The sequence below is a fragment of the Oculina patagonica genome, chromosome 3 (genome assembly GCF_052425735.1).
Source record: "Oculina patagonica isolate OP01 chromosome 3, crgOcupat, whole genome shotgun sequence".
In the NCBI taxonomy this organism is placed as follows: Eukaryota; Metazoa; Cnidaria; class Anthozoa; order Scleractinia; family Oculinidae; genus Oculina; species Oculina patagonica.
In genome coordinates this window covers 1,546,097-1,686,262 of record NC_135760.1, presented here as the reverse complement: position 1 = coordinate 1,686,262, position 140,166 = coordinate 1,546,097, and the positions used below count along the sequence as shown (strand labels likewise).

At 38.1% G+C, this 140,166-nt stretch overlaps 12 protein-coding genes and 1 long non-coding RNA gene across 19 annotated transcripts in view; 8 read left to right on the top strand and 5 right to left on the bottom strand.

The window, feature by feature from the left end:
• Nucleotides 1-3,823: 3,823 nt before the first annotated feature.
• Nucleotides 3,824-5,318, bottom strand: LOC144646058 (uncharacterized). Its single transcript, XM_078505581.1, has one exon. The coding sequence runs from the start codon at nt 4,825-4,827 to the stop codon at nt 4,300-4,302; it is 528 nt and encodes a 175-aa protein (XP_078361707.1). The 5' UTR covers nt 4,828-5,318; the 3' UTR covers nt 3,824-4,299.
• A 3,398-nt stretch (nt 5,319-8,716) lies between these two features.
• On the top strand, nt 8,717-9,720 carry LOC144646057 (uncharacterized). The gene has a single exon (XM_078505580.1). The coding sequence runs from the start codon at nt 8,817-8,819 to the stop codon at nt 9,147-9,149; it is 333 nt and encodes a 110-aa protein (XP_078361706.1). The 5' UTR covers nt 8,717-8,816; the 3' UTR covers nt 9,150-9,720.
• A 3,874-nt stretch (nt 9,721-13,594) lies between these two features.
• On the bottom strand, nt 13,595-17,352 carry LOC144646105 (protein-L-isoaspartate O-methyltransferase domain-containing protein 2-like). Its single transcript, XM_078505630.1, has 3 exons — nt 16,518-17,352; nt 15,177-15,300; nt 13,595-14,365 (listed from the first exon to the last, which is right to left on the bottom strand). Exons 1-3 carry the CDS (start codon nt 17,097-17,099, stop codon nt 14,217-14,219), a joined length of 855 nt encoding a protein of 284 aa, XP_078361756.1. The 5' UTR covers nt 17,100-17,352; the 3' UTR covers nt 13,595-14,216.
• Nucleotides 17,353-19,309: 1,957 nt separating this feature from the next.
• Nucleotides 19,310-26,516, top strand: LOC144646115 (peptidyl-prolyl cis-trans isomerase FKBP1B-like). 2 transcript variants are annotated; one of them, XM_078505642.1, is made up of 6 exons: nt 19,310-19,460; nt 19,529-19,570; nt 19,667-19,756; nt 24,102-24,124; nt 25,394-25,458; nt 26,196-26,516. In XM_078505642.1, exons 1-6 carry the CDS (start codon nt 19,325-19,327, stop codon nt 26,257-26,259), a joined length of 420 nt encoding a protein of 139 aa, XP_078361768.1. In that variant the 5' UTR covers nt 19,310-19,324; the 3' UTR covers nt 26,260-26,516. The 2 variants fall into 2 exon arrangements, with proteins under 2 accessions (XP_078361768.1, XP_078361767.1); XM_078505641.1 differs by having other exon boundaries at nt 19,310-19,469; nt 19,535-19,570.
• A 4,502-nt stretch (nt 26,517-31,018) lies between these two features.
• LOC144646099 (CDK5 and ABL1 enzyme substrate 1-like) lies at nt 31,019-45,314 on the top strand. The gene is made up of 12 exons (XM_078505621.1): nt 31,019-31,532; nt 36,113-36,208; nt 38,789-38,867; nt 40,304-40,412; nt 40,557-40,669; nt 41,466-41,572; nt 41,880-41,916; nt 42,117-42,182; nt 42,874-42,910; nt 43,528-43,598; nt 43,892-44,220; nt 44,400-45,314. Exons 1-11 carry the CDS (start codon nt 31,069-31,071, stop codon nt 44,027-44,029), a joined length of 1,317 nt encoding a protein of 438 aa, XP_078361747.1. The 5' UTR covers nt 31,019-31,068; the 3' UTR covers nt 44,030-44,220; nt 44,400-45,314.
• A 5,531-nt stretch (nt 45,315-50,845) lies between these two features.
• On the top strand, nt 50,846-52,348 carry LOC144645540 (uncharacterized). The gene is made up of 2 exons (XM_078505119.1): nt 50,846-51,012; nt 51,424-52,348. The coding sequence occupies exons 1-2, from the start codon at nt 50,943-50,945 to the stop codon at nt 51,909-51,911; spliced, it is 558 nt and encodes a 185-aa protein (XP_078361245.1). The 5' UTR covers nt 50,846-50,942; the 3' UTR covers nt 51,912-52,348.
• A 1,906-nt stretch (nt 52,349-54,254) lies between these two features.
• Nucleotides 54,255-57,572, top strand: LOC144645539 (uncharacterized). The gene is made up of 3 exons (XR_013569304.1): nt 54,255-54,422; nt 55,149-55,213; nt 56,602-57,572. It is a non-coding gene; the product is annotated as an uncharacterized LOC144645539 (long non-coding RNA).
• A 7,221-nt stretch (nt 57,573-64,793) lies between these two features.
• On the bottom strand, nt 64,794-65,814 carry LOC144645538 (melanocortin receptor 4-like). Its single transcript, XM_078505118.1, has one exon. It carries the CDS (start codon nt 65,721-65,723, stop codon nt 64,818-64,820), a length of 906 nt encoding a protein of 301 aa, XP_078361244.1. The 5' UTR covers nt 65,724-65,814; the 3' UTR covers nt 64,794-64,817.
• A 3,530-nt stretch (nt 65,815-69,344) lies between these two features.
• On the bottom strand, nt 69,345-70,331 carry LOC144645932 (adenosine receptor A3-like). The gene has a single exon (XM_078505448.1). It carries the CDS (start codon nt 70,329-70,331, stop codon nt 69,411-69,413), a length of 921 nt encoding a protein of 306 aa, XP_078361574.1. The 3' UTR covers nt 69,345-69,410.
• Nucleotides 70,332-71,889: 1,558 nt separating this feature from the next.
• Nucleotides 71,890-74,869, top strand: LOC144645536 (uncharacterized). Of its 4 annotated transcripts, none has more exons than XM_078505117.1 (3): nt 71,890-72,005; nt 73,038-73,483; nt 74,026-74,869. In XM_078505117.1, the coding sequence occupies exons 2-3, from the start codon at nt 73,046-73,048 to the stop codon at nt 74,551-74,553; spliced, it is 966 nt and encodes a 321-aa protein (XP_078361243.1). In that variant the 5' UTR covers nt 71,890-72,005; nt 73,038-73,045; the 3' UTR covers nt 74,554-74,869. The 4 variants fall into 4 exon arrangements, with proteins under 4 accessions (XP_078361243.1, XP_078361242.1, XP_078361241.1 ...); XM_078505116.1 differs by having other exon boundaries at nt 71,893-72,005; nt 73,035-73,483; XM_078505115.1 differs by lacking the exon at nt 71,890-72,005 and adding an exon at nt 72,173-72,455 and having other exon boundaries at nt 74,026-74,867.
• A 907-nt stretch (nt 74,870-75,776) lies between these two features.
• Nucleotides 75,777-127,697, bottom strand: LOC144646063 (nucleoprotein TPR-like). Its single transcript, XM_078505588.1, is given in 58 exon segments — nt 75,777-75,987; nt 76,340-76,390; nt 76,958-77,053; nt 77,746-77,838; nt 78,638-78,702; nt 79,144-79,450; nt 80,011-80,277; nt 81,043-81,140; nt 81,462-81,573; nt 82,546-82,776; nt 83,851-84,111; nt 84,114-84,420; nt 85,256-85,328; nt 85,886-86,002; nt 86,491-86,836; nt 89,429-89,583; nt 90,293-90,548; nt 90,780-90,855; nt 91,515-92,018; nt 92,343-92,495; nt 92,932-93,138; nt 93,737-93,841; nt 94,984-95,269; nt 95,693-95,820; nt 96,367-96,555; nt 97,021-97,095; nt 97,723-98,010; nt 98,716-98,810; nt 101,982-102,080; nt 102,730-102,814; nt 102,962-103,072; nt 104,082-104,222; nt 104,341-104,475; nt 104,735-104,773; nt 105,207-105,350; nt 105,760-105,838; nt 106,431-106,588; nt 107,025-107,090; nt 107,202-107,286; nt 108,694-108,786; nt 109,372-109,505; nt 110,495-110,602; nt 111,489-111,593; nt 112,544-112,636; nt 115,394-115,488; nt 117,437-117,508; nt 117,620-117,688; nt 119,226-119,313; nt 119,471-119,551; nt 121,757-121,849; nt 122,858-122,908; nt 123,095-123,208; nt 123,394-123,435; nt 123,982-124,043; nt 124,311-124,407; nt 125,302-125,375; nt 127,109-127,213; nt 127,453-127,697. Coding segments are annotated over 58 exon segments (7,953 nt in total). The 5' UTR covers nt 127,667-127,697; the 3' UTR covers nt 75,777-75,907.
• Nucleotides 127,698-128,458: 761 nt separating this feature from the next.
• LOC144646056 (uncharacterized) lies at nt 128,459-132,602 on the top strand. The gene is made up of 2 exons (XM_078505579.1): nt 128,459-128,609; nt 131,173-132,602. The coding sequence occupies exon 2, from the start codon at nt 131,214-131,216 to the stop codon at nt 131,796-131,798; it is 585 nt and encodes a 194-aa protein (XP_078361705.1). The 5' UTR covers nt 128,459-128,609; nt 131,173-131,213; the 3' UTR covers nt 131,799-132,602.
• A 2,175-nt stretch (nt 132,603-134,777) lies between these two features.
• Nucleotides 134,778-140,166, top strand: part of LOC144646064 (metabotropic glutamate receptor 3-like) — an 11,940-nt gene continuing 6,551 nt past the window's right edge. For 2 of the 3 annotated variants that reach the window (XM_078505589.1, XM_078505591.1), the window contains exon 1: nt 138,448-138,529. In XM_078505589.1, coding sequence (XP_078361715.1) covers nt 138,491-138,529 — 39 coding nt within the window. In that variant the 5' untranslated portion in view covers nt 138,448-138,490. Of the gene's footprint in view, nt 135,719-138,447; nt 138,530-140,166 lie in introns of those variants that run through there. The other variant, XM_078505590.1, reaches the window with a different exon arrangement.

Here is a 140,166-nt window from a genome sequence, read left to right as displayed (position 1 = left end):
CCAGGGGGCGCTTTTTCAAACCACTATAATGGCCGGTATAATGAAATGACATAAATTCACATAAACTGTTACAGAAAGCAGGGTTAACATTTCACGTCATCACAAGCATTGCGAAAATGCTTTTATATTTTGGCTCGTCGATCTATTTCCGCCTTGTCATGTCGTCACGAGCATTAACCATTGGATTCCACTCATTTTAAATGCTTTTGAGGATGGATAAAACACATAAAAGGTCTACGCGCTGAGTGTTTTTGCCAAATTATCAGCCGGCAAAACTTATCAACCGAACTTATCATTAACACGTTTTGTTTATTTGTGTTTATTTCCTGTAATAAGTTTCATCAATTTCGAAGTTCTGCTTTCCATGGGTGAGTGTTTGTTTACTCCGAGGTCATAGTGTTGGGAGTTGGTTTTGGCCGTATGTCATATCGCCATACTTTTCTAAAGTGTAAAAAAAAAAGCCTTTCAAAGCTAATCTCTTAAAGCTAATCGCATTTAAGTCTTGAATAAGGTTCTTCAAATTAAGACGGTTTTCCACTGCAATATTTTCGTATTATCTGATAATACAGCTGGTACACACGTGTTAAAAATGTTGACCGCCTAACGGATTGTGAATGGACGGCTGGCTTTTCTTTGGGTGATCCTTTTTAAAGTTAAGGGGCTATGTCGCGCTACTTTAGACAATTTCGGCACTGACCAACTGGTCACAGAATTAACTGAAATATCTCAATCAGATAACGGCTTAAACTCAAAAGAATCACAGAAAGGCCAAAAAGGGGTATGGATGGGCAACATTCGAGAAGATTAAAACGGGTAAACTTGAAAAACGTCAGCCCGATTTTTTTAAAGTTTATCTCATTTTGTATGAAAGTGTCAGAAACAATGCTCCAAAATCACCCTTGTTTGATACGTGGCCGCGATTTTACCAATAAATGACTTTTGCTCTGCCAATTTGAAGTTTACAGCTCTTAATTATCGAAAATGAATAAATACAATTCCCTGAATACCATGACCTAGCCCCTTTAAACCAGAATGTTCAGCCATAGCATGTCTCTTCACTTATACACGTAGCCTCCTGACATGTAGCCTATTACTAAAACTGCCAGTAAGGGGTCCAGGAATCGAATTCCTGGACCCCTTACTTGGGGAACAAACCCTAATAGCCAGAAAACTCTTATGGATAATCATGATAATACAAGCAAATAACCACTATCCAATAGACAACAAACAAGATAAAACCCAAGGTCGACAAAAACAATCAATCGCGGTTACCACCTTGAAAACTAAGCCACTTACACGGGTGACAGAATTAAGAGAGGTATGCATGGGCTAACCCTGAGTACTGGACGACATTCGATCACAAAATCGACAAGAGGCAAACTGCATTTAATCTGCTTAACAAAAGGACAAAATACCGCACCATTTAATACGGCAAATTATTAGCACGACCATTATTATATAGCCAGCATCACAGTATGGACCAGAATATAACATCCCCTTCCGTCGTCACCCCCCCCCCCCCCCCTCCGACTGGAGCTGAAGCGTTAATTAGTCCCATCCGTTCCATCCTGGGATGTGCTCTTTCTTGCCCCAAAAATGTAAAAATGAAGTAATAACAAGAGCAGCCTTAACTTCCTTTCGTCTCGTTAGCATAAACTGCGAATGTTTTCGTACAGGTTCTCGAATTAAACGCAAAAAACCCCGATAGCTTCGACGAAACTAAAAGCCTGCAGTTCCAAATACAGTAATTGATATTCAAATTGATTGGGGCAATGTCTGGGGTCAGCTCGCTGATAAATGCCGTTAGCTTACGACAAGGGTGTGAAGTGATTTCGTTCTCGAGATGTTTTTCTGCAAAGCTAGTGGATACTTTCTTTACAAACCTGGAGCCTTACCTTTTCTAAGACGTGACGAACAGATCGGGAATTGCTTAGATTTGTAAAGAATAGTGTTGTATTTCGTTTTAGGTAGGACAGTTTTGGAAACATTTGGTGATATATCAAAATAACTCCTTAAGCCTTTTAAATTGATTAAACTTAAATGATTTGCCATATGGAGTAAGGTACAAATGCTTGATTGACATTATTATTCTCCCTGCTGGAATACAAAATGAATGGAGTAGCAGAATAAAGAATTCTGACGTAGATCAGTTCTAAGAACAGGTTTCTAAGATAAACATGAGAGCAAGAAGTTTGGTGTCATTTTGTTATCGTTGCATCGTTCTTGGATTGTGAAAAAAAAAATTAAACAATAAACCAGAAACGTCTACTTTATTTACTTTCAAGGCGTTTGCTAGTTAAATTATTTCGTCCGTTTTTACCACACTTAATCTAAATGCTTCATTAGTGGGACATATTCTTGAGTTTTGTCCTTGTTAATTTGTGTCATTATAATGTTACCTTTAATTCATTTAGATAGCTATTTAGATAGTTTTTGTTTCTGCTCTCTTGATAACTTAAAACAGAACTGCACAAAGGTGAAGTATTCAAAATATGCGAACTTCCATCTGAGTTCAAGAAGCCCTGAGTGCATTGACTATCCGTGCATATTTCTGATCGAAAACAGAAAACAACTTCATTTATCGTGCGTTCATGAGCATACACTATGTCAAGGGTTCTATTTTGTTTTTGTTTTAACAACAAAAAGCAAGCCAGCAGCCATTGTAATACCAACAATTTTCTTTTAATCTTACCACCTTAAAGTTGTAGAAATGCGCAGTATAGTAAAGTTTACTTTGTGCGCCCAGCTTTGTTGTTGTGTTGTTTTGGCAGGAGATTTTTATGTCATAACTTGCAAAATGGCCTTCAATGTGAAAGATTTAGCAAAAACAAATTACATTTTTCTTCGGACTCGAACGAAACGTTTGAACAAGTATCCTCTACAGGGCCGTGACTAGCAAGAGGGAAGACGAGGTCGTCTAGATTTTAACCCAAAAGTAAAAACAAAATATGTTATGCTGGGAAAATAATCACAAGTTAAACAAGATCAGTTTATTTTTCTCAAAAAATACCTTATGAAAAATGTTGAAGAAAGAGTTTCAGAGCCTTTGGATTTCAAAATTTTCTGAAGGGCACGTGCCCAGAATCCCCTAGCAAGATCTTGCCTCGCGCGTCTATGGAAAATATCTGGTTACGGCGCTGCTCTAAGTTAAAATGTTTTCACAGACAGAAATGTTCAACAACTGTAATAAAAGAATAAACTAAACAACTGACCATGTAGCCTGAATTTCAGACGTCCCTCTCTGGTCGCCTGCTTCCAGAGAGGGACGTCTGAAATTCAGGCTGTTGACCATGTTGAACACTGCTAAACTGAAATGACGCGAGCAACGAGGTAAAAGAAAGGAAAAAGCCACTACAGATGTATGAACACCTTAAAAAATAATCAGTCGAGGTACAATAAGAAGAGAATGTAAAAATCAGGATTTCCTGTAAATCACTAAAGTTGCTACGTGCTGAAGGTATTGCCTTGTGTTGAAGAGTGCTCGGTTTTAATGGCATTACCTTTGAACCGTTATCATTTAATCTTAGAAAGTATTTCGATAAATACAAAACGGATGCGGATTATTCGTGAGAGAACACGCATCTTGCTTTATAATTTGCAGGATCGCGAAACATTCGTGAAACCCGCTTATTTGGAAAGAAATCTCAGTTGGCATCAATAGTACGAGATTTTTTAATCTTCTTGCCAATAAGTAGAAAGTCGTAAAAGGCGATTACTTATCGGTGTTTTTGCCGAATTGGAAAAGCAGATAGCTTTGATTAAAAATTGCGGAGCATGTTTCTGCCACATGTACGACAGAGCATTTGATATTTTAACGTAATAGTGACATTGTATTTTAAAAGTTTATTTTAAAATCTTCTGGGTATATACAACTTGCCTGTGTGTAATACTTAACAAGAATCTATCCTATAACTGGGACATATAAGGATGATTTAGAAAATTTACAGCTATAAGTATCACTAAAAAGATTCGTTATCGTGTTGAGATGCTAAATCAATGTCACGGTGTAGTACTTCTAACGACATGGTGGTTTTTTGGAATCTAGATTGATTATGACCGTTTATTTTATATATTGTAAGCTATGAGCGATAAGTCTCGATAAGCGAAGGCATTCTGAACTGAAGAATATGTTCGTGGTTTGAAGCGTCAGACATAGGCAGCGATAAAATAACTTGTCGGATAAACGCTGAAATGTCTGTGATCTTCAGTTTATCGACAGCGGCCAGATGCAATCATTCATTTTGCTACAAAACAACGAATAAAACCACCTGGCATGGTACAATCTGACATGGCGCGTGCCTATGTAGAACTGGATACCTTACGTAAAGTTCTTGACCTTAATTTGAAACCATGTCTGATGTCTTCTGTAGAGGCCCCGTTTCTAACCAACAACTCTGCGCACTCAAAATTCCCCGTGTTCACTGCTACATCTAACGGCGAAAATCCTTCGGCGTTACGTACGTTGATAGTCGTTGCCTTCTCGATGAGTACTTTAGCGCAGTCTGTAAGCCCCTTCGCCACTGCTTCGTGGAGTGGAAAGATCCCTTTCGTGGCTAGCGACTGTAAGTCCGCCTCACCGATCTTTATCAGCTTGAAAAGCTCGGGAAGTTCCTTGCCAGTGAGTCCTGTATCATGAAGCAGTATCTCCGGACAAGATGACTTTCTATTGCGTATCCTGTTGACATCGACGCGCTTGTTGAGTGTGTCCGATACAGAAGCACTGTTAGTCTTTTTGAGCGGGAGTTTGGTCTTGTTTTTCAACCGCTTTTCGGGATTGTCGTGTTTCGCAGGCTTGTTTTTCTTCTGGATTTTTTTCAGAGGAATCATACTTCGTCGTGGTTTTCTCTTGGACACTCTTGTACCTCACTCTGAAATGTGAAATGTAACTAAGGTCCGCCTTTCAAATGGGCGCGCGCACCAATTTGGTTAAAATTGCCCCCTTACTTCAGTTGGTATAAACAAGAGTTCGTTGATTCTGGGACGTGACAAACAAAGTAGCTAGCCCTCGATCTCAAGCAAGATAATTTCTAACGGTGCACGCTGCACTCAGTCTAAATGACTTCATGCAGGAATGTCAACTCATTATAAAACCCAATACACAAGGCTAAGTACACACGATATCAGAGAATGTGACATCGTAATCCTTTCAGTGCATTCCCACACACAATCGTTTATTTGTCAGCGATACCACATCATTTGTTTTAGTGCAATTTTCTAAACTCAAAATCATGTCTGTCCTGCAGTTGTTCTTTGAACTCTTAGGGCAATCTGCAAGGTATTTTGTAAGGTAAAACGAAGGTTTAAGCAGAAAAAAAACTGCGGCAAATTAATGATTCGGAACATCCCAGGAAGTTATTAATAGCTTGTACTTTCTAATTGCCCTTGCGGGGCCATCCTGTCTTGACAAACTTGGAATTTTGATAACCCTTATCAGTTCATCAACAACTTCTCTGTGCGTCACATGTCTGGATATGACAAGCAACACGGTTTGTCGACTTTTTCGGCAAAACAAAATCGCTTTAGTGAACACCGAACCGGCCTAATGGAATCTGGTCTCACCCGACATAGCTTAGCCTGTGTAGCAACCGTTTCCTTTCCGAGAGGGTGTGAAGGTTTTGGGGTGCAAGATGGAATGAAAAATATATGAAGGGAGTGGAGGGACAATTTTGGCTTAATGAGAGGCGGAGGGGAGGGGAAGTTTTCATTCTTGTCCTCCTACTCTCGTCCTTTTCGTTTCTCTTAGCCGGCGGGGCCTTGGCACGAGAAACAAAGGGCTCAGGCACTCTGGAGACGTAGCATTTTTGAATTAATTCGAATTTTTTTTGATTGCATCTTTGAAAACAAAGAAATCTTGATCTTGAGCGCATGACTCTCCCCCCACACAGCATATAGCACAACTGCATACACGAAGTCCCAGAATCTGAGACTGGAAATCATTTATCTCCAGCGCCCTTTGTTTCTCGTGCCAAGGCCCCGCCGGCTAAGAGAAATAAAAATCATTTTGTTAGATTCCCCTAACAGTTTGTCAGTACCAATTATACTCCTGGGTGAAGAGAGGCACTGTAATTGGAGTAAAGTGTCTTGCTTGCGCCCAGTAAGAACAGAGCACAATGTCTGACCCCGACCAAGGCGCAAACCACCCACCACCGGCTTTGTTTTGTCATACAGCATATGTTATAACCTGGGTGTAGGCCGCATCATTACTATCATTTGTGCAGCCAGTGGAGAGGACTGAAGGAAATTTGCAGCAATATAACAATGATCGAAAAGTAGGATGTCGTCAGGCTCAGTCTCTAGGCGTTCCCTTCCTCTCCGATGAGCGAGTGCAAAAAACACACAAGGGCCTGGGAATGTGTAGCCATTTGGTGACGTCATGATATTTCTTTGCGCCCAGTCGAGTGAGAAGAGAACGCCTGGGAACTAGTTTGACTGTCTCCTGCCTCCTGCCAGGAGCCTGGACTAGAAATGGCTTGGCGTCGAATTGCTGAGGATGACGTGACCTTTACTTGATGTTTGAGAGAAACCTGTGTGCATGTGCCGAATTATAGGCCAGCTCACACTCTGCCTTCAGGGTAACGCCCTTGTTAAAAACCAACTTGTCCTCATCGCAGTGTTTCCACAGCTGTGTCGAGTTGTCCCAAACGTTCACGGTTGTTTCTATAACTCGATAGAAACACGGCGTTTTTTTCAATTTTTGTAAGAACATTACAGTGGAACCTCGATATAACGAAGGCCCAAGGGACTGGCAAAATGTGTTCGCTATATAATAATAATAATAATAATAATAATAATAATAATATCTTTTATTTAGACACGATAAATTTACAGCATAGCTGATGTGGTCGTGTTTAAGTTACCTAAGAAATAATCATAACAAAACTAACACTAAGATAAATACGAATACTAACTAAACTTATTTACAATATACAAGATATTTACAATATTTACATGCACTAGCCTATTTACAATTTACTATTTACAATATCGAGATTTTTGATGGCCTTTAGTTCCCTATTGAAGGAAGCTAAGCTTTCTTTAGCCCTCCAGGCATTGGGCAAATTATTCCACCTTTTTGCGCCAATATCGAGGTTTCGTTATAGCGAGGTTCTTTTCCATATATTTTGCTATTACTGGGACGAAAAATATCGTTCGTTATATCGAGGAATTCGTTATATAGAGGTTCGTTAAATCGAGGTTCCACTGTAGTAAGTTTTAAAAATATGGTTATATGGAAAAGTTGAATTGAAAGGGCTTAAATCCGGGAAGCTTATATAAACAGGAATATTTTTATTATTGTAAGCAAAGATGAAGATGGAAGAAGATGAGCATATTAACGGGGGGAGGGGGGGGGCATTTTATGGAGTATGCTGCGTGTCAGCCCTGACGCCTGGGGGAAAAATGCTGTAGGCGATCGCTCGATCGACAGTCGATTTTTGGGATGTCACGCAACGCTCCCCCCCCCCCCCCAAAAAAAAAAATTGCGTGACATCCCTAAATACGGCTGCGAAGGAGACCATCCCTCCCCGTGATTTGTACCAATTGGTGCCCTTTGATCTTGACTTTTAGCTATCACCCACAACAATGATGGGTTTGCGGGATCATCTGCAAGACTGCAATAATAGTAATAAATTTTTAATTTAACGAGGTGGCGAAATCGCCATCCAAAAAGTTAAAAAAATTTCTTCAAGTTACGTAATAAATTTTTAGAACTTTGGAATAAGTTATTCAAAACATTTTTTCCCGCGAAGGCAACCACCACAATATATTCTGGATTTTTTCCTCTTTTTTCGTTAAAACTTGACAAAGAATCTGAAAAACAGCATAGACAATCCATATTTCAAAAGAGTGATCGCTTTAATTTAAAGAGCTTCCATGCAGGTCGCCTTGATTGCGCGCCCGTCTGAATTTAATTTGTGGCCGTTGTGGCTTTGACAGCCTTGTTTTGGGATTTTAGAAACAGTTACCACAAAACACGGTCATTTTATTAGGTTCTTCCGTTACTGAGCGTTGTATTGTCTACAACGTTTCTAGGTATTTCTGTAGTTTGTATGTAATTTTTTGTCTAGAACAACGGGTGTGCGGATGTTTCTGTTTTGGTTGCACAAAAGGAACCCGCTACAAAAAGCTACAAAAGGTCACAAAAGCAAACAATCCCCTTTCGGTTTCAGCCGGCCGCAATTTACATGACAGAACCGCAAATCACAATAAAAATTTTATAATACTGAAGACTTGTAAAAATATATTCAAACCATTTTCGTCAATTCTTCAAATGTAACCATTTGAACACAACATTTATTAGTGAGAGTTTCTCTTTATTAATTTTTATTTTTTGCAAAGATGACGATAAATTCGCCCACGGTTTTAAAGGATTAAAGCCTAAATACTAGAAACGTTTTCATGGTTTGATTTTAATCAGAATTTTGTTACAAAAAAAAATCCAAGCCCATGAAAAGAAGGGTGTGAAAAACTGTATTGATAAAAATTGCAAATAAAAAATTTGTTTTTGATTTTCACGTCACTTAGGTGATAGACTGTTTTCCGAAAACAAAAACAAAAAACTTTTTTCAATAGTCTTCAGCTTTGTTTGTTTGCTGGGGAAAGATGTACAAAGGGTCACACAGGAAGCCACATGGGAGCACAAGCGTGTTTTTAAACTGACCAATCACCAACTGAGAAATTATATCACGTGACTTCAAGGGAGAAAGGGGTGTGTTCAATGGTCCGCCTAATTGATTCTTTCTGCTCAGTGCGTTGGCTGACAAGGTAGTCTTTAGGTCGCTTGCATTTTAGTATCGCTCTTACCTCCAGTTTTCAAGATGTCCAAGGAATGGAGTAATGGACTGTGCAGCTGCCTCAGTGATATTCCGCTCTGCCTCACGACTTACTGCGCTCCGTGCTACACGTTCGGAAAGAACGCCGAGGCTGTTGGAGATGATTGTCTGATGTGTGGCCTGGTGACCTTCGTTCCACTGGCGAATCTATGGTTTGCTACCCAGATCCGAGGCAAGATCCGTGAACAAAAAGGAATCGATGGCACGTTTGTGAGCGATCTTCTTATGAGCTGTTGCTGCCCTCTGTGTGCTCTGGTCCAAGAAGCTCAAGAAGTCGGAGTGAAAGCTCCGTTTGGAAGTTCAATGGCGAGGTCCTAAGTTGGGTCGGATTGCGTGCGGGATCCAGCGTCCATTGAAGAACAGGACAAAGCTGTACACGCATGCAAGCAAGTTTGCTTATTCTTCATTTTTTCTCTATATTTTGTGTGTCTTAGCAATAGACTTAATTTCAACATTCAGGAACTTGTTGTTTACACGTAGTTTGATGTACGCGGAGCGTTTTAACTACATGTATCTTTCGTGTTTCAATTTCTGTATACCTGTGATCTAGATGGTCGAATGAACTCTAACAAGACGAGGAAATAATTATTTGTCTTTATAGACTGTCGGTAAAAACTGTATTCGTGATTGAGCTGATATGCAGTGGAATTTCGACGACCTTCAACGGAGGGCACGATGTATCGACACTGCAGGTTTCTAACAGTTACAACTGTTGCTGCTATCGTAAAATTATAACATTGAACCGTAAAAGTTGACTTACTGATCTGTAAACAATCTTATATTTAGTACATTTTCACTTTGCAATTTGTTAATGGTCAAACCATGAAGTCCAAGAATTCACTGAACTGTAGTCGAAATGTTATGAATAAAAATTATCTTTGAAATCTTCTATACACATTGTTGTAAAATTTAACACAATGCGCCTCGCGCCCTTGTTTCTACTGCTTCGAAAGCGAAACAGCTTGATGTGTCGTAAAATTTATAAGGAGTGCCCGCGACTATCGACTGGAACTGGCTTATGAGGTCTTTGCGTTTTTAATCGACCTTTTCTTTTAAATTTGCCACATTATGTTGACGTGGCAAGCAGAGAACTCATTCGCGCGGATGGGGAAGCCAAATGGGTGGGGAAACCATGGCTAATTATTAAAAGTGAAAGTATTTTAAAATTCACAGTCAAAACAAATTTGCATTTTACAACCCTAATCAATGCTTCCTTGTACATTTCCGCTCTAAAAGCTAATGGGCGGAGGTATAAACAAGGCTCCAATATAAGGACTACAGAATTTATTATTTTTGCTCATGATATAATACATGTATCTACCCCATACTACCACTACTCGAGCGAGAAGCATTGTTGTGGCTGCTTGTCTATTGCAAGAGCCAACGGCATTGTCTCGATTGGAGATTTATTTGGCAACCCAATATAATTTAATCCATGTAAATGGTACCCGACACCATCAACTTTAATAATTTGCTGATGGAAAGAACATGCAACCTTATCTGAAATGTGCAGCATTTTCCAGACAAAACAGGAAATGTGATTAATTTCCTCTTTCTTCATGGCAGCCATTGTTTTACTTGATTACTATTATTATATATGTTGTCATGCAACCTATATTCCACTTTTCTTCAATAGACATTCAATATTTGATCAAGGTTGCATAAATAAAAGGGAAGCCTTGAGCTAAGTGGCACATACTGCCTGAGGTTATCCCGATTTCAATTGCATTAAGCTGCTAGGAATATTTCTACTCCTCCCTGGATGGGATGCTAGTCCATCGCAAGGTACCCCCCCCCCCTCCCCCAGCATTATTTAGCCGGTACCCATTTATACACTTGGGTAGAGAAAGGCACTGTGAGATTAGAGTGTCTTGCCTAAAAACACAAGGGCTCAAACCCGGACTGCTCAAACTGGAGTCTGGGGTGCGAACCATTGGGCCACCACACCTGAGTCCCATATGAAGGTTGCACAAATGCATATAATCAAATTTTTTAACTATGTAGGATTAATTTTTTTTTTTGTAGAATGACTGTTTGGATTCTTCAATGTGATTGGTACATAGTTACCAGAAATTTTGTTCTGAAGTCAAATGAAAAGGTCCGTTTTGGTTTGGTCCGACCAGAATTTTTGGTACCATGTGAGGAGGTCCACTTTGATCTGTTGGACCAAAAATTGCCATTCCATTTTAACAAACCAGTACTGATTGTCTTCTATTTCAGTTCAGTAGATTCTCATGGTTGTGGGGCACTGGGGAAAGGAATGCGAAATGGAAAGACTGTGCTGCTTGGTTGGCCCAATTTAATCAGAAAATATTGTTCTATTTTACACAGTTTGTCAGACTTGATGGTCTTTTTGAAAATGGAAAGCATCCTTGTTTTTCTGTCAGCTCATTTTCAAACATTTTTATGCTGCTTGTAAGCCCCTCTGGATATGTTCAGTTATAAGCCACCCATGCAACCTACCTTGAAGTAGGGTAAGTCCATGGCTTATCATGCATTTTACAGTATAAAAAGGAAAGTATGAAACTAAACTGGAATTGAGGTTGGTAAGGAGGGAGGCCGTCCAAACTAAAACCCAATGGGAGGGTATCAATTCATGAAATAACACAATGGCATCACAACTTTGTATAAATTTGTTGGATTTGGTAGGGTTCTAGTTCCATAGCACAAGGCCAGTAGAAGGGGTATTGATACTCCCTGAGAGAAGTTTACATTTAGGCTTTGACTACCAAGTACCCATGTTACTACCAATGTAAAGTGAAATGGCAACTTGGATAAAGTGAGAGTAAATGAAGAAGCGTTCTCAAGTTGAATACTCGGAAAAATGATTTTCCGAGCTCCCCCAACAGGAGTCGAACCCATGACCTTCCAGAATACCGGTTGGACGCTCTAACCACTGAGCTATGGGAGACTCGTGGTGAGCAAGGTCATATACTAGGTTCTATGACCTGGAAGGTCATGGGTTCGACCTTTGTTGGGGGAACTCGGAAAATCTTTTTTCCGAGTACGCTTCTTCATTTACTATGACTACCAAGTACCCATGTTACTGCCGATGTCTTTAAAAAAAGGACGTGTACAACATAAGCTCCTGGTAAAACCTTTTATTGCTGCACTTATAAATTAGTATAACCCAAAGAAAAAAATATCTACAAAACAAATAACCATGCTTTAGTTGAGCAGCCAATAATAAATTATTACTTATAATTTTGCTGTATGTGCATTCAGATATTTACATAAGCATGATGTATTTTTACTAACAATCATATACAGCAAGCCAATTCTTAATTAAAACTTTCTCAAGGCTAGACCAAAGAATGAAACAAAAGAAATCACATAGTTGCAGACTTTGAGTAAATATTAAGTTGTGATTTCCTTTGTTTTAATTTCCCCAGAACCTTGTACAGTCAAAGTTAAAATAGCTTATTGTCCAGGGACCACGGAACATTTTTCCCATTCGGGGTGCTGACCAGTGACTTGAAGTGGGGGGCTTTAGAGACTTTCCTCTTAGAAAGTCTTTATTTTTTTGGAAATATTATTATTATTTTATTTTTTTTTTTTTTGGGGGGGGGGGGTAAGCCCCACTTCCTGCCCAAGTCACCCTGGCTCTGTGGTCCCTGTTGTGACACTTCTTTTAATGACAGAAAAAGGTTAATTTTACCATCCCTAAATAAATATCCGATAGTATGTTAAACAAAAAAATGCCAGGACTTGACAGGGCTACTTACTGATGGTTAAATAATAAGCCTGCACCAGGGCAAATAAAGAGATGAGCTTGGGTGTTTTCTTTTGTCTGAGCGTGATCAAACAAAGAAATAATGCATGCTTCATCAAGTTATAAAGTCAAGGTGTGGTGAATATGAAATTAAAATAACTTTTGCCCATAAAAGTTCTGGCAAAATCATTTTACACTCATTTTTGCATAAACCATTCAGCTATATATTAAATAAACATTGTCTCCTGCTATCAATGTTGTTTACTTAATTACCCTACTTGCAAATAATTATATTTACATGGTAGTCTGTAACTGTATTTCATAAATGTTAATAGGTTACTGTTGTTACAGTGAGGCTTTGAATGAGCTATACCACACTAATTAAGTACAAAAGTACTCTCAAACTAAAGGAAACCTCAAAATTACAACTTTCTATATAAGGTTGAAATCACCAAGTAATTAAGTGAGTGTGCAAGTGTTGGACAATTTTGTTCAGGTATTTGGCTGAGATGCAAAAATGTAAAGGGCAGAGACAAAAGGACGAGGCCAGGGGAGGAGGAGTGGGGGAGGGGGAATTGGGAGGAAAAGGATTTTTCCTTCCCCTCCCCCCAATCTTCATTCAATCTCACTCTAATATAACTCCCTAGGACAGTTTCGCTCCCCAAGCCTCTCCTGCTTTTGATGTAAAATAGTGTTCACCCAATCCCGATCCGCTGGGTGACACGATGTGCTGGGTTTCTAAACATAATATGCCTGCATTGCGGGCTAGAGTTGCAATAAACTGAAGATATACAAGTATGGTTACACACAAGGAAGTTTAAGATTGTCAAAAACCAACTTAGTTTACAATTGGTGGATTTTTAACCATACATTGCATTGTTCCAAAAATATCCATACCCCTCCCATGGAAGGTTTTTTGATTTGCATCCCCCCACCCCTCTGGAAATTCCAGTTAAGCCCCATACTTTCCTTTGAAAATTTTGACTCTTAAGACCCCCAAACCCTAGGAATTTCCAATGACCTTTTTAAAAAAAAAAAAAAAAAAAAAAAATTCTTGGGGTGGGTATGGATATTTTCTGGAACTGCAAATTGTCTGTGACAGAGCCCCTTTAAATGTATTGGGTAAATGAAATACTGTTTGTCACCATGAGGGTACTTTCTGTTTAGCCTAAGTTTAGCCCAATTTGTATCAAAAAGTAGTCCTAATTATGTTCAGAAATTCTCTTACTTTGTTAATAACATTAATTATGTACATGCATGTATATAAGATTTGTGATCATGATCGTAAAAATCATAAATTGTTGTAATCTTTAATTCCTTATCGAGAGCTTGGTTCGAATTTTACTGTAATGATTTGATTTAAACACCCTCTTTCCATCAAGCACCCATATGAAAAAAACAATCCCTAATTATCAGAGACTTTTTTATAACAAATGCCACTAATTCTAATACATTCCCCTAATCAGTATATTCCAACATCTCAAGTTCCCCTGAATTCCAATACTGCCACCCAGATATACCGCTTCTAAGAATCTCTCAACATCCAATTACTAAATCAAATTACGGTACCTGTACCGTACTATGGTAAAGGTAGGGTAATGTATGGTAAAGGTACGGTATTAGACATGCACAAGAAATTTCAAAAATTACAGCATGAAGATGTTAATTCTATTTCAGTCTTGCCTGAATTCATGGAAGTAGTTCAGGTACATTACAAGTGCTGGAGGGAGGGGTAGGTCATTTAATCGTTTGACGCCTTCAGGGCCAAGAGTTTTTCTAATCACAAGTCTGCAGAGGTCTTGCAGGTGTCTTGGATGTGTAGCTGAAAAATAAATTGCATGATTACTATAAGTTACAATAAATTAAAGAAGTGACGTACTGGACAAAATAATTATACAGATTGTGTACTTCCATAAATTATCTATACCTCCCCCACAGAAAGGATTTTTCCTAAGGACCCCTACCCCATTGGAAATGTTTTTGGCCTTTGAGCCCCCTCCCACCACCAGGAATTTTCAATCCCTTCTGTGGGGGAGTATGGACATTTTCTGGAACCACACATTTAGCCAAGCCTAAAACCAGAGCTTCACAGTAGCAGGAACTCTACAACTGCCATTAATGTATACCTGCCAACTTTTTCTGGGTCAAAGGCGTGAGAAATTTTATCCCGAGAGTGCCAGGATTTCCAAAGACGATCCGACCATGTCCCAAGTTTTCCAAAGACGTCCGAAGTATCCGAGCCGAACATATCCCGATCCTAGTGCGTGGACGTGTTTTGCTAAACACGACCTCGTTCCCAATGCTTTTCTTGTCAAATTTCAGAGATTTTGAGGAAAGCATCCTCATTTACTCATTTTACATGGAGTTTTCGTTTCTCTCATAGGTTTGAGTTTAAATATTTTTGTAAAGTATGTCAGTTATGATTGGAATACCTCACATTTTTCAACTAGGCGTGAGAAATTGGTTCGCAAGCGTGAGTTGGCGTGAGATCGAAGTTTTCAACTCGCAGACGTGAGACTCACGCATAAGGCATGAGAGTTGGAAGGTATATTAATGGTATAAAATAAGAAAGCGTTTGATGTAATAAAATTATCTGATTTCTCATGCATTCAGCATGAACCATAAGAACTTACGTATTTCAATGAACTGCAGCAATTCTTTTTTCTCTTCTTTACAGCTTATCAGAGGGGCAAATGATACTGGCAGTACCCCCTCTGTGTCCCACTCAGTCTCTCCAATGCGGCGCATTCTGCACAGCTGTGTTTAGGGGCAAAATAATAACATCATCAAGCACATCAGGAACAGCTTGGTGTAAATAAGAAGAATTTTAAAATAATTATACAGCTACTTCACTGTAACTAAAAAGATCCCCAAATCTTGCACACAGGTCAGGTGTATGTGTTGGCAAAAATCTCAAGTAGGTTAAATATAAATTAGCCCATCCTGTAATAGACCTTTTTCGCTTGGGCGGTTTGTTTTACCATGTTTTCCCATGTTTTCTGATTTTCCTTTTATCCACATAAAATTATCATTCATTCACGTGAGCATCACATCTCTGTTGGGGAAACAAAACACCCAAGCGAAAAAGGTCCATTAATATTATAAATTGTAGACTTTTTTTTTGTTGGGAGTAAGGAGAATTAAATGTCACATTTGAAGCACGCCTGATTGTATGGCCTGGTGAGGGTCCCCAGAGGTTTTTGGGAACAAGGAACAAAGTCATTTAACTCCTACCCAGCAGGGTATCCTCGTGGGCAGGAGTTATAAAAATTTAATGGGATTGATATTTGGTGAAGTTTGTAGTCGCCAACACAAAATCTGCAAAATATTATTCCCCATTAAGTGATGAAGTCCCTTGTGCTTTAACCGTACTATCTGCTTGGCCTCAAAAAGGAAAAGTTGCCATAATTACCGTAAAATTCCGGTCATAAGCCCCCCCCCCCCCCCCTTACAAGCCCCCCGGATATAGGCCCATCTACCTGGAAACAAAAAAAAACATCCAATTATAAGCCCCTCCGGATTTTGCTTTATTACGTGTTTTTATCTTAAAATCATATTTCAATCAACACTCCCGTGGCTTGTTTCGGAACAGTTTTTTTTTTCGCTTATAAGCCCTCCCGGATATAAGCCCCTCCGCTTATAAGCCCACTTAAAACCCCTTACGAAGTTGTATAAGCCCAGGGCTTATAACCCGTATTTTTTAAGGGTATACTAATCGATTTGAAGCCAAATTTTTTGTGCCACAGTGTGGATTACAAACTTCCGAGATCTTGTCATTATATAGTGAGGTTTGAGACTTCAGAGTTTGCATGTGATATGTGAAAGGCACAGTACAAGTTTAAGTTTGTAACTGACTGATCAGTGATTGATACATCTTTCTCATAGCTCTACCAAGCTTAATTAACATAGAACATAAGCTTAGCAGTGGTATGAAATATTTTACAATGACTGTGATTATATTTAGTAATACATACCTTGTCATTGAAAGGCATTACTAAAATACCACCCACTCTCACTAATGACTTCATGTACTCTTCAAATTCATTAGGGCATGCCGCCCCACAGTACACACGATCATACTGTCTATAATGTGTATTTAGACACAAGCAGTTCCCAACAATAAACACTGGCTCACTGAAATTGGTTCCTTGGTAAACTGGGTTAGTCCTTAAAAACATTTTGAGTTTCTTCTCTGCAAATTCGACAACATCTTCAAACAATTCAACCCCGTGATTAATTCCATTAGAACCAATAATTAAACCAACCATGGTCGACAAGTAACCAGTGCCACTGCCGAGATTCAAAAAAGATAATCCTTCTTTTAGTTCAAGAGATTCCAGAACTTGAGAGTAAATACAAGGGGCCGACAAATGTATATTTCCACTTTTCCAAGCTAAGTCTTTATAAGCATGCTGTTTTGTTCCTTCAGGAAAATATTCAGCTCTGTCGATGACACGCAGAACATGTTCCACCTCTGGTGATTTGATGTAGTTTGCATCTTTTAAATTGTCAACCAGTTCATCATTGTCTTCTCCAGCACTTACAGCTCCACCCATTATAATAATTTATGCTGAGCACGTGGTTTATGAAATCAATGTGTTCCAAAATTGGTCCTGTATTGCAACTGTTCAATTCCTCAACCAATATTGTGAACAGTTTTTGTCTACGATCACTCACGAAACTGGAGGAAAACTTTCTGCAAAAAAGGCATTAATTCATCCATTAATATGCCAGCCTTTATTATATTATTAACTGGAACTGGCTATACATGGACCTGCTATAAAATTTGCAGTTTCAGGATTCAGGCACACTCATCCCAGGTAAGGTTGTTGGAAATTTTGATGGAGGGAGGGGGAAGGGTGAAGTGGTTCAAAATCCAAAGATTTTTAAAGAAAGTAAATGGAAAAAACTGGACTTGCCCGAGGTTGTGGAGGGGGACAGGGGGCGGGAGCCCGGAAGAAAAGGGGTGGGAAGTGGGAGGAGAGAGGGCGGGAAGCGGGATTCTCAAGGTGACGGGAACTGGGAGAAAATGACATGGAACAATGACAGGGAGCAATGACATGGAACAAACAGGAGATAATAGCTACGAAAGGGGCAGGAGGCGGGAGTTAAAGGTATGGGAAGTGGGAGTAAAAGGTACGCGAGGCGGGAAGTTCTGACCCCCCTGTCCCCCCCACAGGTGTGGGTGGGGTAGGAGGCGGGAAGGGGGTGGGGGGAGTTGGCGGTCAGAGCAAAACATACTGGTCAGCATTTCCTACAAATTACATGATCAATAATTGTATTTTCGAGTCAAAAATCAAACTGGGGCTCCTTAATGCATGCTACTGATGGCAGGGTATTAAATCAGGCAGATAAATGTATACTGAGAAATGTGAGAACAAGCACGAAAATTATTAAATTGTGACATCGACCGTCTTCTCAAATAGGTGGTTTTCACTGTCACGCCACTGTCACGCCGCATCCACTTGAGTCACGCGGGGCCCGCCATCTCGTCCGCCCGCTCGCCGCGGCCGGGCCGGGCAGGGGCCCGGCCCGATCTGCACGCGCCCCGTCTTCGCCCCCCCTCCGTCGCGCGGCAGGCGTGCGCCTTCGCCCATCTTGTCTGTGCGCTCCATTCAGCTCTTCTGGGCGTCCGGCCCCGACGCGCAGTGGGATCTCAGGGGTCTCGATTCTGGGTGATGGCGTCACGGAAACGAATTGATGAGGCAGAATTTAAAATACTTATAGTTTGTCAACTTGAGGTTTTGTATGAATCACAGGACAGCTGTCCAGGGACCTCAATGACATCAACAAGGCCAAAAAATAAGAAGATTTTATCTTCAAATTAATTACTAATTTGACTGGAACAGACCATCATGATCATAACATGTGGTCTTGTTGCATGTGTCGACATTGTGGGATTATTTGTTTGACGTATTGGCTTAAATATATATTTTGGGCAAAAAGCCAAAAACCAAAATTACAAGGCTAGAAAATAAAGTTATAAGCAAGGGAAAAGGCAATTATCGACACATGTGTGCGATCGAGCAAGTTTTTAAGACAATATACATTGACCCATCACTATATTTACATGTACGTCGACGAAGGAAATGTACATTCTGGTAGATTTCTCTTTGAACTTTTTTTGGCAAATCTGATATATACGCAAAATTGTAATGTAACAAATAGAGTTGACAAAAAGTACAATTCTGAGAAATGCCCCATGCAATAAGTAAGCCAACATACCTTTGTTATCCCGCAAATTATTTGAGTCTATGTTCCATGATGAAAATGAAAATCATCATTGTTCATGGCGACTGCAAGAAGCTGTTTTGATGGCTTGCAAGGATTTAACCATTCGTTATATTATACAGCGTCTATACTTTCGTGAATCGTAGCCTTCTTATACTTGAGAATTGCTCTGGTTACTAAATAAGTATCCCCTGAAAGAGTACAACGCAGCTGACACAGTCTGAGAACAATTTTTGCTTGCTTTCGTTCAAGTGTGTACATGAAAGAAAACTTCGGCTGGCAGGGACCTTGGACCCAAACAAAACAAATCAGCAAAATATTATACTGTCTAGTGTAGGGTAAGTAAAAATGCTACTCTACTTTTCATCGGTTTTTCTCGGTTCTACGTAATTTTTAATGACTTATATCACAAGATTAACATAAAGAGAATAAAAAAAAAAATTATTTCAACAATTTTACCCAGATTGGTTTTTGTACTGAAAGTACGAAAATCCACCGGGGAGGCAGGCATACATACAAAAGTTCTACTCTTATAGCCCTTGTCAGTACTATGGTGTCGAACAAGAGTCACGTGGTGTCTCAGCGGTGCTCCTTCGATCAGGCGGGGAAGAATTCAGTGAGTCGGCTGTTGAGAACTTTGAACATCATGGGAGTGGAGATAGAAACGATAAACCCGGGAGACGGAGGTATTCTACCTTCCTTTAATGTACACTTACAACATTTTAGGAATTAACTTTGTTTTTCTTTCTTGAAGCTAAACCCCAGAAGGGTCAGACCGTGGTAGTGCATTACACGGGTGAGTTTATTAAAATTTAGTACACTATGCACATGCATATTTGAACTAAAGATTAAAATGTCACTTCGTTTGTATTATAACTTTTTTCTTTGACAGGAACGCTAGAAAATGGCAAAAAATTCGATTCTTCAAGGGATAAAGGCAGGCCTTTCAAATTCAAGATTGGAACCGGCCAGGTTATAAAAGGTAAAGTTAGAACCCTTTGGTAATGTGTAAAATTTTGCAGCATGATAAGCTTACTAAAAAAAAAAAATAAAAAAAAACTAAATTTTACTTTTTTTCAAACAAAAAAAAAAAAAATTTTTTTCTGTGAGTTCTATTATTATCATTACCATTTCAACATACAACACCAAACAAATATATTACATATTTCCATACATTTCTACATACCACCCTGGGCTTACTTAAAATTCTTAAATTGGCTGGCCTCTGATACGATCGACACAAGCTGTCAACCACAGAACTCAGGGCCACTTTGGTCCACTTCATTTACATGTGTCGGAAAGCTTTATAGAACGAGGCATAACACAGGTAGATGCTATTCTTATTCAATGATATTGCACATAAGTGGCCTTGTATTCTGTAGTTCAGGATCGGAGGCTTTGATCGCTTTTTTACCCGAAACTTTGCTGTTATGCAAATATGTCAAATATGGAAATAAATCCGAATTTTCATAATGGGGTCAATCAATCACTCACTCAGTCAATGATAAATTTATTTATCTGTCAATCAATCTTTGTTATTCAGCGCCATCTTGGCCAGTGGGGGTAGGGGGTATACACAGCTAAAATTGCAGTAACTGTATAGGGTTTTGACCAACTTTGAACCTCTCTTAGATTTCTCTTCGCTTCACTTAGCCAAATACAGGGCTGTCACTAATTTTTGAGTTATTTTTTCAAAAATAGCTCTTAGTCGGCGCGATGGACCTGTAATCAGTCAGTGGGTCAGTGAAGTATGTGTGTTTGTCACACCAATCAGATTTCAGGTACTATCAGAACCAATCAAATTGTAGTTTATAAGGGGGAAGCAATCTGACACAGTTGTAGTGAGCGATTTTGTTCGAAGATTTTAGATTTGTAGGAGGCGGAATTGGTGAGTTGTGAATTAACCCTGGATTAAAAACGTTTTTCGTAACGCTCACCTACTTACAACGCACACGCCGTGAGCAAAAGGCCCAACACTAACTTGTTATTCTTCTTATTCGAGCGTACGTTTGGAGAGGCTAGCTTTCCTGACCGTATTAAAAATTACATATAACATTTGCACAATGTAGATTTGAAGAATAATGTTGTCATTACTTTTGCCGTCCGCTTTGCGAAGTTCGTTGGGAAATTAAGTTTGTTACGAAGTTGCCAAATAGGTTGCGAGTTTGCGAATCAAATTGTGAGCTTCAATGCAAAGTTCCCAACTTTGGCCCGAATTTGTTAAAACCTTATGTAATTATGTTATCAAAAAGGGCTTTGCTACGCAAAACTGTTGGAAACAAATGTCATAAAAATGAAAAACTTTTATGTTGGGCGAGCCGTTAACATGTTGTCTCAAACAAATTAGTCTTCCCTGTCGCGTCGCATCGGCTTCGATTAAAATCAATTTTACATATGGGTAAACCATCCAGTTTCATCCGGTTTACAAACGCAGAAGACTTGAAATTAAAGACAGTGAAGATTATGCCTCACAGAAATCGTTAAATATGTGTTTTCATACAAAAAAGTTAAAATTTCTACTACATGCATAAAATTTATTTATCGGCAAATGACTTGCGTGATCGCTGATGCGAAACGTTGTCTTGCACTTCAAGCTACTTCAACCTTCCTTGACCAGTTCTAAAATCATCTAGTTCAGTAATCGCCATGACTTTCGAGCAACATGTCTTGTTTCTCCTCAACTACCAAACTTGAAAAGTTCAGTCGGGCCAAAGTTAGGAACTTTGTATCGAAGTTCGCAATTTGATTTGCAAACTCGCAACGTAATTGACAACTTCATAACAAAGTTTCCAATTTCCAAACAAACTTCGCAAAAGTAACTATAAAAATCAACTGTAAAACATCTCGTTCAAACATTTAATGAACCGGTACAAGTATTAACTTTGCTGTTAAAAGCAACTACGATCGATAGCAAAAACAGAATAAGAGCGTGCCATTCCGTGACAATTTGATAACTCAATTAGTTCTTGTTTGTTGAATAGAATTTACGTTGTGAATGAACGAAAATCTTTGTTGAACAGTTCTGACAGGAAACAATTACTCCAGGTGTAGTGCGCTTTAAAGAACTTTCCCGAAGAAAGTGGTTTTTGATTTGATTCGTTTATTACTTCGTTTATTATAGTACTTTTCGTTCAATGTCTATATGGAGACGTGGCTTTTTCGAGAAAAACAAGGGTATCGTGTTACGTTCGTTTTAAAAAAACAAAGGTGTCATGTTACAAAAGTGAGAAAAACAACAATATCGTGTTACAGTGTTTGGCAAAAAGCCAAAAGTATTCCGTAACAAACAAAAGTAACACGTTATGGTTACTAGAAAGCTAGCAACAAAATAACCGCTTTAAACAGAATAAGAACGTGCCATTTTGTGACATTTTGATAATTGAATTAGTTTTTGTTTTTTCAATTAAATGATGAAAATTTACGTATTGAATAAAACAGTTCTGATGTATCAAAATGCACGTGAAAATTATTTTGTTTGCAAGCAAATTTTGTGCAAAAAGTGACTCCGTGGGCCGCCATACACAAATAGTTCAACCCATGGCATAAACCATCCCAACAGAACAATCACCCAGTTTCACCCCAAGCCACCCCATAAATTAAAAAAAATAACTCCTGCACGCTTAGCGTGCCTATGTCTCAAGTAGGTGGGGTAATGGGGTAATTTAAGTGTTGGCTGTTGATGGGGGGCAGGGGCGGGATAGAGTTTAGAAAAGAACAAAATTGTTCCCAATATGAATTGGTTTTTATGCAATTTTTACACCACTGTAACCTGCTACTTTCTCTTTCTCTACGGCATTCGACAAGACTCTGACAAGTTTTTGAAAGTAATCGTTTAGTTTGGGATTTGAAACGGCCTGACTTGTGACTAACGGCGTGACAGAAGAGAGAAGTTGAGGAAGACTAGGAATGAGTAAAAGTAACTTGTGACCAAGAGCAAAAAAACATGGCGTCAGGAACGTGTTGGGAACATCAAAATGGTTTGTAGAATACGTGGACAAGCCAGAATCAAATCGATTCTGGAACGCATATACAAGCCCTGTACGACTGATCTGTGTTTATTGATGTGTAGGCATAGCTAATTAAAACAGCATTAAAACGGGCAAGAGGAGGAAACACATGCATAATGTTGCAAGTTTGCAGTTAACTGATCGCCGACTTTTTTTGTGTGGAAACTGTTCATAGTTCAACTATGGCAAGTCCACGTCATGTGCATATTCGTTCACACATCAACCCCATGGTCAATTTGAAAGAGAAATGCTGAAGCCCAAACAGTTTTTTCTTCAGTTAAACATAATCTTACCTTGAAGCAGAGCCAGAAGATAAGAAGGAATCCAGTTTTCTTCGTTTATTTAAATCACTTTTGCATTCCGTTTTTTTGATGACATTTTTACGTGGAACCAGAAACTCCGACAACAAGAGAATCCGATGAAACTAACACCTCGTAAAATCATGCGCTTTCAAAGGAAGATTGCATTGTTTAACATTTACGCATTTTCAATCACAGTCTCGCATGAATGGTAAATTGCTCTCTTTAAAAGGTGAATAATAATTTGTGCTAATAAACTATTGGTTTGTTTTTTAATTCACAATTTTGTCATTTGATGTATTTTTCACTTTCCAATGTTTTGGTTTTGTATCAAAGTAGCCTGGGCTCAAAGTCGTTGTAGCCAGGGAAAATCCCCGGCCCCCGGCCCTTAGTGACAGCCCTGCAAGTAGAAACATTTTGGCTAAGCTGTCTGAATACTGGGCCACTTTATATTTGCATCTCATTGAATTTGGATGGTTCCTATATGCTTTGTTCTAAAAAGCGTTCAGAGATATGTAATTAAGTGGCTCGGTATTCTCAAATCACTCCAACATCTCTATTGTAAGTATAGAATGATGCAAATAACACAACAGTTTATGGTGGAAGCCACCAGCAATCAAGCTAATTATTACAATAGTTTCAGTGGTATTTATATGCAAAATAAAAGTTACAATATAAGCACTGAGATAAGCCAAATATGATAAGCTACATTGCAAACACTGGTGATAAAATGCTGAATAAAAGTTACAACCAAAGTGGAGGCAGTGAAAGCGAAGTAGTTGTGGTAAGTAATAATATTATTGCTGTCAGATTCCACTATATTTGCACAGAGTTAGAGGTTTGACCCTTAAACCTCTAATTAAAGCGAATGGTATTTTTTCGTAAATTAAAAAATGCAAACTACCTTTAGATATTGATGTATGTACAACATGTACATACGGAATAAAACAGTTGTCTCTTGAACTCAACTGTACCAGCAGTTGTTTCTTGTTAATGAGCATTTTTTAAAATTTTGTTTCAGGTTGGGATGAAGGAGTAGCCCAGGTATTAACATTCATATTTTTTAAGTTATAGATATATGTTGCAGTTAATTTTCGATCTCAGTTAATTTTTTTATTTTAACTAGTTAGTTTTTTTTTCTAACTAGTTTTTTTTTTATTCTAGGTTACCGGTAATAAGTAGAAAAAGTAGAACACCTCCCCTCCCTTGATATCTCATACCCCCCCCCCCCATCCTTACTAACCCTCCCCTACTATCTGCTGTTATCCCGCTCCCCTAAGTACTATCATTTATTTATTTTTCCTTTTTACTAACCTGCACTGGATTTGAACTCTCAACCTCTGGATTTGCTGTCCAACCCCTTATCCACTTTGCCACGAAGGAAACTTTGGATGAACTACTATTTTTTTTTTTAAATATATAATACCCTTACCCTAACCCCATTATTTAACTAGTTAAAAAAATCAACTAGTTAGAAAAAAACTAACTAGTTAAAATAAAAAATTAACTGAGATCAAAAATTAACTGCAACATATATACATATTTTAGGCTACAGCTAAAAATATCAATTTTTTGAGGACATGTGGAAACAACTTGAAAAGTTGCAATCCATTTCCATCTGAGCCATCTGCAGTGAAAGATGCTTGTTAATAGTTTCAATGCTCTAATATAGCAATTTTTAATAAAAATGGACCATTATTTTTAGGTTCTGTACGACATATGTAAATTTCAAAAATCTGGGAAAATCCTTGAGAAAGCCCCTTTTAAACGCCAGTTTGTAAACATATAGGGATCCGGGGCCCGGCGGGGCTCGTCTCTTTCCTGCGCTCTCCGCGGCCCTGCCTTTGGCTCGGGGGCTCCTGCGCCTCTGCTGGCCCGGGGGCGGGGCTGTGTGGGGCGGGTCTCCTGGCATACGGTGACCTGTCCGGGGGTCGGCGGAAGGTGCGCCTCTGGATACCCAGCATAAGGAGCCTATAGGGGCGGTAAAATTTGATCATTTTATTTTTTTTTTTTTTTAGGTATTACTAGTTTTTTTTTATTTATGTTTTCTTTGTTTGTTGTTAGAGTTTTTCTTTTGTTTTTATTGGGGCACTGGTTTGTCAGTTTTTTACTGTTTGTGTTTACCCTCTATAAAAAAGTGATTATTATTATTATTATTATTATTATTATTATTAAAAACATGTGCTGTCATGGGTGGTCAGATGTAGTTATAACTCTGGTTTTGGTTTTACAGTGTTAGTTAATTGAAAACCCTCTTATATGTTAACCCTGGTTACCAAAATTAATGATGTGTGTTCTTTTCTTTTGTTTCAGATGACAGTAGGTCAACGAGCAAAGCTGACTTGTTCTCCTGACTATGGGTATGGAGCGAGGGGTGTCTCTGGTGTATATCCTTTTACATTCATTTATTTTTCTGGCATTGTGTTAAGGCTACATTAATGTAGCTGGGCTCAAGCCCTGGTTAGGTTATTGTACTTTCTCCTTCCCTATCCAGCTAGGCATATAATAATATGTTGTAGGTAAAATTGGGTTTCAGGTTAAACTTGTTTTCAACCTACTAGCCACGTTTTCAACCTGAAGATGGCAGTCACTTTTAAAATACTAAATAAATCAACCATTCATCTAGTCTCCCTCGTAGCCGTTTTTAGTGTCGCCACGCAATGCTCCTCCCCACAAGGAGTCTTGCGTGACGACACTAAAAACGGCTGCAAAATAGACTACCGTTCTTTGGGTCTGTTTCAGATATTTTGAAATACCGGTACCTTTTTAAAATAACTAAATAACAGTTTGCCTAGTTTTTTGTATACTTCAGCTCGTGAAATCCCAATCCTTTGACTTTTTATTTTCCTACACCTGAGTGATAATGATAGCCCTTTCAAACAGAGCCCCCTTGTATAGGCCACTACTGGGAGTACCCCCCCCCCCCGCCCCCTCCCTGGAAGAGAGATTTAAATACCACAATTTTTAATTTAATGTTTGAACCTAAACTGGAATTTCCAGAGGGGAAGTGGGGTCCCTCTGCAGTATAATGTGGGGTGGGGGGGGGAGAGTATTGCCAGGTATTTTCTGGAGCAACACAGTTGCTATTATTAGTAGTTTGATTCTTTTCCTTAACCTTGCTCACTATTCCTCCTAATGCCATCTTGATATTTGATGTGGAACTGCTGGGTCTGGAATGATGATGAGCAGTTTTCAAAAAGACACATTTTTTGCCGCAGCTTTCTCTTAGAATTCAATTTATACATTTGGATTAGTTAGGTTAGGTTAATCAAAGAAATGATACACATGTAATTTCCATTCTAAACTTGTTAACTGTCAATGAATAATCTTGTGAGTTGCTGTATTTATACTCTTCTTTTTTTGTTTGGTTGAGTGCATTAAATGTCTCTCTGACGTATTTGAATAAAGGCAAGCTCTGGTAATCAAAACTGTGAAACACTGTGTTTTGTTCTTGGTCAAGACACTTAACTCTCATTGTGCCTCTTTCCACCCCGGTGTATGAATGGATACCAGTGAAATAATGGTATGGGAGGCATAGTGGCCTAATGGTTAGCATGCTGGACCCTAGTCTGCAAAGCAGGTGCCGTAGTTTCGAGCACATGTATGGGAAACGTGAAAGGCGCGGGACCCCGGATCAAGTGGTCCGGATTCAAGCCCTGGCTGAGGGTCATTGTGTCATATGTTCTTGAGCTAGACACTTAACCCCCATAGTGTCTCTCCACCCAGGTGTATGAATGGGTCCCAGCGAATAATGCTAGGGGGTAACCCTATGATGAAATAGCATCCCATCTACTTTAGGGGGGAATGATGCAGACTTTACCTACAGTGAAATAATGCTGGGAGGGTGAGGTAGCCCTGTGATAAAATACATCCCATCCACTGGGGAGCAGAATACTCCTAGTCACTTTAATACTATGGAAACCAGGATAAGTTCTGGCATTATGGGCCAGTTGGCTTGAAGCAGACTTTTTAATGTACGTTGGGCATCATTTAATGTCAGCAGCATGTACTTGGTTCTCTTTAGTGGAGAGGGGATTAACTCTGAGTCTGTCAATGGGATTTGCAAAAGATATTTGAGCTTCTCTATGGGTACCCACGGTCTTTGTTTTCTTTGCAATTTTTTTGAAAATCTTTGGTTTTTTAAGCAGATCCTCATTTTATCTTCGTTTTTTGTTTTCGTGAAATGCGAGGCCCCATTAGGGGTTTTAGGGATACGGGACATTTGGGGAGAAAATTATAGGGATACGGGATATTTCAGGGAAAAATTATAGGGATACGGGGTATTAAGAAAAGAGATTACATGGGATATCGAACTAATGGGAATTAATGAGAATTAATGGGATACAGGATATTTAGGCCAAAAATTAATGGGATACGGGATACTCATACCCCCCTAATGGGGCCTTAAATGTGGTCAAATGTCAAAATACAGAAATTCCAGATATTTTCAGTAGTGTTTGAGTTTTGACAGTTTTATCTCCGAGTGTTCAATTTGATCACGCGAGTTTTGGTCAATTTTAGATCTTCCCTTCAATCTTGAAATCTTTGTTTTTTCTGCGGTGAATTTCGCGTCTTTGATTTCTTCGGAAATACCCATAGAGAGGCTCATGTTTTGCTGTATGAGTTTGTCAAATTTTGGTATATTTTAGGTTAAGTAAGTGTAGGGTCACCTAATGTCTGAGACCTGATGTGGGTCACAGACTTCGGCCAATCATTGAACTTAATTTGGACAAAAGTGGCAAAGAAAGCATTATATTTCATCTTGTAATGCAGTTGTATTTCATCAGATCAGCTACCCAACATTCATTTCCTTGAAATCTCTAGTCTAGGACTGCACCCAAGCCATCTCAAAAATCCATTATGTTGAGAGAGGGTGAATTGAAGGAAGGAATACCTGTCACACACTACTGTAGATGTACTGTAAACAAATTTGCCCTTCTGGGAAAAGGGGATAAGAGGAACTCCAATTAAACCCCTAAATGGGCTTTCACCTGTGAAGAAATTAATTTAAAGATTTTATGTTTGATCAGGGTAAACCATCTTCAAAGTTTTGACAGCATTTTTCTTTTTTCTTCTTTTTCTTTTTGTTTTGCATTGAATCCCAAAAGATACCTTGATGGCTAAAAACACCCTGACATATTTATGAGGGAGTATTCTTTTCCCCCTCTTCCCTCTGCCCCTGGAAAGTGAACCATCTGGCAAGGGGCTGTGGAGTGTGGATTCCCCCGGGGGGGGGGGGGTACTTGGGTAAATTTTTGTTGGGTATGTGCCGCTGGCCTCTCAGAACCCCTACCCCATTATAGTCTTATTCTATGGCCAATTATAGACCCCATCTTAGTCACTTTTGGGTAAATTTAATTTTACGACCCCAACTTAGTCACTTTCTGGGAGCTGTTTGTCAATTATTGAACAACAGCAATAAATACGGTAACATTTTTTTCGGCGAATATTCCGTTCATAAATCACAACTTGCCAGATTTTCGTACTCTCAAAATCCCGGAAAAGTGTGACCCCATTCTAGTCACCCTATAAAAAATGCTTGAAATGGCGACCCCATTATAGTCAGTCCAGTTGTGAAAATGCGACCCCATCCAGAGGCACATCCCCATTAGCCCATTTATAGGAAGTGCCCCCCCCCCCCCCCCGGGTGGATTCCATGAATTTTCTTTTTTTTTTTTTTTCAATCAATCCTGAAAGATACCTTGATGGCTAAAAACACCCCATACCCTAGGTAAGGTTTAATAGGGCTTTCCACAAGTTGCTCGAGATTTCCCAAAAAGTTGCCCGTAATTTCTCAAAAAGTTGCTCAAAAGTTGCTCCAAATATCCAAAAAAGTTGCTTCTGATAATAAAAGTTGCTCCAAAAACTCCAAAATGCTGCTTCTAATCAAGAGAATTTCTTTAAATATATGCTTATTTCCTTTTGAGGATAAGATTTCTAAGCCGTTTTATGCAATTTAACAGCAAAAGAAGTATCTAAATAACATCTTAAGGGGAAAATTTGTTAACTAACAAGAATTTCGTTAACTGAGAAAAATCGTGAAGATATCGATGACGTCATGTTTGCTGGTGAGTTTTGTAATGTTATAATGCAGAATGAGCCGAAAGTTGAAACGTCTTTAGATGTTCCTCGAAAATGTTCGGCAAACTTCGTAAATCTTCGGAAACGTGCGTATGGCCTTTGAACAACACTCGGATAATCTTCGGAGATACTAAACGTTTCGGCAGTGCTGCCTTCATCAGTAGTAGTAGTAAAAATATGTCGTAGCTCACGCTCACGTATGCGAAAATAAACGATGGAAATTCAAACTAAAATAATTTGGGAGCTCGCGCGTGTGATGGAAGCGCGCGCGGGCAAAGCTCGCATACGAGTTACTTAAGCAAAGCTAAAGTCTTGGTTTAGCCCGCTTGGTGCCAGCGTCTTGAAATTGAAGATGACTCGCATTTCCTCACGTCTTCTCTTTGCTTGATCAGCCAGGTTTGCTCTTATCACTGCGACCATCATGTCGTTTAGGTTGTGGCCTGGTTTCGTAAAATGATCAGGTACCGGCAGCTCAACTCTCTTCCGTATGACGTCTAAACGGTGCTCTCTGAAGCGATCTCCGAGCCGACGGCCTGTCTCTCCAATGTAGACCATCCCGGGGCATTTACGGCATGAAATGCAATAAACAAGTTGACTTGTGATGCACGTATAATGGCCCGAGATCCTGATATGTCCATTGTGAGTTCTTATTCTGTCACTGGAGTTTACAAAAGGACAGGTTCGGCATTCGCGTCGGTTGCATTTGTAAGTACCCACTTGAATCTGGGGATCTGACGGTCAGATCCCCAGATTCAAGTGGGTACTTACAAATGCCCACTTAAGTACCCACTTGAATCTGGGGATCTGACGGTCAGATCCCCAGATTCAAGTGGGTACTTACAAATGCAACCGACGCGAATGCCGAACCTGTCCTTTTGTAAACTCCAGTGACAGAATAAGAACTCACAATGGACATATCAGGATCTCGGGCCATTATACGTGCATCACAAGTCAACTTGTTTATTGCATTTCATGCCGTAAATGCCCCGGGATGGTCTACATTGGAGAGACAGGCCGTCGGCTCGGAGATCGCTTCAGAGAGCACCGTTTAGACGTCATACGGAAGAGAGTTGAGCTGCCGGTACCTGATCATTTTACGAAACCAGGCCACAACCTAAACGACATGATGGTCGCAGTGATAAGAGCAAACCTGGCTGATCAAGCAAAGAGAAGACGTGAGGAAATGCGAGTCATCTTCAATTTCAAGACGCTGGCACCAAGCGGGCTAAACCAAGACTTTAGCTTTGCTTAAGTAACTCGTATGCGAGCTTTGCCCGCGCGCGCTTCCATCACACGCGCGAGCTCCCAAATTATTTTAGTTTGAATTTCCATCGTTTATTTTCGCATACGTGAGCGTGAGCTACGACATATTTTTACTACTACTACTGATGAAGGCAGCACTGCCGAAACGTTTAGTATTTTACATTGAACTTTCCAGCGTTAATTTAATCTTCGGAGATCTTCGGTCTGGAAATTGCTCAAAATGCAACAAGTTGCTCGAGAGGAAAAAAGTTGCTCGAAGGGGGAAAAGTTGCTCGAAACATGAAAAGTTGCCAAAAAGTTGCCGAGCAACTTGTGGAAAGCCCTAGGTAAGGTTTACCCCCTGGCCTCTCCACCCGGAAATTGAACCATCAGGCAAGGGGCTGTGGGTTCTATTAATTTTCCTACAGCCCTCTGTGTCTTTGCAAGGCTTGCACAATACTTTTATTTACAAATTTAAAAAAAAAAAACATTTTAATTCTTTGAAACATCTGTGTTGCCCCTGTACGTGCCCTCCAATCTTGGAAACTAGAACCCAGATCACCCCCCACCTTGTAAGAGAGGCTTATGGGATATACCGTCTGGGGAGGGTTGAGTATGATTCCAGCACAGTACTACTCAGGCACATTTTGTCAACAACCGCCAAAATGGCGGCTGTGACAGCTGGCCGTCCGAATAGGAGAAGGTCAAGACGAATAGCTTCGGCATGTGCTTTCCTCTCGAATATTTCACTCGACGGGAACATTACAAAGGAAGCAGTTGAGCGTAAAACGGATAAGACTGCGATGAAAAGAAGCCACGAAAACGTGCTTAGAAACTCTGACTTTCCGTCGCCAAGGCGAACCCTGCTACATTCAATATCTGAACCTTCGACCTCGGAATGCGAGGAGGGAAGCGCGAAACGGGTTTTAAACAGACAACGAAGTGTTACAGAAGCTATCAGTGAAGGAAAAAGGCAAGAAAGCGCCGTGGTTGTGCGAAGGAGCGTTTCAATGTCTGAGTCGACTGATTCGGCCTCTTCAACGAGTGGAAGTGTGCATCGAAGTAAGCATAGAATTTCATGTTTAATGGGAACTTCGTTTCATCACAAGAGAAGAGCAAACGACAAAAGGTAAACGGTCTTCATATTCTATAATGTAGGCTCGTAACGAAGTATTTACTAAAATTAATTGTCTCTGCCCCCTTAAATGAAACTTTGGTGTCATAAAAATTAAGATTTAATGAGGAAATATTTTAATCATGAATAATTAATTAAGTTTCTTGTAGCAAATCAGTGCTACGGCTAACTACACAGGGAGGTGATAATTTAAAAGTTCCATTTTTGAAACACTGATTCTAATGCAACTGTTATTAAATCACAGTTTATTATTCAGGGTAGTCATTGAGCTTTCATGCTGTTATGTTGTGTTTGAATCCTGTATAGAACTTAAATAATAACTAGCTCCATACCTCAAAGGCTAATACCATATTTTCTTGATTAAACACCAGGGCCCAGTTGTTCAAAGGGTGGAAAACTCTATCCATGGGATAAATCACTATCTGGAGATGGTGGATAAGTGTTGACAAAGCATACTATGTTACCCACTGGATAGCGATTTAACACTATCCGCTGGATAAATCACTATCCATTGGATAGCTCAGAAGGTTTTGTTAACATTCACTGGATAGCGATTTATCCACCGGATAGCGTCATCTGTCTTTCGAACATGGTGGATAGTGTTATCCATCCTTGAACAACCAGGGCCAGGTCTCAAATAAAGCAGTTCTACAAGGTGGATTGGGCGATTCCAGAAAATATCCGTACCATACCACGGACGGCTTCCATATTTTAGCCCCCTTGCCTTCGGAAATTCCAAAATGCGTTATCCCCCCATGCCCTCGGATTCCATAATCATTAACCCCCCTCCCGTTCAGATTTTTCATTTTTTAGTCAAGCTCTTTAGATTCCCGTCAGGGTTCGCAAATACGCCCAATGTGGCGTATTTAATATATTTCTATGATCTTATAGAAGTCATTATGACCAGTTATGATAAAATTCTGGGATGAAAATGTAAAAAAATAGACTTTTCTCCTTACCCTTTTCAACAGATAAACTACATTAATTTTAATTGCCCTAAACTGGTGCAGAACATTAAAATAAAAATCGTGTGTGCACGTGTGAAAACGCGGAAGATAAAGTCGTTCACTGACTCGCCATCTTGATTTGAGCCTTCACGGTCAGCAGTTGCTCCAACCCACATTTCAAATGGCGTCTCGAAGCGTAGCAAAGAGTTTCCACTCCACTGAATGGACTTAATATTTGTGGTCCGCTTTGACAAGAAAAAAAGAGCGAATGAAGAAGTTATAATGTTAAGGCATCTGAAGATTGATGTAGAACCCAATTTTAGCGATTTTCTTTCTATGAACGAAAAATCCTGATCGTCGACTTTCTTGTTCCTCTTCGGTCTCCGCTTTATTTCGACTTGGTGGGGACCTCGCGGTGGCGGAGCGGCACGGCGGAATGGCGGAATGACGGAATATCCTAAAAACGGAATGACGGAATATAGCGGAATGACGGAATATCCTAAAAGGAATGGCGGAATATCCTAAAACACGGAATGACGGAATATCCTAAAACGCGGAATGATGGAATATTCTAAAACGCAAAATTGTGAAACATTAAAAAAAGAAGCAAAAAAAAAAAAAAAAAGGAAAATAATTGCTAACTTTCTCAGACGGCGATAACTGCGGAGGCCAGGAATGTCGAAGAATGATCAGGTACTTAACTTGTGGATATTCGTTGCCGTCACAGAAAAGCAACTTGTTTACAGCGGCTGCTAGCAGTAGAAAACAGTAAAAGTAAATATACCCCATAAACGAAGGGTGTTTTTATACATCTTCTTAAAGGAGAAGTTCACTCCAGAATGGCCATTTATTTTCTTTACGCCTATAAAAAGTTTATACAAATATGTTATTCACAAAATTTCAGCCTAACTGCGCTATAACCCTACGAAATCTTTCCCAAAACTCGACAACTATGCCGCCATCTTGGAGCTGGTAATGTATGCGTGACGTCAAAGCGCTCAGCTCATAGCATCCTTCGAAGGATACTCGAGTGATCGACTGGGAGGATTTCGCGGATGAAGTCAGGGCATATGCTCCTGATAGTCGAAGAGCTGTTAGAAAAGAAGGCCTTAAAAATAGTTCGTACTGAGAAATAAAAAGGAAACAAAAAAGGGAGATGTACCATCCAGTAAACCCCCAAAGGGCTAACTTTGGCGATCAGAGAGAACGTGCTTTCCATGTGGTATCAGTCCCAGCATGAATCTAAAAGTCGTGAAAAAAGAAAGAAACACCTGGTTATAATGGATCTTTTGAACGTGATTTAACTGGATTAACACTGTTATAAGCTGATTTACGCGCTCTTTCTTACCACATGGAAAGAACGGTTATGGTCTGTCGCAAAGGCCCTGTTGGGCAGGGTTAGTACTTGGATGGGTGACCATCTGGAACCCATTGTTTTGGGTTTCCTTTTTTTATCTCTCTGCGCCCTTCTCTTTCTACGGCTTCGAAGTCGACTTATCAGGAGCCATTCGTTTGGCTTTTTTTATTTCTCGGCGGGACGAGACTCTGTACGAAATACTCCAGTCGATCACTCGAGTATCCTTCGAAGGATTAAGAAGATGTATAAAAAACCACCCTTCGTTTATGGGGTATATTTACTTTTACTGGTTTTCTACTGCTAGCAGCCGCTGTAAAAAGTTGGCTTTTCTGTGACGGCAACGAATATCCAAATTAAAGTACCTGAATCATTCTTTACGACATTCTTAGCCTCCGCAGTTATCGCCGTCTGAGAAAGTTAGCAATTAAATTTTCCTTTCTTTGTTTGTTTTTGTTGCTGTTGTTGCTTCTTTTTTTAATGTTTCACATCCGCGTTTTAGAATCCGTCTCCGCGTTTTAGAATATCCGTCATTCCGCGTTTTAGGATATTCCGTCATTCCGCGTTTTAGCCTCTTTGGTTCCGTCTTCTTAGGTCTCTCCGCCCCCCCTCCTCCTTCCCCGAATAGGGTCACCCCGACTTGGTAGTCCACAAAATAAGCATTTTCAAGGACAACTTTGTTTTCTCCTCTGATCAAGACTGAACTCCCCCATCCTTTGGAATTTCCATTTCCCCCATTTCGTTCCATTTCCCCCCTTGCCCTCGGATTTCCAAAAGCCGTCCGTGGTATGGTACGGATATTTTCTGGAATCGCCCATTTGTAAATAATCCCTCGAGCATTTGCATGGTTTACTTGAGATGGCAAGATACACGTCTGTCAAAAAATAATATAAATGATAAAACTCTTGCTTATTAAATACCAGAATTGAATGCAGGAATCAAATAAATGCTGGGGACATTTAATAGCGAAAATACAAATAGTCTTACTGCTGGAATTAAAATAGACCATTATATAGACAGTTTGTTGTCTGGAGAGACCAAAACTCTTGTAAAACGGGGTTCTAAGAATAGCATGGTAACAGTCAGATTTCTGCCAGTTGTCAAACCAGACGTAGCAGCTGCAGTGTCTGTTGGGCAGCCTGTGACTGTCTGTGACAAGTATTATGGGATAGAATTTGTTGTTTAAAATCATGTGTGCAGAAAACAGCAGAGAAACCCGTTAATATTGTCCTCAATGTGGCTTAAATGCTACAGCTGCCTGTTGTGACATGAAAATAAAGACTATTTTTATGCAGCTTGCCTTTTGTAGCCAGCTGAAATGTCTTTTATAGCCAATGTATAGGGATAATAGCCTTCAAAAGCAGACATATTTCTGGCCCTTGCTTGTCTCCGCCAGCCAGAAATAATTATGTCTGCATTTGCAGGCTTAGGGGATGAAGGTTGTTAATGGTAAATAAATTTGCAGACTTTACAAGACATTAAGACTAATATCCTTTCTGCAAGCCCAAGGTTTTTTTAGCACTGAAAAAGAAATTGAGATGCTGAACATGTAAAATTTGGCAAGAAACACCTTTGTTTAAGGGCCATTCAATGCAGGCTGGTTTACCAGCAGCTATTCGTTAAAACAGGCCAGCACTCTTCCCCTAGGGCCACAGTCACTCCGCAGTTCATATACATTTTAAATAATATTCACTACGTCATCTTTTCCACATGTGGGACATAGGAACCCAAAATTGATGAGCTCCCAATGTTTCAAGGCTTCATAGCTCAGTTGGTAGAGCATCGCATCGGTATCCCGAGGGTCATGGGTTCAAATCCTGTTGAGGCCTTGAATTTTTTTCAGGCTAAAAAAAGCAAGGACCATTTCATTCATTTTATCATTTATCCACAGTTCATATATGTCATTTCATATACTCACTACAACTCTTACTTTTTTGGTGTTTTGTTAACCACTTACCATGTAGTGTACAATAGTATACCAGAACTGAAAAAGAAGTTCATAATTTTATATGGACATGTATAAGCATAGCATAAGTCCAGCCTCTTTCATGTACAGTATATGATGTCAGAATGGCAGATGACAGCCTACATGTACAATGTACCTTATAATGGCAATCTTTGTTTCAAAGCCGACTGATTATGTTCATGTAGGGCACCTTCCTAAAGCCCCCTAGACTGAAATGCAGGACCTTGTCAGTTGAGCTATATATGCTGGTGTCCTATCAACCAAGCTGACCCAGTTTGATTGTATTTCTATTTGTTCTGTTTCACAGGATAGTGCTGTGTTCATCGCATAAGGCTCCAGTGGTTACATACTCAGTACTGAAGTATCACAAGGAGAACCAAGAAGCAGGCCAGGAAGGAATGAGGTGAGCCTGAAGTGGTGTATTTTTATAAAATTAATACCAGTAATTAAGGCAAATTCTACTCAAAGTTCGAATAATAAGTACAAAAATTAATTATTTAAAATCTAATCCTAGCACAGTAACATTTTGAATACTATTTGAATCAATGGTTTGGGCATTACCCGGTAATGTCACAGACATTATTACCCGGTAATCTTTAGATAATGTTAACAGAGGTTTACTTTCATCTTTCATTTGTTTGCGTGATAACTGGACTCAATTTTAGCTGGAGCATGAATTTTATATCAACCGTCCTAGTAAAGACCATTTTAGTTGCCATGGCGACCAAAATTTTGGAGCTGCAGTCTAAATTGGAACCAAAGTCACCAGCCTGGGGACCAAAATTGAGAAGAAGGATTGAAAAAAAATAGTCCAAGGGGAGCCATAGCCTGCATTGCAGACGAACAAAACCCCGGTATAGTGCGTCTGCGAATTACTGCACAAAAGCTTGTTCCGGCCCCCCGCGTGTTACCAGGGATTTCTATAATAACCTCTGATTGGCTTTTGAATAGGGCCGTTCTTTCGTGCATCGTAATTGGTCGAGTGCATCATGAGAAACCATAGTTACGCTTTCGACGAAGACCAGATACAAAACAAACTTGGCGGCGATCACGGCAGATCGGACCAGATCGGTGAGAATTAGCGTTTGAAGCGGCAAAGAGCAGCCGGTTCGAACTATCTGATAAAAAAAGAAAACAACGATAATGACACGAAGCAAACACAACTGACAAGCAAAAAGGTCATGGTATAAATTATGTTGAATAATCTACATTTGTCTTGTGGTGAAAGAATGTCACACAACGAACATCCGTCATCCGTGATGAGAAGCAACACACCTTGCAACACAATAAACAGCCGGACCCGGCATGACAAATGCAGAATGCAAGTAGTCGACATCTTCACGGAAAATTTAGGACCAGAGGGAATATTTCAAAAGCTCAAAAAATATCTTGCAAATATGAATGTTCCAAGACTAACCGCAATAGTAATTACATATGACAAAATGTAAAACAGAGGTGTCAAAATATCCGGGCAAAATATACAAACGGAAAGCCGTGCAGACCAATGTCTTATGGCTCTACTCAACTTTAAACGCCTCCAAATAATACAACTGACAGCATATCGTGCCCTTTCTAAACAAGTGAAAAGCGAAATAGATTGGATGACCAATTCCAATACAGAACGGCAAATTTACAAATTATATGACAAGAACGTTTTACTGTATCTGGTATCTGGTATTCATCGAACGCGTAACTATGGTTTCACGAGATCCACTCAACCAATTACGGCGCACGAAAGAACGGCCCTCTTCAAAAGCCAATCAGAGGGTATTATAGAAATCCCTGGTAACACGCGGGGGCCGAAACAAGCTTTTGTGCAGTAATTCGCAGATGCACTATACCGGGGTTTTGTACGTCTGCAAAGCAGGCTAGGGGAGCCATAAGGAAAAAAATAAGAAAAATCTTAAAAAAGATCTCCTATAACCTTCTCTATGAAAAATATTACCTAGAAAAATTGCCCAACCTACCCCCCTCCCCAACCCCCTAAAAAAATAGTCCATCCTTTCATATAAAATTATTCCAAGCATGTACAATATATGTGCCCGAGTAATTCCACTCGAAGGAAAACCACATATAAGGTGAGGTTTTACACAAAGGCTTCCCGTACGATATTCTTGTGTTACATGACGGTCACATCGTTTACTTCATGACCGCCACGTAACACAAGACAAAAACTGCTCAATGAAAGTGTTTGTTTTTGATAAAACAAACATCACAATTTTTTTAAAAAATCTGTTTGTTAAGTTCAGAGCCACCTTAAGTTTATGAAAGAAAAGGTCAAAAATAGGGTTTCTTTGACCTCTTTATTTTGTTTTGAACTGGTACTAAACGTCTGTTTTAATTAAAATATGGATAACTTTAATTCAATTTTTTCTTGTGGGGTCAGCTTGAGAGCTATTTAAAGTTTCAATAACTTGAAGTTCTTCTACATGTATGTACAATAGCAGAAACTCAAAGAGTTGAAATGTGTAACACGTGTTCACAGCGTTTGAATATTCAGTTTTGACAAGTACCATATTTGGAAACACGAAGAGTTTGTACGCGAATGCTTTCCACACGTAATGACACACGCAACAACATTTCCGATTTTTACGGTGAAATACATGAATTCCGACCTAAATGCCGTAAATTTCTTACAGAAACTAAAGAAATTCATTAAGTGTATCCAAGCGAAGTTCTCCAGTGTACTTAATGACGAAAAAACAGGAAAGCTTAATGAAATTCAACTCTATTCAACCAAGCTTTGTCAAAAACAAGACTAAGCCATCGAGCGCGAGCTGCGCACACTGTGGATTTAATCCAAATATTTCAATTTTGATTGGCTAAGTTTTTCTCCTGATTTTCCAAATATGGTACTTAGAAGAAATGAATGTGCAAATGCATTGTACAATGCGAATCATAGGGAGTTACACGTTTCATACCTTATGGGTTTCTGACAAATATAGTAGATAAAAATACAGAATGGTATCCTCTCTTTCTACAGTGTTAAAAAGATATCAGTAACAACCGGGCCAAGCCAGTTTGTTGGAATTGAGGGAGTTGAACTAGGAACATTTGATAAGGTATCTGTTTCAGCTACAAAGGAAAAATGCTTGCAGCTAGTGTCTTTCGATAACAGACATTACCACATTGTAAAGATTGTGTTTTTGCTGCTGTCAGTCATAATTACTGCAATAAGCAACAGCAAAATAATTAACCCTGAAAAAATATAAAATTCTCCAATCACTACCTACACGTACAGACATGACCTTTTAATAAGCCTGAATTTCAGCCGTCCCTCTCTGGTCACCTGCTTCTAAGAAGGAAGATCTAGAAAAATCCGGCCCTAATGCAGTCCAGTGATGTCACTACACTTTGGTTTAATTCATGCAGAAAAGTTTCTGTTGAGGCCATGACTTTGTGAAAGAAAAATAACTTTAATAAAGGATTACAGGATATAAAATTGTTTTAATAGTAAAGTGTTGGAAACTTGAGACAAATGGATGAGATCATGATCAGAGGCATCAATAAACAGAATTCAGTAAAAGAATATCCTACATGTACAATGTAAAAAAACAAAAAAAAAAAAAAACCTCACCTTAACTGTGGACACTGACAAACGGCGTACGGGTTGGATTTTTTCAGACGTCCATTCTTGGAAGCAGGCGACCAGCCCAGGGGGGTACTAATTTGGCAAGTATTTTTTTGGGTGACTTGATTTAAATAGGGGATTTTTTTGGGTATTAAACGAACTTAAGTGCCTTGGCGCGGCCTTGGCGTATTTTTGGTATGATTTAATAAACAAAACGAGCGTCCTTTGTGTTATGTTATTGCCCCTCCTGGCAATTTAGGGGTAATTTGACAAGGGATTTTTTTGGGGGTTATTTTTGGTCCAGGGATTTTTTTGGGTAATGTCGGAAAACTTAGGGCTTTTTTTGGGTCCTGAGTTTTGCCTCCATTCGATCATCCCCGTCATTTACAAGCCGGAGTACCCCCCTGGGGCGACCAGAGAGGGACATCTGAAATTCAGGCTACTTTTAAACCCGTTAAAGTGAGCTTCTGTTTTCTAAGATGTCTGCTAAGATTGTCTGGACAAAGAGAATTTCACTTCAATGGGTCGTCTTTGGTGAATTTTATTCATTTTGTTTCTTTATAGCTATCACAGTGAAAAATGTAACCATTAATAATTTGAGTAGTCAGAGTTTACGTGTTAAGGAAAGGCGCACTTGTCACCATTAAGACAACATGGTGCTTACTCCAGTAAAACGTAAAATTATTAATTTACAATTTACACTAAACCAATAGACACATAAATCATAAATCATGAATGCATGGTCATTGGTCAGTTCCTCTCATATTAATTGTGTGGCATGATTTCAAATGTTAGTCCCTTGTACATGTAGTGACTACACAGTGCAACATTGCCAAAAGTTTGACCTCTGCTCAGTGATTCATGCCATAGGTACCCTTCAGAGTAGGATTATATTTATTTGACTGTGTTTGATACTTTTGTCGTCAGCCTGTATCATACAGATCATTCCTTATATCAACATACCCATATGGTTGGAATGAGGCTGCTGCAAGCAGACTGACATCTTCACCCGTGGATCCTGGAGGAGCCCCACTTGGTAAAGATGGTAATTAATATGCATTTACAGATTTCCCTTGCTTGTGTGCTTTTTAATGTGTTCAATTTTACAAATCAAAAGATCAGGCTTTTACAAGTAGTTGATTCAAAGGCATTTTTCACTTGTTTTCTTTCTATCTTGTAGAGTCTGTCGACAGTGCTTTTACTTCACCCAGTGGGTACCATCCTCACCTTCTTGATGATCCTGAATTGACTTCAGGACGTCACAGGAAGGTTCTTAACCTTGCATCTTACATGGTATGAATACAATTTTACAAACTTCTAAATGAACTTTGTCAATGTAAAACAAAGGAAGTCCTAACTTGATGATGACAGTGGTTTACATGTAGATATAATAATTATGATCTTACATGTAATTAGCGTAGACTTTTGTGATCTTATTTCTCCCTTTTCTCCTAGTTTTCGTTTCGATTAAGAAGATGTAATACATCAAACACTTGAGACAGTGTTTCATTGGGATATTTCAATACCAAGAAAAGAATTGAAAATATGACATTCAGTGAAGCATTTTTGACAAAATTTGAGGTGTTGGATAGCCGATGAAACACAGTGTCTCGAGTGTTTGATATACCTTCTCATTGGAAACAAAAGCTTCAGAGTAAACAAAAAAGGAAAAAATATATATCTATGCTAATTAAGAATGGGTATGAACACCCCTTTATAGTTATGATTTTCTTTGTTTTAACTTGACGAATTGTTTATTAGTTTGAGAAATTAATAACAAACACTCAAGACAGTGTTTCATCCCCTGGTTTCGTCACATTGCCAAACATCCCAAAATTCATCAAAGATCCTACGCCCGTTATGATCCAATCTTCAGGTCAAAACAGATTTAACCTGGAAACCAATATTCATGACCCAGCATAACTTAGTTATGTGTATAATTATGCTAATTGTTTTTGATTGGTTTATGTTTGCTGAGCTCTTTAATAACATGACAAAAATTGTATTGTGCACAAACCAATCAAAGTGAAACGATGATTGTTTGGTTTAACTGAGATTTTGCGGTAATTTATTTTGACTTCCTTTATAGGTATCCATGATAACATATGCAAAGCCATCTGAGCTGAAAAAAGACTTGAATGAACAGTTCAGGGAAAAGTTCCCAAACCTCAACATTACACTCACTAAACTGCGAAGGTACAGGTCTGCTTACTTTAATGTGCATAGCACCAATGAAAAGCTTACAGTGAGAGCTTGGGTGTCCTAATGGAACTCTGGATCAAGTGTTCCAGGTTTGAGGGCTAACCAGATTGATAGTGCTGGATCTTGGCCAAGGCACTAATAACTCTTACAGAGCCTCCTTCCATATGAGGCACCGTAAGCAGATAGGTATTACAGAAATGCTACCTGCAATGGATTAGCAACCCACCATGTCTTTGGCACACTTAACTTGTACTGAAGCTGTTCAGTTAAATGCAATTTTTTTTTGTTTCTCACTTTTCAGCCTAAAGAAAGATATTGTCAAAATAGCTGTTTCACAGGTAAGTTTTTTAATATTAATTAACTTAAACATAGTCTTGTCAATTGTTGTGTTTGTTATACTGCAGAACCTGTTTAATTATTAACACTTCCACTCTCTACCAGTTTTGTAATACCAATAATGTAATATTAAAGCGTCATAAATCGTATGTCTTCTGGCTGTTAAAAACAAATAATTTATTCTCCAATCTCTTCTTTTCAGGAATGTCAGCTGGATCTGACAACAGTGGCTTATGCCTTTGTCTATTTTGAAAAACTAATTTTAAAGGTAAACATACTTGTAGTTGTTTCAGTTATTTAAAGTTTTCTGTCAAAACATTATGTGGTAAAATTGTGTATTTTAAGACCTTGGTGTCAGTGGTGATGCAACTCAACTGTTTTTTCATAATCTTCAAAAATAGCCTGCGTTTGCAAGCCAGAACATGTACATATAGTTCTAAGTTACATGTTTTAGTACTAGTACACAATATAGGGAGGTCGTAAAATTATGATGGTTGTGCAATGCTTTTATCATTAATAATTACTTCTTTTCATTCACACTAGCTAGTTCAAGGCTAATTTTTACTGAGAAAATCATGTCAGTCAGTAAATCATGTGTATTACTAAAAGCATTGTCCTAGCTGTTATTTTTATTTTATTTTGATTGAACTAAATGTTATTAGTGGTTGACAACTGTAAACTGGCAGACTTGCACTCCAGTTAGCTTGAATAGCACCTTGGTTTGCCTGAAAAAAGGTCCTGGTTAGCCTGAATAATGTTCCCGTTACCCTGTTTACATGTGGCTCTCAATAATATTAAATGATACATACTTAAAAAGAAATTTGCAAGTCGCCGGTGTGTTAAGTCTGCATTTGTTGCACACCAAAATGTTCTGTATACCGGTGTCTGTAATTCAAGTTAAGGTTAAACATGTTCTTTTTCTGGGTCTTTGACAATGTTCTGGTATCATTCTTTTACAGGAAAAAATAAGTAAAGGAAATAGAAAGTTGCTGGCAGGTAAGCTTCTGTCTAATGCCTGAAGTGTAGTTTTTAAACAAAGTTTGTATGAGCGAGGACATCTAAAAACTTAAGTGGTGGAGATGTGAAGTTAAAACTCAGGTGTGGTGTCCTGTAGATTTCATCAAACAGTCAACCTCTGGAATTTTTAAAATGGGGTAAAAATGATAAAATGACCGTAAACATACTGTTGATGTGCAGCGAGTCAGCATTTCAATTTTCAAATGTACAAAAGGGTTTATAAGATGGCATGTTACAATTTGTACCTACACTAATGACAAACAGTAATTAGTGTAAGAGGTTAAATGTAGTGACTTCGATCGTGTTACAGTACACTGACCCCGTGTCCTGTGGTTTGCCTGCGGCTCCTTCCCCATCCGTGCGCTCCGTTCTTGCCGCTCCCCCCCGCTCTCCCGGCGCTCGGTGCTCTGGGCCCATCCTCTCCCTCCTCCCCCCCCCCCCGGCCCCATTGATACAGTTTCCATAAGTATTCTCATAGCAACACTTGTACAGATAGAAGCAGTTCCATTTTTCTCCTGCTTCAGCTCATAAACCAGTATTCATTGATAATTTCATAAATTTGACCAGACCTTGCTTATCTTTGTTGTTGTATTTAGGGTCCTGTTTGTTGCTAGCAGCAAAATTTAATGATGACATGAAAAGAGACAAAGTCAAGGAGCTTATTGAGGTATTATAATTTCTTCCAGTTGCAAACTGTATCTTTGGAAAGTTCATGATGTATAGCCTGTGCGCAGACAGGGCCTACTAGTATTCCCTTATTTGCATGGTAGCACACTGTAGGATTAACTTCAGGAATCAAAGAATTGATTAAAATAATTCAAATATGATTTTACAAAATCTCATTTGTTCTCTGAAACTGGATTTTTATAAGCAGGTGCAACCAGCACCGATTAGCGTTCTAGCTCCTCGAATCCCAAGGATTGAATTGACTTAACGTTTACCCTATTATTCTTATTACAGGCTATTGAGGACAGGCTTCGAATATCAGTGAAAGAACTCCTCAAGTTTGAATTCCAAGCTGTAGTGGCTCTGGAGTTTGATCTGCATGTCCCACAGTGGGAGGTATTGCCACATGTCAAGCGCATGGAAACAGAATAACCACACTCACAGAAAAATAACCTCTTACAGTGATCACTGAATATTGATATTGATGTAAATTATTTCAGACAATGAAATTATTTGGAAAAACTTATATTTAAAGTTCTGCTTAAAGAAAATAGTAATATGTAAATCATTGAGAAAGAGTGTTGTTAAATTCATCGGTCAGTTCTACTCGCAGATTGTCAGCAGTCCCTCAGGGCACCCCGACCGTTTCGTGGCTCCGTTCGCTGGCGTGCCGTGTTCGGGTGTCGTTGGGCCGGGCCAGCTCTCGGGCACAGTGCCGTCGTGCTTCCTTTTCTGGTGGTTCAGCTGCGTTCCGGGACACCTTTCGTTGGTGTCCCACCTTGTATTGTCTCGGGGTGCCCAGATCTCTGGTTGGGAGTTATTCTTTTGTTTGTTTTTGACACTCCTGTTGGGTGTGGTGATGTAGATTGGGGATTTGCCTTGTAACTGGGTTGTAAAAATAACAGGCAAGTTTTAATTTGGGAAAGCTAAGTTACAATTTTACCTACAGGTTTGGATTCCTTCTTACTCAACAAGAGACAACTTTTTTGTGTTCGTTTTTTCAATCAGTACAGCAATGGGCTACGGTAATTAGATTAGCAAGGTAGTTCACTCAGTGATGAGAGTTTTTTAATTTCAGGAGTGTTGGAAAAAACCTTTAAATTAAGGTTCTATAAATTTTTCAAAAGGCGTCGACATTTTCCAGAAAGGAATGCAAGTTTTAATTTCATCTTTGAAATTAACTATTATTGTGTGGCAGTTGTTTCTGCATTTTGATTACTGACACTCATTCCTTAATTGAGAAATTTTACTTCAGTGATTTATCTAAAGAAATGGTGCTAGAAAAGCATTTTATATTATTAATACCGTAGATATCGGGGGTGATTTTAAGTCCGTTGGACTTGGTAAAATGTAAACAGTTCACATTGAGTGTCATGTTCGCGTTTGTACTTGTTTAATCTACTCGTTACAGTTAGTTTTTCTTAACACAAAATACTTTATATACAACAACAATTGAGGAAAATCGTTATTTCACACTTCAAAATTCATTTTACTGTACTTGGATATTGATATGGGTAACTTGTACTGGCTTGTGGGGAAAAAATACATAAGATTTATATATGGTGCAAAAATCAAATGAATAGTTGGGTTAATGTTTATTATAAAGTATAAGAGCCCTCTTTATATGGAAAGATTTTGTAAAGTAACTTTGTAAGAAATGTAAAGTTTGGATTTTGTAAATAATAGTTTATTTTGAAATTAAAACTGGTTGCATCAGCGTAATGTTAATCTTCTTACTCATTACCCTAAATAGTTTTTCCCAGATCAGAGAACTTGATGATAAAACAAGTCTCTAAAGTAATAAAGTACGGCTTGCTCAACTAACTGAAGTGAACTGGTAAGAAAGGGACATTTAGGAGAACTGGAACGAGAGACAGGAATCGCGATTCCCACCTGTCATATTTCGTACATGAAAGAACTGCACTAGTCCCGGCACCTGGTGTCCCATTCGGGATACAGCCCGCAACTGAGGGTCCGTGACTATGCCGGGTTTCACGGGCTTTTTATGTGACATTTTTGTCGTGTGTGACACAACAATTGACCTTGGACGGCAGAGATCGCGTGCACAGTGCCCATTGGGGATTGGGGACCATTTGCTGACGCTTTTGCCACATTTTTGTGATGAGTCGTCTCCGGCTTTCGTTGTCACTTTTGGTCCTGCCCGCCAGCTTGTCGACTTGTTTGTCTCTTGCCATTTTCCTGTCTCCGTTGTCGTTGTCACATCTCGTGTCTGGCTTCTCTCCGTGTCCTTCCCTCCTTCCCTTTTCTGGGCCTGGCGTGCGGTGGGTCCTGGTGCTGGGTCCCCGGGGGGTGCCGGCCTCGGGTGGGCCCTCCCCGCCTCCCTGTGCGTTCCTCCCAGGCACGGCCTTGTTCGTGTCGTTATTCTTGGGCGTTTCCCGGGTGCGCCGGCGCGGCGGGCCTGCGCTGGGCCTGCACTACTCCCTGCGCCGTCACGTCGATGAGAGAAGTGGGAGCGTGGGTCCCGGTCTGGGACCCTGTCTAGGGTTACCCGCCTGCTTGTAAACGGCCCTAGATCACATACACTCTCAGCAATCCAACACTAAAATGACGAAGAAAGTTAGAAGTATTTTATATATCACAAAATTGTAAGTTATTTTGGTGAAAAATAAAAACAATCCCCTCAGCCTACATTCACCTGCGTTGCAGAAGAACTAAACCCTGGAATAATTGTTAAATATTTTGGTGAAAAGTCCGGCTGCAATCGCCCAGGCTCCTACATTCATGTTAAGAAAAATCGAATGCTATTATATTAAATAAATATTTATGTGACGAGTTTTAAAACATTTCAGCCTACAAGTTACTCTGATTTCTGTGGCAAATCTAAGAAAATGGCGCGTGAGTTTACAAAGTTTGAAGCAAAAGAAGAGAAATTAAATACTTAGAGAATTCGAAAGTCTGTGGTTTGGGTCTACGTAATGTCGAACTTTCCTGAGTCAGAGTGTGCATCAGGTTTTACCAGTAGCTTATTAACTTCAATCAGGCAAACCTCTAAACACGTTCCCTGTGGCTTACATTGTTTTGTTCAGTCCATTGATGCAAGGGACCCTGGATCAATAGTTGTAGCGATGGGCATTATATACAATCCTAACCTTTAAGGAGAAGACCCGTGGAAGAACCACGATCTACGGCGACATATAGTGCCCTGGATAACAAAATTCTCCCATTCATCTCATTTAAAGCTTCAGTGGCTTCTTCTTTGGACGAGAAAGCAACAAAACCAAACCCTTTGGAGTTATTTTTGTCGTCCATCATGACCTTAGCACTTATGACTGTTCCGTAAGCACTGAACTCCTTACAAAGGCGTGCATCATCAATGGCATTGTCCAAGTATTTAACGTACAGGATGCACCCACCAGGAATTCTAACCTGCACAGAACCTATTCCATTAGTCTTTAAGTTCCAAAAGTTATTTTCACATCCAACGAAACGAAAACAGGGGATGCGTGGAGGGACAGGGTCTTCCTGAAAGCGGATTGTGTCCAATAAACCATCGAATCGTACGATTTCAGCGCTGGTGCTACGTTTCAAAAGTGATTCACTTTTTTCGATTTCTGTGTAAACCATATCCACCTGATCTCCAGTCTCATTTCTTTTCTGTGCGAGATGCTTAATTAAGTGATTCGCCCGCTTTATTGTCAAGTAAATGGAAAATTTCCGCTTTCTTCGCTTCCATAACTGCAACCATTCTGGCTGCATACATTTCTACTTCTCTTTTTACGTTACCAACGTTCTTTTGAACTTTGGTGATCATTCCGTCGAGTTTCCTGACTTTTTCAACTTTTTCCTCTGCTATTTGCTTCAAAGACTCAATAAAAGATTGAACATGCAACTTTCGTTCACATGCCGCTTCTTCGAGGAGTATCTTGGCGTGACCTTCGTGAATAGTTGCAACACAAAAATGGCAAATAGCAACTTCGCAGTCCTTGCAGAAGAACTTTAACTCTTCTTTTTCGTGGTGCTTCTGCTGGCAAAATGCTGGTCGCTTCAATACGTCCTCGATGTCTTGATCTTCAAAGTCTTTCAGCGCTAACACCCTGTGCCCGGCATTAGTCCGGATTATGTTGTGCCCAGTGATGCAAAAATCACACCAGAAAGAAGAACACTGGAAACAGTACAAACTCTGTGCGCTTTTCTTGTCGCAATTTCCACATTTCACACCAGTTGTCGCCTCTTTTGCCCCTCCACCTTTGATTCGTTGGTCGGCGTCATGGTTCCCCCGGGACTCCAATCTCTCTCTCACTGGCGTTGTCCGGCCCACTCTTCGTGCCTCCAGTGGCGCTGTGTCATGGGCTGTTTCGATCAGTCGGGTCATCACACCGGCTCCTGGTGTCCGTTTCCATGACACAGAGGGTTTGGATTTGAATCCCTCCTGGCCTTGTGATTTGTTTTTCTCTTGCACCAATCACGTAGGTGCGTCTGACTTCTTTGTACTCCCATTCTTATCTTGATCATTAGCGTACTTGCCCCTTTCTGTCTCATCTTTTTTTTCTCTTCTCCCTCGTCTCCCACTTCTTTCCCCCTTCTTGATCTCTTCACATGCATTCTGGTCGACATGGGCAGGCGCGGGTAGGAGTCATCATCGTCCCGCGTCGCCATCCGCTGTCCCGTGTGGGCGTGCCACCCCTGGGGAGGGGCCGCCCGTTGGTGGCGCTTCTGTTTGGTTTTGATTAGTGTTTTCTCTTCCAATTCATGAGTAACAATAAGATAGAAATTAGAAAATTAATTTTTAAAAAAAATTTCAGACGTCGTATTTATCATAGTAAAACATTGCCGAATCATGAGTTAGCTTTGTTAGACTTTTTTGACGTCTCGGTTTATTTCTAAGAATAACCAAAAAACACAAAGAGCCATTAGTGCAAGAATGCAGTTGACCTTATACATCAGAAGGATTTTGGAACAGGGGTGGTAGGTGTGGGGCTCCCGGGCGGTCCGTACCAACATGCCTTCCTGGGGTTTTTTTGCGGTGGCGCGGTCGGCGTCCCTTCCCGCTTTCGTTTGGCGCGAATTTCGTGACGTCCCGATGACACTGGCGGTTCTCCGGCCGGCACGCTAACCCGTTCCCAGGCCCTTACGTGGACCTCGCGCTCGCCCGGGGGGGAGAACGCCTAGGGACTGGCAGGCGGAATGGCTGTCAGCTGGAAATAAAACAATTCTGTTATGTCGAGGTACAAGGTACCCGTGTTTGCTGTTTAGCCATCACACTTGTCAAACTCCTTAGTGCAATGGGTGCTAAGCTTGTTAAATCTTAAATCAACGAGCTAGCATTTGATGGAATGGACAACGAACTTAGCGTTCTCAGTGTTCTCCTGTGAAACCCCAGCTCAATTATTCAACCTCTCCGTTCCCCTTGACCAGCTTCCAAAAGCATAGCTCACGCAAAAAGCATGCTCACGCAATCCTCCCAGCCTGCGTCCCCTCCACGGTCGGAACTCGCGGCTCTGGCGATCCAAACCGGAACCAGGAAGGCAGGAAATCCTGGTTCCAGATTCTGCGCGTGCGCCGGAGTGTGGTGAAACGAACCAGTTTTGCGCCAATAAGATTTAGACGCCTTTGTGGCGAGTTTCAATGCCAGGGTCCCGATCCCTGCCGCAGACCAAAATGATCGCGGCCTCTGGGGACGAGATTGAGCTCGACGCGTCTTGACAGGAGATCTTGAGTCCTTCATTTTAGTGGCTGGAATTTTTTAACTGTTAACATTTCTACGGCTAATGGTTAAAATTCTTCAATTTTTACGCCTAACGGTTAATTTTTTGTTTGTTTTACGGCTAACGGCTAATAATAGTAACCCCATTGAGGGCCTTTTATTCGACTTTGCTTGGACTGAATGGCGCCCAGTTCTATGTAAATTCGTAATTCCTAAAAACGCTTTATTAATCGAAGCCAGAAAGGTGCGAATTACATGTAAAATGTGTTTCACCAGCTTAGTTTAAATTAACCTTTTGTGAAAGTATTTCTAATGAACGTACTCATGTTGCAAAAGATAAAATATGTCTTCAATTTTTAATACACAATCAACATATATCAATTTTGTACACAAGGAAAGAAAGAGCCACTCTAAGATCAAAGCGATACAGTAAAAACCCGCGAGTAAAAACCGAATTTTTCCAGGTTAGCCTAAATAGGTTCTTACAAACTGGTAGTTGACACAAATTTTGGCTATTCAGGGTCTTAATAGGTTCTTATTTTCTGAAGAAAGTTTACATTGATGCTGATAGAACTTTTAGTAGTATCAGCCTATTTCTTGTATAAAATTTGCATACCACATAAGTGCTCATGTAAAAATGAAGCAATAATCATTTAGAATAACACATTATATACATGCACAGTTATGCTTTGTCCAAACTCATTTCCCAAAAGTAAACATTTTTAATCAATTCTAGAAAATAAGAACCTGTTTCCAAATTTGAGGCTAAATAGGTTCTTATAAGAATGGGTTCTAATTCGCAAATTTCAGCCTGACAGCTTCTTACAGTGTTAGGTTCTTACTCGCGAGTTTTTACTGTATTCCCAATACAATGCAACGTAAACCAATAAACATGGAGACATAGGCTCCGCCTGACTGAGCGCTAATAAACAACTTGACCACCGCTCGCCTCCGCAACAAATGTAACCATAATAAGTTATATTCCGTTACACGAAACTCAATTTTGTTTTGGTCAAAAGGGCGGAATGAAAATGCGTTTCATAATCGCATACGTATTACAGCTTCGTCCAATTATACGTAAAATATGCTGAAAATTTTACCAAGTTTTTACTTCCCCCTTATGCAGTTTTGATATTAGACGGCTGTCATTTATCCGATGAGAAACCGCCAGTATTTTGTCTATTTTGGCAGGTATAGTGTTAAATAAAACGAATATTTGTATATTGGGTCTCGGAGGAATATGCAAATTTCTGTGATCAGTTATTGCCGAATGTTTAGCCACAACATCTACTTGTAAATAAATACAAACTATTATAATGCTTTGTTTTTGGTTGAAAACTCAAGCAATGCCATTTTTTCAGTTTTTTGCTTCCAATTTGTTTTCAACTATCTCATATTCTAACAGCTAGGTAAAATAACACAATCGCAATTCTCCCTAACTAACACACCACTCACTTTTCAGCACAAACGTGACTCTTTATAATTAAAAGAAAATGGACAAATGGGACAATAAAATATACAGTCCCGGAAAACAGTTATATATAAACACACAAGTGGACGTATTATTATTAACGACATATAAAATCATCCTCGCTCGCGCTATTGAGCTGTAAGCTGACGGTTTTTCTCAACTAAAATCATTCTTCGCAGCAAGCTTTTATTTCTTACCATAAGGAAAAAATGGCCAACATTACTGAAGATGGAAACTGCGCAGACAAACTTAACCAAATAAACACCGAACCGAGAGCAGGTATACTTGAATTTTTTTCCGCTTTGAACATTTTCCTTTCCATCACCGCTTCTCTGGGAAACGCTTTGATCTTTATTGCCCTTCATAAAATCTCTTCTATTCATCCTCCGACGAAACTTTTCTTTCGATGTCTGGCGGTCACTGATCTTTGTGTTGGTCTCGTTGTACAGCCACTTTACGCAACCAGCATTGTATCTCGTTTAATAAAGATGGACGAAAATGTCTTGTGCGATATTTTCAAAGTTACTCGTGCTTTAGGGTGGCTTTTGTGTGGAGTATCTGGCTTGACGTCGATAACAATAAGTGTGGACAGACTTCTCGCCCTGTCGTTGGGACTGAGATACAGACATGTCGTAACACTGAGGCGAGCTCGTGTGGTTATAATTTGTTTCTTATTAATTGGTGCCTCAGGTGGATGTATCCGGATGTGGAGAAGAGATATTGCTTTGAAGGGAGCCGCTGTTTTGTTGATATTTTTTCTGGTAACATCGATTTTCTCTTACACGAAAATCCACCTGAAACTACGACATCATCAAGCCCAAGTACAAAACAATGTTCCCCAAGGAGGAGAGATTTCACTGAACATAGAAAAATATAAAAAGACAGTTTCTAGCATTTTGTGGGTGCAGTTGGCATTAGTTGCCTGCTATGTTCCGTTTGCTGTAGCGGCTGTGTTGGATGTCAAAGGGATAAAAAGTGACGTGGCTAGGCTAACTACAGAGACTCTTGTCTACTTAAACTCATCTCTAAACCCGCTCTTATACTGTTGGAAAATCCGAGAAGTGAGAGAAGCGGTAAAAGACACAATCAGACAGCTTTGCTGTGTTGAAAACGTTACTTGGGTACATAGTGTAGATCGAATAGATCGACATAAGGTTATAATTACCACCGCGAATTAAAAGTAAAATGACAGAAACTCATACAAAATCCAGCGAATAAGAACCTAACATTTAAGAACCTGTTAGGCTAAAATTTGCAAATTAGGCCCCTATTTTTTATAAGAACCTATTTATCCTAAAATTTGAAAACAGGTTTTTATTTTCAAAAATTGATTTAAAATGTTTACTTTGGGGAAAATAAGTTTGGACATGGCTTTGCTGTTCATGTATACAATGTACACAAACACTTGTTTGGTATGCAAATTTTATACAAATAATTGGCTGAATATTGCTAAAAGTTCTATTAGCAACAATGCACATTTTTTTCAAAAATAAGGGCCTATAAATAGCCTGAATTTGTGTTAACTACCATTTATGTAAGAGCCTGTTTAGGCTAACCTGGAAAAAATTAGGTTATTACTCGCGGGTTTGGTAGTGCAAAAAGTAGATTTGAGGGAAATGTGCCCCAATGTAACAAGCTAATTTTTGCAGTGTTTTGGGGGAATTGCAGTGTTTTAGTATATAAGTGCTAAAAACCATTAAAAAAGCTATTCTATTTGACTGTGCATAACCATTGTACCATAAGACTACCATTTTTCAGCAATTGCCGGTGGCATAGTTCCCCGAGGTCACTTGATCTGACCTTTAACTGTTCGTAAAAATTCGCTAAACGGAAAATTTCGCCATAGGTTAGATAGAGAGGGCGAGCCAAACGTAAAATAATTTTCAGTAATTTAACTAAAACAGAGTCGATCACTCATCGTCCCTAAGAGACCTAAGACCTAATCAAAATACGTTTTTTTATGATGGAAATTAACTTTCCACTTTTTAAAACAATAGAAATTAATTTTTAACTTCTGTTAACCGCAATGAAAAGAAATTAACCGTTAGCTGTTAAAAAAACACAAACAAACAAAATTTTAACCGTTAACCGTAAAAGCCACCTCCCCATTAAAACCTTCTTTCACAATTAACGCTTCCGGTTTCCGTTTGGCTCTCTAGCTATTAAACACTGTAAAAGGTATGACGAAATAAGTCTTGACGAGATCTTCAGACCTTCATCTTAGTGGCTGGAATTTTTTACTTTTAACATTTTTAAGGCTGACGGTTAGAATTCTTCAGAGGTCTTCAAATTTTACGCCTAACGGTAAAATTTTGACTATTTTACGGCTGACTGCTAATAACCCCATTGAGAGCCTCTTATTCGACTTTACTTAGACTGAATGGCGCCTGGTTCTGTATGAATTCGTAATTTTTTAAAATATTTAATTTTTCTCAGCCAAAAAGGTGCAAATTACATGTAAAATGTGTTTCACGGTTTAGTTTAAATTAACCTTTTCATGAACGAACATCCTGTTGCGGAAGATAATATATATCTTTCAATTTTTTTTTATTTTTCTATGGAAACATGAAAGCAGAGAATTGTTTGTAACTGCAAGCTGCTGTTTCCCCATTAGACTTTCTAAAAGTCGTTCGCTTTTCGTTTTCGGTTTGGTGGTAGTAGACCCCGGAGCGCTCGCGCTCTGCCCTCGAGCTCTCGCGCTTCGCATTCGCTCTCGCACTTCGCGCTCTGTAAGCTCGACTTGTAAGCAAGTCTAGTTTCCCATCTATTGCCGGTATTCGCCGCACAAAACAGCGAATAGCTGTAGTAGAAACACTAACAATGATCTAGATTTTGCATTTTACGCTACTCACCCAAAATAATCTAAACACAACAAAAAGCTAAAGGTGGTATTCACCACGATTTGATTTTTTCATAAATTTAAGGTGGCTCTGATCCACCACTCAGATGCGATGCAGTTTGTTACAAACTAAGAATGACTATTTTGTTGATAACTTTAATCGGACAATAATTAATACACTGGTAAAAAATGTAACCGATTATCTTCAAAATATTTAGACTCAAACGGACATAAAAGGGTATAATTGATCTCTTTTTAAAAGTATTTTTTCATGACAATTAATTTCAGTTGATTTCACAGAGATTTAATTTCGTTTCGTGGTAAAATCGATATACATGCAACCGCTGCCACACAGAGAAAAACACTCTGTTTTGCAAATGATGTAAGAAATTGAATGATAAATTTTGTTATTTCGAAAATTCACTTTCCACGAGAAAAGTTTTCTGGCTAGCAAGAAAGGAAGAGAAAATTTTAAACATTCCGCCGTTAAATTATCCAATAAAAAGACTAGCCAATCAGATAATTGCAAACAACCGTACCGTGCGTGGTCCCAGACGTTTGAGAATTTAAATTGCAAATTATGCAAATATCACTTTGCATTCTTCTGGTCGAAGGTTTAGCATCCATGTTTAAATTTAAACTTGTATAACTCTTGCTTTGGCTTCCCCTGGTGCTACCAAAATGCCTCAAGCTTCAGTTTGGAATTGTCCATACGTTTGGAAATGTTACGAAACATAAATGTCTGCAACGAGAACTTGACTTCAAGCAAACTTTGAAAGCACGTGCTTCAAGCAAAATGGAGACTTATTCAGCGTAACTTTCGCCAAATGGGTTTCGAGTCTTTCTCAAGGTGAGAACTACACACAAAAGTAATGTTACATATTGAAGACGTATTTTAGCTTTTATTTTAAGGTAAACTTTGTACAATTGCCAGAAATAGTCAGGTTTCAAATTTTTGTTCACCTAAGTATTTGTGGCCGGGAGACATAAACAACCTCTGATCATTGCGGAATTCAATTTTTTTATTTTGTGGAAGAAAATCACAAAAAGTGATCGTCATATTTACTGCGAATTCTATCAAACTCTTCGGCGTTTTTGGACAGACGTCCCTTTCCCTCTCCCCTAAGTTATTTCCCAATTGTTTTCGACAATTTTTTTTATGTCATGAGAGTTTGTTGAACTAACCATGTGAGAGCTGGTGACCTCTATAAAAGCTGCTTAATTTTTGGTCATTTAATTAGCTTGCTGTACGTTCACGAAGTAGATCTCGTAGTGCCTTCTGACATTCTCTTCAAAGCGAATCATTAGCCCCATCTATGCTCCAAAAATATCCTGCTTAACCATTTAGTAACAAGATGATATATTTTTTCTAATGGTAGTCTAGAGCATTTTACATTGGGTTTTTCAGTCTACGTTAAACTCTGCTCCGATTTTTAACTATTCAAAGATTTATTATTATTTAAGATCTTGCAAAAGAGAGGGGTTTAGAAATTCCTGCTCAGGTATTGGCTAAAACAATGTCGTTAATGAATTAAATTGTTGTTAATTTTTCTTCTGATCTTTTTTATTTTTTCAGGAAAGCAACGAACATTAGGATTAAACTGAGAAACCAACGAGGCCAGCTATCATGCGATTACTCAGGTAACTAAATTTTTACCCAGGATCGAAATATCAATTCTCCTAAGTAATTCCCATACATTACTTTAATGTTAGTTGTGAGAATTCAGTGGTACATCAAGATAATATTCATTAGTTGATTATTTTTTTTATTATCGTAACCTGTCTGCTGGACATGGCTGCTCGCATAGTGAAATTAAATTTTAAACAGCGTTAACGTTACAAAAAGAACAGTTCGAGAATGACTGACTTTAAAGGGACTATGTCACGGGGATTGTGCAGATGTTTGATCTAAACTGTTCTGAAATTAGTGGTGGACAACTTAACCCTAAATAAATATTAACTTTGAACATCTAGAGGAAGGTGTAACCTTAATTTACGAGTAGAAATTAAGCTACGGCTATAAATATCGATATTTCGAAGACGCGTGGAAACAACTTGAAAACGTTTGCCTAACTTGTTCAAATTGCAACTCCGTTTCCATCCGAGTCACCCACAGGCAAATAAAATTGGACTATTATTTTTAGGTTTCTTGCGGCACAAATATAAATTTTCTGAGTTCGAAAATCTGGTAAAATAAATAGTCCCTTTAAACCAAATCCAATCGCAACATGTTGTTCAGCGACAAACAGCACCCTTACCCTCCTTCCGCCAAACTTGGTGTTGAAGGATGAGGGGTAGGAGTAAGTGGCACGTTTACAGGATATTGGTACGAGCTGGAAATTTCTTGCTTTCATATAGATGTTGCTTTTAACCATACTGTCTTTGGTGTAATTGCACCGGACACCGCTTCACATAGATTTGTATTGTTTTGGCTAGTGACTCGGCAATAAACAAAGCCGTTTGTTTGGACGACACGAAGTCCTGACTATACCAGGTTTTAGTTCGTCTGCAACGCAGGCTAATACCACACAAATGAATGGTGCTTTTCGCGCGCGCTGATTGGTTAACTCGGAGGTGATTAGCCAAGCTAGTGCTATTCACTTCCGAGCAGGTTAAGAGAAACAAACTGTCTTCGCGCGTCGCTTTGTTTACCGAAAGTGATGTTTTGGTCCGCTAGTTATTCAACTAGAGTGGTATATACTAAAACAATTATTCACCTCAGTGTCGGTGAATGTGATGGATATTTACCTCCACTTCGGTGAATAATTGTTAATTATATTGTGAAAACCATCATGGCGGTTATTATGAATAATTTAAATGGTCAAAAATTTGTTATTCTGCCATATGCAGCCGACAATAAATCTCTTTCGCAAAATTTGTCAAGAGTAGGTATTTCTTATTTTCGAAGTTAACACCTTCATACGTGTTTTTACATATTTATTGAATCAGCAACGGAACTTAATAGCTACCAAATGTTTGTCTGTCGCAAAACATGTTCAATAAATCAAATTTTTGTTATTTATTTTTAGGATTTCTGAAATTGACAACACGAGAAAGGAACAACGACATTACAAACTGGAAACAGCTCAGTGAAGAAAAGGTCTAGAGGCAAGGCATTAATGGCAAAACTTTGGAGGCAATACATTGGAGGTGGCTATACTATACAATGGAGCAAAGTAAGACAGATTGTTAGATATATAAATTCCAGCGACAGAAATATGGAAATTTTGAAAACACACTCATTTGTTCGTTATTTGGTATCTGTTTGAGTCGGTTAAGTTATTTCTCTTTTGGATACAACTGTAAACACGAAGACACACTATGCAATTTTACATTCAAGTTTTGTAATTCGCCGTTTAAGTCGCTGTAAACAACATTTTTCGCCGTGTAACTTGACTATTTTCTGCTGGGCTATTCAGTTATCCTAATTGTCTTGTTTACTTTCAAATTGAGCCCTGATTTTACCTGGCAAAATTATTGTAGTGAGCCTTTTTGTTTACGTTTAGCGTAGGCCATAAGTTTGTTTCTTCTCTGTCGAGAGACACTGTGGGTTTAAATTTCCTAGAATGATTGATCAGATTGTCTGTTTGTCATAATTTTTTAGCATTTTTCTCTATTTTTTTTACCACAAGGGTAAACAAAGTCTTGAAATGCACAAATTTGTTTTCATGGTCAATTTTTTAGCAAACATTTTGACCTAGTGTCTATCGACAAAACATATCGCCAGCAAAGTTTATTTTCAAAAACAAATTACTCCATAGTCGATAAAATAGATATTTGAGCCCACAGAGTCCTGTACGAGGAAATAAGCATAAAACTTAAGTCGTTTACTAGCTAGCCACGATTTACGAAAGTTTCACTATCAAGTATTTGCGAGCTTTTTTTACTAAGAAGACTCAACCTTGTCTTGTAATGCTCAAATTTGTGTTCGTTGTTATTTTACCAGCAAATATTTTCATGAAAAATTTGCTAGTGTTTCTGACTTATGACTTATTTTTCGATGATTTTTCCAAGAAGCCAGTAAAAATTGTCTTGAAATGCTCAAAATTGTTTACACGATACGTACATTTTGTAGTGAAAATTCTTATAGCTTTTTCTTCTTCGAGTTTGTTGATATAAGTTGAACAAAAATAAATGATTTACTGCAAACGTTGTCTTGAATTTTAAAATGTGCTTTCAAGGTAACCTATGTCAAATTTTTATTTTCCCGCCAAAAAACTTAGAAAAATACGGGCGCTCAAAATACGCATGCGCCGTTTTTTAGTTTTCTTTTTTTCATGTAAAGTAATATCTAAGTGCTAGGAATAATAACTTTAATAATTTAAAGTATTATTTAATGCACACAATAAAATAAACAATACTCAAACAAAGTCGTGTTAGTCTTCTTTTGTCTCTTTTATTGATCTCAACAATATCTAATTAATAATATAAAAGCTATGTTCACAAATAAACTTTAATTAGTTTATTGAAATTCGATTAAAGTAAATTACATAGGTGTGAAGAAAAAATTCCTCCTATATATACTAAGACTTTTGGCGGGAAAAATTGGAAAAATTTGCACAGCGTTTCCCCTGACAACTTTTCAGACAAAAAATTTAAGGGGTCCCCCTTTTTTTCCCCGCCAAAAAATCACAACATACCCAATCTTGTAAACAAACTGATTGAAAAAATTTGATGCCAAATATACAAGTTTTTGCAAACGAAACGATTTTTGAATCCAATCCCTTGTTTGTGTACAAGATGGTGTATTTTATGATGATATCTTGTTGAATAGTTAACCCTAAAACTACGAGCAGCTAGAAATCTATTCACAGAAATGAGAAGAGCATGTTAAAATTTGTACAACTGCAACGTTTCTACACAACATTGAGAGGGTGAAAACACTTTTAAATCGAAATATTAACGAAAGTTTATATCGCCGGGTAATTTGAACCCCACTTTTTGAACTCTCTTAACTATAGCGATTCAGAAATGTCCCCACCTTCTCAATGTTCAAATAAGCGTGCAAAAACTTTATATTCGTAGTCATTTTAACCTGCTCGTCTCATTTCTGAAAATATATTTCTAGCTGCCGGTCGTTCAAGGAATTACTATTTAACGTGATATCATCATGCAATATATTTAAAGAAAATAGCAGTGGCAAGCCATCAGTATTGTGAAAGGAAAAAGTCCGCGTAAATTTTAAAAATATTATTTCTAACACACGAGCAAATTCCGTAACTTCCGTCCGCTTTCGGCCGATAAAAAATAAAACATTTCCGAATGATTTTTAGCCAATTTCGATTGTGTTTATGGCTTGCCAAGTTACCTTCAAGAAATAAAATCGAGCCATATCAAGACATTTGTTTCGGTTTGCTACACAGATCACGAATCAAGACAGAGCAAAAAAAAAAATCATCCCAAAATCTAAAGAAATTTTAGGCGCGACTTTAATTTAGTGCAAGCAATTTCACAATTAAAAAAAAATGTTTTCGAGTTATTAAAACAGAATTAAAAATCTCGTTCAAAAGCTTTCGCGCTTCCTAAGTTCAATATTTGTTCTGTGTAGCATTTCGAAACTAGTTTTGACGAAAGCTCAGATAAAGTCAGTGAGGCTTTAAAGATTAATGTCTGGTTATCAAGAAACACTTCAAAATGTATCCCTATTCAATACCGTCCGTAAATATTTTGGATAAAAATGATTGTCAATTACAAACGAAGGCGAACATTTTAGTTGAATACAGAAATATTTCCGTTTTTAACACGAAGGCGCACGATAGAAAGAGACTGGACCCCTTCCCACCTTTCAACACTATCTAATTTGCATTTACGTTTTGCACGTGGAGGCGAGTTTTGCAAAAAAAAAATTTGTTCCTTTACATATTTCAAATCTTCCGTCAACATAAAACCTTAAAATATCTCAAAGTTCTTACCAAAGTTCTTGTCCTCGACAAGGTGTAAATTGAAACTTTTAGAAAAGATAATTGTGAAAAATATGTACTTCAATTGAGCCGAAATTTGAGTGAATTAGAGTTTTGGCCAATGAACAGTGAACTACAGTTAAATATGGAAATATTGTGTCAAAATTCCATCTTGTTGTACTAGTTGCAGATTTTTCAAACCGAAATTGTTCATAAAATTATGAAAAAACGTTTGATAATTTCGTTGATGTATAATATTTATCAAAGAAAAATGACAAATTTTATTAAAATGATCAATTTCAGCTCTGGCTTACTGTTCCCTGCGATGTCCCATTTTAAAGTGCGCTTCGAATTATGAAACAAATAGACCTAGGGATTATTTGTAGTTCGATAAAAACAAATGAAACCAGACAGTTCTTTAAAACCTTACTAAAGCTCACAAGAGAACATATTGGGTTTCTGATCGATAATTCATACAGTTGAATCCCGAGAACTCGAACCTCCCGCTAACTCGAACCATTCTCAATTCCCCTTCAAGTCATTTCTTACTATTTTACCCCCAATAACTCGAACCTTTTTCGGCTTCCCTTGAAGGTTCGAGTTATCGGGATTCAACTGTATTTATTTCCCTCCCAAACAACAACTGTCACTTGAAAACTTTTCCGTAGCGAAAAATATGTAAATGAAATATTCTGCTGGTACAGTTTTTTAGTATACGAAAATCTGTTCAGAAACCCAATATCTCTCAACGTTATTTTAAGGTGGCTCTGCATGTCGAGTGTAAGTGTACGCCACCCCCGCACTTTAGATGCAGCGAACAAAAATCAAAAAGGAAATTTTATATTGCAATCAATATCAACTGTTGTACCAAATATAAAAGGTTTACCGAAGTAAGTTTGAATGAGAAATTACCTTGAAAGAATTTCAGCGAACAAAATGATTTGGAAATTAATAATACAATCCATATTCTCCTGACTGTAATTTTGGTATTTTTCGTTTAATACAAACCATCTTTGTTTCTTTGTCTGTAATGTTTCAAGATTTGAGTTGAAGAAAAGTGAAAAAGATTTGCTATACTAATAATTTACTGTAATAATTTTTCAACAACATTCGTTTGATGGTTGCAACAAAATCCACACGACCGTTTTTTAATTATTTTTGAGCAAGGAAATTCCCCATTTCTCTGTAATCAAAAATATGCTGTTTTTTGGCTTTTTGGGAACAAAATAAAATGTTCAGAACTGACGTGCTTTTATTTTAAACTCCAAGTCAATTATATCCAAACGAATTGTTTTAATTGACACGATCACGTAACCAATAGTTACAATGAGATACGACGTTTTGTTTTCAGCATGCAGTGCCACCTTAAAATACTCTGCTCAATATTTGCTACTGTCTTGTCACATGTTTTCAGACAACTTCAGAGCTTAGGAATATTGCAAATCTCAGTTAAAAAAAGAAAACAAACAAAAATGATTAAAATTTGACCGTATGGTAAAGAAGTTCCGTTAAATTTTTTAATTCCATCAAGAAAGTTAACTGTTTTTTACCCGTGAAATAGATACTAGACAATTAGACTATTACAAATTGTAAGACAAATTCGGACAGATAATTTTTCTTCTACGGGTTTTGTGAGACTGCTATACCGATCGCTCAAAAACTAAAAGGCTCTGAAAACATGTGCAGACAAAATATCCTAAAACCTTTGCGATAAATATGGCAAAATTTGAATTAACTACTGTCTTTGTCCGCGTTTGAATTTTTCTCAAATGTAAGTAATAATTCAGACGAAAAAACATATTTCCAATTTGCCTACAATTTTAGATTTCTCAAGCCCAATTCTATCACGAGAATTCTATCACGAGAAACTGCTGCCATTTTTTTATCGGAAAGGTTCCAGTGTTACTAAATTCTCAAATAATATTCTTAACTTTATGGTATTCACTTCAGCGTCCTGTTTTTCCTGCTTGAATTCTTCACTCCTCCGTTTTCATGATATTGCCTTCCTCACGATTTCGCGGATCTAAAGGTAAAAGAAATTAGGAAGATGTTAGAAACAAACCCAAGTGTGATAACTATCGAGAGAATATCCTTAAGGAATGAAACCAGGTCTTAGGCATTGTCCACACTGACCCGGGTAAATATGAAAACGCATCTGTTTCCTCCGGTTAGGCCAACCGTCCACACTGAAACGGCGTTTTCGGTAACCGAAAACGGGACTTTTCAAAAACACTCACCAATGAAGCGTGTCGTTTTCAAATTTACCCGGGTAAATGTGGACGGAAAACATTTTACGCGGCGTTTCCTAATTTCTCCGTTTTCAAATTTACCCGGGTCGGTGTGGACGAGGCCTTAATAAGAGAAAAAAAAAAAAAAAAAAATCTAAAAAATGTTACATGTGCGTGACCTGGACAAACTTTGATGAAAAAAAATATTTTCATGAAAGAAGGTAAACTCTAGCTCGTTGAGATAAAGGCTAAAAATTGAAAGCTTTAGTCTTATTGCAAGTTGTAGTCTTTGCAAAAGCTTTAAAAGAGCTTCGACAAGAAACGTAAACCTAGTCAGTAAGCGCACGTGTTTAGACTTGAAGCAACATTTACCGGCGTAAAATTTATACTGCGCTCTAAATTGAAGTAAATTTCCAAGAAATAGCAGCTTACCATGAATTTGAACAGTGTGGTACTATGTTCCTCCAAGCGGCGTCAGCACTTCTTCTCCAATATTTCTCCTCGTAAAGAAGGGAGCGCTTCACATCTTATCCCGTCCGCGAACTTCTCTGACTGATAAACAATCACCTCGGATCTGCGTGGTCATGAATATGGAAAATAAGATTTGACCAATGGTTAGCAAACAAGACGCATAGCGACAACGCTTCTGCATGCTTGTACATTCTTGTGCTGCATTTTTGCATATGCATCACAATACATACTCAATTATTCTTCTTGGTACAATTCAACGAAGCATTTCTTTTGAAGTTTTTAGCCACTCCCGTCCCTGTTATTATTTTGGGAAAATATATATTGTTTAAATTACAAGAAATGAATTGTAAAGATTGAATAAAGGATTCAGTGGTTTTTGTTTTTATAACGTATGATATTTTAAAAATTTTTTTGCGAGTTTTTAAAACCATCATGTATTTCTTGTAACCAGCGAAAAAAATCCCATAAAACGTCACAAAATCCTTTCCCCCCTCCCCGCCCCAACCCGGGCAGACCCTCGTAGAGCACTCCTCAAGCATTAAAATTGTTAATTTGTTATATCGCCATTTACTTTTCGACATACTTAGTAATTAAAAGCAATAACACGTCAAGAGGAGTGTCAATTGGAGAGCGTATTAAATGTACTTAACCGTTAAAGGTGCACAATTCCAGGGAGAATTTTTTCTATCTTGAGAAAGTAAGCAAAAAGCTAAAAAAGCGTTCAGTTACGTTTTTAATTTCCCATACATTTGTCTATAATTTTTCCCGCGAACCGCGTCAATTTGCGGAAAAATATATAGTCAAATGTATGGGAAATTAAAAACGTAACTGAACGCATTCTAGCCCAGCTACATCCTTTAAACTCGGCGAATAAAAACATTTGCCTAATATTCATAAGTTATCCAGAATTCAGTTTTTGTAGAAGATATTTGCCGTCGGATTCCCATACAAACGCTGTAATTTCTACCCGCTTTGCCTACTCGTCAAGATGGCGTAGAAAACCGTGACAAGGCCTAACTTTCCTCATCAGTTCCCTCCTATTTTCCGCGCGCGTTGGCTTTGTATTCCCCACCGTGTTTTCTCGTCCGTTCTACTACGCTTTCCCTTCATGTATTTCTTGTGTAACCCCTTGCGTTTCCGCACGTAACGTCAGGAGCTTCCCCGTGCATGCCCCTATTTTGCGTGCGTCCAGTCTTCTGTTTTTCAAATGTTTCGTTGCAAGGCGCCTTCCCCACGGATTCCCCCTGGGTTCACCTTACGTCCCAGCTCATTCTCTCAAAAATCATCCTTTCGGGCTATATTATCTCACTCTCTGAGTATATACTAAAACAACTATTCACCTCAGTATCGGTCACCCGTGGCTATATCCACCACTAGCCACCAACTTTTCCTCTTTCCAACACTAACCACCGACACTAAGGTGAATAGTTGTTTTAGTATATACTAAAGCAGTGAGGTACTATAACCCTAAAGCATGATTTTTAAATAGTTTTTTCCTGCAACGAATACAATTTTCTCACGCGCGTTGCTCGGAGGTGAATTAAGGATATTTGGAGTTTGAGTAGCCAATCAGCGCGCACCAAAAACGCTATTCACTGTTTGAGTATATACTAATAGTAGATAGTTTGCTTTAGGATTCTGATAGTTTTTTTTTTTTTTTTTATTCCCCCCTTTAAAACCCCCCCCCCCTTTTCCCCCCCATTTTTTTTTTTTGATTTTTTCACAATTTTCTGTGTCTTTTTTTATTGGCCAGAGAATTACTTTGGTTTTAGTTTTACACACTCAATTGAAAACTGCTCTATCATTGGAGCTGTAGTTTTCTTCAATCTTTGGAATCGTAATGATAAATGACACTGAAAATAAGAATTCACACGTTAGTTCGTCCTCCCTAGAATACACAGTCCTTAAAAGCATTTGTTTTGGCTGCACACGAGCATTTAATGCAATCGCGCGTTTGGTTACTTCACAATTAGTTAATTTATTAAATAAGGCTTTTCCATCGCGATTTCAATTTTTTATAAGCTTACTACTTAGCTGATCGTACAGAGAGTATAGTCGACCGTATTGAAAATTCACGAACTACGAAAGCAGACATTCAAGCAGACATTTGGGAACACACAGGGAATGGTTACAGATAATCCCACTTAATCTTAAAGATTTTTAAAGATGTTTTTATGAGTTAGGTTGCCTTCCACTAATTTCAGAACAGATTGGACCGAAAATCTGTGAAATTCCCGTGACATTGCTCCCTTAATGAAAAAATTCTCAATTGATGAGGATGTTGAGTGAGCTGAAGAACTATTGCATGATTAAGTAAAAAAAACGCTTGATTTCAAAAACACATAGCCTGCGAGCAGGCTTCCGCTCCCAAGTGGGACAGAGCGAAAACGTTCGGCGAGGGAAGCGAGCCGAGAAGGGCCACGGGGAGAAAAAAACAGCCTCCTTTCTCTTCCTACTTCATTTCGCCCCATCCTCGATCGGAGAACCTGTTCACAGGCCAAAGAACACAAAATTAATAATCATACTCATCGGCGGCTTAGTATTTTAAGTAACTGCACTATTTGTATACTTTTTGTCACTATACTTTTACTTTACAACATCATGTCGATCTATATACAACACGATAAACACAGGTAACGTTTTTAATTAAAAACAGTCAAGCTGTTTGATTGTGTCTTTCACTGCCTCTTTCACTGCTCGGATCTTCCAACAGTACGAGATCGGGTTTAGAGAAGAGTTTAGATAGACTAAAGTCTCTGTAGCTAACAAAGCCAGGAAATTCTCAATTCCTCTGCCATTAAGCACTGCAACAATGCCAAACGGAACATAGCAAGCAACTAATGCTAACTGCACCCATATTATGCTGGAAACTGACTTTTTGTATCTTGCTATGTTCAGTGGAATCCCTCCTCCGTTTGGTTGTCCTTGGGGAACATGTACTTGAGCTTGTTGATGTCGTAGTTTGAAGTGAATGCTTGTGAAACAGAAAATTGAAGTTACCAGGCAAGTTATTATGAGACAAGCGACTTGCTTTAAGGCAATGTCTCTTCTCCACATCCTTAGCGCTCCAACTGAAGCACCAATAAACCAAAAACAAATTATGATCACACTTACTCGCCTTATTGTTACGACATGTCTGTATCTCAGTCCCAACAACAAAGCAAGAAGTCTGTCCACACTAACTGCAGTCGACGTCAAGCCAGATACTGCACACAAAATCCACCCTGAAACATCCAAAACCATGGTAAGATAGTGCAAAATATTCACGTTCATCTTTGTTATACGAGATATAATGTCGGTTGCATAGAGTGGCTGTACAATAAGTCCAACGCAAAGATCAGTGACTGCCAGACATTGAAAGAAAAGTTTTGTCGGAGGATGAATAGAAGATACTTTATGAAGGGCAACAAGTATCAGAGCATTGCCCAGAGATGCGGTGATGGAAAGAAAAATGTTCAAAGCGGAGAAAAATTGAAGTATACCAGCTGGTTGTGCGCTGCCTATGTCACTCATATTGCTTGTGCAGTTTCCATCTTCAGTAATGTTGGCCATTTTTCGTCGTGGAAAACATTAAGCTTCCAGTGAAAAGAGCTTTTGGTTGAGAAAATCTCCCTTATCGTTACTTATTTTCGTGGGAACTTAAGCTTCTTTTTTTTCTACTTTCCAATGTGTTTAATAACTGTTTAACGGGACGTTACATTAATTTTTAATATACTTTGGGACTCGGTGTAATTATTGTATTATTAGAATTTTAAATTTCCCCAATTGTCCGTTATCTTAAAATTATGAAGTCATGTTTGTGCTGAAAAGTGATAGATATGACAGTTTCTTTTTTAATAAAGGAGCAACGTTTCGGTATACTAAGTCATTTTTGGGATTCCTTTCAAATTAAAGGAAACCTCAAAACAATAGTTTTCTTACATAAAAAACAACAAAGGAGTATTAAAAAGGCGAAAATAAACCAAGAATTGTTCCAACTGATAAAGACGAAGACAAATTTTGAATGATAATTTTGAAGAACTTTGCTAATTTTTGGGAATTTTTGGTCCATTCGCCGAGTCTTAAAACGGCTGTCAGTTTGTCCTATATACACACAGATCATGCGCAGGTGTATTGATTTACTTTGACATGTAGCTACGACAGAAAACGTTTTACTTTTTTATTTTTAATTGCACTATCTAACTAATGATTCCGACATACCTTATTACATGAAATTGTGGCGACACTTTATAATTTAGCGAATAAATATATTCATGAAATTTTGGAAAATTAAGTGATTTATGTTCCAAAATTTATGAAAAATCGCTTAATTAAAGTGTCACTAAAATTTCATGTAATAAGGTGAAGTCCATGCTTTGATTTACGACCAATTCACCACTGATAAAGGGCTGCCCGAAACGGTTTATAATGAACTTTTTGGCACTTACAATACACTTTTTTTCGCAATATTGACAGTTAGAAGTGCCACGCAGCGAACAAAGATTTATTCTTTAAAACTAGTATTAAAGCCCGCGCTTTCCCATTTCCCGCCGTGAGATAAGAAAAGCGTTGAAAGAATATTTGAGTTGTCCCTTTTCGTCTCTTTTCATGCATTTGTTGAATATTGAAAAACGATCTGAGATAGAAAAGTTTGTGTGTTGCGGTTATTAACTCTCAATATTGACATATCCCTTGCATGACATATGTACTGATCACCAAACTAATTAAACAGCTTAGATAGATGGTGACATTTGTTTGCCATCTGCCAATTTTTTTTTAACAAAAACGCTTACAGGGAAATTAATTTATTTAGTAACATAAAAGCTTCATTTTAACTTTCAAACACACATACAAAACATTTCATCCAGAAAATTCTGCAAGGTCAAGTTTAAACTCCCTGGGGACTTCTATTAAAGATTTTTGAACCAATCACAACACAAGATAGAAACAAAAGAAACAAAGTTCGTTCCTGATTGGACAAATCATATTGGACCAGAATATGCAGTTTGACGCATCAAACACGAGTCCAGTAATAAAACGAATTTTAGCCGGCAGCGAGGCTTAGATTTTTCGGCATTTATAAATGAGACCAAAATAAGCAAACGATAAAAGGGTCGTACAGTTGTACTTTTCTATATTTTAATATATTTGTTGAAATGCCAATTTATTAAACTATAATCATCCTAGATCACTAGATAGTAACATTTGCTCGGAATCTGTGCGAACAATTCAGATAAGAACAGTTTAAACGGCACCCTTTTCATGCCCTTTGGCGAGTGTTAACAGAACCTTTTACAAATTGCGAATTCAAATAGAATAGGCGCAATTCAGTTCAACTTCTTTTAAAACAGACTCAGTCATTATACAGTCTAAAAAGAGAGATTTTTCATTAGCTCTGCGACAGAACTCAAAGAACCGGAAATCAAAAATCGGTTGTGCTGCAGTTTCTTAAATTTTTTTACTTGAATTAATTAAAGGGTATGTTTTTATACATTCTGCGATCTCCAATCATAAAATTGTCTCAGCCATGACTTGATTGTAATTCTTGGTTCGACTTCTGGGTGTCCTCCCATATACAAGGGGTGGGGATGCTCATCGAAAAGTTTGAATAAAAGCCCTAAAGGAGATCAATTTGGGCGTGGCTCGAGCGTTTTCTGAATCCAACAAGATACCAAAATACGAAAAAAATAGAATTTATATTTTATATTTTTTCGTGTACAAGCCTAAACGAGACCTTGACGGCTACAATTATTGGCTGTTTGCCCGGAACTCCCTAAGTGAGACCAAAAAATCAGACATTTACACCCCTAAGCGAGACGACGAGCATCCCCGCCCCTTTCATGTCATATGGGAGTCTGCCTCTCGGATTTCGACTCATGACCAGGCTCAGTGGCTAAGCAGTAAAGCAATAAAGCTGTCCGATTGCGTCCTCCGCTGCTCATTTCACTTCTCGGATTTTCCAACAGTACAAGATCGGGTTTAGAGATGAGCTAAAAAAGACGAGAGTCACTGTTGCTTTTAACGCCACGTGATTTCCCATCCCATTCACAATTAGGACAGCCACAATAAGCCATGTTCGAAACGAGTGGGGGACTGGGTACGAATATTCAATATCGATTTAACTGAAAAATTGGACCTGTTATCTGAAAGAGCATCCAAAAATTAGTAACTTAACCAAATTTAAGAGTTATTAGTTTAAACGCAAAGGTATTTCCCTCCAATCCATACTAAGCTCTCTTATTTTAGCGATTTCTAAAAGTGAACCATACCTATGTGTTTAAACCAATAACAATCACATTTTGTAAATAAACTAATGGCTCTTTCAGATGACAGGGTTTTCATTTTTCAATTTAATTAATGAAACTCGACACATCAAATATTTATTGTGCTAATTTTAACAGTGGCACATTCTCGATTGAGGAAATGACAGCCGCTTGGGTCTGATCAAAGCACCTGCAGAGAAGGTAGAAACTTGGTAAAATGAAAGTTTTATTTTCAGTATATTGCACATACCAACTCGGTTATGACACGCATTTGCAATTTCACCCTTTTGACGAAAATTAATATTTCACTTGATATGAAACTGACATCCTCGGAGACCGAGGTGCAGTTATTCGGGGTGAAACAAAGTTAACCGGCAGAAATCGGAGCGACGAAAAGCTCTGAAAAAACGGCTCTGAAAAAAGCTCTGAAAAAACTCCTTTGCATTATCTTGCCAATCGGAGAACATAATTTTTCGAATCACTTTCGTGTATTCTTACAATTGTTATTTCGGCCATACTGTATGCGAGGGATATTTTTATTTTAACATACATCAGACAGCCAAAAAAAGTCGGGAAATCATTTCGGATGCCAGAAAGAAAGATATTTCAAGATTCTCCGGAAATAGTTTTCGTTTGGACCATTTAAAGGCTTGAAAGAACAAGTTACTTGTGCGATGCATTGGCGGCTTTTCAGCCTACTTGTCTGGACCGTACCCCAAGAAGATGCACGCAGTACTAGAAAGTTCCAGTTAATTGGATGAAAAACAACATATTTAAAAAGACTTAAATCGAAACGTAGAGGCCAGTACTTATGATACTACTTACCCAAAATAAAAAGCTCGGAAAATTGAAACCTAAAATCTTACATCAATCGCTGATCGATTAAAAAGCCACTAATATAATTAAAGTACTTCAATCTGCTTCTTTTCATTTAATTTTTTTCGTACTTTGTTTAATTTTACTTGGTAAGGCATTTTTTCGATCTACAGTTCATTTTTTAAAAACAGCAAAGCTGTTTGATTGTGGTCTTTACTGCTTGTCTCACGTCTTTGATCTTGTAGCAGTACAAGATCGGGTTAAGAGAAGATTTCAAGAAGACTAAAGTACCTGCGGCTGTATAAGCCGCATCATATTCTATTTGTTTCATATTTACTCTGTTTAGCACAGCCACGATGCTAATCGGAACATAGCAGGCAACTAATGCCAACTGCATCCACATTATGCTAGAAACTGTCTTTTTGTATCTTGCTATGTTCAATGGAATCCCTCCTCCGTTCGGTTGTCCTTGGGGAACATTGTTTTGTACTTGAGCTTGATGATGTCGTAGATTGAAGTGGATCCTCGTGTAACAGAAAAACGAAGTAACTAGAGAAAGCGTTATGACAACAACGATTTCACTCCTGGCAATATCTTCTCTCCACACCCAGATCCCTCCAGTCGATGCACCAATTAACCAGAACAAAGTTATAACTACACGAACTCGCCTTGATGTTACGACATGTTTGTATCTTAGTCCCAGCAACAGGGCGAGAAGTCTGTCCACACTAATTGCGGTCGACGTCAAGGCAGATATTCCGCACAAAATAAAACTCGAAGCCCAAAATACTTCGTAAGCGTAATACAAAACATTCATGCCCGCCTTTTTCAAAAGAGACAACTTGTAGATCGCATAGAGAGGCTGTACAAAAAGTCCAACGCAAAGATCAGTGAACGCCAGGCTTCGAAAGAAAAGTTTCGTCGGAGGATGAATAGACGAGACTTTATGAAGAGCAATTAGGATAAGAGCATTGCCCAGAGATGCGGTGATAGAAAGAAAAATGTTCAAAGCTGATACAAATTCAGCTATGCCTGTTGGTGAAGCGCTGAATGCCTGGTTTAGTTTGATTGAGAAGTTTCCTTCTCCTGTAGAGTTTGCCATTATTCTTGGTATGTTACAAAATAACCAGCTGTAAAGTGGGCTTGTGTTTCAGTGACAAAAGGCAATATGCTTGCAACTGTTATTGGAAAAGTTGTGTTATCGACGTAGTTAGACTTTTAAATGTCGCCATTTGTCCATTAGTCTTCTTGAAATTATAACGTCATTGTGTGAGATGTCTGAGATGTTGTTCGCTCACTGATTAAAAAGGTCGACGTCAAGACAGATATTCCGCACAAAATAAAACTGAGATGTTGTCTGAGATGTTGTTCGCTGACTGATTAAAAAGGTCGACGTCAAGACAGATATTCCGCACATGTTTGTACAGTAAAGTGATAGATGTCTGAGATTTTGTTCGCTCACTGATTAAAAAGGAAAAAAAGAAATAAGATTGTGCTTTTTTTAAGCATTTATATATGGCGCGACTGAGTAACTGAAAATTTAACAGCGCTGTGAAAATCAAAGTGAACGCGGAAAGAAAGCATCGGCGGGTCCGTTATGGTTTTAAGAAGGACAGGGCACATTTTAAGTTCCCGTTTATTTATGGAAGAGCAAAGTCTTTTTCGAGTCTATCGATTGATGTAACAGGTGTAAATGGTTTGACTTTTAAAAAACTTTCTTAAAACCCTCAATGATTATTGAAAAATCCTTCATAATCGTGCATGTATCGTGAAGGACAATGCATTATACTTACTACATTGAGTAAGCTTAGTGAAAAAATAGTCTATGCTCTGAATCAAGTACAGTGAAACAAAGTTAAGTCTCCGTGTGGGCCTAGAGGCCCATTAGGCTCGAGTCTATCCCAGTTTCCGTAGCAGTCTGGGTGGAGAGATGCACTGGAGAACAAAGTCAAGGCTAGCTGATCGACATAAAGGTTTCGAAGCACTGACAATGTTTTCTGACCATCATTATAGAGCGGTTTTCACTTGAGTTTCGAAAGTTAATTGCGTTTGCTTTGGTTTTGCATTACTACGATCGGTGATTGGTTTAAAAATCTCGCGCCCCTTTCTCAGCCAATCAGAACTAAAAACCAATCGCGACTCGCTCGCGCACGTTTTCTCGCGCTTCGTACCAACTACATGTATTTTCTTCGTGTTTTGATTGGTTCACTGGATTGTCTATGTCCTTTGTGATTGGCCAGAGTAATTACTTTGGTTTTTGTTTTACTACACTCAATTGAAAACTGCTCTATTAGGATCTTCCTCGGAAAAAGTCGAAAGCGTTCGGAAAATCGCGACATTCTTCATACATTCAGAAAATGTTCGAAACGAGCGGGGGACTGGGTACAAATATTCAATTTCGATTGAATTGAAAAATTGGGCCTGTCATCTGAAAGAGCATCCAAAAATTAATAACCAAATTTGAGAGTTATTGGTTTAAACGCAAAGGCATGGTACTCTTTTAAAAAATGATAAAATAAGAAAGCTTAGTATGGATTGGAGGGACAGCTGTCCCTCTAATCCATACTAATACCAATATTCACCATAGTCGAGTTTTGGTCTATCAACCACCAACCGGTTGATCAAGCACCATGAAGACCCTGGGTACGAGTTTACAGGACGATAACGGTCACTCTATCACGGAAGGCCCTGGGTTCAAGGTTGGACGTCAAAAATCTGAAAAATGGCGGACAACCAGGGCGGACAAGGATTCGCCTTCAATGTTGCTATGATCTCTGTAAGTATATTTTCTTTGGTTGTATAAACTATGGTATAAATATAAAGACACTGTTCTTAAAAGCAATATTTTGGGTTGCACACGAAAATTAACTGCAATCTTGCGTTTGTTTACTTCACAATTAGTTCAATTGAATAAAGATTACCATCGCGATTTGATTAATCAGCTCATGGCTCCCGGGGCCCGAACAAAGTTAAGCCTATTACTTAGCTGATCGTACAGAGAGAAAAGTCGACCGTATTGCAAATTTACGAACTACGAAGAGCTCGCGCTTGACGAAAATGCAGTTGGCGCGAGCTTGCATCTGAGCTCATGGTTCCCATAGCCTTCGATCAACAAACTGTAAACATTCGCGAGCGAAAAGAATAGAAAGGAACGAATCTTCAAAGTTTGCTCAGTTTTGTACAAAAGATCAAACGTACAAAATAGTTCGAGAATTTCCACATCCAGGTAGGTTTTACGAATTCTTCCTTTGTGGATGTTTTCAGACTGAAAGAAATCATCGATCAGTACAGAGATGCTCGATTCCCGTTGATTCTTGTCTTAATTCTGTTCTTTCTCCGTTTTGGTAGTTAGGTTTGAGCATATGGTGGTGAACATTTTTTATTACGTTGCATGTTTAATATTAATTCTGATTAATTTGACGAGAATTAAATAATCCTGAATTGATAGAAGATTAGGCTTAATTAAAAAGCTTATAAGCAAAACAGAAACTGAATGAAAAAGAAAATCGACTTTTTTATCTTGTGGGCCTCAGTCGATTATCAGAATCTAAACAGACTACCGATGGTTTATATTATTTTGAGTTCTTTTACCGGTTAGTGTTTACAAATATACTGATGAAAAGCTTAATTCTCCTCTATTGATTCTCTTCATTTCCTCTACAATAACTGTAAGTTTGGAAAAATTGAAAATTCTTCTTGATATTTTTTTAAACTTTTATAACTTGTCTGCTAAACAGTGTATTGATAATATCAGAGAAGGTGAGATGTTGATCACTCACAAAATGTTTAACAACTTACCTTTCAGCAGCATTGTAGATGAGCCATTATCAGCACAACATCAATGCCCCTCACTTCCCCCCTGGGGTGCACATGGCTCATTACAGTCTGGCAAACACAACTCTCATTGGTCAGGAAGTGCAACAGCGACTTTGGGAAAAGTACTGGGGACACCAGTGTCCAGCTCCGACCACGCCATACACGTGGTACCATCCAGGAATGTGTTACCATGGATACCCACATGGTGTACCACCTTTCTATTCTGCGTCCATGCATGCTGGTCTTGACCAATCACAGCGGAAGGGTCTCTTAAATGGGAATAAGGTGAAAACTAGCCAGGACACTAATGATCAGAGGTTGAAATCCTGCCTTGAAAAGGATGTTCTTGTGGAGGTACTCGAAGAGGGAGACATTTGGCAAAGAAATACAAGGAAAACATCCAAACAAAAACAGGGTTTTAACTCTTCAAGCCCCAAGGTCAGTGTCCAAATTCTCTTTACCATGTTTTACACATTGCTTAAATTCTTTCTGGGAGAATTTAGTTTTTAATTAAGACAATTTTCACGACATGTTTTCATCCACCAATAATTATCTTTACTTAGCACTACATTTGAAAAAATTCTTTCAAGTTCTTGTTTGTGACCAATTAGGCTTATGGGCCATTGTAAACAATAACAGGGTTCATACCCTTTTTTCACAAACAAATTTTCCAGGACTGTTCAAGGATTTAGATTGATTTTCCAGGACTCCAAAATTCACATTTAATTTAACTCTTTCACTTCCAAGACCTCAACTGTGTGTGCATTTCTTATAATATTACTTCTGAGAACTCAGTTGTTACTTGAGTTAAACAGATTCCCAGAACTTTCCAAGACCGGTAGTTTTTTCCAGGACTCTCCAGTCCTGGAGAGTGCCACAATAAACTTCTACAACTTTCCAGGTTTTCCAGGACCTGTACGAACCCACTATAAATAAGCATTAAATAAATAATAAACTTTCTTCTCGACTCTAACATGCAGACTGTGGACCCAGTGACTGATGACCTCAACTGGAACATGTTCAGCTCTGAACTGGCTGATGGAATTGTTGTGAGCATATTGGATAGTTTCACCTTGGAACTGCCTCTTTTAGATTTTACTATGGTACAGTCTGTGTTACAGGAAATTGATAAAAATTCACCACAACCTGACGCCCAAGTTCAAACCAGTGCAGTGAAAAAAGAATACTTTCAAGACATTGTGAGCTTACCTCAAACACAGTGGCTATGCAGCAATAATAAAACACTCGGTAATAGAGCAGGATGTTCACATGAATCAACTGTAAATGCTAAAAAACTGGAGGATTATTCCCCTTTGCATGCAAAAGATGAAACAAACAAAACTGAAAGCTTTGGTGCAAAGACTTATAGTCCCTCTTCAGGCTTCCACACAATTGGAAAGACTTTTCCAGAGGAGGATTTTTGTTCAACTGTGTCAGTCTCAAGTCCAGACAAATCAAACACAAGTGAAAATGAAAAAGCAATAGAATGCAACTCAACTGATGGGTAAATGGAACAGCTTGATAATCATTAGGAAAACACTCTTTAGTCATAAATACCTCTTGATAGCATAATAGTTATGGTAAAACCATAGAAATTTGTGCAAAGTGCTTTCCCATAGCTCTTTTTGAAATTTACGCCAACAAACAAATTATCGTTACTTACATCCACACATCTATTTATTTAGAATTCATTGATGATTTATTCAGACAATTTCCCTTTCCCTCATACTACATGCTTGACTTTGTATCAGTCAATACTGGTTATTACTGATATGTACAATAATTAGGTGAATCTGTAAATTATAATTTTTTCTTTTGAAATGCAAACTACTTCATATATATATAATACACAATTAAAAGTTGTTTTAAGAAATGGCTGTAAAATCAACTTTATTTAAAACTGCATTTTATTCTCACGATGAGCCTGCCAACCCAATTAGAAAGGCTGAAAAAATTTAGGGCTTCAATGGGATTTGAACCTGTGTCGTCTGCGATACCGGAATGATGCTATACCAACTGAGCTATGGAGCCACACATTGGGAGCAAGGTCGTTTTTGTGGGTTCTTTCTTTCTCATGAAGGAATAGGTGACAGAATAAATGATTTTTTTGCACGGTGGAGGGAAACAAATATGCAATTACACGATCCTCAATCTGAGGTCATTTTCCTGATGTATAAAATTACTTTTGATTTGAAGTAAACTTCAAAATAATAATTCTCTTAGGTACAAAACACCAAAGAAATAAAACTAACAATAAACAAAAATGGTTACAATGACGTAAGATCAAGACTGATAAAAAATAACAAACTTGGAAAACTGAATTGGGCAATCATTTCAAGATGCACTTTCCATGGACTTCGCTCCCTTAACTTTGTCTAACTTCATTTTGCTGCATCTAGAGTCAGTGCCAAGCCTTAATCTTGCACTCATAATTCTTTGAAAATGAAGTACAACAACCATGGATTATCCATGCAACAACTTAGTTAAACAAGGTAAAAAATGAAGGGGGGTGGGGGGCTTAAAAGACTCTTCTCTAAGTAAGTCTTTATTTTTTTCATGAAATATGTTTTTTTTTTTTTGGGGGGGGGGGGGAGCTACACCATCCCTGTCAGGTGATTATTGTATAGCAATGGTAATTAGTGAACCGTCTGAACTACAAACTTCAGAGCTTAAAGTAGACAATAAGAAGAAAGAAAAAAACAAAACAAAACAAATCAAACCACAGGCTGTGTACATTCCATGTTAACTTTATTACAAGATTCTAAAATGAAAACAAAAGAAATAAAAAGTCTATTCTGTACAAAAACCTACAAAACGTAATGCTCGCCAGTTAAAAAAGTATTGACAATGTCAAATTCACATTCATTGTCCTCCTCCCTGTGGAGTTCCACCTTGCTTGCCACGCGGCGATTGTGTTCCACGGCCTCGATGAGCACCAGGACCTGTAAATAACCAAGAAACAAAATACCTGAACATGCAAACAAAATGTACACACCAGACCATGTAGATACTTGTTTTATCACTATCAGCTGATCGAATAAACCACTATTGGCTGCCCTCTCATTCTTGTGTGTGGCCTGCGCAAACCACTGACAGAAATCAATCATCAAGTACTTTTTTGAAATAACTTAAGTTTCCATGTAGTTCATGAGCAAAATAGGCCACAGCTACTGACCAATCCAATCGCATGTAGCATTTCTGGTAATAAATATTTCAGTAGGGTTGTCAAAAGTTGCTGGCTATTTTATTAGCCAGCTTCTCTGCTGGGTTATTCTTCTTCAATCTAAGGCTTACCTCTTACAGGGTCTCTTCTAAGTCTACGTACTCTTCCTGACATAGGAGCACCTAATAAGAACAAAAACGTTTCATTACTGTGTATGATGTTGCCGTGCTTCAAACAAGAACTCACCCTTGCCATTTGTGTGTACATAGTGACTAGAGGTGTACACATAGCAACCATTCCCTCCACCCATGTACAAAAAAGGTAACCAACAAATTGTTTCCAGGGTAACTCAACCAATAGACCTTTTTCGCTTGAGCGTTTTGTTGACCCATTACAGACCATGTGATGATACTCTTGAGAATTCTTGCTTTCAAATTTTCTAATAGTCGCGTGTATATGAATGAATAAATTTTATGTGGATAAAAGGAAAATTCTCTAAAGAACATCACATGGTCTGTAATGGGAAAACAAACCACCCAAGCGAAAAAGGTCTATTCCCAGAAGTAACTGGTATGGATTTAAGTGCTAACTGGGATAAGGTTGGAAACACTACAAGTAGTAGGCATTCAATTATACAAAAGCCAGAGTTAAGCACAGCTTGCTGCATAATTATTATCACCACATATCTTGCCAGCAAACTGCTTTGTTTTGCTTTGTAACTGCTTTGTACTTTCTCGCAATGTTTTTACCTCTTTGTGCTTGGTGACCTCCTCTTGTGTTAGACCAACTTGATGTTGTAGCAGGCCTTCTTAACTGCACTACAGTGCCTCTACCACGGGTTGAATCTGTAAAGAAAAGCAACAATACTTAGTTGTTTTATTTCATCCAGAGAAAACCTGATTTTCAAAAGATTATATTGTGCAAACACGATGAGAACAAGTCCAAAGAAATTTAATATATCATTTTTCTATTTTTTTGTAATTAAAATACAGCGGAATCCCTATAGAATCCCCATAGCCCTTTCGTTTCTCACAGTGCTTGGCACGAGAAAACGGAGTGCCCTCGGGACATAGGATTTTTGAATTAATTCGCATTTTTTTGATTGGCTGTTAGGAACAAAGAATTCCTAAACGGAAGTAGAAAACGTAACGACTCTCTCATACATTCTTTTGAAACGTCATGACTGCATACATGAAGACCGGAAGTCCTAGAATCTAGGACCAGAAATCCTGTGTCCCCAGAGCCCTTCGTTTTCTCGGCTAAGAGAAAAGAAAGGGCTATGGGGACGAGAATGTTGAACATTCTGATAACTCGAACCAAAAGTTGTTTCCCTTGCTTTGCTTCACTCCACTGCAATTTTGCTCCTGATTTCTGATTGTTCCACTAGTGCTTGTTGGATATGAGATGATAATAGCCAACTAACTACATGCGCTAGCTATCTACCGGTACCATCTCATATCCATTTGTACTAGCGGAATAAGTAAGTTAAAAAGCGCCAAACATCAATAGAATAAACAAATCAACACCCAAAAAAAACCTTGTTTTGCTTTAGCGGCAGCCCCAGTCCCTGCTGTTGTTGTGGGCTGCATTCCTGCAGAGGTAGACTGGGCACCAGTGCTAGACGATTCTCCTGAAATGAGAGCACAGTGCTTGGTAAGCAAAAAAATTCTACAATGTTTATACACCTGAAATTAATGTTATTGTACAAGTTAGGTTTAATTCTGTTAATCAATCATATTGATTCGACAATACAGACCAAATTAGATTCCACTCTATAAATATAATAAAACTACTGTAAATGGCAATCCTATATTACAATCAACTCTCATGATAGCGGACATGCTCGGGGCGTTGTTTAGTGTCCATTATAGGGAAAACCTGTAATAGAGGAAGTCATTTTCAGTCAAGCCTCTTTCACCGGGGATCTAGATTTTGTCCGTAATAGCGAGTGTCCTCAATAGCGGGGTGTCCGCAAGGCAAGAATGGACTGTAAGTGGTCAGTTCAAAATTATTAGCAGCTTAATACTGTAAATCCCCTTCTTCCCCCCCCCAAAAAAAAACAAAAAAAAAACAGAACAAAAACAAAAAAAAAACGAAAAAAAAAAAATAACAGCCACTACCCTCTATCAAGTTGGCCTAGTAGAATAAACAATCGAAACCAATTATGTTAAATGTTTTATTGTCTATATGTGATTGCAATGTCTCTAAGCCAACTGTTGATATTTTAATTTTTGCAGATCAGTAAAGTAAAGTTCCCAAAGGTGTCGTGTTATATGACCTCGGAATCATTGAAATTGCTACTTCTTAAATTTCATACATTCTTTTAGAATGCTTTTAAAGGGAGACTTAAATGATGCTCATTTTAATCAAAATGAGTGTTTAATTAAGGACAATTAATAAAACACTTTACAAACATTGTTCTCTCTCACCTGAAATTCCTGGTTGTGAAATGTCCTCTTTTGCAGACTCTTGGGGCACATTTGTTTCTAACTCACTAGATAAACAAAATCACAGTTTTTTTAATGTCCTCTGTATCCTTCTCTTCACTATATTGGTAAAGACCCAGGGTTTTTTTTCAAGGAATGTCAAAGGTAGGGATGTAAGTTTAGAACAATTACTGTCTGTCTACTCGAGAATTCCTTAAACTGCCAGCTGTTCTAGTGAAGGCAGTTAAAAATAGCTAGTCAAAATTTACTGGCCCCAACAAGGCAAGAAATTTTCACATGACAGTCATCCTCTGGATAGCGATTTATCCGGTGTATAGCGTTATTCACCCTTTGAACAACTGGGCCCTGGCTGATAAGAATTTTGAAAATATCTGGTGAGAGTCTTCCTATTACAAAACTATTTTTTCTATTAGTGTTCCTATTATTTTGAGCACATCTGATGATTGAAAGAATCAACAGCTTTTCCCAAACCATTGACCTGTACACACCTTTCTTTTCCTTCCACTTCTTGGTCTTCAGCTTCGTCTACATCCTTCAATGCATCTACATCTTCTAACAATTCCACCACATCTGGATCAAGACTCTCAGGGTGAGCCTGTGACACTGGCACATTCTGCTCGGCAGACTCTTCTGATACTTCAGTTACAGGTGTAACCATGATGGCGGGCACGGTGGCAATACTGCCGACTTCTGACTCGCTTTCCAAGCTTTCTGAGGAGAGCTGCCTTGTATCTGAACTTATGCTTGGAAGCCGCTGGCTGGACTGGCTGCTTGATTCAGATGTTTCTGGTAGCCCTGTAGAAAAAAGCAAAGAGTAAAGAGGTATAAAACATTGATCGGAACCTAACGACCTTGCCTCCTTCAACACCATTTCTTCCTTTACAGGGTTTGTACCCTTTTTCACGAACAATTATACAGCACTTTTCCAGGACTTTTCAAGGACTCAGATTGATTTTTCCAGAACTCCAAAATTCAGATTAACCCCTACACTCCCAAGATCTCAATATTATTTCTCCTTATTGTCTGCCATACATTTCTTAAAAAAAAAACCCAACCCCACCTCTCTCCTTCTCTATAATGTTAGTTCTGAGAATTCAGTTGTTACTTGAGTTAAACAGATTTCTCAGACGTTTCAAGACTTCTGTCTCTTCATTAGCATAGAAATGCGGCTACGCTGATGAAGAGACAGAGAAGTCCCAAAAAGTCCGTGGAAATTTTGTATTTCAGCACATTTTCGTCAAAACAAAATAACTAGTAAGATTTGGAGAAACATGTACATCAGTACACACCAGTTAAGCATTACCTCGGTAAGTGTACAAGTGCTCATCTACCAGCACCAAATCTAACTGATCTACCTGTGTTTCTACCTCGTCTTCTTTTAGACTGGTTAAGTAATAAGGTGACTTGTTTCTGCCTTCCAATTTTGTGCTTTACTATCGTTAAAACCGTAGACTTCTCTGCCTTCCTGTGCATCTTAACATCTTCCTGACAACTTGTGCAGCCCCTTTTCTCCCTTTTCCTCCTCACGGCCCTACCTGTAGGTACTACAAAGGAGGGCCTCTCATTGGAAGCCTCATCTGAGCCCCCCATAAGGTCCACTTGTGTGTCATCCACACGAAGCCCTGCAACAGAATGTACCAAATAAGACAAAATAAGAAAGAATCAAAATTCTCTTCAAAATGTTTCCCACAATTTGTATAATCGGTGTTCTAAGTCAAGATGTTTCTTGAAATTCAAATTATCTTTAGGTGAGGCTTTGTACCTGGGGTCCAGAAACAAGTTTGGTTTAACAGTTTACATGTTTTGCAAAGAAATTTGAATGCTAAAAAGGTTTATTTTGAATTAAAAGCCCACAGTACTAGTAAGCACAATGTTGTTAAGTGAGGCAACAACAGGCTCACTTAAGCAAGAAAGTCCACCCTAAGTTAAAAGTTTGCGGGCCAAGTATGCCACATTTGCAGTATGGTAAAGGAAGCCTAGCAATTATTTAATTAATCAACAGCACATACTATTTTTAATCGCAAGTGACTGTTTGTCATAGGTTTTATTTTAGAAATCAGACAACTTGCACCTCACAAACCTTGATGACTTAAACCATACCATGAAAACATTTGATTTATTTTTTTTTTTTTTTATTATATTTTTTTCATTATTTTTTTTTTTTTAAAACTAAAAAAAACCCCCCCCCCCCCCCCAAAAAAAAAACCAGGGGGAAAGAAAAAACTTAACTTTTTACATACTCATTTTCTTTAGTTCTAAAAAATAAAACTAACTGAAAGAAGAAAAGCTACATACCGGAAAAAAAGGGAGGAAAAAAAAAGAGAAAAGGTTGGTAGAGGGTCGAGTACGAAATTCAACTGTTATGTTGAGGCTGACTGTAAACTCACCTTCATCTGACATACCAAGCTCCAACACCCCACCAGTTGACATAGAACTTTCACCTGGTGCAGCAAACGAGAATGATGGACGATTTATTTGTGGTGAGCTGATAGTAAAAAAAACAAACAGATATGATGTTTAAAGGTGGAATGGCAGCAGATAGCTACCTAATAGAATCACATCGGTCAACTATGAGAGGACAACAATTTGTTGAAGAAATGCTCTCCCATGCTAGTCAATGTTTGGGTATTTATTATGGCATCAAAATGTTACATTGATGTGCACTTCTTGTAAACATTTTAGTAAAAAAACACATGATGATCACTTGTGCACAAGTGTAAAGTGTTCTCAAGGTGCACTTTTATGCCTTTAGTAGTTCCAGTTTCCCTTCACCTTCACCCTGGGACTAAATAAATCTATGAATTACCTTATAGCCTCTGCAAAACCATCTGTTCTTTTTGGTACAAATAACGTGGGCGTACTGGGCACCATACAGTCCTCTTCTTCATTGAAGGGACCTGGAGCTGGTTGGCCCTGAGGTGATAAAAATTTAAGTTTAAGTTTAGAGGGTGAGGTCACACATCTTTTTGTATAAAATCAGTAACAGAGACACTGGCTTAAAAGGCAGTAAACAAACCTAAGCAGTCATTTTACTTTGCTGTATGCAAAGTCAACCTTGGGAGCACAGTTCAACTGAAGGCTTAGGAGATGTCCCCCTAGCTTACACAAGGTCGAAAATGTGTATGGTTTGAACTGCATCTTAGAAGCATAAAATTGTACCTCCCCCCTATTTGTGATTTGATTGACCACCCCTATAACTTTTGAAACTTTTTTGCCTGATACATTTGTGGTATGCAACATAACTGAAATTAACCACTACACTGAGAGCTGCACAATAAGATATAGTTTAGGGGTATACCTAAAATTTACGGAGATAAACAACTTTTTTAAGTATTTTATGCAATTTACTGATCAACACCTTTCAAATGGTGTCTCATACATAGTTATCTGATTTATACTTTTTAATTTACGAAAAATGGCCATTTGCTTTAGGGGGTAAAGGGTTAAGTTTCACAGTTAGGTAGCCGAGATTTCATCAATAAGTAATCAGTTCATTCAAAGGTTCAAGACTATAGCTAGGTCATTTCCAAGTTGCTTTTTGCCTTTGTGTCAGTACTAATCTTTGTGTGAAACTATTCACATGAAAATGTGTTTCAACTGCAAATTCATTTAGGTGCAAATCTAACTCATTTTCATATGAAAAGTTAAATCATGAGGACTCATTTCGAAACAGAGGCAGAAGGAAACGGGCATTCATTTTATTATTAAAATTGTTATGTTCTACCAAGTGCAGATGAAGATGTAGATACTCAAAGATTGGCAAGTGCTTCTTGTGGGAGCGGATGTATTCAGGAGGGCTACAAAATCAACAATTACATTTTCTTGTAAGTGTATGCAATTATTTATCTTAAGGCATTACAGTTTTTCACAAATTAAACAACTTACCTGAGGGAATGAAAAAGGAGCCAAATGGGACCTGGCATTCAGGAGTCGTTGTGGAAATGAGGCTGTTGTAGTTGGTGTACCTCTCTGGGCCCCTTCTAATAACTGACCTTCCACAGTTCCTGGGACATTAAGTGGTTCTGTTGTAGAGATTTCTCTTTCTACATTTGTCTCAGACGTCTCAGCTTGTTCTAGCTCATTTTGTCCCTCTTGCATTCCTTCAGTGACATCCTCTTCTGCTGATAACAGATCAATACGTTTATGGAATAGTAATTATTGAGCTATTAGCTCTAGTTTTCCTTGAAAGGATAGTAAGTGAGGAATAGAGCCCAACTGAGTACTGCTCATAGAAAGTCGATTGAGTAGAAACTTTTTTTTGTTCTATCCTGGCAAAAGGATGCTGCTTTAAAATACTGTATTATGACAAAATTCACTTTATAAAATGCAAAAACTCAACCATGTTTGTGAGAAAAAAAGAAAAATAAAGCAATTGAAAGGCAGACCTTTAAAACTTAGAAAACTAAAAAAGAATTTTTTCATGGATAGGCATGGCTATTCTGCCTAATCTTTGAACTCTCCATGTTGTGTTGGTTTTGAAAGCTGCCATTCAGTAAATGGTCATTAAAAAGGCAATGGTTTGTTCGCACTTTTTCTTAACTTCGAGTAAGAGCAGCAAGGACCGGCCAAATTTACACTAAACATTGTTTCACTTGCTCGTAGTTTACAGGATAAATAAACTATGTACAGTGGAACCGCGATATAACGATCCTCGATATAACGATATTCCCAATATAACGATGAATATTCTATGTCCCAGCAAAAGTTACAGTAAAATGTATGGGTCGGAACCCCGATATAACAATCTTCGATATAACGATATTCCCGATATAACGATGAGAATTTAGCGGACCGAACATAAAATCCTCCTGATATAACGATATTATCGGTACACAGTCACATTTTATTTGCAAAACATCGAATTTAATGCAATAACATTGCGGTAATCGAGTCATCTCTACGTTCCTAAAGCCAGCTTTGTATGATGATAAACGAAAATGATACTGTGTTCTAAGCCTTCTTATCAAAATTATTCTCTTTATCCTCCTCTAATATGCAGTAAAAAGGGCTTGTTAGGTTTACCCTGATATAACACTATTTTCGGTCATTTTACGGCCATATCGTTATATCGGGAGTTTCGATTTACAATATTATTTTACTGCTCCCTTGGCATATCGTTATATCGGGGTTCCACTGTACTACATTTATATTCCATGCAGTACTGTGACATTAATTGTGGAAACCAAACTACCCACCTTCTTCTATTTCTTCTGCAACTTCCTCCCCCATCTGCGTATCTTCAATTGGCACTGCTTCACCAACATCTTCCTCAATGTCATCATCATCAATCACCTCAACAACCTCTTGCCTCGTCTCCTCCTCTTCATCTTCGTCAATGTCTTCAACATCTTCTTCAACACCCTCTTCTTCCATATACTCCTCCCCCTCGTCTTCATCCTCCATCTCCCCTTCTTCACCCTCAGGGTACTCTTCGTCTTCCTCCTCATACTCTTCCCTTCTTCCTCTTCTTCTTCATCACCTTCTTCTTCCTCTTCCTCATCTACTTCTTCTTCATCTTCATCACTTTCAATCAACACAACCTCTGGAGCCCCAACTGTAGCTTGAACAATCTGTTGTCCTTCAGCTTCTCCTTCTTCTTCTGGTTCCTCTTCCTCTTCCCCGTCTTCGCCTTCATAAACTTCAAAATCGAAATCTGCTTCCTTACTCGCTTCTTCTTCCTCTAGTTGATTATCACCTGCACCCTCGGCAGTTGTGTCTTCTACAACCTCCTCTTGTGATGTTCCTACTTCACCTTCAACCTGCAGCTAGTGTTTAAATAAGATAAAACAATTATTTTTGTAACCAGTTGTAATTCTACCACGATAAAGCTCATAACACTTAATCAGAATCTGGACACAAATTATTCTACAATGGAGGACAAACACTTGTCTGAAGATCTCATTATAAACCTATACCTATTTAAGGCTAGTTTTCACTGGGCACAAGCACAAGCACAAACGAATATTCTTCTTATGCTGTCCTCAAAAAGAATCACTGGGGCATAAACATAACTATAAGCACAAGATCATTGAACCATTTTGTTTTCCTGTACCTACTGTTATGCTAATAGTGCCATGACGACACTTAGTGAGGGCGGTATAAGAAGAATGAGTGCATTTTTTCTTCTTATGCACTTATGCATATGTGCATGCTTGCGATTGTGCTCAGTGAAAAGCAGCCTTTATACAGGCATTGTGACAGTAATGTAATGTGTCTTGTCCAAGAACACAACATAATGACCATGGCACCCTTTTTTGCCAGAAGTGCTCCATCAAGAGTCCAACACCCTATCCATTGGTATGTACTAAACCCCAAAATAAAACAAAACAAAACTACCAAAACAAAACAAAATCTAACCAACAAAGCTAACCGCAAACAAACCAGAGTAGAAGCTAACTGCAAGCAAACCGGAGTTAAAGCCAACAGCAGGCAAGTCGGAATGAAATACAGGCTAGTTTTGTTTTGTTTCGTTCTATTTTGGTGGTTTTGTTTTGTTTTGCGTTATAGTATATGCCCTATCCATTAAGTCAACGTGCATTGCACTTTATAGAACAAGATAGACTGCAAACCCTCACATAAGTGTTGTTAATCATAACAAACCTCTGCAGTCCTTATTTTCTTTGACACAGGTTCATCTTCTGTACTAGTGCCCTCCACAACTTCAGCTGTACTTCTAAAAAAAATGTGGTGTATATATTGCCTTTAACATAACTCACAAAAAACAAGAGCGAGTAGTCTTTTACTAGACACCAAAAGGATTGCAATCCAAAAGTTACAATTTTTTGTAATTTTGAGCCAAAAATCACACATAACTTTCCCTTTTAAGAGCAACGTGCATGTGATTGTGTTCTATCAGCAAATAAAAAACAGTGGGAAAACAAATTAGATTTGTGGATTTCCAATCTAAATCAGCTCAGTGTCAACATAATACAATTAGACGGCAAGCTCGAGGTTTCTACCAACTATCAAAAGCCAGTAGTAACTAAGAGCGAGTTTTGGCATAACCAAGTAGCTGATCTATTAAACGCATGATATCGCTAGAGTTGATTTTTTGAAGGATTTGTTGAAAAAATTCAGCGAAAAACTGAGCACATGCTCTGAGAGCGGTCTAACGATCAATAGAAGGCACCTGTGTAGCCAAACGGATGGCACGTTTTGCCAATAGACAGACGCTGGGTTATGCTTATAAGGTTTAGAACTTAGAAGTCACTGTCTGTGTGTCCATCATACCTGTCAGTCACTTGAGGCTCATCTCTCTGTCTCTTGCCAGACACCACAGCTGTGGACGGAGTTGGTTGCAGCTGTTCACTAGCTGTAATTTCTGTGGATGACACCTCTGGCTCTCCTCTGACAAAATTCAAAATCATTAATAAAATCAATTATTATTTTATCTCACCTAAAACATGCTTCTCTCACAAAAAAATGCCTGTCTTCCTACACTTCAGCTTTGAGCAATAAGACAATCAAAAGTTTTAGATTACCAGCAGCTAATTAATATTATTGTTTAAGATCTTAATTTTTATCAATTCTGCACAATTTTCCACAGGAGAACTTAAGTTTCAGTTAAGATGTTTTCCACAAAAAAATTACATCCTTTTTCCTTGTGACTTGCATAGTTGTTTTTGTTGCAAGAGGTTAATATTTTACTGCTAGGTATTGAAGAGGTAACCAATTCTGTACAATATGGAAAAAATGTATAATGGCACATTTGAGTTACAAGACAAAACCATCTGGGAAACTCCAACTGTTTGACACAGAACGCCTAAATTACTTTCACAAAATGACAGGAGACATTAAAAAGGGCCCTTGCTGTGCACACGTCGTAAGTTACTCACTCAGAAGGCTGTTGCTGTTCCACTTCAGCAGTGCTGGTGATCGGGCGGACAGACACCGTTGTTGGTACAGAGGTCGACACGCTGCTTGCTGTAGAAATCACTGTCCCTGTAACCCTTACTACTCCAGCTACACTCACAGCTTCTGAGGGGGTGGAGGTGACTGTGGGTAAAACAGTTGCTGTGGGAGTGGGGGTACTCTGTGTTGGTGCAACTGCTATGGGTCGAATGCTTGCCTTTGGGCCTGATCGTTTGATTGGTGTGGGGGTGGTGGTTGGTTTTATTGTTGCTGTCGGTGGTACAAGTGATATTGGTGGTGCTGATGTTACAATGATACTGGTTGGTGTTTCTGCAATAAAGCATTGATTGAAGTGTTGAGCTATGCATGTCCTACAGAAAATGGTTTCCAGCACTTTTAAGCTCTTATACTTTGATAGGTCAGTACTACAAATCTTAAACAGTTGCTGCTACAACAATGATATCAAACAAATGTCCAATCATCCCTGAACAAGCTGGGGTCATTTTCATGACCTCACTGGTTACGATAGCAACAGTATACCCTGTTAAAGACACCCTTATTTGTTCTTTTTAGTGCTTATTACTCAAAAAAAAAAGTCCGGTGACCCCCATTCTTTATTATTGAGTTGTAATGATCAGCATGTTACGACTTTTTGCAAAGTTATCTCTGGTTTCAGAGCCACCTTAATTTTTTTTTTTTTTTTTTTCACATTATTGCAGTTCTATTCTTTCTTAGCCTGGTTGTTTATTTATGTAAACTTTAAAGGGACTATGACACGGGGATTTCGCAGATTTGAAACTTTTTTATATAAGTGGTGGCAACTTTACCAAATGACAATGAAAAACATTATCTTTGAACATTTACAGATATACCTTTTATTTGGGTAAAGAAATCAAACTTCAGCTATAAATATTGATTTTTTTAAGGCACACGGAAACAACTTAAAAATGAAAACGTTGGCTAACGTATCCCTTTACATTCACAGGCAAACCCGCTTTTAAGGTGACTCGATCGAAATAAATGACGCGCTGTATGCCTGTCAAACATTTCTAATAACTTCACCATTTCTGACTCGATTTCCCTGAAACTTTCGCATTTTACTCGAAATTTATCGAAGATTAATACGCACGTCAATATGTCTATGTAATGATTGCGAGTTTTGCACGATGTTACTTTTATTGAACACACCTATTTGGATAAAACTGCTATTTACAGAAAACTGAGCGCCAAGATTTCGTTTAAACTACTGCAATTAGCTCATTTTAACATCTTATTATGACTCTCTAAGTTTCCCAAAAATCGTCGGAACAGAAACCTCGATACAATTTGATCATCAAAATATTAATCTCGGGCAAACTTCGAGGCTTGGAACGCTCCAGCGCTTCCACATTTCGCCCAAAAGTACCATAACCGAAAACAAAGAAAGTTCAATGCATCAGTTTTGACAGCTCCAAATCACATTCGGCTATTTTTAACGATGAAAAAGTTTGAGCAATTATTATAAACTCACCATTTTCGTCAAAATGTAGGAAGGTCGCCAAATTTACGTTTTTCTGAATTACACGAAAACTAACCGTGCGAATTGATTAAAACAACTGGAACATTAAATTAAACATCTTACACAAACTTTGTGCTACTTTACGTTTCTGGAGCTGCCTTGATTTGGATTAAATAATGTTTTAAAGTGAAGCACTACTCCAACTCTCTTTTGAACACGGCCATGTTGCTGTTTGGATTCCACAGCTGACGCTATGCAAATTGCCTTGGATTTGATGAGAATTTGAAGAATTTACAAATGGATAAGGGGGGCGCATTTTACCCCATAAGACAGCGGTTATTTGAATTACAATAAACAGACTACAATGCGTTAATTTCAACTGTAGTACCAACCCTTTTTAAATTTCATGTGGCATAAATTAAGGACACCTCTGATATCAGAACATGAAGCAACTGAACACTGTCAATGCACCCCCCCTTATCCATGTGCAAATTTTTCAAATTGTCGTTAATTCCAAGGAAATTTGCATAGCGTAAGCTGTAGAAGCCAAACAACAACATGGCCGTTTTCACAAGAGAGTTGGAGTAGTGCTTCACTTTAAAACATTATTTCATCCAAATCAAGGCAGCTCCAGAAATGTAAAGTAGCACAAAGTTTGTGTAAGATGTTTAATTTAATGTTCCAGTTGTTTTAATCAATTCGTACGGTTAGTTTTCGTGTAATTCAGAAAAACGTAAATTTGGCGACCTTCCTACATTTTGACGAAAATGGTGAGTTTATAATATTTGCTCAAACTTTTTCATCGTTGCAAATAGCCGAATGTGATTTGGAGCTGTCAAAACTGATGCATTGAACTTTCTTTGTTTTCGGTTATGGTACTTTTGGGCGAAATGTGGAAGCGCTGGAGCGTTCCAAGCCTCGAAGTTTGCCCGAGATTAATATTTTGATGATCAAATTGTATCGAGGTTTCTGTTCCGACGATTTTTGGGAAACTTAGAGAGTCATAATAAGATGTTATAACGAGCTAATTGCAGTAGTTTAAACGAAATCTTAGCGCTCAGTTTTCTGTAAATAGCAGTTTCATCCAAATAGGTGTGTTCAATAAAGTTAACATCGCGCAAAACTCACGATCATTACATAGACATATTGACGTGCGTATTAATCTTCGATAAATTTCGAGTAAAATGCGAAAGTTTCAGGGAAATCGAGTCAGAAATGGTGAAGTTATTAGAAATTTTTGACAGGCATACAGCGCGTCATTTATTTCGATCGAGTCACCTTAAACAGTTTTAGTTCTCTAAAATTACAATTGTTAATAAAAATGGACCATTATTTTTATGGTTCCTACGACACAAGTATAAATCTTGGCTGTTCAAAAATCTGTTAAAATCCGTGACATAGTCCCTTTAATCATTTTTACCAACCTTGTGCTGTAGTTGTCTCTGCCCCAGATGCCTCTCCTGAGGTAGCTCTTGATATGGAACTTGATGCAGTGACCGAAAGAGACTTGATTTTCATTTGCTGTTTTTGTATCAATGCTTGGTATTGTTGGATCTTCTGTTGGTGTTTCTCAAGGTCACTGAATACAAAGTGAAAAAATCAAGAACGCTCAATATTTTTCTCTGCACATCCCACCACATTTCTGCAATCACCCTATTAGTAAACCAATGTCTCTCTTTACATACTTAACTGTACCTGATTCGAGAGAGATCAGACAAGAATCTACCTGAAAGAGATCTATGTCTTGTCCCCGACTGGAAGCTGCTCAGTTTTGAATACAGGTTTTTGTGGCAAAAAATCTGCCATTTTGAAACTGGGGCGAAGGTGTCACAAAATAAAAAGTTTGTATCAGAATTTCGGGGATTTTAATGTCAAAAAACGTAATTCATAAAGTTGAGTTTCTGAGCTATTTATGAATCGTAAAGTTAAGATAAATTTCTGGCCATTTTAATAAGACAAATGAATGGAAAACTAAAAACATGGATATAGGTTTCCCACCAATGCTACATCCTTTGAATTTCATCAGTAAAATCATTTACTTTTGTTGTACATTTACGATCAATAAATAGTGCAGAAATTCAATTTTACACCAAAATCCCTGAAATTCTCGTACAAACTCTGTCTTTTGTAATATGTTTGCCTAATTTTCTTGATGGCAGATTTTACAGGAAAAAGGTCTATTTTCAAGACATTAAACAATTCTCTACAGGGACACATACCAGTATGGATATATTAGTGTTAACATGTAGATGTCTATATATATGCACACTTAGTAGGCATCAACTCACAGTTTTTGTTTCTGTTGGTTCTCATCCAGTTGCTTCTTCATATCCTCAGCTGCCTTCCCATTTTGTTCCTTCTGAACTTTAGCATCTTGTAACTCTTTCTCTAGCCTTGTTATTTTTCCTTCATATTGTGAGTTCAGGACCTTTATTCTCATCTCAAGTTCACTCAGTTGTTGGGTTAAAGTCTCCTTTTCATCACTTACAGACTTATGTTTCTTTTTTAGATCTTCATTCTCTGCATTCAGTCTATCCTTGGTAGCTGATGACAACAAAGAAAGGAGAACTTTAAAATTGACATTCAGGCCCTAGTTGTTCGAAGCTGGATAACACTCCACCATAAATCACTTCCAGTGGATAGTGTAGCATACTAGGCTCCGATGGGAGCAATTCCGGTGGATGCATTATCCAACCCGAACCCGGGGCTGATGGACAGCCGCTATTTCTGTTGAACAACCAAAATAATTTCAATTTGATTTCTTCACTAGCATACCTGTAAGTTGTTGTAGTTTTTCTCTGGCTTGTATCAAAACTTTTCTGTTCTTATCTTCCTTCTCTTTCAGGAATGTCTTCAAGAACAAAAAGAAAAACAGGTGAAAAATGCAATAAAATATCCTAAATTCTTGAAATAATTTAGCCCCATGCCATTTATCTTTTACCATTCTGTCATTTATAGCCATCCCCCTTAAAAAGTAAAACTCGATTACATCCTAACTTTAGTAAAAAAAAAAAAAAAAAAAAAAAAGGGGGAAAAAAAAAAAAAAAAAAAAAAAAAAGTAATATTTCATTTTTGAAATTAAAAAAAGTATGAAGACTCCGAAAAGCGTTCGTTATTATCTATTAACTAACTTATATTCTATTTACAGATTAGTTACAATTTGGTTATGTCACCCTATTGTTGAACATAACCTTGATAAAGTTACCTTTCTTTTTCCTCAAATTTTAATTTGTTGTCTTTAAAACATTTTTTCACTATATCAAGCTCAGTATACCATCCTTCATAGAATTAGGAATACAAGGCACATTCATCAAGATACCTTCATAACAAAAGCATATCATCTTGTTTTTGGGATATGTGACAAAAATGTTGGTGTTTGTAAAAAATAACTACCACACAAGACTGTCAGTAGATCGTTGCCTGACAGTATGCCAACAGTTTACCACCAGGTGTTCCTGGAAACAGTACTGTTCTTACTTTTGCCAAAATGTTTTCAATTCATTAGCTAACCTTGTTCTGTTCATCAAGCTCCTTCAGTTTCTTCACCTCTTCCTCCGATTTTGTCACTTGTTCCGTTAGTTCTTTGATCTTGGTCTCATATGATGCCACATCCACGTTCTCTGCAGCTGCCGTTGTGGCTGGTGCAGCTGTTCCCTCTCCTGCCGACTGTCCAGACTCATTCACCTTCTTCTTGAGCTCTTCCATTTCTTTGGTTTGCTCATCAACTTGTGTCTTGTAATGACGAGCTATTTTCTTCAGTTTCTTCACCTCCTCTTCAGACTTTGTCACTTGTTCTGTTAGCTCTTTGATCTTGTTTTCTTGTAATGTCTGATCCACATTCTCTGCCGGTGCAGCTGCTGCTGCAGTAGCTGCTGCAGTAGCTGCTGTTGCTGTTGCTTCTGGTGTTCCCTCTGCTGCAGTTTGTCCAGGCTCGTTCACTTTGTTCTTTAGTTCCTCCATTTCTTTGGTTTGCTCATCAACTTGGGTCTTGTACCGACGAGCTATTCTCTTAACCTGCAATCACCACACACATTCAATTCAGAACAGCACCTTTTGACACTTGATGTTTTAAGTGAAAACTTGTGAAGAACAATTGAGTTGTGTGAAAATGACGTCCTGTCTGGTTAAGCCATCAGTTTATTTTACAATTAGACTACAAGCTTGCATTTTCGAACTGAAGAAAGTCTAAGGTCATGAATGTTACCTTCAGTCACTTTTCTAATGTACACAACATTATTGAACTTGAAGAAAAAATTACGTGAAAACAATTATATTAGAATGTACAATGTAGTTTACTAGCTTAATGAGTGATTCCTCAATGCTAGTTAAGATTGTCACCTGAAGTAGAGTAGTGTTCTTGTCGTTTACTTCCTTTGTTTTGGCTTCTAATGAGGTTTTAAGTGCTCCCACTTCTTCCTGAATTTTAGCCAGTTCTTTCTGATGCTCTTCTTTCAAACTTCCCACTTGCTCTGTTGATTTTTGTGACATTGCCTGGAAAGATACATGTATTTCCCATTTTCAGCCTTATAAAGAGCCAATTTCAAATCCCCCTTCCCTTTTTAACAAGCTGTTATCTCTGTCAATACACACATAAAAGTTTTTTAAAACAAATTACACCACCACCACAACCCCTTTTCGCCATTTCCAATGACGGTAACAACTGAAAAGTTGTGGGCAATAATGTTCCCTTGATTTTTAGGTCATTTTTGAACATGCTCAAGTGTAACTGAATTTTTGGCATTAGACTTCAATTTCAGAAAAGGAACATTTCACCCAAAGCCTTTTTTTCTTCTTTTCGAGAAACAACAAAAACTCCTAGTGACCTTATTAAGCCTTGTCCTGGTGGCTAGTTGCAATTCTTTTCTTAAAGTAGAAACAGTTACTGATATATTATAGAGACTGCCTGCAGAGAAGTTAAGCGATTTACCTTCAGACCCACTAGCTCTCCTTGTGTTTTTGACAAAGAAGACTTCAGTGATTCAGCCTGAGTTCTCATTCTCTGATTGTCATTTTTAAGGCTGGATATCTGCTGTTGAAACTGCTTCTTTTCCTCTTTCATTCTCTTGTACTCGTCAGCATCAACATTCTTGTACTGTTCTGTCAACTGGTTGATTTTTGCCGTCCAGCGAACAATCTATTCATGGGGTTTAAGTTTAAGCTTTAATAATATTGTGCATTTTTTAAGTACAACTTCATTTTTGGTTTTTATGACATTACCTTTTAATTTTCCATTGACAAGTTTCTACAAAGTATTACTGGCATTCTCTACTTTGAAATAATTCATAAAAATTGCACGCCCAGGAAGAAAAGATCCATTTTAAGAAAATGTTAACCCAGAAGACATTCAAAGTGTATTTTTGAAAGTTCTAATTACACTTTGTTGCCAAAAAAAAAAATTGTAGCTTCATAGTCAAAAATTTATGTGTACTGACAGTTAAGACGACATGAAACAGCTAAAAAAGATGAAAAATGTTTGGACACATTTTGCTCAAAAGGCACAATGTACCTCTTTAGCTGATAAAAAGAAAAAGGAATGTTGATACTTAAATTCATAATTAAGGCCTAGCTGTGCAGCTCATAACTTGCTTTGTCTTTAGTTCTTTATAAAGGTATGGTATGTTTTTATTGTGTAACAAGGAAACCACCCATGTTAAAAGGTTTGGGGAATTTTGATTTGGCCAAAATGCATGTAAAAAATACCTCCCACATGTTATTAAACAAGCCATTCTCACCTCGTTTTTCAGAGCAGTTTTCTCAGCTAACAGTGCATCTTTCTGAGATGTCAATGATTGTACCCCATCTCTCAGAGGTCTCATCTCGCCCTCTAGTTGTTGGATCTGTGACGGAGATTTTTTATAATGTTATTGACCATAGGGCTTAAGAGGTAACAAAAAATTAACTTTTAAATCTAACTCACGAACAACAACAACAAAAAACTGTAGCTCTCCGACTGCTGTCCTTATAGTGTCTACTACTAAAACACTATTTATTTGCAAAAAACCCAGGCTGAGCATGAAATCATAATTATCATAAAATGTTCAAAACTTGATAGGTGAAACCACGAGTCAAGGGAGTGGTTTCACTGCTAAGGTTTGGACTGTTTTGGTGTTACTTCAGTCTAGGTGATAAAACGATTTGGTAATGTCTTGTGTTTTAGAATCATGCTGAATTCGACCTGTGAAAGAAAACAATTTTATCTTTGCCTGAAACTGAACTTCAAATTGCTTGCTTCAAAGTTTTCAGTGACACCTGGCACCTGCCAGACCTCTGGTGGGTATTCTGTCGTGAATCACCAGCTAAAATCTATGCAGTCCCCTGTAAACAGGAGATGTTTTCAGCTTCCTAGACTGCTCCCTGACAGGTACCAGGGGCAGCCATCCACTCCAAAATTTATTGAAAGCCCTACATCATAAAGAATTCATTATCCTACCAAATTACCCTTATGAGAAACTACATGTAGGTACACGTGTACTGTAAATAATTTAGGTATTTTCCTTTGTATCTTGAAGATTTGATATCCTATCCAGAACACCAGGAGATTTGAATCCGGCCTCCTGGATAATCAGAGAGAGTTGGCAGGTACAGTTTGTACTGCAGGACTGCAAATACCAGTCAGTTATCAGACAATGGCCAACCCATAATTATCCAATCGATGTCTGACAAAATTCCTAAACATACATTGGACGTGATGTCAAATTGCTTAACACAATGCTGTAAATCAGAAACAATGTCTCTTTTCGTACAAATGTGAGAAATGTCGACCCAGGCCGTTCGACTCGGAGTCAAGCGCGCTAACCATTAGGCCACCGTGCCTCCCAGCTGGTTATAAAGGGGAGATGTTTTCAGCTTCTTATATTGCTCTCTGACAGGCGCTGTACAAGGGAAGCTGCCTACTTCAAATGTTATTGAAAGCCCTGTGCTTCACAGGTAAAGTGTACATGTACTGGTAAGTAAAATGTTAGAATGCACAAGACCATACCTTTGTCACAAGCTCTCTCACTGTCTCTTCTGCACTCTCCTTTTCATTTGTCAGTACTTTGTTAGCCTCAGTAAGCTCGTTCAGTTTCTCAACTTTCTCCATAATCTCTGCATGCTGAGCTGCTGTATGAATGCTGACCTCAGACTGGGTTTGTTGCTCTGTTATGTTCTTCTGCAGGTCCGTTATCTGACTTTGCAAGTATTCACAATGTTGCTGGAAACGCATGCTTTCTGACTTTGCTAATTCACACGCTGCCTCAGAAATTTCCTTTTCTTTGCGGACAAACCTTTACAAATGTCAAGAAGTTAATAAGAATGCATCAGTTCTGTTAAATACAAAGCAAACTACAAAAGGAGTTATGTCGCATAAGGTGAAGTAAAGGAAACTAAAACTCTAAAGTTTGTAATAGAGTCTAGTTAGTATATAATCAGGCTTGAGCTCATCCTGGTTTCCATAGCATTAAGCTACCAGGAGATTTTTTTCCACCCTCTCACCCTAGATGGGATGCTAGTCCAACACAGGTTGCCCTCAGCATAAAAAACTTAATCCTCCTCATGTTGCCCATCATTATTTCTTTGACAATTTGTTTCTAACTACATCATAGCCAGCTGATGTTTAAATAACTTAAAAAAGAACAAATTGATTATGATGAAGGGACTACAAGCAACATGCAACTATTTACAACAAATCTGTTAGTTATATTACAAACCTGATAATCTCCCAGAGTTCCTCAACAGTCTTGTTAGAATGTTCGCCCCCTTCAGCTGCCACACCCTCTTTTGGGGGTGGGGGAATGTTAATTGATGTGCGTTTACTGGCAGCAAGCTGGGCACTTAGCTGGAAAATGATATGACAAATATTTATCAGTCCCTATGTACATGTTCATCACAAATAACGTGCTTTACATTTGGAAAAAACTAAGCCTTGGGTAAAAAAAAAAAAACAAGTTTAAAAACAATTTATAAGTTTAAGACAACTAGTTTAAGTGAAGAAAGTGGCTTTGACATTAATTTTTAATCTCTTTGTCTCATGAGAATACAGCTGTTTCAGTATTACATGCAAAGCCGTCATCTTTGGACATGCAATGTCAACCGGCCTAAGTCTGAAGAAATCATTGACCATAAGTCATAGATGAGAACTGATAGAGTTAGCTAAAATTGTTTTAATATTTTATCCTGTAAATTGGGAGTCGTGTAAGGTCAACACTCTTTTTCAGCCATTTGTATAATTCAACATCAGCAGTTTGAGTTTATTTGTCATTTCTTCTGCTAATAACCAGAAAAACTTTAACAGTTTTAATTTTCAGGTCAGTTCAGCTGGTTAAATATCATGTCGAAAGATGGTCACTATGCAGGGAGCACTGAAAAGGGCTCTAAAACCAACCTTTTCCAACTGGCTATGCAAGGTGGAGTTCTGATTGACAAGATCTGCACACCGAGCTTCTAGTTTCCTTGCTTCTGAAGCCTTGGCCTTTTTCTGTTCTTCCCAAGAATTTGTGCATTCTTGTAACTTCAGTTCAGCTGCCAAAGCACGATCTTCAATCTCTTTGAACCCGTTGCTCTGTTCTTGAAACTTGAGGAAAAAGCAAACGAAATAAACTCAGATAAGCTTAGTATTGAACTATCAATACTTGAACAGTAGTCACATTAATCAAAGGCACCACAGTTTTCGGCTTCCCTAAGAAGAGCTATAAGTTTTCACTCATGAGAAGCACCATTTTATAGCCACTTTAAAGTGGAACTAAATTGAGGCACAGGTTTGGCATGATCAAGGAGGCATTTGAATACTAGAGCATAGAATAAAATTTTTGAACCCTGCACATAGTTTATTCCCAATGTTTGGTTTGAACCCAATACAACATCAATCCTTTGTTGACTGGTAAAAAAGAACCCTATTGAATAGTCTTCCTTTGTTTCATAAGATCTCAAGTAAACATCATTTTTGTTCACGATCAGTGCTTAAAAACAACTGTTGAGTAAAACTGGAAGTCATGTAGGCTTAATTTACAATTTAAAAAAACAATCATGTCAATTTTACCTGTTCCTTGATTGTTGTCAATGCTTGCACATCATTGGCATGAAGAACCAGTTCTCTCTCGTATTTATCTTGAGCCTGTAAAGAAAAGTATAGTTTAACCCAATGACCTCTGGGATCCTCCTCTCCCCCCCCCCCCCCAAAAAAAAAAAAGCTATCTAATGCTAATGCCCATTTCTGGCACTTCTTCCAAGAGATTGCAGCCATACAGATAGTAAAACCACTTCAGGCTTCTTGATTTTTTCTTTTTTGCCTTTACTTGTTTTCTTTCCTCACTCTTTCCCTCACGGTTTTGTTTACTGGCCTTTTTTGAACAAAGTGTCAATGGCATGGATCAGGTTAACTTTTTTTTGTTAATTTGGCCCAATACATCCCATCATGTTCCTTTGGCAATGCTTCATAAGGCAATTTCCTTCTCGATAACTTGATGATATTGTCTAGCATGAAAAGTGACAAAGAATCATATGGCCCCTCAAGGTCAGTTTAGTGACAATTCAATGTGTAAAAACAAGAAATTGTGGCATATTAAATACTGTATTAGTTTGATCATCTATTGTGGGAGCCAAAAATCAAAACACACATTGAAAGTCAAGACAGACATCCACATAGTGATGACAATGTATTCGTTATTTGCGACCAGTTGTGAACAAAATCTATTTTGCCTGCTCTTTTTTAGAAGATATATTCTAATATTTAAACAGTCACCTCTGTAGCCAAGAGAGCTTGTTCCTTCAGTTCTTCTTTTGCCGTCATTTCAGCCGCAGCTGATGTCTGTGCTTTCTTTAATGCCTCATCCAATTCAGCTCTAACCTTACTCAACATGTCACGTAAACTCTTGGTCTGTGATTCAGCTTCTCTTATTACTTTTGCTCGTGTTGCATTAAGATCTTGGTTCAGTGCTTGAAGAGTGGCGACCTGAGACTTGTATTGTGTGACGTCTTGCTCTGCAGTCTTGAGTTTACTTTCTGTTGTTGCCTTAAATTCATTGCTGGTCTGTGGAAAGGAAAGGTTGTGTTGTTTATGACCAACTAAAGTGCACAAATTTTCCCTCATAACAGGCATTGATACAATCTTCTTTTTTAATACTGCCATATACACACAGCTTGACCTCCAAACCAAAGCTATCAGGCAACATTCTAGATCAGGTTTTGTATGGTTCATACTGTTTTTGACAAACAAAATTTCAAGGATTTTCAAGGAGTTTTTAAGTACTAAATCTTGTTGAAAGACATCTACAGTAGTAGCCTGCCTAAAACAAACATTTTTGGACAGAAACATTGCAGGCAATACCTACTCTGGTATACTACTTAGTGGTTCAACAATCATTGTTTATCGTTTAGTAAGTGCATTCCAGAGAATCTTACTTTGCAGTTAGTCTTTTTTCGATGTCTTTTAACTTCAAAAAGTTTATGTTTGGCCACTTGATCGGAGTACTAGACGAACGTTGTCCAATTTCTTTTGAAAACATCTTTTGCAAAAGAAACTGGATGAAGACCAAATTTTTGCTTTTAAAAACTGTATGAGCCATGGGTTTGCATCTCTCCAATCCACAGTATAAAATGAGATATATGGTACTCCTATAGTGCTCAAAGTTGCTAAATGACAAAGATTTCAGAATTTAGCATGAGCACAAAGAAGTTGTTAGACTTGGAACACTCTGAGACATCACTATAAAGTGTGTTTGAAAAAAAGACTTACCTTGTTAAACTCAATCAGTGCTGATTCATTACTTTCTGAAATGGATTTAAACTGTTCTACACGTTGCCGAGCTGCCTTCAACTGGTCTTCAAGACCTGATCACATCAGAAGACATAAAAGAAACCACTTAATTGTATGCATTAGAAATCATGATAGCTTTAAAACCTCCAGGGTTAGTTTGACTAACTGAACATAATGTTACAGCTAGAAATAAAGTAAATCAAATCAAGAGAAGCCTCCCTTAATGAATTTCTTATGATCACGAAAAGTTCAAGTCTGAAATCAAAGACCCTCTAATTAAAGCTTTAAACTGTACTGAGCTGAACCTAAAATGCTCAACAGGCCTTGACAGAAAAGAAAAGGCCCACAAAACAAGCAGCAGTCACAAGCTTGTCTTACATTGTACATACAGTTGAACCCCGGTAACTCGAACTCGGATAACTCGAAAACCCCGCTAACTCGAACTAAATTTGTTTTCCTTGATCAAAATTTGGGTCAAATTTACCCCGATAACTCGAATTCAAGTTTTTGCAACTCGTCACTGTTGCTTATTGATTAGAGCAACGAACAGATCATGTACTTGACAGCTATTTTCCACTCTTATCATGAGAATGTATGGTCGTGTTGAAGTTTCTGATGAGATAAGTAATTTGTACTGTACTGTATACTGAATGGCTTAAAATATAGTAAAATATCAATTATTAACTTGCAAATTAAATATTCAATCGACGCCGATAACTCAAAACCCTGTTAACTCTAATTGTTTTTGTTTCCCTTCAGAGTTCGAGTTACAGGGGTTCTACTGTACAGGGCTCAAGACTAACGGTAGCCAACTAGCCAAAGGCTAGAGTAAAAATGCAGTTTTGGCTAGTAGGTTTTGGTATGGCGGCCTTTTACGGACTAAATAACGAATGACTATACATCAATGTCATGTTGCATACATCGATGTTGTGTGAACTAAAAGATGTTCGATACAACTAAAAGATGTTCGATACAACTTAAAGACATTTGATACAACTAAAAGATGTTCGCTACAACTAAAAGATACAAAGTATTTGATACAACTAAAAGATGTTTGTTACAACTAAAAGATATTCGATCCAACTAAAAGATGTTTGTTTCAAATAAAAGATGAGGAAGCGGAAATGAATTTTGAAAACAGGAAGTGACATTTTACCCAGGTTCTGCGATCCAACGCACATACAAAATGGCTTTTGGTGGAGCTGCGATATAGCTGCCAGATACAGAAAGGTTTTTTCCATTTTATTTTAACAGGCTAATAACAAGTGCACAGCAACAACGAAACACTAAAGCCACTCAATTCGCTTCTTCGAAGTTCTTCATTCGTAGACTGGACATACGCACAGGAAGCTTAATCACTACTAGATATATATCCTAGGCGAGCTATGAAGTCACTTTGAGAGGGGCTAGAGAATCGCCGAAGTCGGTTACTTACATGTAATGTTTCCAACTGCTATTGGATGGTCTTCACACTTCACCGTTCCTTTTTTTTTTCCTCACCAATACAATAGACTGACTAAGTAACCGACTCTTCGAATGGATCAAGATTCCTTTTAGATTCTTCGGCGATTCTCTCGAAGTGGCTTCAGTCGTAGCTCGCCTAGGATACCTAGTAGTTGGTGTAAGTACCCGATTAAGCAAGTTTCCTGTGCGTATGACTCTTCTATTCCTATTCTTACAGTTAGAACATTTAAAGTTCTTTCCTATTCGTCCAGTCTACGAATGAAGAACTCCGAAGAATCGAATTGAGTGGCTGCACTTGTTATTAGCCTGCTTAAATCCAAAAAACTCTTTCTGTATCTAGTGAATCTGGCAGCCATATCGCAGCTCCACCAGAATCCATTTTGTATGTGCGTTGGATCGCTTGGAACCTGGGTAAAATGTCACTTCCTGTTTTCAAAATTCATTTCCGCTTCCTCATCTTTTATTTGAAGCAAACATCTTTTAGTTGGATCGAATATCTTTTAGTTGTAACAAACATCTTTTGGTTGTATCAAATACTTTTATCTTTTAGTTGTAACGAACATCTTTTAGTTGTATCAAATATCTTTAAGTTGTATCGAACATCTTTTAGTTGTATCGAACATCTTTTAGTTGTATCAAAAATCTTTTAGTTCACACAACATCGATGTATGCAAAATAACATTGATGTATAGTCATTCGTTATTTAGTCCGTAAAAGGCCGCCATATTTTGGCCTTTCACTAGCCAAAATGGCTAGTGAAAAAATCAGGCATTAGTGGCAAGAAACCGCATTTATTAAAAACGTCTCTCAGAGAATATAAGTAACAAGTAAACTGTTGACATTATAGCATGTGAAGCTTTAAACAATCTAGTTGACAAAAACGCATGTACATGTACAATTTTTATAGTGAAGAACAAAGCCCAATTTTGTAAGAAGAAAAAAAACATGAAGATTTAAGGAACATTTTTTCGGCTCAAGGTTTTAACATTATTGCACATTGTTTTCACCCTCCCCCTCCCCCCTTTAAAAGAAGAACTATGCTTAAAAATTGTGGCTAGTAGAAAATAAGTTTTGACTAGTGAAATCAAAGCTGTCACTAGCCATTTGGCTAGTTAGCAAAAAAGTTAATCTCGAGCCCTGACTGTAGTTTACTTTTTTATGATTTACATGTAGTTGGGAGATGACTTGCCTGGGCCTTTGCCCCTTGGGCAAGCGAGAATAAAAAACTACTTGCCCAGCAGTAAAATCTGCTTCCTGGACAACATTTTTTTCAACCCAGTTCTCAATACCTCATTTCATCATGCTTTTTCAAATTGCTTATCCCATATTTCTGTTCTAGAGTAACTGCAAGTTCAATTTCAGTATAATTTGATGTTGATGTTTGATTTAAACACCAGTCTTTTCAGAACCCAGACCAAGAAGGCAAATAACTTGTGACATATTTCTTCATTTCTTTCTGCCATAGTTTATCCTCCCTGTTTATTTCCTTGTTTTACATTTCACAGGCAGGTCTTTCAGTAACTAGAATCACATTTGGCCTGAGAAGTTGGTAATTTGAAGTTATATAATGCATGAAAGTTATATAATGTATGTCAGTCCAACATCATGTATGGTCATGCACAGTTATCTCTTATCTGATAGCACAAGCAGAGCAAAACTGAATATACTTTTGATCAATCCCTGCATGATTGCCAATGGTTGCTTTAAGGTTTCCCTCAGTAGAAAATTCAGCAAGTACATAAAAGCAATTTACATTGATAAGAAGAGTTACTGGTAATTACCTTTGACTTTTGCCTCTGTAGTGTTCAGTTTAGACTCAAGTTCTTGAATCCTAACAGTGTGTTTTTCTGTAACTTCTTTTGTAATCCTCTCTTCATCAGCTACAAAAAAGTAGATAATGAACAAAAATCACAATATTAGAATGTCCTGTTACAATAATTCAGGCCCTTAGCAGAGAGCTCTCCTAAGCATTTATCTCTCTCAAGCAGGCACTTCCACTAACTAGGAGCCTTCCCTTAGCAGGTGTCTCACCTAAGTAGAGAACATTCCTAAGCATTTACCACCCTGCCACCAATAAGCAGGCCCCTTAAGCAGAAAACTTCTTGAAGTTGAAGCAAATGTGTCCCAAAATTGGATACGATATTTTGGTGGAGTTTTTTCTTCCTCGACTAACTCCACCAAAATTTTCTATCCAATTTCGTGCCAGGTATAAGTTGAAGGTTCCCTTAAATGGGTACCTTCCCTTAGCAGAGAAGTCCTGTTATACAAGCATTCATCTCCTGAAAGAAGCCACCTCCTCAAAGAAGCCATTGCCTGTAAGTAGGGAACTCTTTGAAGCTGTAGCCTCTTCTAAGCAGTGACCTCTAGTAAGCTAAGTTACCCTTGTCAAAGTTAACATTTAATACTTCCTAATTTCAAAGGCTTGACTTTGATATTTTACAATCATGCAGTCTACACTATTTTTTTAACAATTGCTACTTTTAGTCAGGAACACTCCAATAGTGTTGGAAATTACAAGAAAATGTGTACCTTTCTCCAGTGAACCTGTTTCGTTTTCCAAAATTTCAGCTAAACGTTTCTCAGCAGCCTGAAGTTGGGCTTCAGCTTGTGTACACTGAAAACAAAGCAGCATAAGATAATCTTGTTAATAGACTTCAAGTAAATGCTGATTTAACTTTTTCTCCAATGATGCTTAGAGCTCCAGCTAAGTCAGGCAAAAATAAAGATTATAAGTATCTTTGTTGTAGTTGCTACAACTTACCCTTAGCTGGACTGAATCAATATCTCTGGTTGATGTAAGCAGCTGGTCTCTGGCCTGCTGGTGCGTCTTGATCTCAACATTCAGTTGTGATTGCAGTTCTTGAACACGGTTCTAGTCAAACAATAAAATTTGCTTAGAGTCTGTCACTGCAAATTTAAAGTGTTGGCTAAACGAGGTCATAACCAGAGGCAAAATTTCAAACATGAACCTGTATACAGACTTTGAGTCAGGTAGGACCACTGAATAAAATGACTAAACACAAATCTGTGCAGTGTTAGAACCCATCTGATTTCTTCAAGTACTTGTAAATATTTTACTACATGTCAAGACTAATTCTGTGCAGATGCCATGTTACAAAGGTCATGTTGCATTGCCAGTTGCAGAAAATTTAACAACTTGCAAAACAATTTTATTAAAATGAGTTAATCAGAGTGCATCCTTTGCTTGTGAGAGATTGCTTGTCCTTGGCTCGTGCATTGCTTCGCTTGTGGGATGACAAATTCTAGCGGTTGTGTTTGCAAGACACAACAAAAATTGCAAAAGTCTGACACCACCTCTGCAACTTGAAATACTTTTTAGTCATCATAGTTGCATTGCAAGTTGCATGGAAAAATAGTTTCCTCGTGTAACATGGCTTTTAAGTCTTGTACATTTTGACAGTCATTGGCAGCACTGTTAAATGGAAAATCTCTAATAATTATTCTTCAGGGTTGTCAAAATAAGCCGGCAACCGGTGCATTTTATTAGTTATTCAAAATATTGTGCTGGCTGCTCGGATCAATAACAGATCAATAACAGAATGGAACTTACTGCCCGCTGACTTAGTGAATTGCAAGTCATTATCGAATTTTAAATTAAATTTAGGGAAGCATGTAAACAAGTAAATTGTAACTAAGTATTTTATATCTAATTTATGCATGTATATTTTGTTTTTATTTTGTATCTATTTTTTTTATAGTTGATGTGATTTCTTAAACGATGTCATCAACTTAATAAATGTAGATGTAGATATTAGTAGGTCAATTCAAAGTGTGTGTTATCAAGTTCTGAGTGTTTCATAGCCCCCTACTTTTAGATGGAACCTGCATCTCAAAAACCCACTGACAACCCTGATTCTCACCTCCCATGTCTCAATGACACTCTTGTGGTATTTGTCTTCAGATTCTAGCTTCCTCTTCAGAAGATTCACCTCACGCTGTAAAGTCTCAACTTGTGAACCAAGTCTTGTTCTTGCTTCAAATTCGGATCTCTCCAGGTTATTCTGCAATAATGAATAGGTTACCTATATTTTAGTTCCAGACAGAGATAACACAGATAACTTGAGAACCAAGTTGAGAAAATAATCAATCTAAAGTTACAACATTCCAGATCTAACTAACCTGTAAAGTCTGCAGGTTTGTGACCAGGGCATTTTGTGATTTTTGATGTTCTAACAAGCTCTTGTTTTCCTGCATCAGGCGAACCTCTGACTCCTTCATCAGAGCTTTCTCAGCTTTCAGGTTTTCACAAATCACCTGGAATTTAATGAAAGAATTGAATGAACAAAATAAAGTTTCCTTTTTTGTGACAAAGGCTGAGGGGAGGCAACATGGCTGAGTGGTTTTTGGCTGCTGGTGTTGTAATCAAGAGGTTTCATTACCAGAAAAAGTAAGCAGCAAAGCAAACCTATCCTGTTGGATACTTTCCTGGAAATTAATTTACATATTGGTATAATGACCTTGTTTCAAATCAGTTAATAAGTTAACTGTTGTAAAAGTGACAAAAGAAACTCACCTCTAGCTTGTTACTTTTCTCCTTAGTGTTCGTCAACTCCTAGAAAAGAAAATCAATTAAATACTGTTACGCATCAATGTGTGGTTTTTGCCATTCTACACCAGTCAGTATGGTCAGGAGTCTGATATTACTTATTACGTGTATTGTACCCTTGCTTGGGTTCTTGTGCTGCTGCATTAGATGAGGAATACCCCACATCTAAAGGGCAGTTTTTTAGTGGTTTTTCCTACCTCTTATGGTGTAGGTTCTAAGTATTAAAACCCATACTTACAATTTGCAAGGTACAGATTATGTTATAAAGGTACATTTTGCATCAGATGACTGAAAGTCTCATCCTTATTAATAAACTTTTAACAAATAAATGTCTCATGTTCATGAAGTCAGAATTATTTCCCGTATATAAGACCTCATACTATGTAAATGACCCCATGACTGCAGTAACTTCTCATTTCTGACAATCACAATGATTCACCTGTGATACACTGTCAAGAGTTACTTGCATCTTGCTGAGAGCCACCTGTATGTTACGAGACTTCTCAGAAACAGCAGACGCTTCCTTCTTGAAGCCTTCAGAATTTGACTTGAGCATCTCATATCGCTCCTCGGCAAACTCCAGCTGTGATAAGGTAATAAAAATACTCCAGTATTATTGAATTTGGTTTTATTAACAACACAGTGTGCATTATCTAAGCAAAGTTAATCTGGGCTTTGTTCAGATTTTCGACTGGTAGAAAACAAAAGTTCTTCTAGTCTGTCGTTTTCCAATCCAGTCAGAAGAATTCCATTCTTTCTTCCTGACTTGGTACAATGTATAATGCCTGTAATGCTTCAGTTCGGCAACATCAAAAGAAACCTCTGATCATAATACACAAAAACTCATCAAAATGTTTAAATATATGTCAGTTTGCAGAATAATGAATAATTGCCAATTTTTTTTAACATATTGGAAAAAAACGTTGAGGATTTCAACAGCTTTTATTTTTTTACTTTTCATGCAAAATTTTAACGAAATTGTAGAAACTCACCTGAGATTTCAACCTGGCATTATTGCCATTTAATTCAAGATTTTCAGCTTGCAGTTTATCCGACCTTTCATTGGATTTTCTAAAATAAAGCAGAATGCAAAAGTGTTGACATGGTTACTTTGCGAAATGAAGCTTTCAATTAAGCTTGTTGTTTAAACCATTGCTTGTAATTTAAGTCTTTGCTTAATATATCTTTTAGCTAGATAGAAGGCACTGCAATCAAGACACATCTAATAACAAAATACATGTATATTAATTACTTATAATATGATATTTTATTTTTATTAATGACAAGACAAGGAATGACAGAATAATGACAAGGTTACAGGACTCAAAAATACTTCAATAACAGCTTACCCTTTTGAGAGGCAACTCTTGAATTTCGCTTGCTCAGGGCAGTTATGTGCTTCTCTGAGTTTACGTTTTGGATCATTATTATTAATCATTATTAATTGGCAGACGACTTGCCTGTGCCTTGCCAAATTGTTCAAATGAGAGTGAAAAGTTTCTCGGCCAGGAGGAAAATCTACTTAAATGTCCTGGACAGGCAGGACTTTTTTAAGCTCTCAGGTTACCATAAAATAAAAAAGTAACTGTTTTTTTTTACAAATAGTTCTATTGGGCTGACATAATGCCTGACACTCCAAACAGGCATAATGTGTCAAACTTACTCCTCAGCCTGTACCCGCTCAGTCTTGTAAGTTTCAAAGTGTCTCTGCAGTTCTTTCAGTGCCACTTTTGTGTCTTCCAACTCGGCACTTGACTTATCAGGAGTCTTAAGTAATGGAGTGGAAGCTAACACAGACAGGTCAACATCTGTTGTTGGTACCTTGAAAAAAAAAATTAGCCATTAAGCCTTGAAAGAGCTGGCTGTATAACAAAAAAAGGCAGTCGTAATAATTATTTCAAGATAAATGCTACTTGGTATTGTTTTTGGTCCCCTTCAAACTTTGCATTACCAGTCATTTATCCTCACTGCATTTTCTGGACATAATAGCTGGTTACCAGCTACTAATGACAGCTCCAAGTAAGTGACTAACAAAAACCCATTTCAGCAAGTTCAGTGAATTATCAACAACATACCCTTTTTTCCTTTGCATCTGTCATGTACCTTAGACAGGTTGAGGTAAATGAACAACTGAATTTTTGTATCTTACATTGAGCTACATGCACATCCGTGTATGCTACACACAGTACATCAAACATGATCTTGAGTCAAATATAAAGTCTTCCCATTTGGCTTTCTAACTTCACCTACTACTTACCGGCGTTTGTCCACTGTTAGCTAACAGGACACGGTACATGTCACGCTGTCTGATGACAGCCTCAACCTGTCAAACAATAGTTAAAAAAGCGAATGAGTCGACACAAAAAGAGATTCCTGAATAATACTAAGACCAGGTTAAGAAACAGTTATTCCACCTCAAGACAACATTACTTACCATGTGAACCTGTCTTTCCCTTGATTCCTTCAGTCCTTCTACTTCGTGCAGTGAAGTTTCTAACTTCTTCTTCAGTCCTTCGATTCTAACAAACATATTCAAAACAGTTACAAGTAAACACACACACAACTAACTTCTACTTTCATTCTCATGAATTAGGGCCAAACCAGTTTAAACATCAATTTTACATAGAGTTTAGGACCACTTTGCAGTGCTAGAAAAAGAAAGCATGCAATAATTGCATGCTTTCTTTTTTTGGTGAAAGAAGGTGCACATGCATTACAAAGCATGTTAGCTTATGAGAAACAATACTGATAAATATTAATGCAAAAATTTTAAAATCAAAATGAAAATTCTTAGTCTGTTTTAGACTGCAAAACAGTCGTTTTTTCCCTAAAGTCGTTGAAAAAAGCTCTTATCAAAGGCGGGAAGCGCCGAACATTGAGGCGCGAAGCGTCGATCATCCGCGAGCCTCGCACGAGGCGAGAAAAAACGACTGTCGGCTTTCCATACAACAAATTCATTCTGGCCAGGAAACCAAGTAATGTCGCCGAGTTGTCAAAAATTCCTTGACACCTCGACCCATATTTAAAAAATTGATAGCATTGTTTATTTCCATGTTGTCAACGTTCGAACTTAACTGGTTCAATTTTGCGTAAAAGCAGTACAAAGCGTCCCGTTTAAAATTGAAGTACCGTATGTTTTCATTCTTCAAATGGATCACACAATACCGACTCACGACGAGAAAGAAAGCGAAAAGACATCGACGTTGGACTATTGCACATTATGTGACTTCTAATTCAAAAGCGGCGACGAAGCTGGATTCAGCGAGCTTGGAAAATGCGGCTTTTGCCAAAGGCCTTTGGAAGCACAGGAAAAACATTTCTTCCCTTTCATTCAACAGCTACCTTTTGTTTTATTTTCAAAACAAGACCAAAATCGTTCGCAAGCACATCCAAATCAATGCCTCCATTTCGTTCGCGTGAAAAGCATGTTCTACTGTCAAATTGACGTGGAGTCGAATATCTTTGACGAGAGGTGCGAAGAAGTTTTTGTTTTACAGGTACCGTCATAATTGACTAATGGGAATTTTCCGTTACTAGAGAACGGGAAATTAAAAACGAATTCAATGTATGGAAAGCCGACAGTTGTATCTTTTAGCGTCTCTCCCTAGTCTCGCTCACAGTTTTGGCATTGGCTCTAGACCTCTTGCCGAGCACGTTCGCAAAAGATATGACTGTCTGTTTGGTCAAAGCATTCACCTTAATTTTGGTTGCGGCATTTGAGTCTATTGCGTGCCTTTTTCAAACGAAGGGTGTACTGTGTGCTCAAGACAAATTTTTACCATGTCCCAGTGGGTTATAACGCTCATATTTCAACTTTTATTAGCTTTTTTCATATTCTACTTGTAATTTAATATCTGTTAAGCACTATTGAGCAATTCTGGAAATAATGCTGTTACGTAAATAAACTAATAAAGTGTAAAACTTACACATCATCTCCTTCTCTTTTCTCTTTCTCTTCACTTAATTCCCTAATGACTCCCAGCAGCTTCTGATTTTGCTGTTGCAGTTCCTCTATACTCCTGCAATAGGTAAAAAAACATATTACAGTATGTACTGTAATGTTAATGCTCGCATATAAGCTACACCACTTTGCTAAAAATTTGGGTTAAAACTGGGGAGATGGCCTGTATCACTCTGATTAAGTATCCTAAAGGCCTTATCATGTGACATTAAACTCATCATCAAAAGATGAGCTTGGGGAATGGCGCCTACAAGGAGGGTGGAGTTAAGAGTGCAGCTGAGCCGAAAGTGTAGGGTATCCATGCCAACCCTGTGAGCAGCAACCACCTACCCAGCACCGTCACACTGATAGACAGTGGAAACACAAATACTTAACACAATACTTACCATGACAAGAGGTGGGGATGGGCCGGGAATAAAAGCACCGTAAGAACTAACCGAAGCGAAAGCAAACATGGAATGACTTGACATCTGAAGCCACTGTAAGCCATGTGGGGCCCCTGCACGAAACCCCCGGCCACCCCGCGCCAAAACCCTGAGAGAAACTGCTGGCCAGCATTGTTTTGCGTTTAACCTAGCCTAAATTGCATTTAACCACATTTAAAAAAATTCCCAAGATGTCAAAACTGTCAAAACCTGCTCACCTAAATGTAACAAGATGCTCAGAGATGACTTGTGATGAGCTAGTGACCTCTGCACTTGACATGGGGTGCAAACTGATCTCAGAACTGACCACACCACCTCTTGCTTCCTCGCATTCTTTCAAGAGCACTTGGACCTGAAGGTGAAGGACAAAATAAATGTTTGACAAAGCAACAAACAAACCACAATTTTAAGGAATAGCAAGATTGGTTTCTAATTTTGTAAGACACGTTTCCTTCCATATGACTCACATCTTCATCAGTTACTACGACTTACAAATTAAAATGAAAAAAATTGTCCTGATCTTTCTAAAACAAATTTATATGATATGTAACTTAGGCAGTTGTTCTGTATACTATACTATTTGCTATTTATAGTGACCTCCCACCTTGTCTCTTAGACTTCAGGCCCCTGTTAATCAAAGGGGGGATAATGCTATCCACTAGGTTTTTCTAGACAGTTATTCACTGGATAGCAATTTATCCAGTGGATAGCATTATCAATCCTTTGAACAACTGGGCCCTGATTTGCACTCATACATTCAATCATGTCCAGATGGAAGCGTACTACAGCCTGTAAAATCATATAAACCCATCATATGTCTTGTTTTATAGAATTTAACAATATCATGTCCATGATATAACCAGTTACTGTTGTGTAGCAGCTCTCGTAAGCAAGTAATTTTGCTATTCCTCTAGTGTAGCAGTTGCTATTGTGTTTGGGGCATTGTAACTGTTATTAGTTCTGTTGTCCTTATGAAGGGTAGCAAGTCATTCATGTAAGACTTTGTGAGAGCTGCAACCTGACCCTGGTATGAAGCATACAACTCCACCATGTCTCTTAGACTTCAGGCCCCTGTTAATCAAAGGGGGGATAAGTAGGTTTTTCTAGACAGTTATTCACTGGATAGCAATTTATCCAGTGGATAGCATTATCAATCCTTTGAACAACTGGGCCCTGATTTGTACTGATACATTCAATCATGTCCAGATGAAAGTGCACTACAGCCTGTAAAATCATTGAAACACATCATATGTCTTGTTTTTTTAGAATTCCTGGATAGGTGTGTGCTTTCATTACTGATGTTACAGCATGCAAGATGACATTCTTCATGTTCTAACAAACCTGTTGACTTAAATCAGCTGACAGATTCCTTAATCTGTCATTTTCTCTCTTCAAATGCTCACTCTTCTTGGCAGCCTCTTCAGCAAATACTTTAGATTCTTCATTTTCCTTTTATCACATAATCAAAGTAAAACATTCAAAATAAAGAACATAAAAAAAAGTATAAAATAGTATTCATGCTAATCAAAACTATAACAAAATTCTCGAATGCGATTGGTTATCAGCAGCCCGATTTGAGCACTAATAGGACAGTGTACGCGTTATGCTTGTAATTGGACAGTGTAATAGGACAGTACGCGTCATTTTGCGCGCGCTGTTGTTATGTATTCTGTTGAGTAAACTGTTGTGTTTTTCAGTATTCACAAAGACTTTGAACCATTTCACCGGTAAAAGTTGTTTGTTTCTCGAACTTTGTCATAGTTTTGATTAATTGGTAACAGGACTTCGTGTCGTCCAATTCTGTCTGTAATCATACTTGTGATTAAACAAATCGGACTCCCGCTTCGCGGTCGTCCGATTTAGTTAATCACTCGTATGATTACAGACCGAATTGGACTCCACTCAGTCCTATTACCATTATTTATTTATTGGTTACAATACCCAAATTCTGGATATTAAGCCAACCAGTCTTGTCTACTACTCTGATTAACTGTAAAATAAGTCACTGGACCACTAGTACCACATTATTTTGTGGCCAAATTTGGGTGTGATAGATACCTGATTGTGCCTTTTTGGTATGATTCGCTAGAATATCATTGAAGGTTATTATATTGCCTTGTAATTTCATTAGAGTGGCAAAAATAAACCTGAACCTGAATTATTTTGGTCACACCATGCACCATACATGAAGGTTGTCCAAACTGCTGATATGAAGCCAAAGCCTATCAAAAAGGTACTATAAAGTATATAAAAAAAAATGCACACAAAACCAGAAATTTTGTAATGTAATTTTCCTATAAAGTTGATGGATGATAAAAATAGTTGTTCAGCTTACCAAGAGAGCTGAATCTAATCTCGTTGAGAGTTTATCCACACTGTGCAATGCTTGCTCATAGTCTCTTCTCTGTTGCTGAAGAACAGGGGCCTTCTCTTCTATTTCCTGTTATGTAAAGTACAGTTAGCCTTAATGAAACATCAGCATATCTCATTAATAAAAGCATGTTGACCAACTGCCTGGAAGTGGGTTCCTGCTCCTAGATACATGTAGAATACAGCCCCCACGGATGGCTAGCAAATCCCCACTACCCAGCCATGAGTCCAAGCGGTTTCATTAAGGGCCAGCCACTGGGCAAATTGACCAGCTGTGAACAGGACTTTGCTTGGTTGTTTTAACATCTGAACTGACTTCAGTTTATTAAAGATGGGAATGTCATAATTACATGTATACTGATACTTTGCCTGGGCACAAAACCCTGATGCCCACCTGCTCCAAACCTTAATGAATCCCTTGGAGTTTCCATTCCAGGCACAGTCAAACTGATAGGATCAGTGGACGGATGAAAAGTAGGGGATGGGTGGGAGAAGGAAATAGCTCTGCTCAAGATTGACAATGAACTCCTTTATTGTTACTTATTTTTGGGGGAACTTAATTTCGCGAAAATGGAACGTGCATATTTCGCTGGACTTAATTTTCGCGATTTGGCCAAAAAATATGCAATTAACATAAAAAATACAATAAAAAACGTTTGAAATAAATTTTCGCGAGTCTTTAATTTTGGAAAATCGCGAAAATTATGTCCTGCGAAAATAAGTAACAATAAGGTATATGAGAACCACTTATAAATACCATGCTAAATTAAAGCACCACTGCTACTACAAAAATTTAATATTGAGGAAGTGCCATCTGAGCCTGCAGGGAGCTGGACCATGACCTCCCAAATGAGAGGACTACTGACCAGGACACAGACCACTTAGCTTGAACATGTACATGTAGTTGTTGACTTGGTTAAAATAATATAAATTATCTTAACTGCGTTGACTGGTAACATAGAAAGAATCAAAGTAACATCAGATGTTTTTCCACTATTAATAGTAACTGTGCAGCTTTACCTTTAGTATCTGGTCTAAGTACTGCTTCAGTCTAACATTCTCATCTTTTTCTTGCTGAAGTGCATCTGATACTTCAACATACTGACTATAAATCTGCAAAATTATGACAAATTAGCAATTATGATTATTTTGAATACTTGACGTTTTTAACACTAATCATAGCAAATTAATTTTTGTCCTGAATATAGTTTTCTTTACAACAAGGAGTAAATTCTGTGTCCAATTTCATGTGACTGAACCTTTTGAGCATTTACTTTAAAAATTTACAAGAGAAATAGAATATTTTTCTTGTTTTGATAGAGCTATGGAAACCCTTGATTCAGTTTTGCTTGAAAATACCTGGTTGCACTTAGTCAAAACGTTTTGCTGTAAACTACATGTTTAGATCATTTACTATAATAGCTTAAAGAGAAATAATTTTTAGTAAAAAAGACGAAGAAGTTATAGCCCTGAAGAAGTATTAAAAAACTGTTAACATGTAAAGACGAGCGTGCCGTCACCGATTCACGCGTGAAATTTCATCCTGCTTTATTCACACAAAAAGGGATGTTGGTGAATTCTCATTTTACAGTTAAATAAAAGCAAGAGAAGGCGAAACGTTGGTACTTGCAGTGCACTCGCAAAAACGAGAAACTTCGTGAGAGAAACAAGACGTGTCTCGCGAGAAACGAGATGCGTCTTGCGAGACGGTGGTAACTTACATTTGAGCGATACTGTATGAAAACGTACCATAAAGTTCCGTGTATAAGCTGCACCTTTTTCCTCTAAATTCAAGTCAAAAATCGGGGGTGCGGCTTATCTACGGAAACATCTCTGGTTGGAGTTCTCAAGGGCCTAATTAATATTCATAAAAAACTTCTCAAGACGTCATTGAATAAACATATAACAACCTGAAAACTTTATTGTTCACTGCCTTTTAGTTCCTCTGCAAAACTGTTTGCAGTGAAGCCTGCCGGTCACTTCGAATCATGTCTTTCCGCCGCGTGCGAGAATGCACCAAGATATAAAACGCAAGTTCTTACAAGGCAAATGGCCGACCGCTTCGCTTTTTTATTGACCTTCACAACAAATGCATCTGCTGGATTAACAAACTCTTATTCTGCATGAAGTTTTGATCCTGTCGCGGGTAGCAGTTTCCAAGAATCTTGAAATAAAAATGTGGTTTCTTCTGAAGAAAATGCCGCCATGTTTGTTTTTATTGCCCAGACTCCTCTCTACAATTCAAAGCTTGGCTACTAAGCATTTATCATTCGCGTACGATTCGAACACAATTGTTTCAGGAGTGTTTAGAAGTGATAATGTGTGGTTCCAGAAAATATCCATACCCCCACCATGGAGGGAATTTCACGTAAGACCCCCCACCTCTCTGGAATTTCCGTTTTTGTTAAGAAAAATAAACCCCCCCCCCACCCCTCCGGAATTTCCAAAAGTATATTGTGTACCCCCCAGCCCCTCTGGAAAAAATATAAATTGTACAATGCTCTAAATGTTAGGCCACCTCTCTTGTAAACAGTTATAGTGTGTAACTGATCGATCAGAAGATATGTTAAAACGATACATACGTGTACTGTTGAAGACAAAATACAGAAATTTCCTCAAAAGCAAACAGACAAAATATCTGGTAGTCACTTGCCAAATTACCTTGTTGTATAACCTTCCATCCCTTTTCATTCCAATCGCTTTAGAAAACCTCTAAATGTATCAGAACACGGATTTGAAAAGTGTTGATATAAACATTCACCGTAGACGTGATCGGAAAATCGCTAATGCTCGCTGAGAAAGCAAAATTTAATAGGAAAATTACAAACAAATAGCCAGAAATAACAAGAACAAGTTAATCTCGAGTTTCTGACATCATTACATTATTTTCATCGCTAATATAAAACGTGAAACTTTTCACAAACAAGGACGATTTTCCTTCCATCGAACGTGAAACAAGCAATACTTGACACCAGTGCATTTCGGTCAAACCACGTGACAAGTTTCGAGGGACTGGTAACAAGTAATGGCGGCCGCATCCACGAACGAACATGGAGGATTTCAGTGAAATTATTTGCTTTCAGTGTGCTTTCAGGAGAAAGAAAACCCGTTTTAAATGTAAAGCGATTGTGAATCAAGAACCCAGGGTGCTATTTTTGCTATGTAAAACATTTGTAGAGTAGGTAAGAAACGATTTTTGAAACTAGTTTGCACTGCATCAAACTTGACTGTCTGGAAACGTAATTTCACTGGCAACCCCCCTCCTCTTCGGAATTTCCTGGGCCCTTCACCCCCCCCCCCCCCCCCACCCCCTCTGGAATTTCCAATTCCCTCCGTGGTGGGGGTATGGATATTTTCTGGAACCACACAATCTCGAAAAAATGATATCAAGAGAGCATCCAAGTTTAAGATATTGTGAACTCAAACTAAAAGGGAGGTATGACAAGTGAAATTTCGCTTTCGTAAGACTTAATTTATATTAAACATTGCAACAGCCGCCGTGTCACTGTTTCGAAACCGAAACCAATAGAACTTCACTTAAACTTCAAACTTTATGGACTGTATATTTTTTTCCAAAATTTGAGCTTCCAAATCGAGGGTGCGGCTTATCTACGGGTGCGGCTTATACACGGAACTTTACGGTACACTGTACACCATGCAACCACCACCCTGGTTTAAAGTGTCAGCCAGTGTTTATCCTCCTTTCAGCTTTTAAAATTTCAGGACTTTCCATGTTCTCTTCAATGACTTTACAAAGTTTTCCACGACCTAAATGTGACTACCAGTATTTCCTTGGAAATTCTCAAGAAATGTTCTGAATATCCTACATGTAACTTTCACACTGTTATACAGATCGAGCCTAAACTGTACCTGGGTAAGTGTCATTCCAGATTTCATAAAGGAACTTGTCGCTGCAGCAGTTGGTGAAAGGGCACTCAACTCTGCTGGAGTTAAAGGTGCTACACCTGAGGAAGATGACAACATGTTGAAATACATTATTTATTTCATTAGGAATTTAACAATATCATGTCCATGATATAACCAGTTACTGTTGTATAACAGCTCTTGTAAGCAAGTAATTTTGCTATTCCTCTAGTGTAGCAGTTGCTATTGTGTTTGGGGCATTGTAACTGTTATTAGTTCTGTTGTCCTTATGAAGGGTAGCAAGTCATTCATGTAAAACTTTGTGGGAGCTGCAACCTGACCCTGATATGAAGAATACATGTACAACTCTAAAATTCAAGAGAATGACACTTTCAGGAAAGTTCTACATGTAGCTACATTGCTACTGATATCATAAGATTATGCACAGGTAACTGTTAACCAACAGCAATTTTTTTCAAAATATTGTGAGAATAAGCTTCACCCTATACAGTAAAACAATTAAGAGAACACAACCCAGTGTTCACTGGTTTTGACTTAAAGGAGCTATGTCACGGAGAATGCATCTTGAAAAAAATGGCAAATTTTTTTAAGTTAGTTGTTCAAAATCTCTCTTAATCTCGAATTCGTCAGTTAAAACCATCCTTGGTTATTTTCAAGTTTTTATTAATCCTTTGATGCTTTTTTACGTAAGAAGACATATATGGTGCTGGCCAGGAGGTCCGTATTGGGAAAAACTGTACCCGAGGTCTCGAGCCTTGAGCCACAGGCCAAGGGCTGTACTCAAGACCCAGGGTACAGTTTTTACCAATACGGAACGACCAAGGCCTGCAGAAAACGTTTTTATTTTTTCCCCACTTTAATTTGTTTGGAAAAGAAACCAAGAAAATATTTTTCGCAAAATCTTTGTTTGTATATGCGCGGATTTGATTTTAATGTTGAGTCCGACACGATCGATGAGCAAAAGTGAAGAATTCTGTTTGCCATTTAATTCCAAAGAAAAGAGCTTCGCTTAAAATGAACTTTACTCAAGAAAGGTTCAGCATTAGTTATTTAATTTACACTGCAGAGAATCAAGAAAAGCAAATAAAATCATAAAATATGGCACAAATAAACTTAACACATTTCAATCGATTTCGGCTTGCCGAACAATTCCTGATAAATGTTTTGAAAAGTCTTGAAGGAAATTAAACTTTGCTGGCAGGGTGTTAATCCTATTTCTCTGACTCAAAAATACTCTGAATAAAAAGCAGTTTTACAAGCTATTCACACTTGTATTGAACAAATTAATAATCTTGGCAATGATTCCCAGCAGAATTTTATTCTGACAAACAGTGCCAAACTGAATGAAATGCGTAGTGTCCACGTACAGCACAATATTGTGATTACAAATTTGTCCGTTTTCAATCAAAGAATCTCATTTCCTTAAATGATGGCAAATAGTGCTCTGTTTTTAGCTTAGATTGATGGATAAACAAGGCAGTTTAACTCCTAGAGGGAGTCTAAAAACTGGTAAAGTTTACCGCAATGGCCTGAAAATCATTGCGAAATGCACAAACAATGGTAACTACAACTCAATTTTGTTGAGAAAGAAAGAAATACTTGCCTTTTAAAGAACTTTGAAGCCTTTAATTCAACTGCTATTTTTGTCCTTTCAAATTTACAACGGCTGGTGAACAGCTATTTCGATTTTCAAGAGCAAACTTTCATGTGTTCGTTAGACTGAATCTACAAAATGATTTCGCGTCGTGAGTGGTCCATACGCAGAGTCCAGATGGGAAAATCTGGACTGCTGGAGCGCATGCAATTAGCCAATCAGATTCAAGGATTGAGGATTCTTGACCGCTGAGATGCTTGAGAAAAAAAAAACTTATTAAATTATTTTGAGGTTTCCTTCAATTCGGAAGTAATCAGAAAAATGGCTTAAAGTATCCTCACACTGCTCCTTTAATACTTGTATTAAACTTTAAAGATACAAAGTGATGTTAAAAATTCATTACCCTTGGGAATTGTAGGGTTTATCATGTTTACCTCTTTGCCTTGCAGCAGCTAACAAATCATTTGCGCTTTCTAGTTCTTTGTCCAATTGACTAATCCTTCCCTCTGTAAAGAAAAAGAGATAATAAATTATTATCCTTGTTAACTTTTAAACGGTCATGGGCTAAAGTTCCATTGCAGAAAGTGGTAAAAAATGTCCATGTTTACAATACTTACCAAACTCTCCGACTTTCTCGGCATGTAAATTCTCATGTTCCTTTAATCTACTTTCAACATCAAGACGAGCTAAGGGTACAAAAAAGTATTTTGGAAAGTTTGTGAGCTCACAAACTGTTAAAATACAAGAAATGAATACTGCAATAGAAGATGAAAAATTAAGCCATTCGGTCCTTTTAAATTGTTGAATATTTAAATTGGAGCCTTACATATATGACTGAGCAAAAATTATGCCCCTGCGTCATATTAACCCTCGGAGAAGGTTATAAGGTTTTTTCCAAATTTTGAGAAAACGATTTTCTCTACAGTACTGAAACTTTCAGTAGCTGTTCATTCATTCTTTGCCGAAATTTTGATATGTCAACCATGTGTCCATGATATTCAGGCATGTCTTGCCAAAAATTCGTCATTTTTAACATTTTTCTTTATTTTTCCCAGTTTTTTTAAACAGAATTGCACGATTTGTTTATTTTAACATTCCATAAGCATTCTGACTTGATTTTGCATCAATTTCCGTTATTTTGTGACTTTCTAAGAAAGTGTTGAAATCCAAGATGGCGGATCCAAGATGGCGGCTCTAATGACGTGACGTGACGTCATATGACCTCACAGCTAATTAAAATTATGCCATCTTGTAGAGTAAGCTACGGGCTTTCTTCTGAGAGCAAAATAATTTCACTACGCCTTAATATAATGAAAACCCCGGGGAGGGGTTCCATCCACCCCCCCCCCCCCTTGTACGATGGTGGGGGTATGAGTTTGCTTGTACGTCCGAGGGACCGTTGAATATTTACATTGGAGCCTTATGACTGAGCAAAAATCAGTAGAAGTAAAAGGATTGGTGGCGTCATGATTTAGAAATAATTTTTCAGCACTGCATAGTAAATGATCACTTTCAGAATATTATAAATCCTCCTTAATGGCATTTTGATGTTTGTTCTGAGAAAAAGGTAGCTTGTCAAGCCAAATTAGAGTAACATCCATCTGGAACCAACTTTCAAAATCTATGGCATTTCTTTTTGGAGTAAAGGCAGTGCAAAGAACTGAAGAAAAAGATTCGGTTTTACAGGCTGGTCAGGTCTGATTGTCTTATCTGTTTGTCAGTGTACCAACATTAGATGGCACATACCTTATTATAGGAAATTAACGCTTATGTTAATTAAGGTATTTAAAATTAACGCGACTTAAATTAACGCGAATTGAAGGGAAAATTACTTCCCAATAAAGGAAATTAATGCGAAAGAGGGGGTAACATTTCAAAATGAAGGAAATTACCGCGACGTACACAACGGGAACAAGTTCATTTCAACACTTGTAGGTGTGTTATCTTAAACGAAAACAATGTTTGTGGTACTTTTCCCACTTTGAGCGTTCTTCACAGTATCAATGATAGTGGCAGATAAAATTATGCTTTTTCCTTGGAGTCAAGAACATCTGGACTGTGACGAAATATTGGAGCCAAAATAATGGAAATTAACGTCATGGAAATTAACGCTCCACTTAATTGACGGCGCGGAAATTATCGTTAACAACAATTAACGCTGAAGTTTGAAATTCACGTTAACTTCATGACGCGTTAATTTCCTATAATAAGGTATACATGTACCTTCATTGGACTCTTTTAGTAATTTTTGAAGCTCCTCAAATGCTGTCAACAATTCTTCACTTTTCTTCTTTGCTTCATCAGCACTGTCCTACAAATTAACAAATTCCCAAGATGTTGAATAGCATTCTTTGTTATGACAAGGAGTTCAGAAATGGGATTCCCTAATGCTCTTTGGCAGCAATCATTAAAGAACAATGTAGCAGAGAAACAATAAACCTTAAGAATTATTTTTAAAAAATAATTACCTTATACAGTACTGCCAGCTTTGACTGTGAAGCTAATTCTGTTTTGAAGTGGTCTTCCATTTTCACAAACTGCTCTCGAGCCTATCAAATGACAACCAACACTGATTAAAAACCTGCACTCGATTATGTTTGTTTGATGATTAAAAAAAAAGACACAGTAGCATGCAGCTGAGTCACATTACTCCACCCACAAAAATACTTAATGCTTTATACACAAAAGGGCTTATGTGCCCAAGGGCACGGAGAAGATTGAGTGAGTGACTTATACACAAAAGTAACAAAGAAACATAAAATAATTGAAGAGCTCCGGAGAAGAACGGCCCCTGGACTTTCTGGCTAAATCGAACGTTATCAAAACAACTCCAAATTGCGCATGCAGGTTTGTTTACGTGTGCTAAACACTGTCCTTTGTTTCATTTCGCTGGTCTTTCGTTCGTTTTTGAAAAATTACACATGCAAAAAGACAAGGTTTTTGCTGGCGTGGCGTCTTTTGACTTTTCTTTTACAAACGATAAACAAAGGAAACCTTTTGTTCGGCAAAACAATGAAACCAGCTAAAGTTTTAGGATTACAGGCCTAGCCCTAACCCCTAAGCTTAACCCTAGCGAAAAAAGCTTAACCCTTAACCCCAAGGGTTAGGGTTTTTCTAAATCCCAAGGGTTAGGGTTAGGGTCTGACGCTAGGGTTTCATTTCAAATTTAGGGTTTAAAAGCTAAACCCAAGTTTAAGGGTTAGGGTTAGCGTTTCAAGCGGCTAGCTTTCACTGCAGTCTGCTTGCGGTTAGCTGCTTTTTGTTGTTTCGGGCAAGACTATTGTAATCTGTTACCATTAGCTGTAATTTGAGGTGAAAGTGAAATAAAGACTGATTGTTGATTGAATATGTTTGCTCGTGTTGTCACATTATACTAGTTTCCCTTTCAGTTAAGTGCCGCCGGCTTGCTCTCACCACTCCTTACATCATCACACATCTACAAAATCCCGCGAAAACAAGATAAACTGAGGCATGAATCGATTGATTGATTTATTGATTGAGGAATATTTAATGAGGCACAGAAAAAAATTTTGCAAGGGAAGGTCCCCTGCCAAACCTATAAAGAATTTTTTAAAGTCTAACAACAGGTCACTTCTCGGCAACTTTGTCGCGGCAGCACCCAAGCGGACCCTGCAAAACTCGCGTTGACAAAGTTCTCGGCAACCGCCTGGCAGCCGCACTTGAGCTAAAACTATAAACTTCTTTGTTTTACTTTCAAAGGTGCCATTTCGCTCAATTCAAACTCTTCCGCCTCTAACATGTGACCTTACGTCACAATGCAGTATCCAGTCCTACTCTACTCAAATCAACAAGAAACATCGCAGCAGTGAGTCGAGCACATGCTTGTAAAAAAAAACCTGCAGGGAAAGATGTACACGCGATGCATTGGGAAACTCAGACTGCTAGCTGACTGGGAGAACGCAAGCTTGCAAAATGCCTTTTTTTGCATACGTTATTTCTGAAAAACGAAGAAAAGACCAGCCAAATGCAACACAGGACAGTGTTTAGCACACGTAAACAAACCTGCATTCGCAATTTGGAGCTGTTTTGATAATGTTCGAATTTGCCAGAAAGTCAAGGGGCCATTCTCCTCCGGAGCTCTTCAATTGTTAATGTTCCAAAATGACGTTAAATGGCGGTATAAAACTGCTCCGACTGCCTTCTTCGTGCCACCCTGAAGAAGGCAGTATTGCCGAAACGTCGGAGCAGTTTTATACCGCCATTTAGCGTCATTTTGGAACATTAACAATTATTTCTAGCATAAAAAACGCTACGCAGTTTTCAACTATTATTAACAAAGAAACATGCCTGGCCAAGACTGAAAAGGAGGAACACATAACAAACTGGCTTTACAATGAACTTATACATTGTACACCGTAAACTTTCGGCTATAAGCCCTGAGTCTATACAGCTTCCTAGGGGTTTTTGGGTGGGCTTATAAATGGAGGGGTTTATATCCGGGTTGGGGGGGGGGGTGGGGGCTTATAAGTGGAATAATAAAAACATTTCAAGACAAGCCATGGCAGTGTCAATCGAAACACGTTTTTAAGTTAAAAAGTCATAATAAAGCAACGTTTAGCCCTGTTCAGTACTGTCATCCAGCAGAGGGGGGTTTATAACCAGATGTATTTTTTTGGTTCCAGGTAGATGGGCCTATAACCAGGGGGGCTTATAAGCAAGGGGGCTTATAAGCCAAATTTTACGGCAATGCATATTGACTGTGGCTAAAGTTTTCACAGCCACTTGCATCTGACCTCTTTTAATTTCTGCATGTAGCTTTCCACCTTGCTGCTCATCTCATTATTGCTTTCCTTTAAAGTTTCTGCTGAAGTCTTGAAATGAGAAAGCTGGAAAGAGTACAATAAAACATCACATCAATTGCACCATCCCTCAGTGATCCCTGAGTGGTGGGCATTACCCTCAAATTACTCTGATACACAGAAAAAAAAAATCAAACTTATTTAATTGACATCTAAAAACTATTGGCGCAGGGAATATCACACGGCAGCGTTTGCAGCAGGGGTATTTTGCAGAACCCAGAATGCAGAACGCAGAATGACAGTCAGCGGTTTGCTTGCAGTTAGCTTTCACTCTGGTTTGCTTGCCGTTAGCTTTACCCCAGTTTGCTTATGGTTAGCTTTTATTTGTTGGTTAGGGTATTACACTATTGCTGTTCCGTCATTTGGCCATTCCATCATTCTGCGTTTTGCATTCTGCAAAATACCTCTGCTGCAGTGTTCGGCTAACTGTAGCAACTCCAAGGGAAACTTTTTTGGTTTGATTTATTGGGGGTTCAAGAAATGAAATTCCAATGAATTTGCCTTTATTGACCCACGCTGTTATCTCAAGTTTATCTTATGGAGGGGGGTGAATAGGGGTAAGCAACTCTGCCGTTCCGTGCTATTTTTTTGGCAAAATCCGTCAATCCGCCACTATTTTCGTTCAAATCCGAAACCACATTACTTGAAAACTTTGTGTGGTAAAGTTTCACTGGACAGTAGATGTTTTTTTTTTTTTGCCAGTTGTTTAATAAGAAGTTTTGTTTTGCTGCTTAACTTTGCGATGGTTCTGCCAACAGAGCGATGAACACCGACCAAAGTGATTCGAACTTCATTTAGTATCCACGACCCAAACTTCCTGACATGATGAGTCCGGAATCCGGGCCAAAATTCTCAGCTAATCCGCAATCCGCTGCATTTTTGAAATCTGCGAATCTGCTAAATGTATTGCAAAAATCCACAATCTGTGCGCTTTTTGAGGCCAAATACGTCGATCCGCGAGCCTATTCACCTCCCTCCTTACACTGTATGTCTTTAAGCCACACTGGACCTATAACAATTTAGAGAAATCCTCACCTCTTCGGTTCTCTCATCTAACTGGGATTGAAGTTCCAGTACTTGAGAAGACTGTTAACAAATAAAAATAATAATAAGATTAGCAAAAACATACAAGTTTGTCTAGACCAACTGTCGGAAGCTCGAAATTGTTGTAACAGAACATTTACAGAACATTTTCTTCTTTTTAAAGTAAAATTGTCAAGTTAACGACAATAGCCACTACAAGCTTCACTCAACCATAGGCTTTAGCAGTACCTTTTCCTTGCGAAGTTTGACCAACTCATCTGTTTTGCTTTTGAGTTCTTCAGTCAGCCATTTATTCTGTCTTTGTATGAGCTCCTTTTCTTGCTCAATTCTCTTTTCACGGAACTGCAAGTTAGACAAAAAAAATGACACAACGGTAAGGCCAAAACTACCGATACTAGTCAGTGCATCAGAATAACATAATTTTCATATTAAAGTTTGATAAATTGAGTGTTCAAGAAACTGGAATTCTACAATAACTGTATTAGGCAAACAATTTACTCAAAGGTTAAATGTGCAGTAGTCTTCACCTTGAAGGACATTTCCTGACTTTCAATTTGATCAAGTTTGGCCTTAAATATAAAGCAACCATCTTTAGTCAGTATCACCAACAATAAATACCACACCAATTTTTTTTACTGTCTATCTTGCTAAATGGAGATTGGGTGTCATCCAGGGGACTCCACTGGCCAGCTGGTTCCTAGATTAGTTACTGCTCTCATGGCTAGTAAATTCCCCCACACCCAAATATGAGCCCCTACTTTGGGCATTCATAAACATGTATTCATGTTACCAAAATTCTTATCAAACCTTAGATCTGCAGTGCAGATGTTATTTCTGCTGCCTGTCAAATCACTGCAAATGTCTGTCATCAAGGAGTGGCAGCTGAATTTTTAATGGTAAGGCTATGGGCCAAGTTTTATACGAGAGAATATTTAACAGGCTAGGGGCAGCCAAGTAGACTATTACTCAAAGAAAACAAGGGTAAGTAGTCTACATGTAATTGTATTACTGGAGACTCTAAAGGATTGCAGAACCAATCCGATTCATGGATTTCCAATGAAACAAGACTGAGGGTGTACTAATTAACAACAATTATTATATTATATTTCACATACCTGAGCCTCGCACTTGGTGGAATTGGCTTCTGCCAGTTTTCCTGACATGGTTTTCCATTCCTCTGATAGAACAATTAAAAAAAGTTCATGAGTACTGACTTTATAATTATCATGGCAGCAATTTACTTTGCAAATCTGAAAGTGTGAAAATTACGTGTACTTTGACTTGGACATAGATTTATGACATTATGGCAGGAAGACCAATGATACATCACTACTAGATCATGTGTTAGAATGATACCATAGATATAATTTTAGTGACTGAATAACTATTAGGGCTTGTCAGAAACCCTAAATTTTCTCAAAAAAAAAATAAACAATTTTCTTACCATTTAATCTGTCTATCTCCTGGTTTTTTCTCTCGACTACAGACAAGAGTTCTAGTTTCTCTGACTCAAGCTGTTCATTGAGTCGTGATACCCGTGACTACAAAAAAAATTGAAAAAAAGAATGCTTAATTTCTTATAACTATATTTACTATTCAAGAAATTGTCACAAAGCTCATTCTTATCTACATATCATCGAAACAGACATCCTGCAATATACATGTAGCTCTCAAAGAGTTGTCTTAAATCTTGCAAAGTGCTGCATCGCCACTGACAGTATTTTAAATGTAAAATATTTTTCTTTGACAATTTGTTGAATAATTAAAATAATATCTGGCTTAATCTTACGTAATAACATCCAGTTTTAGCCAAATAGGCCTACAGACTCATTGGCGAAGTGTATCAGGTGATATTCTGAGTGATTACGCAGGTAATTTATCGCCAGATATACACCAGCCCTATGAATCATTCTATTGCAGCTACTGTACATTATGTACATGTATAAAACTAACAACAAGGCTCAAGCCTTTTTCAATCCTAGGGCTCAAAAGAGTATTTAAGGGCTGAGTATCAGTGCTGGTGTTTAAATTCCAGTTGCTGTAGCATGAAACAACTAAGAGTAAGGTTGGAACACTCATTATTGAAAGTTACATCTCAGTATCTTTTTATCAGGTTTCTTTATTGCTGGTACTCATTTATACTCTTGGGTAGAGAGAAAGAGACTATATGAGTAAGAACACAACACAATGGCCCTGGTGGCTCACCTGGATTGAATCTTAACCTGCAATATTCTGATTACAAGAGTACTAGACTAGAGCCTGAGTTTTCCGTTCAGCAAGGTACAGTGTTGACTTTTCCTCAAGAAAATGAGGATGAGTAATATTGTTTTAAAAGATACTCTAAAGGATTGCAGTAATGGGAGGGCCAATCAGATCTGTGGATTTCCAACAGAACACACCAAGTAGCTATAAATCATAAATATCTAAAAGCTTACATAATTTGTGGATGCATCTTCTTTTATACTCTCTACTTCTTGGAGTCTTCTTTGTTTTTCTGTAAGTGTAGCAACTAAAAAGAAAGGAAAGAAAAAATTCTTAATATGCCATCAAATCCCACCAAGACTCTTATAAATATGTATTAGAGGTGTTGTAAATTCTTGAAATACAGTACCGCTCAAATGTAAGTTGGCAGTCCCTCGAGCCTCGATCCTCGATCCTCAAGACTGGGGACTTGATCCTCCAGCCTTGAGACTCGATCCTCGAAACTCGAAAATTTCGAGTTTCGAGTCTCGAGTCAAGAAAAATAATGAGCTTGTTGCTTGAATGATTCCTCAAGAATAAAATTGCTCAAGCCGGCCGCACTCTCGAGTGTTGTACTATGGTCGAAGCCAGCATGCCGGCTACTCATCTCTGCTGTAACAACGTGATAGAAATTTAAATTGTAGTTTTATTTGCGAAACTCAGGATGAACTTGTAAACAGGCTTTTAGCCAGGTGGGAGTCCAGGAGTCCTATGGACGGCCACTTTTCAGAGAAAATTAATATGAATACCTGTATGCAGAGTTTTTTTTTAGCAAATTTGGAAATCTTTAGATACCTTTGCACTCATAACTGCAGAATAGAGAAATATGTGGTCAACCTTTATAAAGACTGGGACTAGCCCAGTCAAACCTCTTGGTAGTTATTTGTAGTTGTTCATCATTCGGATTTGTTATGCTTGAATAAATCGTCATTTAACAAGCAAATGGATGAACTCTTATCTACAGAAAAACACCTTGCATGCTCCTCAGGCCCTCCTATGGGGGCAAAGTCAGGCCTTACATGAAAATTTTGGACTCCCACTTTTTAAATCCTGGCTAAAAGCCTGCTTGTAAACCAATAACTAAAATATCTTCCTGGTTGAAAACATGCACTTACGGCAGGTTGAAACTTGACACGGCCGGGAGAGCACAAGCACATGCTTTTCTAAATTTAATTTGTCGATCACGACTTTCAAGGACGAGTTTGTGTCAGTACTTTTAGGTAAGTAAACGGAATTACGATCCTCCAAAGCCTTTCGAGACCGCCTTGTTTCTCGATCCTCGATACTTGATCCTCGAAACTTGAGTCACTTGAACTTCGAGACGCAAGGATCGAGTCTCGAGTCTCGAGTCTCGAGGATCGAGTCGAGACTGTCAACTTACATTTGAGCGGTACTGTAAAGTTTGTATCAGATGGCTTTATGCATTTATACTGCAAATCAGCCAAAGTCATTCTGGCCTACCAAGAATGAGTGGGGCTTGAGCGGATGCCCCCCATCAATACATGAAGCCATATGACACTGGCCGGGTTGTTGTGTGAATTTTGGCCTGTTATAGGCTATGCTCTCTCGACCAGCAGACAATGTAAATTTCTTGTTTTGGAGTCATTGTTAAGCTGTAGTTTATTGTTTTTCTTTTGAACTGCTCATCCGAATCGATACATGACAGCAGAACCCGAACAAATTTGTCAGGTCCCCATTTGAAATTGGGCAGCAATTATAGAAAACCCCACAAATGAGATTCACCAAATTAGAACTCTTTGAAGAAGGAGGTACATGTACATGTACATGGATGAATGAATCAAAAGGAACTATTGCCATTTGATAAGATGCAAACACTGTACTCTGTAGTTTAGTCAAAATTGGTTACAACAATTTCCCTTCATTCAACAGGCTGTTAATTTTTTTCAAGCTAGGGAGCTTGCTAAATTTTATCTGTGAAGAGCTTGGTAGTGGAGAAATAGATTCCAGAAATAGTCTGTATGCATTTAAATCTTGCCTTACCCGTTTCTTCGTGTTCTTTTTGCAGTCTTTCATGTTGTTTCTGCTCTGACTCAAGTCTGGCATTGCAGGAAATAAGCTGCTTTTCTATCTGGCTGAACTGTTGTTCTACACAAAACGAGAGATTGTTTATTTGCGTAAAACAGAAAACATAAACATACACTGTAATATCAGTCTGAACGAAGTTGTCATATACACACATGATTACTGATTGGCAAATCCTCATTGTGAGAAAATCTACAGCTATATAAATTCCTCTCTGTTGCAAAATTTAAATAAAAACCGTACTAAGCTAAATATATCGCTGGAATCATGATTTGTATCAAATTTAACAGTAAAATTCAAACCTGCGTCTACACGTGCACGTCGAAGGGCGCCCATGTCCGAGCGATATTTTTCATCTTTGGACGAGTGCTCATCGAAAACCTGCTTAACTTTGAGTAGAACTGTAGCTGAATCTTCATTCAGACTGGCGAGCTGAGCAATAATGTCCTTAGAAATTCCCAAATTGACGGACAAAGTCTTTACAACTTCGCTTTCCTCAACTGCGGAGGCCGCCATCTTGGCAGCTTAGCGCGGTAAGAAGTACTCGGTGCAGTCTGGGATACTTCACGTGATAAGTTGCTATATTACGTGCCATGCTACACGACGAGGCTGACCAAAGCGGCAAAACAATACAACTGAGCCCGCAGTTTTCGGATTGAACGATGCTAACCCGAACGGGCCCGAAGGTTACCCGAAAGGAACCGAAAAGTAATCATTCTTTGGATGAAACCAGAAGTAAAGCCAGAAACATGTTTCTGATGAAACTCTCTAAGCGCCCGCTTCTAAAGTTTCCGATGATCACAAAAATGCTTTTAACTGAACTTACGTCCCGGGGGCAAAAATGCGTATTTACCTAGATTTCGCAACACAGGGCATCAAATTTCGGAGTCTTAGTTGTAAAAATATTCAGTAAAGCATATTTTCGAGTAGATTTCCGCCGAGGTTAGTGACCAAAAGGCTCAAAAACGTCACTTTATTGTGTCTAACTTTTACGCCAAACCTACCCTACGCCTTCCTTCCGGGGTTCAAATTCAGCCCGACAAAGTTACGCCAAACCATCCCATCCCACAGAATTTTTCAAGTTATAGAATAAAACAAGGTTGGAAAACTTCTCAGAATTTCGTGGTTCTGCTCCAGATAATTTTCCACTCTTTCTTATAATCTTTGTTTAGGAAAATTGCATTAAATCCCAAATTGGTAACCAGGGGAATTTTACAATTATTTTGCCATCAGGGGGTGGAACTGAGCAAGCTTGCTGTTTAATTAATTAAGTCAAAAGGTTACCCCACTTATGCAAATTTTACTCAAAGCCACTGAATTGTAACGTGTTCGCCCCTTGTCGTAGTATCAAGCAATACTGAAGTTATTGTTGGTGCCGGTTACGAAGAGAGTTTAAAGCAAGAGATTATCCTGGTTTCTCCTGTATCAAAAGCGCAGCACAAGGCTTCATATAACACTAGTAAGTATAATCTATAAAGTACAAATTATCTTTTCGCAATTATTGAGCTTTTTGTTACGAGCCAGAGTGAATTCGGCTTTGTTTGGCTTGAGTTGTACCCGTAAATTAAACTGCGGTGTTTATATTTTAACGCTGTCTGTAGCGTTTAGATTACAGTGAATACTTTGGTATAAAGTAAGTTCACTATATCTGTTTTAGCGAGTTTATTTTGCGTATCAGAATTGCGGAAAATAGCAAAATAATTAGCTTATTGGTGGTTCGGTAAACTTTCACGCTACGCATCACTTCATTGCAAGATTTCAAACGAGCTGTGATTTAAACTTTCATATCTTTCGATTGGCCGCAATCCGGTGCGAGCGTTACGAGCAATTCTTTCATTTTTGACTGATTTCATAAAACAGCGGGAAAATTGCGCGAAACAAACGCCGAGTTGTGATGTTTTGTGGTGTCGTAGCTGTACAAACAGCGTTTGCAAGATCACTGGTAAATTATGCTAGACGCTAACATATAAAATCATGATTAATAGCAATATTATGATATTAATTGTTCATACGCTCGGATTTAGTGATAAATAGGCACGTTTTTGTATCTGCAGAACGGGCTATTGGATTACAAGGTATCGTTTTGCAGTGTTAGGGTTCGAACTATTCAAAAACATCCTTGGTCGATTTAAATCGCTTAAATAATTTAAATTGCAAATGTTGTTAGCTTTTGTTGTGGTCTCAGTCACAAGTTTAAACACGCAACATGCAAGGTGGTGTACAGACTGAGTATTTAATTGGCGCCCTTGGCTGCGTACACGAAAATATACACCTGATAATACTCTGATAAAATTGTTAAAAGCATGCGCAATTAAACGATCGCGCAACTTGCTTGCAAAGAACGCGAACAAATGTGCTATAACACAATTTTCTGCATAAATGGTTTAAAATGTCACGACACCTTCCCCCCCCCCCCAAAAAAAAAAAAAACCTGCGATTAGGCGTTCTCTTTTCCCGCCGCGAGAAAAAGAACGCCTGATCGCAGGTTACCCAATTTCAGGAGCACCAAACGACTGGAAATTCAGTCAAAAGTCTTGGATCGTGAACTGCTTTTCCCGAATCGTTCAGGGCTTTTTATAGGAATATTATCTGTGCAAACCAACACATATTTTCGGATTTTCTTTTTAGCTGAGTCCGAGTTTGCGAGCAGTTGTTACCTTTTCGAAAATCGTAGCTGGCGTTTTCCCGTACCCAAAACAACATTTTTACCTCTCCGAAAACAACAGGTGTTATATTTCCCATATTACGAAGGTTCGAGCTGAAATTTCACCAAAGAAAATCTGAGGGGAAAACAGGCTTTCCGAACAGATATTCACCGAAATGATCCTCTGAGTGCCCCTGTAATTTGGGAACTGAGGCCCCGTGAACTCACAAGCTTGCATCCAGCATACGCGAGCGTCATGGGTGTCAACGGCCGTTACTTTCCTGTCTGATCAAATCTCAATTTCGCGATTGTGAGGACAGGTATTATCACATTATCGTTTTCCGGTTATTTTCACTCAAACGCTAGGGGGGCAACGTGATTATTGAACGCGAGATCCTGCTCGCAGGCAAATGCATCTCAAGACCTTGTTCACAACTATGAGATAAGCACATGCATAACACAAGGATCACACTTGAGATACACAAGCACAAGACGACTTACGAAAGCGTAGTGTTTTCGAAATTCTGGTCAGTGAACGTTGCATGATAGGAGTGCCGTCAACAGCCAAACCTACCTTGTTCTTGCGCCTAGCTCAAGCCAGTAAACTGTCGTGAAATAAGCACAAGCACAGGCTCAAGAAAGGGAAAAAAGTTTCTTTTTTCTTTCTTGTGCTTATGTCAAACTGCCGGTCTACACAAGATTTTTCTCATGTATACGCTGTGCTTATCGCACAAGCGTGAGCAAGGGTTAACTGCACATGCCTTTAAAGAGGTGCGCGGTGGGCAAGACTCGAAGCTGCATTTTCTGAAGTCTCCGTTAGTACAGACAATAGACGAAAATTGATATCAAAAAGAATGCAAATGAAAATTACATGTAGCTGTGAATTGGGGCCTTAAAAATCTCAACAGTCGATTGAAATTAATCAGTCAATTTTTAAAGAATAACAGGGTTCCTATTAACAACAAAAGTAGTCAGGCTATTGTTCTCAAGGAATGGGATGACGAAAAAGCAACCATTCTAGCATGTTGTTCGGAGCCTGACCAAAAGTATGAATATTTCATAAAACAAACTCAGCTAATGGCTAGACATGGCTCTTAACTTAGACATATGCCACGCTGTCTCCAGCCCAAGACAGAAAACACTTCAGCGGTTCTGGGGACTTGTAGACACTTGGGAAAGCAGGATCTTATGGTGGTAGCACCCGTTCTTAAGTCACACACACACACACAAGTAGAATCTCAGCCAGGATTTTTTCGTCTGCTGTTTTTTCAAGCTACCCGTACAATCGGCAGTTTTGCTTTTAATGAAAACGCCATAAAGTAGATTTTGCTGCCGACTTCTAATTCATATCTTTGTTTGTCCCGTCTTGTTCCCACAGATCTTTGTTATCACAAGAAGATAAAGGCAAACAGCATCAACATGGCACTAGACAAGCTCGATAGTCTTATGATATTAGCCTGCGCTGTCGCTCTCATCATTTTACTCTCCCTGATGGTATACACGTGGTACAAGTGGCATGTGACGGAGGTTAAACGAGCCGCCACGTCCAACGAGTCCAACGAGTCTGCCGAAGTCGATCCAGCAATTGAAATGACATCTTACACACCACATCATTACCCGAACGCACATTTCCAGCACGGGTATTTGAACGAGGTGGGGAGAGACAGTCCAAACTTGAGTGGCTCTCGAACCTTCTTGAACGAAGACGTGTTGAAGCAAAAGCCATTCCACAAAGATGCACACCCACCGCCGGCTTTTGAAACCAAAGACGTCGTTTACCACGCCGACGCTGAGCGGGATCCCAACGTGTTAAAATCCGGGGATATAGTTTTCCACGCGAACGGGCCATTTGACGACAACAAAACGACCAATGGGCTTCAAAGTAGTCACGTGGTATACAACACCGATGATGTGTCTGGAAAACGAAGATGGACCGAGTCGATGGTTCCAGGAGAAGACGAGGGTGCCGACGAGGTCTCACACAGGAAAAATACGTATCTGTGAAAAATGGACTGAAATGAGTGAAATTTGGCAATATTTTAATCATAATGCATTTATATAAAGATGTCAGTTCCTTGTAACATACAAAAGCTACGTCTTAAGCCTCGTTATTGTCATCTACCAATATTTTTACTCAATATTATTCTGGGATAGAATTTGTGAATAAGGACATTTTTGTAGCCTTCATTTGTAAGTACAGATGTAGTTTTATCAAATCCTAACTTGACGTTTACAATGGAGACATGCTGATTTTTGCTTTTCTTATCTGAAATGTAACCAGACTTTGCACTGTTTTGCGTTGCGTGCTAGGTTGAGGGTACTATAAAATTAATAGTACGTTTAAGCCTTTTTAAAATATTCAAATATCGTAGGAAATGTATACTCAAGTTGAATCATAAGTCTACTGATATATTTCGAGAAGGAAGGTCTAAGATCAGCAGTACTTCAATTTAAAGTAGCTAATACGCTGCCTTGCTATAGAAGAGCAATGGCAAACGCTTTATATTTTCTCGAAACAATTATAACCACAAAGCAAATGATCATAGCTTTGTCCAGTATTTAGTGCCAATTTTTTTTTAAAATGAGCTACATATTTTAGATTAACGATGTATCTTAACTTGTACATAACGGTATTTCTATAAGCGTGTGTGATTTATTATGCAGAATTCAATATATCATGATTGCTTTAAGTGTAATAGTGGGAAGCCTAGGAGACTAAAGTATATTTTACAATTATTTTTAACCCGCCTATTTTTATGACGTCTTTTGTATTGAAGAATTGAAATAAAGTTATTATTCAGTATCAGACATTTGGTGTAATATTTTTTTTTTTAGAGTCAGACGAGTATTTTGCTGGAGACCACAGGCTATGGTGTTAACCCTTTCGGCTGTGAAGGGTATGGTTTTAAACAGTTTAGTCTGGGATAGGGTATGAAACAGAGAGTTTGGTCTAGAAAAGGGTAGCATTTGCCGGGACCGATCGACGGTATGCGAAATGTCCAGGAACTCGGAAGAGAAGGGCTTTCCTAAACGTAAATAAAATCATCGAGGGATCGTTGTTGACGATGGTTTTCCATCAAAACACTAATAAGACAGTTCTAACAAAAGCAAGACTTGGATAGGGTCGGGATTTTCAGTGTCTAGTCTAGTATAGGGTTGCAAAAATCATCTGGTCTGTTATAGGGTAAGGGCTCTTCCCGCGGCACACCCCAACCCAAAAACCCGGGTGCCCCCCGGGGGTGTTAATAAGAAACATTTTAAAGAAATATGAAAACTGCAAGCTTCAGGTCAAGTTCATTTATATGCGTGTGTTTGTCGGCATGGAGAGCTGTGCATGAGGAACGTATTCTTTTCAAGACCTTGTGAGTATATTAGTTATGGTATGCTAACTTTTAAATGTTTTAGTGCTGTCTAGTAACACATTTTCACAAAAAGTGACAGAAAATAAATACGGCGAAGGAACTTAGTTTCCTTGTTTTCTTGTCTGTTTGTTCATGGACGGCGGAGCATTTTTCCAACTGGGGGGGGGGGGGGGCTGACTAGTGACTTGAAGTGGGGGGGATTAAGGGACTCTTCTCTTATTAATTCTTTATTTTTTTTCTGTAAAAGTGGGGGGGGGGGGGGCTAAAGCCCCCCCCCCAGCCCCGCCTGTTATTGTCATAATCTACCACATTTGGAAAAGGATGTTTACGAGAGGGGGATTAATAAAAAAGGTTCTAATGGAGGACTTATTAGAGAGGCAGTGTTTAAAAGAGCGTTTACGTTACGCACAGATATGAAGTGCGTTGTGTTTCGATCCATGCGCTTTTGTGATACGATACCTTTCGTGGGGAGTGGACACTAGTTTTCATTCTGCAGCGAGTGTTGAAGGTTTCATATTGGATGTTTTGCTTACATCTTATTTCCACATACAATACCATAATACATTAAAAAGCTAGAGCAGTTTCGAGGAAATCATCAACAAGCCATACAATGGATATTGTCACAAAGCGCCACTAAATTTTCAAATTTACCGGTTGAAAGAAATCTATGAAAACCGAGGATCGAATAAGAACAGGAGCCCATAAAAAAAACAAACAAAAAAAAAACAGATTTTCTCAGTTGCAAGATAATTAAGTTGTGGTTATCATTTAATTCGCTGGTTAACCAGAGAATTGCGTGTCACTTTATTCACTATTAAGCTGAACATCGCAATCAAAATTCCATTGGCTTAGCATGAAATGTGATATGAGGTTTTCTGTGGTCGATATTAAGATTTGCCCGATATTGAAGAAAAAGGATCCCTAATGAGAAGAAAAAAAAGTCTTGGTCAAGTGACGCAACTAATGTAAAAGGAGGTCATTTACGAATGACTCACTCACTGAAAAAATAAATAGAAGAGATTCGGTTTTTTGGCTTATCAAGCTATTCACTGATGCTCTGTGCGTAATAGTGAACGTTGACTTAATGAAAAGCTGCACAAACGCAATAAAAAAAATTATCACATGAAAGTCCGCTAATTGTGCCGGCAAACGGAACCATGGTCTTCCGAATGAATTAAGCTGAATTACAAAAACGCGATCATTATAATTGCAAGTTTGTTTTCGGAATTGAATTTTTTTTTTAAAAATCCGTGATTATTTGTTAAGGGTTTTGGAAGGAATTCAACTTAAGAATATCATGAACAACGACAAGAAGAGGTAATTTGAGCCTCTGGTTAACGCGTCATCGGTGAAACACGCATGAGGGGGCTGTAGCTTTCGTGCGCAGATGCCGCTGTCATACAGAAAGGCTTGTCAGTTAAGTTTAGTTTAAACGTCAGTTAGGCAAAATGAGACGGAAATTTGATACTATAGTAGAGGAAATATGATCATTTGTAGGCGTTCAAGATTCGTGGTAGTTTTAATTTATAACATAAAGAGCGGGAAATTTTGCGAGCTACGTAAACATAATATATATTCTTTATCAGTTTTTATTTGTCATACTCTCGTTTTGGTTTGCTAAAAACGCCCACTATTATTTCCCTTTTTTCATTCTCATACAGCACCCTGCTAGCTAACTGTGGGATGTCTAGGAAACGCTCCATTAATTTTTCTCTGTTTTTGAATAAAAGCGAAATTACAAAGTTATGACTCGGTCGAATGGGTGCTGTCGTCGTTTCACACCGACGCGAGCGACTTGCGGCGCAAAAATTACTCGCGTTCGCTTTTGGTGGCTACGCATCAAAGGATATCATTGTTTACAAGTCGCTTGAGATCAAGATAATGTCACAAATGATTAATTCATCAGTTTCCCCCACCTGCCAGTTATAAAACTCACCTGCACGATATCGGCGCCCTCAAAACAATGATATGCTAAATCCCATATCCAGAAAGACCGCGAACCACATGGCTCACTGAGCTACGAGCGACATCAAGACGACTGAACGAATTTGAAACTCGACTACATCTTACGGTATTTTCTCGTCGCTCAAAACTTAGTGTGGCTATATTGCAACAAGTGGCTTCCTCGTAGACTCAGTAAATTAATTCCTCTCAGCAACAAAAGGCTTTCTTCGCGAACCAGTACAAATGATCCAGCTTGATATGTTTACTGCGTGTACAAAGACCACATTTGAAAGCAAATGAGATGCTAAGTCGATGAACAAGTTGTACAACAAAAGCTCATTGACGAAACCACAACGTGCTCAAACATTTTTATAACGTAAACAAGTTTTGAAAGGAGCGAAGAATTAATCGGGCCTGCTTTGCGCGTGCCAAACGAATTGATACCGTTGTGCTTTGTTGTGGCCGAGTAAGAACTCGTACAATAATAGAGTTGGCCGGAAAATTTATACGCCAGAGGAACTTTCGTCCGCGTTTATCGTCCTCAACGTTATCACACGGCGTTTAAGAGATCATTACTCCATTTTGCAGACAGATTTGAAGGGCAGAACATCAGTAGAGGTTAGTTCTTCTCTTATCGCTTAGATGCTAACGACTCACTATTTATTGAGTAGACAAAGTTGATAGTCAGTCGAAACAACCAATTTGTTTCGAATCACTGATAGGCAGTACTCGTGATCATATTACGAGAAAAAAAGGGGAATTTTAACAAGAATGGGAGGAAAAATTGTTTCATTGTCACTTTAAAAACCGCAATGTTGAGGTCACTTGAAGCAGGCAAACCTTTTTGGAAATAACTTATTTGTCAGTAATTAAGAGCCATATTGAATGTTTGGGCGTGGATCACACTACCAAAACATAAAGCGAAGAATTAAAACAAGCATACAATTTTTTAAGTAAATATATATTTTTATTTTTTTTACCACACTGGACATTTTCAAATCTAAAGGATTTTTTTAAAATTCCAAAATAACTCAGTTATTCACTTAATATTCAAATCGTACAAAAAACTTTTATAGTACAATTTTAAGCAATAAAGAATTCTCCATGGTTACGCATCCCTACTGCGATGGCATCAAAACGAAAATTTTGATTTAAATATGAACAAAGTTGGGTTAACCCAAAACAACATTAATGTTAATTCAACGTTAAAATTTATCATTTTTTTTTTCTAATTTTGCTTATTTTCGCGAAATTTCTTTCTTGCGTGCTTCGGTCACAATTTGTTATGTTTTGCAAGTCAAAAGTAAACAGATTAAGTCTAAATTCAAATTTGTCCCCAGCATCGAACATTTAAGGGCAAAATGGAATGAAAATGACAACATGGCACACGTGCAGATTGTTATTAGAATTTCCGGATAACAATTTCGAACGTGCGTCATGAACAGAACTATACACAACACTAGAAAAAAGCTGTACCAAGACCCTCGGAAATGATTTAGTTTCTTGTTTTGATAAAACAGCTTTCCACAATTGAATAAGAAAGAAAACATTAAAGCTTATAATTTTTAACCTCTGCTTCAAGAAAAATGCTTACGAATATTTTATTCACTTAGCTTTCGACATCTTTAAAGAATATTTTCCTAACACAAATTTCGAGCTGCCTTTTATTTTACATGAGCTAAGGTACTGGAGGTTATTAAGAATGGGATATTTTTTTTCTTTTTGTCATATCGATTCATACCAGAATTAAATTGAATTTTATAACTTTCGCCTACATACAACCAAAAATAGGCCTTTTTGCGTCATAATATAAACAGACTGGACGGCTGAAGCTGTGAGTCACATTGTATTACCTTCACAAAGAAAATTCGAAAATAAAAACAGATTTTTCTTAAGTAACTAACCGCTTATATGCGACAGAAACTTGTATTTAAAACTGAACTTCATAAATTTTAACCATAAAAATTCTACAATGCATTTCAACATGTGGACAAACTTCCCTTTTCATGAGTTTTTGCACGCCTTGAAAAATGATCTTTCTCTTCCTGGTTACAAGAGGAACTTTAATTGTCAATTCACTCTTTCGGTATTAGGAAGAAGAAAGAAAGTAAAACCTGCCACTCATTTCAAAACGAATGAATGTAAAACCACTCTCCCTTTTTGTTGCCGCTATTGTCGTTGTCGAATTCCCGTCACCCTTTGCGCTCCCACCTCGCTCGTCTCTGTAAAACCACGAGTCGACTGGGGACGAATAAGGCAAGAATTGAATAAATTACAATATAAACGCCAGTGTTTTCCAATGTTTTACGTCCTAACTTCTTTACTAAGGAATGCCACTTAAGTCATAGGAAGTTTACAAGCGATAAACGGAATACCAAATTAAAGAACTTCAAAGGGTGAATAAATAAAAGCGCTTTTTGTGTCAAAGGGAGGGATTTTATTGGAGAAAAAAACTGTCACAAGAAAACCGCAGATCGAATTGTTGACTGTTTTCACGCGGTGTGGGTTAATCTTTTGTCACAGCTCCAAGCACGCAACACTCTGAAAAGTTCGCCATTATAAGACAAATACTTGCTAGTTTGTAGCTCATCTCTTCCAACCGCTACAATTTTCCGATCTATTTTGCAATTTTACAATTACAACAAGACTCTTCACCGCAAGTTTGTGCAGAAGGATGTCGGGCGGTTAACCGCGAACTCAAAGAAACCATTTACGAATTCCGTCCCGAAACCGAAAGCACAAGTGGAAAATAACTCGGCCGGTTGCTTTTTATCAGTGTTCGCGCGCGGTAACTTCGAAAACACAGGTACTTAAAAATATTTAGATTTGTAGATTCATTTTTTTTTTGTGCCAAGTTAATGAGTCTTCCTTAAGTATGTTAAATGCTTGCTTTTGTTTAATCTTCACTTTTAAATATAAAACGTTTGTTGGCGTAACAATTTTTCGTGTACATGCAATTTTCAGCATCTTTTTTATAATATAAACATAATTCGATTCTACTTATTTTCCGTGTTTTGAATCAAAACATTGGATAATAAATTAAACGCGTGGCTAATCAAGCTTGTGTTTCATTTCAATATACTCAGCTAGCTAGTACTGCAAAACAACTTTGTACAATGATCGTTATTGAAATTGTGTTTTGAAAAAATAGGGCTCTTACTATTTTGTTTTAGCGGTTTTTCTTTGTTGAGCACAGACTTTGTCTGTTGGTTAAGCGACAAAATCGATATAAACCATTGCAAATTTTCAATTTCAATTTACAATATCCTGATAAATTGGCACTTTAACTATGTCAACTATGTCAAACAATCAAAATATTAAATATATTCATGCTAATGAAACAGAAAATCAATATTCGAGGTTTCGTGAGGCATAATTTTAACCGCATTGATGAGAACGCACGAAACTTCCATGGGAGACACACTTCAGGTGAAATTTTACTTCTATCTCTAGCCTAACATCAAATTCCGAAATTTTCTGCTTAGCAGGGTGATTTTAAAAGTACTAGTATATTTAATTTCTAGCTTCTTCTATGAACTTCACATTTTGTGTACACTAATTTGGAAGTTGCGCCAACAGAATTTGGCGGTGATTAAAAATTGCAGTTTGAAAAGTAAATTTAGTCGGTAATCTAGCAATTTTACAAGGGACATTTTAAGCGGCAGACACCATACTACTAAACATAAGAAACTCCTGCGAAGGGCATAGAAATTTCAAGCAAGAACGATCATGATTAAAAACTCCGGTATTGCTGATATCATTAAATTAGAAGGGAGTTATTCGGTCGCTAGCAACAACAGAGCTTTCCGTCCAAAACAAATGTAAGATTGAATTGTTCTTTTTGTCTTTACAAGTTAGTTTTGTCTAGTTCTTGTCCTTTTGCGTTAAGCGCTGTCGGAGTCTAATCAGCAGGAAATTGAAATTTTTCACCGATACTGAACTCAATAATTTCGTGCGCCGAACGAATCTAATTTGGGCGAAGGTCCATTTTTAAAGTTTGAGGCCACATACTGGGACGTAAGTCTTCTATTGGTTATTTAACTATAGTAGTTTATATCGGCTTAAATCTTGTACCAAGGCAATAGTACCGTGAGAGATGTTTCTATGCTACTTGACCTTCGTTCTCAAAAAAGGCCAAATCACATGTATTGACCCATGAAGCCTGAATTTGACTGATGCTTTGCTATTGGCATTTTTAAGTTGATTATGAGTAACAAAGTGCCTGCTATTTTTTGTTTAATTTTTTTTTGCTTACTGATCTAGCCGAAATCTATAAGGAATTCAGTGTAACCTTTTCAATTTCTATCTTGAAATCGGATCAATTCTTTTTTACTAATTGTAATCTATTTCTTTCAATATTACGTAGTTGTGAGCCGTTTTGCTATATCAAAATATCGAGCCGACAAAAACCCACGCAGGAGCGACAGTTTTTCTGTCCCCTCGTCTACTGAGTGATGATATTTTAGAGGGAATCAGCTCTAAAAAAATTGTTTATTTTTTCAAAGTCTCTCCGACCTTATTCATGATGTGAATTTGAATTTAACTTTAGTTAAACTCAGTTTTGGTTGTAATTGTTTTAATACAATTATCTTATCTTGATCATCATTGGCTATCGACCACAAACATTTAATTTTGTTAAAAACGCCGAATTTTCTCGATAGCTATACTAATAAAATTATACCAACAAAAGTACCTATTTAGATAGAAAGGTAATATCCAGATTAACATACCGCCATTTAAAATATAATGAAATTATATTTGCAATTTACATGTAAAGAGATAAAGTGCCAAAGATATTTTAATATCATAATAAAAGATTTGGCGCTGGCTTAAAAAGAAAAAATACGATAAAATAAAAATGAAAATTTTGTGACATGTAACAAAGACGGATCAATTCAATCGAATATCTTCAAACTTCGTCAGTTTCTAAGAGAGTGAAAAAGTTAATCCTTTTTAATTTTTGTTACAAATATTCCTGGCTAGAATTTGGTATTTTTCGCATGATCCATATTTGAATACCATTTTAGATTCCTACAAATATCAAATGTTATTGATGGGACTGGCAT

Excerpts from the sequence above, each read along its gene's own strand:
- LOC144646058 (XM_078505581.1), bottom strand. The coding sequence starts at position 4,827 with ATGATTCCTCTGAAAAAAATCCAGAAGAAAAACAAGCCTGCGAAACAC.
- LOC144646057 (XM_078505580.1), top strand. The coding sequence starts at position 8,817 with ATGTCCAAGGAATGGAGTAATGGACTGTGCAGCTGCCTCAGTGATATT.
- LOC144646105 (XM_078505630.1), bottom strand. The coding sequence starts at position 17,099 with ATGGGTGGAGCTGTAAGTGCTGGAGAAGACAATGATGAACTGGTTGAC. Across the intron at positions 15,301-16,517 it reads TAATGCCTTTCAATGACAAG|CTGTGCAGAATGCGCCGCAT; the intron begins GTATGTATTACT and ends CCCTAAACACAG. Across the intron at positions 14,366-15,176 it reads GCTGCAGTTCATTGAAATAC|CTACACATCCAAGACACCTG; the intron begins GTAAGTTCTTAT and ends TTTATTTTTCAG.
- LOC144646115 (XM_078505641.1), top strand. The coding sequence starts at position 19,325 with ATGGTGTCGAACAAGAGTCACGTGGTGTCTCAGCGGTGCTCCTTCGAT. Across the intron at positions 19,470-19,534 it reads GGGAGACGGAGGTATTCTAC|CCCAGAAGGGTCAGACCGTG; the intron begins CTTCCTTTAATG and ends TTGAAGCTAAAC. Across the intron at positions 25,459-26,195 it reads GGGTATGGAGCGAGGGGTGT|CTTGCTCACTATTCCTCCTA; the intron begins CTCTGGTGTATA and ends CTTTTCCTTAAC.
- LOC144646099 (XM_078505621.1), top strand. The coding sequence starts at position 31,069 with ATGGCGGCTGTGACAGCTGGCCGTCCGAATAGGAGAAGGTCAAGACGA. Across the intron at positions 36,209-38,788 it reads GCAGGCCAGGAAGGAATGAG|TGTTAAAAAGATATCAGTAA; the intron begins GTGAGCCTGAAG and ends CTCTTTCTACAG. Across the intron at positions 41,573-41,879 it reads ACACTCACTAAACTGCGAAG|CCTAAAGAAAGATATTGTCA; the intron begins GTACAGGTCTGC and ends CTCACTTTTCAG.
- LOC144645540 (XM_078505119.1), top strand. The coding sequence starts at position 50,943 with ATGGCCAACATTACTGAAGATGGAAACTGCGCAGACAAACTTAACCAA. Across the intron at positions 51,013-51,423 it reads AAACACCGAACCGAGAGCAG|GTGGATGTATCCGGATGTGG; the intron begins GTATACTTGAAT and ends TTGGTGCCTCAG.
- LOC144645538 (XM_078505118.1), bottom strand. The coding sequence starts at position 65,723 with ATGGCCAACATTACTGAAGATGGAAACTGCACAAGCAATATGAGTGAC.
- LOC144645932 (XM_078505448.1), bottom strand. The coding sequence starts at position 70,331 with ATGGCAAACTCTACAGGAGAAGGAAACTTCTCAATCAAACTAAACCAG.
- LOC144645536 (XM_078505117.1), top strand. The coding sequence starts at position 73,046 with ATGAGCCATTATCAGCACAACATCAATGCCCCTCACTTCCCCCCTGGG. Across the intron at positions 73,484-74,025 it reads TTAACTCTTCAAGCCCCAAG|ACTGTGGACCCAGTGACTGA; the intron begins GTCAGTGTCCAA and ends TCTAACATGCAG.
- LOC144646056 (XM_078505579.1), top strand. The coding sequence starts at position 131,214 with ATGGCACTAGACAAGCTCGATAGTCTTATGATATTAGCCTGCGCTGTC.